Genomic DNA, 144,179 nt, shown 5'->3' on the forward strand with positions numbered 1-144,179 from the left:
TAATATATCCAAAGTGATCGGGATGCCAACTTCAAAAGCAGCAGTCTGCGCTAGACCTGAAGGCAGCAGTGTCTAGAGTTGGAGAGGAAATGAAACGTCATAAAGAGAGAGGCTTAATTAGGGGCCCAATGCTTAAGCGCTACCGAATCCTGTAGGAAACAAAGACGGATATTTGGTAAGAAAATACAGATTCTATTTCCTTTCTCATAAATCTACTTTACCTTTCAGATACTTAAGAACAAAGTTTTACTGCGTTTTTTGTCTGATCTCAGATAGTCAAATGCCAAATGCCTCAGATCAGCTAAAGTTCATTGGGTATTTTGGACATGTCGTGATTTTTGACCTAGGCTATAAGCAATTTTATCCCCGTTTAGAGGATAAAATAGTCTACGATTGTAGAAGCACTAGTAGTAGGCATAATCTGAGCAACGCAAATTTGCAATTTTGTTAAGGAAATTCACACGTTGATTATTTTCATAATAGAAGCAGGTGATTTTATAAACCCCATCCAAGTAAATAATGGATCACCTGAATTACCGTCAATGCCTACTTGTGGTCATCCGAAGTCATGCATTGGTACCCACTGAAACCTCGGGTTGATATTCTATCAGTTGATTTGAGGGTACGCGCATGCAAAATGGAGACATTGCTGATCGTGGGATATCGACCACAGGACCACATGGCTTATCATCTGAACACCACACAAATATATGACGAATAATTCTCAATTCGTAAGGTTACATGACGTCTGTCATCAAATATTGGACCAAAAAATAAACACGATTTGGGGTCAGTTCCATTTCCACTCAGGCAGTTCAGTAAATTCAATTATTTTATGGAAACCATCATTCAAAATATAATATGCTAGGCGGATGTATATGGATTTGTCCAAAGCGATGTACGGTCCACATACTGAATATACATTCGTATGTTTCCAATACGGGAATCAAATATAGTTTACACAATCCTGGTGTTGCAGATAGCCTGTTCCAACCAACTGAGGCATCATAGCCCTTATATTTTACCATTTCCAGTTGAATCTCAACTAATTACCCGAATTGGTGTAACCATCACTTACTTGTATGCTCATATTGCGTTTGAGAGCTCCAGGGCACGTGGCACATGTAGTCTACACCAGTTTATTATTTTTGGCTCATTTACGAATTTTAGTTTTTTGTTCAGTCGTAGTATAGTGCCGAATAATATAAAAGTATTTAGTACTTTTATATTAGGTGGCTATCTAGTTTGTTGTTTTGAGGCGCTATGCTTTCCACTGGATGTCAGTTTAATATCCAATTTGATCAAGATGTGTTTGTTGTGTCATTGTATGGCCAGGCCTAAACTCTCATAGTCTTCCGTCAGAATTAGACCTTCATCCATGTTTCTCAAAAATCACATTTCGAAGGGATTCCAAATGTAACATTTCAAAGTGTGATTACTTCTCTGTATTATTCCAAGGATAAGTTTAGGCATGAACTCAAAATTCGTAATGTTAGGCATTAACTTTGAACGGTTAAGGTAAGGGTTCAGGTTTGGGATAGGCTTAAAACAAAAATATCTATCTCTGGCTTCGAACATGCAACCTTTTTACCATCCACGAAGCCCTAGCAAAATCAAAGCCTACTTGAAGGTAACAGCGCTCACTGCTGCCTCTAGTGGCCGGTTTCCACGTCATCTCCCGACGTCCTCCGACATGGATTGACATTTATACTGACTTGTATGGTTGTATTTTGTTTTGAAACAAGGCAACAAGTGTATTGTGCTAGTTGATACATTTTTCATCATCTAATTCGTTTTCAACTTTGATGCGACCTTATCACGTTGATGATTTGTTGATGAAATAATGTAGAACTAGCTACGATTAGAGTTTTTGACGAGTTGATTCATTGTCATTACCGCACAGCCATGTTGCGTTTATTCCCGTGCATGGACGTGCAAACGAAATCGAGACACCTGAATGAATGTTTAACCCTTTCCAAATACTAACCATTTCCGAATATAGGCTGTATTAGAATTGAACATATTTCCCAAATACGGTTTATTCCTGCTCCAATTTATGTTATTTTGATAATCTATCAGTTTACAGATATGGATTTGATAGGCCTATATCATAGCTTCCTCGAACACTGTTATCGCTCAATGGACCCACCTTATACAAGTATTTGTAATGTTCTGATGTGTCTTTTTTAAAGAAATAAGATATATTCAAAATGTATTCATCAATGTGTATGCATCCTATTTCAGACAGGTAACGAAATGAACCGCAGCTTGGTCATATTAACTTGTTGTTGCTTTTTTTTGGCATGTTTGGGATTAAAATTAGTATTTGGTAACGACTATAAACCAGCTTCCAATTTCCTTTTTAAAAACAAGTGTACAAATCCCACACTCGAAAAGAAAGGCGACCGACCTTGAGTTTCGTTATAACGTTTTCAGTGTTCGTGGATACTAGCTGTTCCTGTCAGCACCTGGAAACCGATTACTGTGCAGAAGGTTTTTCTTAATTGTTTTCTCTTTTTTTTGTTGCCTATTTACTATTTTTCATAGTAAAGATGATAGTCCAGTAGGCATTCCACGCGAGTCGTGCAGATTCACCCCACAAATGACAGACAAGTCTCGCAAATGCATCGGTAAATTGTAGCCTGAAATATTTTTTTCTTCTTCATATAATGCAAAAGTGCACTAAGTGAAATGACACTATAAATTCGACTCTATACGCCTTCACGTGACTCTACCACACACGTGGAGAAACTTGTCCTCAACACGCGCAATCCAACCCCATCACTGGGTTTGTAGGCTATATTAGGCCCTATTGTAAGTGACAGATGGCAGCCATGATTAATCAAGAAATGAAAAAAACTTTACTATATGGGATAAGCATTTTAAATGCCCTCAAAATTGTTTGTGGAATGTATGATGTTGCAGTTTTGGTTTTCATTTCCCACACATAAGCATAATGCAGGAGCGTGTTCTGTCAACGCTGACTCTCCCTGGCTTAGACCACACCTCAGCTAACCCTCCAAAATAGTTTTTCATAGCACATTTGGGTTTGTTATATCCATGAGGTAGGCTACCCTCGCCAGAAATGATCCCCAAAACGAGACGGCAAAATCAACACGTTTAACGTTACGAACTTTATCGTTAAGTGTTTTATTCCTGGTTTATTATTGTTTTAAGCTATATTGTATAGGCAAGTTATAGTATCGTCTATAGTATGGCTAATTTCCACAATAAATAGGCTAGCACATGATATTTGTTAGCCTATTTAGAAGCTATTTATTTCGAATGAATAGTAGCTTAATGTAACCTTCAACCTTTCAAAATGCTATATCCTGAAAGTGACTTACCAAAAAGTAGGTTATAGCCTATACCTAACTCACCTGCAGTCCTTGTATTTTAATTAGGCTATTGATAAATCCACTTTTCCGCTTTAGTGGTTTGCAAAACAAAACTTGCACAATGAAAGACGTACGGTTGTGTGCTTACTGCACAATGAACTCGTGATATTTTCACCTAAGGGCATATGTGTTAAAACCTGCTTGTCTTTCTCCGTTGCTGCGGCTCGTTGCTGCAGCCAGGACCTCGGTGGAACCATGGCCTTTTTTGTCGATGCTTGAAACTGTTCACAGCTCATACAACCGGATTTAATAGGTTGGCTTACATCCAATTAAAATGATCTGGGCCATGAGGGGACAATAATGTTATTTCACACGCTTGCCACATTGAGCGATTGTTTCTGCTCGATTTTTTTGTGGGTATAGACATTCACGGAGCTAACTTGACCACTGTCTTTGAGAGAAAATATAGCCTGTCCTGGTCTCCGTTTGGTCTCTATTTTCAAGATTTCTCTTTGGATTAAAAATGGGTCAGTAGTCTTGTTGGATTACTATAAGGGGTGGCGAGGCGTTGCCAGGATTCTGCAGTCAAACACATGTCGTAAAGTCTTCTGCCGAACAGTGGCGTTTTCAAGCAGAGAATGGCAAATATTTACAACACCGCTTTCATTCAAGTCTCAAGACGCAAGAGACCATTGGCATTTTTGGGGATATTAGGCTACCCGCATCAATATTATATTTGCTATGCACAATATTAAACCGTCGGAGATAGATGCACGGTCTTAGGAAAAACCAAACTCAGCAGAACTGTATAGGACAAAAATCTATTTTCAAATCGAACTAATACCTAAATTGTTTTATGGGCAGGGTCCTATTGCGAGCAGACTTGCGCCAACCTAGCCATAGCTCTCCAAGTGCATGCAGACGCAATCGTTACGTTCTGTCAGCCTTCATGAAAGCAATATCACTCACATTCAGATGCTATGGGCTACATGTAAGCGACTATAGAAAGGATCTGTACTGTGCCTAAAATAAACAATATATAGCCAGTATGTTCAAATGAACACGGAATAGTGCACTTGGCATCCCTGCAACATGGAAGAGAGCATTTAATGGTCATACACGGCCGACGGTCCCAGGAAGAGGATACCATTTTTATGGCAGGCTATTTGTTTATTAGTTCTACTGCTCTCCAGGTGCAGTTTGTGTGCCGACATTCAATCTAATCTTTTGCTGAATTTGACAAGAGATATACAGAAATCTTTAAAAGCTAACACTATGACTAACATTACACTCAATTAAATTCTAGTGTGCAAACCTCACCTTTCTTTTCTTGAAGTTCAATAGCTTTGGAATGGCATGCATGGAGCCTATGGTATATTTAACACAGTAAACACAATGATGTAGTCCTCTTGTAAATGTCTGTTTCGGATATCCCACATGTTGTGTTACTGATCTAAATGTAAGGAATTCAAATGGCACAATTGTATGTAAACTTCGCTCCTTTTAACAAAAGCCTAGTAGCCAAAGAGGTGAAGAAAAGTCTGTTTACTGCAGCTATTCGGCTTTTTATGGTGGTTGCTTACAGGATTTTGGTGGTCAAATTCAAGTGCTGTGTCTGGAAAGCTGTCTGGTTTCTTTGTACTTGATTGCAGGCGTCTTGTGCCTCGACCTTTATTCTGTTGAAAGTTGGACTTTTGAACAAACTGTCCCCCCAAAAAACAGCCACCACCTTTAGAAAGTGATGCAGACCTCAACTATTTGGCCCAGTCAAGTCTAGGGGAGTATGACCAAGGTCTTGGTCAATTATCCGATTACAATTAATCTAATTTCAAAACACGAAATGATTTGAATTCCAATGGAATGGACCGAGGTCGTGAACATGTTCCTGCATGAATCTAAAACGATGCACTATTTATTAGTCCACAGCATAACTCTGAAATATATGTTTTGTAAACTTGGCCCTTTTTCTTTCGGAAAATTCAATGAAAGCATTTGGTTTTGGTAGCACTGGCATGTCTTATGTCTTGGTGTTATGGAATGGTCATCGCGGATTCTCTTTGATGCAAAAATGCAGGAAAGAAAATATATGTGAAACCGGGCTAATGTCTAAACATAATCATGCAGGGGCACGCACGCACACGCACGCACACACACACAGGTTATACACTTGAAAACTGTTTTTTCTCTCTGACTTCCTAGTTTCCACGTCGCCAAACACTGGGCTGTGTTGCAGCCATATATGTAAAAAATAAATAAAAAATACTAATTTATATTCGTTTCTTTCTTTAAGTGATCTTGGTGCTGTGGATAGAGCAATGGACTGCGTTAAAATTGGGGCCCTTAACGAGCTCTTTATACCAGTTATTACAACAGGTTTACTTGCAATTCATAACTTATAATACTTTGACGAGGAACTAAACCATCGGACAATATGATAATGAACATTTTAACTATCTTTGATTTCCTGAAATCTCAGGTTATATGTAAATTGGGCCTTCGTGCATTTTCATTCACTAAAGAAGACTGGAAGAAATTGTATGTCTTATTATAACGTATTTGTAATAATTCAAGACTTTATAGAATATGTTCATATGTTATATGCTGTATTGCATTGCGCATGTGCTATAAGGTATTCATATTTTGATTACATAGTTATAGGCTACGTAGCTAAGATACCTGATATAGATTTTCATAATGCTCATGCGGTGTTGGAAAACCAATCGTTTGAACCTCCTATATCTTACCAAAGTGAACCACTCCTACGCATGTAAGTGTTCCAAATTGATATATGACAATATCTACTTTCGATCACGTGTCTTGGGGTGACTTAGATGGATAGCGCGTCATCTCGCCTTCCCAAATTTTCTCCTTCTGCAGTTCAATCCAAAAAATCTATCTATAGTGCACGAGAACGGGAAGAACGATGTTTAACTCGGTTAATCTGGGAAACTTCTGCTCACAGACGCGAAAAGACAGGACTTCTGAGTTCGGCGACAGAGCAAGCTGTGGGTCCAACCTTTACCTCCCCAGCTGCACCTATTATGTCCCCGAATTTTCTGCCGTCTCTTCCTTCCTGCCACAGGCCCCGTCTCGGCAAATCACCTACCCTTACTCCACGAACCTTTCCCAAGTGCAACCGGTTCGGGACGTTTCTTACAGTTTGGAGCCTTCAAGTAAGTGGCACCATAGAGGAAACTATGCGTCCTGCTACTCAGGGGAGGAACTGGTACATAGGGACTGCCTTCCGCCATCGTCCACCATGACAGAAATGCTGATGAAAAACGAAAGTGTCTACAGCCATCACCATCACCACCACCACCACCCGAGCTCCAACCACCCTTCCACGGGCTTTTACTCGGGTGTAGGGAAAAACAACGTTCTTCCGCAGGGCTTTGACCGCTTTTTCGAAAGCACACACAGCGGGGCAGATAACAGCTCGCAAGAGAACTGTGCTCAGAAGGGCGACTCCAGTAAACTGGATTCAGCGTCCCAGCCGCCTGCCGCCCTCCACAGCGCCGCCGACCCGGAGAAAGACCCAGAAGATGAAGAGGAAAACACTAATTCGGGTTCTTGTGCCTCTTCATCGGGCACGAAAGACGACAGCGCCAGCAAAACCAGCCACTCGAGTAGGTACCGAAGCTGTAAATGGGAAAAAGGTTAAGGGACTAGCCCTGTGTTTTGTCGGTCAGATTTTATGTGGAGTTTTATAAGCATTCAAAGGATTTTATTATAACCTACAAAGCTCTTTCTTCCAGCAAGAATAATTTTTACGATGGGAAAGCGCTTTCAAAAAACGATACGTTACACACAGGCAGCAGCTATCCCAGAGTCTGTGAAATTTTAACAGCTCGCTATTGTGACAAATGCTAACTTTGATCATGAACTTGCTCTGGGCTTTTTAAGGGATGTTTCGCCAGGCTGTCGAGGGTAAAAAGCAATTGGGCAGAACACTGCTTTTGGGCGTCCTGTGATGTTTCCCTTCTCAGCAGCCTCCTATAAAAGTAAAAATTATATTGTGTTGCTTCTGTCGACGTGTTGCTTTACGCCATAACAGCAGATGTTAACTGTTTTATCGAAATTTTATGTAAATGTTTATGTATAATTGTTCAGAAAATATCGTTTGTGATAATAATAATGTTTGGTTTCTTTGGGATCCATGCTCTTCTCAAAAAGGCTATCCTAGTATTTCAGTTTGTAGACTAAGCAGTGATTTAAATATTTCAAGCTTTGAGATATTCTGTAAATCGCCAACAAACTCGTTCTGCTTCGTTATAGTCCATGTGGTAAACCAATGAGCATCGGTAAGTTGGTCAAAATAGATATAATTATCTCATATTTATTCGTAGACCAATGAAACGGCGGTTCCCACTTCGCAGACCCAAGCGCCCGCATGGTGTCATGTGGAAGAATTTGTCTCTAGCCTATAATAATATCCCACCTATTTGTTATCCTATCTAGGTAACCAGTGTTAATTTGCCATAGATGACCGCAATATGAAAGTGAATATGTTCCTTGATAGCCATATATTGCCATTATGGCAATGTATTGAGAGGGGGAAATAATGAGGTCGTGAGGGATAAGAAGTGCAATGTCGTGTGAATAGCGTTAGAAAACTAGTCAGAGATTTTATAGAGGAGAAGGCTGATTATAGTTTTGCATCATAAGTTCTCCATGTCACAGGGGGATGGGGGGGGGGTGTATTTAAGGATTCAGAGAAATAAAATGTATGCGCAAACTTAAGGGTACATGTTTATCAAACTTACAGTTTATCAAACTTAACAAACCTACGTTTTGAATCCCCACAAGTTTCAACGAGTCTCTAAATGCTTATTTTACTTAAAGTGTACATGTTGGATACATTTTACCTTACATTCTTCTGCTTATTTGTTTTATATTGCTCTAAGGTACACCACGCACGAGGAAGAAGAGGTGTCCTTACACGAAGTTCCAGATTCGAGAACTGGAAAGAGAGTTCTTCTTTAATGTTTATATCAACAAGGAGAAACGGCTGCAGCTCTCCAGAATGCTAAACCTCACTGACCGTCAAGTCAAAATCTGGTTCCAGAACCGCCGAATGAAAGAAAAGAAATTAAGCCGAGATCGCCTGCAGTATTTTTCTGGCAACCCCTTATTGTGAACTCTTAACTGATAGCTTTGGTGAGAAATAATCATTCATATTATCACCTCTAAAACTGAATTGCCTTTGGAGGACAAAGCCAGAGTCGACTTCAGCTAAAAACAAGTGTTAGGTCATGGAAACGCTGGGACTGAAAAGAAAGATAAGCAATTATTAATATTTTTTTATGTTTCTGTGTTTTGTTGAACCAATAACAAGAACCAGCAAAAAGCAAGACCTCCGAGAAAAGTATCTCTGACAATAGCAGAGAAATGAAGGTAAAATATTCATTTTTCTGTACAACATTTTTTCCAATTAAAGATTTTGTATTCACACGTTTGCATTAAGCCAAATATGTGAAACATTCTAATCGCAAGTACGACAGCTCTCAGTATTTTTTATTTTGTTTGATTATATAGCCTATTTCGATTCACTTGTGAAATGCTGTCTTTCCAGTGACATTTCTCTCTTTTACCTCTGCATTTCATCATGATCGTTTCTTTGTGAAATGATTTCGCTACTAACTGAACCGACTTGAGGACAGCCGCACAGACTCTTCATAGGTACCTCGCAGATACAGACACGTTTTTGCCGCCACCAAGAACTTGGACACGAATCATTGGTCCCAAATGAATAATGTCCTTTAAGAGACTATACAATATGAATGACTGTATATATGAATTTCATTTGTTTATCAAATTTTATCCCTTAAACTAATTACTATCTTTGAAAGATTTCAACAACAAAAAAATAACTTCAAAGCTCTATGGCTTACAAGCTCTTTGATTCTATAGTGAGCTTTTTGTTAATTGCTTGCCGTTTGCTTGCCGATTTTGACTTTATGCAGTTTGAAGAGATGACGTCGCAAATATGCATCAAGTGATATAATGTAACAAAAATAAACGAATAGTGATTCTTAAATCAAGCCATTCTTTGAGAGTGTTTATGTTATTATTTCCATTGGGTCTGTATTTCAAAGATCAACAACCAAGAACATGCGTTATAGTCTATTTGTGTATTCATACAGAATGCTTGGGCTTTAGTTATTGGTAGGGCTATAGTCCTCAACGCTTGTAGAAGAGCATTGTAACGTTACCTGCCACGTGACTTCTGAAGTAGGCCCTTACTAGCACAGTATACTGGGCTATTTAAACTGGTCACAACGGCCTGTAAAAAGTAGTGAAACACTATGCATGTCCCCGACAAGTCCTTGAAATGTCATGTGAAGAGTAATGGGAAATATGTATAGGCTCTATCGTATATGTATAGGCTCTAATATGTATAGGCTAATTGATACAAATCAAGACTCCATGTCTACCCACAAATCAATGGGCTAAGGGTAAGATGTCAGATTAAAATATTGGGAATGCTTGTAAAATAGTTAAAAATTAGGCGGACTTTGGTGCGCAATTTGTCAGGAGTTTGAGGGCGCTATATTTGTCTTCATTGTCCAGTGCTCTTGTTTTCACGAAAAGGTCTGCAAGTAATTAGGGGTACTATAATGTTGAATTGGTTTTCATCCATGTATGACCTATGAAGGCTAAAGGAAAACACATTTGCGTGTGCGTGCATGTTTGCCCGTGTTACTGATGTTGGTGAGTGAATGTGTCAATAAGAGAGTGTGTGAGAGAGAGAGAGAGAGAGAGAGAGAGGTTGATATGTGCACTAAAATAAATATCCAATGGTCATTTTGAAAACTAGACCAGTCCAGTCTAGACACTGTCATAAAGACCAGGGGCACTAAATAGTTACTTTTCCCTTAATTGCACCGTCTGCCCAGTGGAGTGAGATACCTTCCGTCGTAAATGGGGAACTCGAATAGATGGCATTTTACTCTAAAACATACAAAAATCCCATGTTGATATCATCCCTAGTGCACAATATTCACGTCATCCTTATCCATTTCTTCTCGTGATAACAAAACCAACCCAACTAGGATATCTGTTGAGAGGCTTTCTGGCGAGAAAAAACCCCTCAAGTTTATTGACCATGTGGTGGTGTATAGGCCCTCCTCGTCGATGTCCTGCGGCTGTGGCATGTGTTTTACTCTGTAGCTGTGCATAAAGCGAATGTAATTCATACCGATGCCCACCAATTTACAGATATGGAGGCCTTGGGACATTTAGGTGTATTTTGATGTCTTGCAAGAAAGAAAGAGAAATTGTCTTTGAACTTCCGGGAAGTCAAGGCCATCACCTTTAACCTGACGCAATAAAGTTGAATCAGAGAGTGGCTTTGCTCCCGGAAATGCGGGTACCAAGAGCCAGCCAATGAGGTTTGCGAAGGAGAGAAGGTCGGGGGAAAGGGGGATGGGGTTTAGAAGGGGATGTTTAGAGAACCCAGCACTGACCTCTTGAAAACTGATGCATATAACGTGTTTTTTAACAGTTGTGATTGTTGTATAATTTTGGAAAACAATTTTCCATTTTCCAATTTTCCATTCTTCTTCTATTGTTTAATATCTGTTTCATTTTAGGCGTGTGTGCACCCAAAATAAGCAAAACAGTTAGTGTGTATTGGATGCACTACGGCAAAGAGCATATGCGTAATCGGGTCATCAAACTATTAAAATTCATCTTCTGTAATTGAAATGGAAAAGCACTTGGAAACTTGCAAAACTGTCTCACGCCCAGAATAACCTTAACGTTTGGCATTTTCTTATTTTCTTGTGCCATCTCAAAAGTCTCATACATGCAGGATTAAATAATAGTTATATAGCGGCCTACATATTTATGATACGCTTTTTAATTGTATATTTTTACTAGCAAAAACTAAATAGGATAATGACCGAAAATGTCTCGTTTTGTCTTTGCTCAACTAACATGGACACCCCCCCCCCCCCAACTAATTTCACAGCCTACCGAAAGATAAACGAAATCTGGCCGAGGGATGTGGGTTTTGGATCAAGTTGGAGATCAAGACTCTCACACTAGTGCTTTCACACCCTGCCGAGGGACCTTGGACCTGGACTGCCGAGTTTCACAAATCCGGGCCCCTCTCACGGCATCAGATTGCTTGCTCTTCTTGACTCCCGCCTGTCCCCCATTTTCTCTTGTGTGCATGTGCCTATGAGACCAGTTCATTGAGATGGATAGAGCACTCATTTTTTTCATGGGCATTGCCATTGAGGGCTTCCACCATTTAAAAGTTGTCCAGTTGGTGGGGATTCCTGTGAATTGGGAGAAATCAACCAATGCATAAGAATAAAATGTATATTACTTTAAAATGGAGATGGTCTCAATGGTGCTGCCCATGCTGTCACTGACGCCACAATGGCACAGATACAAGATGAGTAATCTATCTATCTCTATGAACCAGTGGGATCTGGAGTATGATGCGATATGGTGTTCTGTCTGGTGGTGTCCAACGTCACTCAAAGGTGTCAGGTCTCTGCTTACAATATTAACGTAAGCAAGACATCCCTCTCAATATCGATCTGGGAGGAGTCTTGGCTGTGGTACAATCAAATAAATGTTAATCCAGGGCTCCACAAAATCCTGTCCTGCGCTTTGATTTGGTGTTATGTCAATGTTGTTATGTTCACGAGGCTACGCTTCCGCACTTGATAGACAATGTGGAACAAGGCCCAAATGGCTCTATAGCCGTCCTCTAAGGAGAGAACCACAGGGAGGAGAAAGATGAATAGCTTCTTCGAATATAGCCTACATTGCTTGGAACCTATGTGTAGAGGTTTGAACGGGAGCAGTAGCGATATGAGCTTGCTCTCTTGAAGGCTGTCTTTGTTTTGCTATGGTTCATTTATTTTTCTGAAATATTTAGCCTATAAGCTAGCTAGTACATGGTATGAAGGCATGCGAGAGGACGAGAGGATGGAGCAATGAAAATCTTTAAGAAATCAAGGTCAGGTTTTGAAAAATTGTCTTTGTGTGTAAAGGTCCATATGTAGTCTATGGTGTGCGTAAAGGCTTGTACGGAATAGTGTGTACGTGTGCATATGTGTGCTTGCACATTATATCACAAAAAACGACATTGCTTAACCCCACGAGGTGATGACAAGCCTATACATCACCAGCCCGGTGCGGTGTGGTCATTTCTTAAAGCTTTTTGACGATATTCACATTTTAAATATAATGCTTACTTCTCTTGAATATCACACCTGGACGATGTATAACATGATTTAACACAGAGGACATGCACCAAGCGTAAATGTAACATTAGTGTATTGGTAGAGCGTGCCTCTAGCGCAAAAATAGCTCAACGTTACTTCAAATTGAATATTATTTTTCGGTCATTGTGATGGCATGGCATGGACGGGGACTCCATTTTATTGTGTGTTTGTGGCGACAGGAGGATTTGCTGTGTGAGTAATAATGCTACACCATCAAGGCTTTAGGTTTTATTGAATAGTTTGCCTCTTTTCACATGTTCGAAAAAAGTCATTCACATTCCCCGTAAGAAAAGTAACGTGAGGCATGAAATACCAATAAGTAAAACACATATATAATAAGCCATATAGTAATCATATTAAGCTAAAAGTAATGACGAATGTGAATGTGAATAATAACAACATGGATACAATTAATACTAGTCAGTTTAATGTTGGCAATGGGTATTGAACCACCTGAAAGATTGATTTTGAACCGTAAAGATTAATATTTTCATTCTATATTTCAATTCAGACTGATGTTTTGACTGCTCATGTTTATTCTAACTCGTGAACCCCTCTTATGCATTACCCCGGGTCGGTTTAGCGCACACCGTCAAGCAGGCTATCCGTGTGCATGAGTGTGTGCATATCTGAGTGTACATAATTGATGGTCTTTCACCTCGGTGGATTGGCATTCATAAGTTGTTTAGGAATGGCACAGGATTTGAACATGCGTGTCTGTCTAATAAAACGATATATGTTTGAGGTTGTGGGGTTTGGGGCAGCGGGGCGACCTAAAATCAAAACAATAAACAAACGTTGATTGCATGGGTTCATCTGGCTCACCTTCTTTTAGCCGTATGTTGTCGGAGATGTGTTGAATTCCATTGCAATTCCAATCAAATGATTGGATTTAGAAATATTTGTAGGCTACCTTATTAACCGAAAACCCTTTAAAGAAAACTGTGATAAATACATTAACACGTAGAACTGCACCATCAACTGTAGGTAGGCCTACTGAAAACCTCCATCAGCCCAAATGAATGATCCGAGGTTTCTCTACGGATCTTATATATATAAAAGTTTTATATTATATTATCGGCCTATGATATGCAAATTATGAAACTTTATGATCCAAGACGTTTTATGAGAAAAAAATAAAGATAGTGGCACATTCTATCCTCCAAATAATGTCATGGGTAGAAACACAAAGGTTTCGGCACGACAACCAATCACGGTGTCTTGGATCCGTTCTATCAAAACACATCCTTATAAACAGACTCGTTTTGTTCCAAATGTTCTAGGCCTACTGAACATATATTGTTGATATTCAAAGACGTGTGGAAGTTAATCGAATTCATAGCAACGGCACAGTTTGCATTGAGAGTGTCCACCACATTTATTGGTGGTGCTTGAGAGTTCCAGAATTGTCATTCTTGCATGCCAAGTCAATGACTAAGACAGGTCGACCAGGTGCTACGGATAATTGGACACGCAGTCAGTCACATATTATAATTCCTATTGGTCCTCACGATCAGTCACCCTGTTTAAAAATGGTATTGATATTAAGTAGGCCTACGATCCAAAAATGGGCTACATATGACTTTTTTGTTGTGTTCTTATTATTAAGAAGCAACATCTGAGTGCCAGACAGTTAGGCTATGGCATATATTGAACTCGCATAGCCTATAGGCCACCACACTGAATAACGCGCGATCTCTTAACAATCGTTTATTACGCTTGTAAATAAAAGCTCTGTGAGCTATAGTTGTTTTGTTTGTTTCATAGAAACATAACGTGGCGATATTATCAATATCAAAACGGATAGACATGTCACCTTTTTGATTTGACTAGAAATCAACCCAGCCTCTCTAAAAGACTGAATTTTTATTTCAGATACGGCCAATTTCTCGATGTTTCGCACAAATCATGTAAGCTATTGATATAAATTTGAGTTTTTCGCTAAAGTTCAGGATGCGCACACAAATAGTCTAGCCCTACAGTTATAGGATTCTCCCAACAACCTACATTCACTTTCTCTCTCCCCTGAAAACGTAAAAACGAGATCAATGGTTTAAATCGTTAGGCTACACCATAACATGTTGAACGAAATATGCCCTTGCAAAAAGATATGCCTTTAAAAAAATAAAAGTGCTAACGGTGACAGAGAGAGCAGGTAAAGCTGATCTCTTGCTGTGAACAGGCCGGGTCATTGGCAGTGACCTCTGTCGGCGCCATTGAAGACAAAACTAGACTACACTTCCACCGTCACATAACCGACAAGATCAGAACCAACTAACAAAACAGTCGCAGCACGACAAACCTGTTTTTGTCTTTTCTTGTATGTCTTAGATGGTACAGCTTGTTCATTTGTCGATTGCATTTACTTTTAATTGCAACTCTGACAGATTATGACAGCGAAACGTTAACTGAGTAATTATATCAATATATATATATATATATCCGTTAACTGGTAAAAGAGGATGCCTGTGAGTAGGAATGTATGTTATGTTGCATTTGTTAAATCCCCATGGATGATGTAGGTCTACAGGAATAGAAATGAATAAAATAAAATATAAAGAAATCGGATGCACTGGAGAATAGTTCAATAAACGTTAAATAAAATACAACAAATATTTCCCCGTATGTAACGCATGTCAATTGCAGAATTTATCCAAAGCGATTTAGAAAACTAAATAAAGGGTGTGCATATTCTACATTTTGTTTGTGTAAGTGATCCCTGCAGGAATTGAACCCACGACCATAGCGTTTCTAGCGGCACGCTCTTATCGTATACGAACTGAGCAACACAACACAATTAACACTAATACGTGATGATGATTGAATCCACTCTGCAATGATAAAGAATCAACTAAGAAAACTCAGCACTTCATTGGCACTAGCCTATATTAATAGCTTTGGATTTGTTCCCAGGTATTTTCTGTAATTGCTCATACTATGGGGCAGACAGAGGATTCGCTAGGAAATTGCCTCTCACACAATTAAAAACAAAAAAATCGAATAAAATGTGATTGTTCGCGTACACATATTTAGCAGGTTTTTGCGGGTGTAGCGAAATGCTTGTTGCTAGCTCCGACAGTGCAATAATATTTAACAATTTACAACAATACACACGAATCTAAAAAGTAAAGGATGGAATTAAGAAACATATAAATATTAGGACGAGCAATGTCGGAGTTATAGCCAATATCTAGACCTAGAAGCCCAAAACAACATATGGCAGTAAGGTTTACAAGAATTGGAAATACATTAACCATGATAAAATGGGTTTATTGAAAAGTCATTGAATAAAATCATTATGCAAATATTTGCATCACTATTGTGTAGCCTAACAAATGTTTTTCAATTAGCTATATTAATCTATGATCAGCACAATAAAATGGCCAAAGACAATTCAAACCATAGACAAATCAATGGCGAAAATAGTTTTAATGAAAGACAGGCAAACAGAAAGGGTAGACTATTGCTTACGTTTTAATTGCTTGTCATACCAACGACTGTTTAAATGCATTTCTATTAATTAAAGGTTTGCACAAAATAGGCGTTTTGATGAAAAAAATAGTAGTGCATTGTAATGCAAATTCACGAAGTTGTGCCTCTAAAACACATTCAAAAAGCTTAAAAGTGAACTAATTCCTTTTGGGCTATCGATAGTAGTACCACAATGTTTATAAACCTTGCGTCCTTATTACACTCTCTCTTTGTCCTCAATTCACTCCTTTTTTTACTTAGGCCTTTTTCTAACTCCATGAAAATCTGCTACAGCATATAACTAAAGCTACTGCGTTCGTCCCAATTTGAAGGAACTATAGGCTAAACGAAATTTAAAAACAAGCAAACATTTTTCGTTATCACCTTTAGAAAACATCAAATGCATTCAACTATTTGGCAATTGATTTTTCAAGAATCATTGCCTAAATGTTTGTTTTTGCTTTTGTTGCCTCTAAATAAAATAAAAAAATAAAACATTTGTGGAGAAGCTGTACACAAAAAGCAGACAACACGTATCATGACGGAATCTAGCCTACATGTTATCCAATTTACATAACCAACATCTAGTTGCTACTTTAGGTTTATTATCTTATTTTTTTTGCCAGCGCGGTCGCTCACATTGGTTTTCTAGAACACATAATTAAATAGAACACTATTTTAATGATAGTGACTTTATGTTCTAGAACTTGTGTCTGTACCCTATCTGTCCTGCTAGATGGCGCTCTTACTCTGTCCTACAGCTGAAAAATCGACAACTTGACCCCGGTGTCGTCATGGCAGTCTGGTGCGTCAAGGCCACTTTCAAACCCCCATTGGTCTGAAATTCACGTGGCATGCCTCGTACAATCATAATTATGTTGCTGATATTTTTTTTATGCTCCTTGCCCCCAACTCAAATATGTCAGCTTCCTACCCCTCTATAATCCTTTAGGGGGGCACTGAAGACTGGTATCAAAATAAGAAAGATAACAATAAAATGGAATGTCCAAATAGAATCCCAGCTTCGAACTTCCATGTGGAACAGTTGGTAGGAGGATCCTCTGTGTCCAGAGATGAGGGCTATTTCGGCAGTTCCGGAATGTACGCTCAAAGAGTTGCGACCGAGTATGACTGTTCGACAGCGAGAAATTATGGAATCGCTTCTTCGCCTCTCTCCAAAGCGGGAGCACAATCTCCGACAAACACGGCTCTCAGCGTCTACCATCAACATCATTACATTTCGCAACTAAATGCTTTTGGGCCTGAATATAAAAATGCATCCCAGGTAGCACAGCCTGTTATCCGACCCCTGTTTCCATGTTCTTTCCCATCGGACAGTGTGAAGGAGGACTCAATGTTCTGTCTATATAACGGAGATCCACACGGACGCACGGATACAGTTGTTGGAACTTGTTCCTACACGCGGATGGCTGAGAGACGCCATCCCAGTCAAACGCACGAACATTCTTGTCCAGAATCCTCGACAGCTAATCAAGGGTACCTAAGGAAAGAGAAGGCGCATGGCTTCGGATCAGAAAGTATATTTTCTGTGTCCGGAATTGGGACAGAGAATCCAGAACTATTTAACGACACCTGCGAAACCAATCAGGAGGCGCATCTGGCGGTGGCAGACAGTAAACTCGAGAAGAATCACAGTCCCACGAAACAACTGCCTGAGAAAGAGAACGTCCTTAAAACGGACGGTAGCACAGACAACTCAGACAGTGAGGTTAAAGGTAACACACACAAACACACACACACGCACACAGGGTCTATAACACGTAAACAAGCATATTATCAGTGCGAGCACACACAGACACACACACACAGATGTTAAGACATAAGCAAGCTTATCATCACAGTCAGAGGAAGCACACAGTTGGACAAGCCAATATCATATGAGAAGAGGAAGTGTTTTTTGTGTTTTTTGATGTTATCGCGATGTTTAAACTTTGATGTGAGCTAGAAATAAAGTCTACTAATACTTTCAAACGCTTATGCAACGCTGAGCCTTGGCATAGGCTTATATGTTATTTCCACCATTGGTACAGTTTGAAGTAGGCTACCATTTTTAGCACTTGCAAACCTGATTCGATTGGTAGGCAAGGTTTTTTGTTACGCTCTTGGAAAAAAAGGTTCAGGATAGAACAAAAAAGGTTCTACATCCCAGGGGTTCTTCTTACAAAATTGTTTCCATATTGAACCCTTTGGTTCTATATAGGGTTCTATATGGAACCTATGTCCATATATGAAGCAAGCATTAGAACCCTTTTCGGTTCTATCTAGAACCTTTTTTTCTAAGAGTGTAAGCACACTTGAGTAAGCATAGGCTACACTTCCCTCCCAACACTATCTTTATAACTAGGATCTCCTACTTCCTAATCTCTTTCCTAAACATTTTATTTTGAAATACATTAACACAGTAACAATTAACGCGCATGCCTGCCCTTAGACTACTTTTCGCTGTTTGTTTTAATAGACTTCAAGGGTGAACGCTAAAGGTGAGGCTGCGTGTACTCTTGACATTGTTTATTTAAGCAGCTTTATTTCGTACTCACAGCTGCCAGTCCATTACCAATTTGCTACGACCGACATTATCTGTTTAGCATTGAACTAATTGCAAGTTTGCATTGGTAACCCTTTGCAATGTTACGTGATAGACTACGTTTTTGGTTTTGATAAATTGAACTGCACAGTCGCAAATATATTTTGCAGTTGAGATGACGCTCATTCATTCTTATTATCTCTCTTGGATATTTTATAATAAAGAAGCATTCTAGGCTACCAGTAAATTGGGCCTATCCAAAGGAATACGCACGCACTAATTAAACAATGAAGATTTCAAAACAAAACACGATTAACGTTATGTGCTTCTAACGTAGCCTGGTTTATATCTAATTGGATTTAAAACAGGAGGGGCCGCTTTCCCAGAAACAGATAAAGATTATTCCTAGACCAAAAAAAATCGTGTTAGTCCAAAAGTGCTTTGTTCAAATCTGTGCCCGAGAAACCGGCCCGAGAAGACATAGGCCTACAGACAAACTGACAAAAAAACACATCACAAGGCTTTCGCGTAGCAAAGTTTCTTGGAAGGTGAAGGGCAACGAAATGGCTGCTATGTGATTGCTGCTGTTTTTCAGCTTGTCCACCTTTGAAACGACCTTTTGGAGCTAAATTCTCGATAAACTATTTTTGTACGTGTAAAACAACAAGTATAAAGCACATAGGCTTCCTCAAGTTCATTACATTTCATTTTGTAAGTTATGTAAACTTTAGGGTAATGGTGATTCGATGATTATTATTAGGCATATTATTATTATAATTATTATTTATTCTACTTAGGCCTGTTATTGAGCACATGTTGCCATACCGCGTGCATCCGAAAGTCACGCCAACGCTTACACAATGGTACTTTATCTATTCATTCATGTTAAAATCAGGCAGATATGGGGCCTCTATGTACGTGTTGTTGAAAACAACGTGTGATTTGGGTCAAAATAGAAGAAGTTGCTTCAGTCCCTAATTTCTCTCTTCCTTAAATCTGAAAACTAACGTCAAATTCGTTACAATATTAATAACTTTCTATTAAAATATGACACTTTTATCCCAAATTTTTAAATAATAATTGATCAGTGATTCACTGAAAAATGAATCGATGACTAGGCTACATAAAAACACTGTTCTGGAATAGTCTGAATGTGTAGGTTATAGGGCTATGGCTTTGCGCAGTTCAGTTACTAGGCCTATATGATTTCCAGATTGTGTGAATAGTTGTATTTTTCGTGCCCGTTGAGCCATGTAATCAAGACGGAAGTCAATAACATTTAGATTTGAAAACCCTCCGGACTCCTTTGTCGGTAGACTAGACTAGTCCGTCATATCCATCCCACTTACCAAGAGCTGTATTGTGGCATTAACTAATATAGGCTACATTTTATGTCTCTCTTTTAGGCTATTTATGAAGGGATTGAAGAACATAATGTAATTCTTATCGCCAAAAGGACCCAAATTGCCCAGATGAATTATCCATTGATTTCCTTTATTTGCCTGATGAGATCTAGACAAATGTTTTTCTATAGGCCCTGTCTTTGTACTTAATTATTTCAATTGGCCTTGAGTGAGCGTAGATTACTGCAGATTCACAAATAATGCAACATTAGATTTATCATCTCACTAAAAGCTACAGTAGCCAAATTATATCGTCCGTGCATAAAGACATCGAAGTAAACGACAAGTTGTATATAACCTTAAAAGAAAACAATTGGAGTAGAAATTAGAACGTTTTTCTTGCATCTCAGATAAGTGGGCCTACTCCTTTCAGCTAAAAAGTGAAGTTGCAAATATAATGGTCGAATAGATTAAAAACATGCAATGATATAAAATGGCAGGCAGAATACAAAAGCTATAGTTTGTCGTCAAGACATGGCCTACTTGGTAACCTGATTAAGCCAGTGCATTATTGTTTTCTATCACAAATAAGCTATACACTGAGAATTACGTTCATTTAACTCATTCCTTTTTACAGGGGACAGATTGGAGAATGTCTTTGGAAACTGGCTCACAGCGAAAAGTAGACGGAAAAAGCGTTGTCCTTACACCAAACATCAAATACTGGAGCTGGAGAAGGAGTTCTTGTTCAACATGTATCTGACGCGAGAGCGCCGCTTGGAGATCAGCAAGAGTATTGACTTATCTGACAGACAGGTCAAAATATGGTTCCAAAACCGACGTATGAAGCTCAAGAAATTCAACCGGGAGAGTCGAGTGAGAGAGCTAAACTCTGCTTATGACTATACTTAAACGTTACACCTTATTTGGAGATAAATACTTTTACGCTTAAGCTACACATACAGGCTAGGCCTGCACACATACAGGAGGAGACATCTAGAGCAGGATAGAAATTGTAAGCCTTCAAACATCTTCACGTTTTTTTCCGAGTCCATGCATGGTTTTATGAAAACATGTAAGTTTCATGATTTGACAGTGAAATGCTATGATGCTCTACAGATGCACATTGTTTTAAAAGGCTGGATATTAAAGTGGCCCTCCAGACTCCTTTTCACCTCATTCAACACCTGATGTAGTAAACAAAAGGCACATCTCAATAGGTGGTTCAGGTATGTCATGAAATACATAGCAAAAGTGGTGGGGGGTGGGCCTTTCCTCTTTTGTTCTCTATTGCTCCTCTATCGTTCCTCAAGCAGGGGGAGGCCGATGACATCACGAATTTCCATCAGACCAACTCCTTGAATGCCCTACTTCTTGAACTTTGCGGTTGTGTCTAGAAAACATTATTTTGCTCAAAACGTATTTTTTTTAACCTGGGGTGTACTTTACTGTATTTATACTTGGGATATCGCTTTTCAACAGTAAATGTTACAAAAATCACGAGAGGAAGTCTTTAATTGTTTGTGAAATGTGTCTTAAAGTGACAGTCCTGTGTCTGAAATGGTTTCCATTCACTTTTAATGAAAACGTGTCATTGCTTGGTCTCTTCCTTTTCATCATTTCTGTTCTTATTGTTTTGTGTTTGGTTATTTTGTCATTTCTGTGAAACTTGATGTCCTGTGCATTACAGCATCAAAGTGCATTAACTTCTAAGCATTATGTTGCTGGACATTTGTAAAGATATCAAATAAATGGGTTTGGAGCATCATTTACCCTGGTTGTCCTTCCCCTTCGGGTCCTTTATGACTTGCTTTGAGAAAGAGGGGCGAGAAAAGACTGGAAAGACCGACCATATAGCGGTGATTTAAATATTAGCCAGGTGACCAATAAGTCAAGGTCATAAAATAGTAATGTCAGGATGGTCGCACAGCGCCAGAGGTGGGTTTAATGATCTGCAAATATAATGTGCGCCGCGGCAGTAAAGATGCGTTTAAAGGTGAGGAGGAGGAACTCTATACCCACAGAGCCGCACTACGATGGGGCTGGTTTGCACGGGCACACGCCACTGCTTTCACCGGATGAGGGAAATGCGACATTCTCCAACGGGTGATGGGATAAAGAGACCGGGTGATTAAGGGAATGTATATAATGGAACAAAGTCCGCAACGAGACATGGCTGCAGGAGCATGGAAACGGATCCCCGCATGCAGACAGGGTTGAAGGTAGGACTACAGCCGCTGGCATTTCTCTTCTTTTCTTTGGACTCGATCACGTCTGGCTCTGCTCATTTGGTACATTTTCAACTGGCACCACATAAAATGTCTTTACACCGATGGTATTTCGGGTTTTGCTGTTGCTGTGTGTTTTTTTTTTACCTCCTGCAGACATTCGAAATCCGTCCTGCGATGTTTATGTGGGGTTTGTATATTTGCAAGTGGATTTTGGATGATGATGTGTGCTGTGATAATCTTGTTGAATTTACCTCCTACCTTGGATGGACAACGATGTTTTTTCATAGAATGAACAGACGACTGTGCACCTGCATGTGTTCATGGAGTATGCTATCTATTTGACAATTAAACATTTTGTGTTACAAAATATCTTCCAAAATATGTTCGGTCCTTGGTGGATGTCCACTCAGATCGTGGACATCAGACTGTATTACCTTGCTCTTTTCAAACTGGATTTAGATGCAAAACAAGACACCTGCATGAATCATATCAACGTATTATTAGGTCCAGCATCCTGTTGTTGAAGTTTAACAGGTAGCTTTAATTGATGAACATGGAAACGTACACTAATAGCCTAGGATCGTTCGTCCTCGTCTAGAAATACATCACGTTGTTATTCGTATTTTTTCTATTGATTTTCTTTCCCATCGGTCAAAAGAAAAGCATTTCACAGTATGCGAGACGTTTGATATTGCTTCTAATTCTCAATGGATTGCCCTTTCACGCTTAACTGATCCGTGGTTTAGGTAGTTTCATGTTGTTGGGATTGACTTCCTGGCTCGGCAACAAAAAACTGCCTTGATTACGTCAGTTCGCCTTCATCAAGGGCGTCCATTTCCGACAGATTATACTCTCTGCTCTGGAGTCGCCGCAAATGGCATTGTAAATGAACCGAGCCACCAATATCCACGACGAGACCTTTTTTCTTCGCTCTTTGGCTTTATGTGGTGGACACTAAAGGTCTTTTGGCTGCAGTGGGAGAATTGGGGTTGTAAACATCACGGGGTAAAATCCTTTCAGCTTTGTGTTGTGGCGCAGACTTTTGAGGTCTAGCCTTGCAGACGGGATTATTGACCGGAGGTGTTTTAAGGATGGTAATCAGCATTCCAAGACCGTCTCCAGGTGCCTATATGGGACATCTGCCAAGTAGTGAAAATCCAAGTCTCATCTCTAGACTAATTTAGCTATGCTTTTGTTGGAATAGTTAGACTTGATCATGATAGTGTCTTCATCTATCATATTTTTTTCATATGATATTATTGTCCTTATCACGTCATTTGTATGATCATTAAATAATAATAAAAGAACATGTCTATTAAAATGACCCTCAAGATTATTAGCGCTTGTTTTATATTAACTGAATTCGTCATTTATGTGGGCTTGCTTTCTCTTTTGCACTTCATCTCAGCTAAAATAGCCTAAGCAAAATTGTAATTAGGCCTAAACATGGGTTTGCTACATAAACCATTTTGAAACATTAAATGAACATTACATCCCGACGGTCTTATGTTTATCGAATGGTCACGGAACAGACATGTGCAGCACGCTCTTGTGTCTACTTGAACCGATTTAGTAGACTAGATCTGGGCCTTTTTGCGTTCTTAAATTTGCCGTTATGAATTTCTCTCAACGTTTTTGCTACATAAAGTGACTGATCTCCGTTTCATATGACACTAAATTGAGTGACGGAAGCAAAGAAATAAATCATTATTTCGTAAAATGAGACATACATCATTTATCCAATAGGCGTTGCCTATAATTCACTAACAATTACAATTGGCCTATGTTACATTGTAACAAATATAGGCCTATGTGTATTTGTATATTATCGCATATTGTAGGCCTATTGTATTACAGTAAGACCTGGATTCAAAATCTGGTATTTCAAAAAATAATCTGTGTATTTGAGTATTTTCAAATGGGCCTACACAGGCCAAAACAAATAATTGTTCTTACTTTTTATTTGTCAAAAACAAATAGTCTACCAAATTGTATTTGACAGTATTTTCAAATACTATTTTCAAATACCCGCGTTAAATGCATGAGAGTGTATTTGAGTCAGAGCATTTGAGTATTTTCAAATACTTTCCAAGTTGGCCTACATTCAAATATTGTACTTGTCTTTTCAAATAAAATAACATCTTAATATTTACTTCGAATGTATGTGAAAGTAATTGAGCTATTTGAAACCGTATTTGAACCCAGGCCTGATGTATAATGACTGTGTTTTGGATATTACTAGTTGAATGGGTTGATAGAAGTACACCCTGTCTGAGCCGTCACCATCTGCATGATATCAGGTTTCATCATGCAGAATGAAGTTGTTGACCTATTAGGCTGCTAGCTCTTTTGTCTTAATCACCACGAACATGTGACAAAATGTAATTGAAATCATCCATGAACGACATACATTGACATTTACCACAAACATGGGCCAGAGCAAATGTTGGCCCCGTGAGCACATATATTGATTGGCTCTTCCCTGATCTGTATATTTAGTATTTAGTATATTAAGTATGTTGTGTATGTCATGGCTCACTTGTAAAGCAGACATGGGTCTTAATGTGACTCCCTGTATAAAATAGGTATATATATATATATATATATATATATATATATATATATATATATATATATATATTGGCTGATATTGTTGTTTGCAGATGCTTGCGTTCACTTTTACGCACGGACCACAATCACACATCGGCCTATACAGACGGAACGTGTTTCATTGACAGCGTGACCTGGCTTGGTGTCTGTCTGCAGGGATGCAATACCAACGCGAGGACTCAATAGGACTTATTGGAATATTATTAGGCCCTTCATTAATCCGCCGTGCGGTGGCCGTTTCCGTGACCAAATCTATTTCTGCCATTTATATATAGTCTTCAAAAGTAACCCTCGTAAAGGAAAGTAGGCCTAGGCAATGCTTCAACGCCGAATTGCTGCCCTAATATGAATGTCTTTACTATATGATAGCTTTTATTCAAACGTTTCCTTTCAGTAAGGCCTTTAAGTGGTGGCTTTAAATGCGTTTACGAGTTCGCAATGTTACTCCAACTCCACCAAATGAACGTCTGTAATAAACAGCATTCTTCCATTCCCGACGGCTCTAATTTTGTATCCCACGGCAGAGGTATAGGCCTAAATGTATGTTATGCATTTCTATAAAATATAAATACACACATACACTCTCTATCGCCAGCAACATTAAATTGGCATATAATTCCAGAATGTATTCCGTTGATTTAACAAACAACAACTGAAAAATATTTTTGGGTTCATACTGAATATTAGTTTATAACTGTTTATAGCTAGCTGTTCATCTACATTTCAGGATTTATGAAAGCTTGAGCGAATGTGACTGTTGAACTAGGATGTGGTTGTCTCACCTAGCTATTTGTTTATTTATTTTACTAGGCAAGTCAGTTAAGAACAACTTCTTATTTACAATGACGGCCTACCGGGGAACTTGGGGGAACAGTGGGTTAAGTGCCTTGTTCAGGGGCAGAACGAAAGATTTTTACCTTGTCAGATCTGGGATTCGATCCAGCAACTTTTCGGTTACTGGCCCAACGCTCTAACCACTAGACTATCTGCCGCCCCTATCTTAAGATGAATGCATTAACTGCGTCTGCTAAATGACTAAAATGTAGGCTAATTGTAATTCATGTGGAAATACCTTTTTCTTATTTTCACTTCTTCTCTTACACACACACACACCACACACACCACACACACCACCACACACCACCACACACACACCACACACACACCACACACACACCACACACACACACACACACACACACACACACACACACACACACACACACACACACACACACACACACACACACACACACACACACACACACACACACACACACACACACACACACACACAGAGAGAGAGAGAGAGACACACAGACTCACATGCACGTTACCTTCAAGATCAATTCTAATACCACCTGCTGGCGCGCACTGAGCTGTCACAGTGTTCTGTTCTTGATGTTATCATTAATCAAGGATCATTCTTTTTTTATTGGAAATAACAAAAGTACTGACGATGCTATAAACATAAACAGAATTCTTTCAATCCTCTTATACAAGGATGAAAGTTTTGTCGGCTGAAGGTCAAAGAAAGAAAACATCAGGTTTTAATGAAAGGTAGTCCCACCATCTTTGCTAATATTCTACCTTTCTAATACCTACTGATGACTAAATTGGTATGTTGTTTAATGTTTTCAATAACATTTACATTTTAGTCATTTAGCAGACGCTCTTATCCAGAGCGCCTTACAGTAGTGAATGCATACATTTCAGACATTTTTCCCCCGTACTGGTCCCCCGTGGGAATCGAACCCACAACCCTGGCGTTGCAAACACCATGCTCTACCAACTGAGCCACACATTGTTAATGTACTCAAATGGATGATTTAATAAAAAATAGGCTACATTATGGGCATTAGTCAGTAAAGAGTCAGGGCATCCTATAATTACAGATTTGTTGAAATGAAATTACCTCACATCTTAAAATACAGTTCCATTTTTAACATTTTTTGCCTTCCCAGAAGAGTGGAGGCATTTTAATGTCAATAATTTAAAAAAATGAGATGTTCGACTAGCAGGTGTCCACATACATTTGGTAATCTGGTCCATGTAATGAATACTTAAACACTTGGATCTATATTAAATAGGCAGTGATTTCACCTTAAACTAGGCCTACTAGGCAAATGGTGAACGTAGATTGGCTGATTCGCATTGATTATCAATATTCGTATCTACGTGCACATTCATCTGATTCCAGTTGTAATTCCTCTTAGCGCGTTGTTGAGTGTTTTAACACTCCCATGTGACTGAATAATATAGCCAATATAGCTGTAGCGGTGATAGAAGTCAAGGCCCCATGTTTACATGTCTTGCACTAGACTGTGGAGTTCACCAATGTTGCATGCGGTGTGGCCATTTCGTTTTCTTAGCAACCGCATGGTGCTCAAATGCACTGAAATGGGTGATGATGAACCAAAGTACAGCATCCTATCTATTTTAAGTATATTCGGCTGTATGTAATAATGCAAGAAACGTAAGAAAGTTTGTGTGTGTGTTGGTTCGATTGCATCTTCCCAATATTATATAAACGTTGTTATGTCAATTTGATTTCAGATCCAGATATTTTATTTAAGGAACTTGAAATGGAAAAGATCCATCCCTGAATCTTTTTAAGAGGATCTAAGGCCACCTTTAGACAAACACACAAATTCAGATCTTTTTTTCTCTCACTAATTGATCTTTTGACCAATCAGATCAGCTCTGAAAAAAATCCGATGTGAAAAGATTCGATGTGGTTGGTCAAAGTGGATATAAGATCAGAATTAGGTTGCCTGTCTAAACGCGTCCTTATATCTCTTATAATGTTGAGTTGATTGAAATGGAGTCAACACCTATCCTGGTTTATTTCAAGAAATCACATTGGACGCAAATGCTCAACGTTCACTGTTTATTTGTTCAGTTTAAGGTCACAAAAAAGGAAGAAAGGCTGACATGGATAATGTTACAACATGTGAAGGCTTACATGTATGTAGATCTGTAAATAAATAGAATATGAATGACGTATTAACAAGAGTGCAATACTAGTCCTACACGTCACAACTCAATAAAGCGCTAACTGGAACCCGGTATTTACATTTCTCCAAATGCGCTAGCGCGGCAGGCATAAATATGGGATAGGCCTACACACAAACATCTGGAATTATATATCCTATAAAACAACATTTGCATTCTGAAATATTCCATATGTCTGATTAACCGACTTATAGAACATAGAAATATAAATGTTACATTATCATTCATGTAAGCTACTGTATACTTACCATTGAGATGGTAATCACACTAATTCCTCATAAGAAAGAATATTTGATTTCTACGGAAGTTCTTTGCTATAGTTGGTACTAAAATGCAGAAAATGCACCATATTGCCTTACATAGTTTATTGCAACAACAACAAAAAACATTTTACAAAGTTTTTTTTATCAACCTTCCAGGCAATAAAGCACACTATATGAGTGATACCCTGTTGTATTTACAAATTAAACTATAGAATATACACTGAGTTTACAAAACATTAAGGACACCTGTTCTTTCCATGACATAGCCTGACCAGGTGAATCCAGGTGAAAGCTATGATCCCTTATTGATGTCACTTGTTAAATCCACTTCAATCAGTGTAGATGAAGGGGAGGAGACAGGTTAAAGAAGGATTTTTAAGCCTTGAGATAATTGAGACATGGATTGTGCATGAGTGCCATTCAGAGGGTGAACGGGCAAGACAAAAGATTGAAGTGCTTTTGAACGGGGTATGGTAGTAGGTGCTAGGCACACCTGTTTGTGTCAAGAACTGCAACGCTGCTGGGTTTTTCACGCTCAAGAGTTTCCTGTGTGTTTCAAGAATGGTCCACCACCCAAAGGACATCCAGCCTACTTGACACAACTGTAGGAAGCATTGGAGTCCACATGGACCAGCATCCCTGTGAAATGCTTTTGCCAGCTTGTAGAGTCCATGCCCCAATGAACTGAGGCTGTTCTGAGGGCAAAAGGGGGTGCAACACAATATTAGGAAGGTGTTTCTAATGCTTTGTACACTCAGCGTATATAACTTATGAAAATCTACCTCTTTAAAGAATATCTTAAAAAATCCCCATGCCAATGACACCTACTACCATACCCTGTTCAAAGGCACTTCATCTTTTGTCTTGCCCATTCACCCTCTGAATGGCACACATACACAATCCATGTCTCAATTGTCTCAAGGCTTAAAATGTATTCTTTAACCTGTCTCCTACCAGTGATCTACACTGAAGAAAAATGCACTTGTCTTTTCCTACTAGCACTAACTTTGCTGATAAATACTTTGTTGAGGGAAAATGTATTTGCTACAATTGTGATATGTTGTCTCACCTTGCTATCTTAATGAATGCAGATGCTAAATTACAAAAAATGTCAATTGAAAATGAATGTCCATTCACAGGAATACAAGGTATTGCTTTTTCAAATCAGGATTTTGTTTGTTACTAGTAGGCTAGTATTAGCCTATTATTACTAGTACCCATATGGTACTACTATAGTAGCAGTACTAGTATTAATAGTCGTATAGGTCTATAGTGGTTGGCTCCTTGTAATATATTATTTGAGAGGGGGCTCATTTGTCCATGAAGCTGTAATGTATGTGTAACAAGACCATAGGCCTACAGGTCACAATCAAAGAGCAGTCTTGGAGATATTTTTCACTATTTTGTTGCATTTTGCTGATACAGAGGAACATATGGATACTTTGCATGATATGCAGGCTATTTGCCTACCACCTATTCATATTTTGAGACATACGTTTACAGAATCTCTGCAATATCCCGACCACCAAGATCATAAGACAATGAAGATCATAATAATTGAAATTGAGATATAGACTAAGTTTAGGCTTATAGGAAATGCAAAGGGATTTTTTCCATCTACTTTTACGCATAACATACAGCATTTATGCACACGAATAGTGGCCAAAACCAAAAGCAATGCTCATGGTAAACGTTTGGCTTTGAGATACATTCTTGTTTATATATACAGTCGTGGCCAAAAGTTTTGAGAATGACACAAATATTAATTTCCACAAAGTTTGCTGCTTCAGTGTCTTTAGATATTTTTGTCAGATGTTACTATGGAATACTGAAGTATAATTACAAGCATTTCATAAGTGTCAAAGGCTTTTATTGACAATTACATTAAGTTGATGCAAAGAGTCAATATTTGCAGTGTTGACCCTTCTTTTTCAAGACCTCTGCAATCTGCCCTGGCATGCTGTCAATTAACTTCTGGGCCACATCTTGACTGATGTCAGCCAATTCCAGCATAACCAATGCTTGGCGTTTGTCAGAATTTGTGGGTTTTTGTTTGTCCACCCACCTCTTGAGGATTGACCTCAAGTTCTCAATGGGATTAAGTTCTTGAGAGTTTCCTGGCCATGGACCCAAAATATCTATGTTTTGTTTCCCGAGCCACTTAGTTATCACTTTTTCCTTATGGCAAGGTGCTCCATCATGCTGGAAAAGGCATTGTTCATCACAAAAGTGTTCCTGGATGGTTGGGAGAAGTTGCTCTCGGAGGATGTGTTGGTCAATTCTTTATTCATAGCTGTGTTCTTAGGCAAAATTGTGAGAGAGCCCACTCACCTGGCTGAGAGGCAAACCCACACATGAATGGTCTCAGGATGCTTTACTATTGGCATGACATAGGACTGATGGTAGCGCTCACCTTGTCTTCTCCGGACAAGCTTTTTTTCCAGATGCCCCAAACATCAGAGAAAATGACTTTACCCCAGTCCTCAGCAGTCCAATCCCTGTACATTTTGCAGAATATCAGTCTGTCCCTGATGTTTTTCCTGGAGAGAAGTGGCTTATTTGATGCCGTTCTTGACACCAGGCCATCCTCCAAAAGTGTCCGCCTCACTGTGCGTGCAGATGCACTCACACCTGCCTGCTGCCATTCCTGAGCAAGCTCTGTACTGGTGGTGCCCCGATCCAGCAGCTGAATCAACTTTAGGAGACGGTCCTGGCACTTGCTGGACTTTCTTGGGCGCCCTGAAGCCTTCTTCACAACAATTGAACCGCTCTCCTTGAAGTTCTTGATGATCGGATAAATGGTTGATTTAGGTGCAGTCTTACTGGCAGCAATATCCTTGCCTGTGAAGCCCTTTTTGGGCAAAGCAATGATGACGGCACGTGTTTCCTGGCAGGTAACATGGTTGACAGAGGAAGAACAATGATTCCAAGCACCACCCTCCTTTTGAAGCTTTCAGTCTGTTATTCGAACTCAATCAGCGTGATCTCAACTCAATCAGAGTGATCTCCAGCCTTGTCCTCGTCAACACTCACACGTGTTAACGAGAGAATCACTGACATGATGTCAGCTGGTCCTTTTGTGGCAGTGCTGAAATGCAGTGGAAATGTTTTTGGGGGGATTCAGTTCATTTGCATGGCAAAGAAGGACTTTGCAATTAATCGCAATTCATTTGATCCCTCTTCATAACATTCTGGAGTATATGCATATTGCCATCATACAAACTGAGGCAGCAGACTTTGTAAAAATTCATATTTGTGTCATTCTCAAAACTTTTGGCCACGACTGTACACTACCGTTCAAAAGTTTGGGGCCACTTAGAAATGTCCTTGTTTTTGAAAGAAAAGCACATTTTTTGTCCATTAAAATAACATCAAATTGGTCAGAAATACAGTGTAGACATTGTTAATGTTGTAAATGACTATTGTTGCTGGAAACGGCAGATTTTTAATGGAATATCTACATAGGCTTACAGAGGCCCATTGTCAGCAACCATCTGTTCCAATGGCACGTTGTGTTAGCTAATCCAAGTTTATCATTTCATTTTAAAAGTCTAATTGATCATTAGAAAACCATTTTGCAATTATGTTAGCACAGCAGAAAACGGTTGTCCTGATTAAAGAAGCAATAAAACTGGCCTTCTTTAGACTAGTTGAGTATCTGGAGCATCAGCATTTGTCTAGAAGGCCAGTATCCCGGAGTCGCCTCTTCACTGTTGGCGTTGAGACTGGTGTTTTGCGGGTACTATTTAATGAAGCTGCCAGTTGAGGACTTGTGAGGTGTCTGTTTCTCAAACTAGACACTCTAATATACTTGCCCTCTTGCTCAGTTGTGCACCGGGGCCTCCCACTTCTCTTTCTATTCTGGTTAGAGACAGTTTGCGCTGTTCTGTGAAGGGAGTAGTATACCGCGTTGTACGAGATCTTCAGTTTCTTGGCAATTTCTCGCATGGAATAGCCTTCATTTCTCAGAACAAGAATAGACTGACGAGTTTCAGAAGGAAGTTCTTTGTTTCTGGACATTTTTAGCCTGTAATCGAACCCACAAATGCTGATGCTCCAGATACTCAAATAGTCTAAAGAAGGCCAGTTTTATTGCTTCTTTAATCAGAACAACAGTTTTCTGCTGTGCTAACATAATTGCAAAAGGGTTTTCTAATGATCAATTAGACTTTTAAACTTTTAGACTTGGATTAGCTAACACAATGTGCAATTGGAACACATGAGTGATGATTGCTAATAATAGGCCTCTGTACCCTATATAGATATTCCATTAAAAATCTGCCGTTTTCAGCTACAATAGTCATTTACAACATTAACAATGTCTACACTGTATTTCTGATCAGTTTGATGTTAATTTAATGGACAAAAAAAATGTGATTTTCTTTAAAAAACAAGGACATTTCTAAGTGACCCCAAACTTTTGAACGGTAGTGTAGGTTAACAGTTCATCCAGATATTAGGCCTAGGCCTAAAATAATCAAAGGGGAGCAATTATCGATAATAACATAATATTTTGTATAGGCCTAGTCTTTCCAAAGTTGCATTTTGATTGGCTATTGACAGTTGCATTGAGAATAATATTGATATTATCTTATTCATAGAAAATAGTGCTACGCAGTAATTTCTCGTCTGCGTTAGTTGTTGTGTGTACTTGACGTCCGCTGATCATCATTGTTAACTTTGGTTCGCAGATGCCAGTAATAGATAGCAAGACAACCGATTATCTGGGCTTTACAACAGACACACCCTGTCGCCTGTCTTTATAACCATTTCCTTCTACTCATCAATTTTTGCAGATGAAGTCATGACCACCTCAGTCCATGACCTACAGTATACACCTATATTCGAACCCCTCTAGGCTACAAGTATAATCTGGATAGGAACCTACCAAATACTAATGTGTACATTTGAGTGTGATTGATAGGTCCACCAAATGAACATAAGCCTAGACCTACTTTTTCCAACATTTGGTGTTTGATATACCACTTAATATAGTTTTTTGATTATCAGCATGGCACAAGACTACATCGTGTCCAGCAAATTATATTTTAACATCTTAGGCTGATCATTTAACAAAGGCGATTGATTCAGTTTCAGATTGGAGAAGACGTCAATGTTTGTTTTTTTCTTTCGTTGACAACAGTCACAGAGTCGTAGCTAGTCTGGAGGCCTAGTTGTTAGGCTTATTGCATTGATTCATCGAAATGGCTTAATCCAGTTGGACATCTTTTCCATGAGGTTTCAAAAGACAGCATTGTAAAAATACAAGTGTTATTGCATTTGTAGTTTATTGCATTTCTGAATAGAAGGTGATTTGAGCCTTGGTATCCTATTTTCCGTGAAAAGAGAGAAACGCAGACTGACGTGTTGCGCCAAAAGGAATATTAGGCCTAGCCCAGACTGAATTACAATGACTGGTCATCCGACGCCCAGACACCGCACTGCGGAGTGTCCTAGAACATCATGCATGCCTCCTTGGCTTAGGAGAAGTTATCTGGCTAATTTCCTATAAATAGCCTATCATCTCCCCCAATGGATCATCATGAATAGTAGCCAATGTTACTAACACACCTATATAGATTTCCAGATGTAGGCTACCCATACCAAACGTTTCTTAAAGAGATCAGGTGACAATTGCAGGTTTGTTATTTTTGTAAGGTTATTCAATTGACTTCTTATGCTTTATTTTCCCTGATGACCACAACTTAAAGTGTGAGGTTGGGAGGTGCATGTGTAGTGGAGCATGCACACAAACTAGTGGGCGCGAAATAGCAAAGTCAACACCCAAGAGAGGAGAACAGTGTCACCCTTAACTGCACAGCAGATTTACCGCAATATTACCACTTAAACCCAACTTAAACTGTACTTACTCCACAAGGCACTCAGTCAAAATATTAATAGGGACTGACTAGCCTACATGATCAAAAATGCACTGTGTTGTGGTAGGTCTCCGTTATTTGCTGTTATCGACACACCGTCCAACCAACATTTTATTTTATGGATAGGCCTATGTCTAGGCCTACTCTGACTTGTCCCTCAGACCACGGATTCCCAACTCCTTTCTGATGCATATGTTTAGCATGTGATTTTTTTTCCTGCATTAAATTGTTGTGGAATGTTTTTTTTATATTGTAATTCTAGCAATAGTTGTAATTTGCTTCTTGTTCTTCGTCTATGTTGGATTTATGTTTATGCGATAATATGAATTAATCAGTTGTTTTTTATTAACGACACATTTATGAACAATCAAATGGTCCTCATAAACATTTATTGAGGGACATAAAAACACGAGCGGCCTCTATCCGAATTAGGCAACAGTGGTGGGCAAGAGTTCCGAATCTACACAGACACAAAGTTTTAGACTCCATTAACTGGTATTTTGTGTTTCTACAACATAAAAGCCTCATGTGAATCAAACATGTGGGTTATATTATTCTATTATTGGATCTTTAATCTCTTTTCGCTATTGTGCATGTTACAGCAATGTTATTACCACTGAAGTCCACGGTGCATTAAGATTGGAACAACTCTAAAGGAAAAAGGCATTCGTATTTTCCTAAATTGTTTTACTTTAAGAATATCCCTCAAATTTCAAAGTTATCATTCAGATTATGGTCGGCAAAGACAAATTACGTCGAGAAATAGGGTCTCGTGCTCTGTGATCGATGTACCTCATGCTCCAATACAAGGGGATATAGCCTACCGTTCTCCATTTTTTTAAGACAAAGAAAAACGAAAAAATGATAGGTGTTGAATCCGTCTTAACGATTGCTCATACAATAGAAATCCTATACATAAATAACATTCAAATGTCTGAGGTACATCACAGTCCTAGGAGTGCATGCGCATTAATCGACTGTATAATTTGGGGGTAAATATAATCACGTGTTCAGCGGTGGCCAATGAGAGTCGAAGAACCCCAGAATAAATAATTACCTGGCTTGATTGTTCTACGGGTAAGATTTGTTTTAAAGTACACATACAGTCTACATAATAATCGGATGCATGTTAAAGAGACGAGAGGCATCGTCATGTCGACCACGGGTCCCATAAACAATTATTATGTGGATTCTTTGATAAACCATGAGAGCGAGGATGTGCTGACATCGCGGTTCTCAGCCCCAGAGCTTCTCCCCACCGGTTCTCGACCGACGACACTAGCACCAGAGTGCTCCGAATATCCCTCCTGCAGTTTTGCGCCGAAACCTTCTGTCTTTACCTCCTCCTGGGGCCCAGTTCACCCCCAGTCTTCAGTGGTATACCACCCATACACCCACCAACCTCACATTGGAACGGACTCGAGGTATGTTCGCTCATGGCTAGAGCCCATATCTGGAACAATATCCTTCCCAGGCTATCCTGCGAACGGCAGACACTACGGACTCAAAACAGATGCTTTTCCTCAGCCCGGTGCTGGAGACTCCATCGCCTTTAACCGCCACGGATACCCGGATTATTTCTACAACACCTCCGTGGACATCCGAGACAAGACACAGCAGATCGTCCCGTCTCCAGAGTCGGAGGTTTCGGCTTCCGGAAAGCACAAAGACGGCAAGCCAGAATTCGACCCAAGTAAGTAGAAGCCATGGCAGTTTACGCTGTTTTACAACCGGCTATTGGAGTCGTTTGTTTGTGGGTGAGTTGGGGGTGTTCGTCTTCCATGGGGTTTTCGCTCCATGTCTGTTGTCCTACTATAAAACGAAATCTCCTTTCCCTTCCCTTTGAATGGAAGGGGAACTGGGGGCTGTCAGACAGTGTTAGACAGGACAAATGCCAATCCCCTTAAGGTTGTAAAATAGGAAGAAGCTATAAAACGGCTATAAAATGGGGAACTCTGGAAACAAGCTTTTCATTGGCGAGATTAGAATCTCTAGTAAACTCCACTGTCTTACATGGCCTAAACTTGTACGCAAAAGCATTTATTTTGTGCGTAAAAGCATATTTTATTTTACTTAGAAACATTTGCAGGATTTATACACAAGAGGTGTGGCCCTATTAATCATAGAATTTGTCTTCTAGTGGATTATTTATGAATAAATTATTATTACTGTAATTATTATTATTATTTGCCTTCTGGGTTAATAGCCTACGATTGAAATGCACATCCAAAGGCCCAAAAGGCTAATACAGCTTGTAGAAACGATCAAAAGTCCCCATAGATTTTATATGCAGTATGATTATAATAGCTCGGGGTTTTTTTTACATTTAATGTAAATCTATACTGGTTTATTGCCCCGTATTATTTAGTCAATAATGGCTTATTTCTCACGTGAATATTCATAGTTCTGATACAACCGAAGCCGAGTAGCCTAAGTCACAAAACATAACGTTGAGATGCAACCTATTAAGCGCGGACCACAACCATTGATATTGAAAGTTCCTCATATCAGTACTTAGAGAAACATGACAACAGCGAGCAAACTCCCTGCAATAAACACAGAACATAATATTTGAGGCCACAACAGGAATGCCAGGGTGAAATGCATCTAGCTGTCTCTGTTGCAGACCTGCCGAGACTTGAAGCTAAAGGCTTTTAAAATCATTTATGGGCCAATAAAACAAACGGGCGCACTCACAGTTTTACGACTCGGTACTTTTCTAGCACTGTTGACGCTCTTAAAATATGGATGTATATAAGAGAGATACTTATTTATAATTATTAAGGAAAACATTGTTGACACACTTGACAATGTACATGGATTATATTGAACCAGGCTTATTGTAGTTTTAGAAACCTGAAAATCAAGAGAGGTATGATGCTCTCTGTTTGGTTTATTGTGTGTTGAAGTGTTTATGATAATGCTTTTAAAGTAACTTGTAGTTTATAACACTGCAAAAGTTCATCAGAAGTGTTCAATGTATTTACTTTTTTATCTATCCTGTCATTTTACAGGCAACCCGGTGGCGAATTGGATACACGCTCGTTCAACAAGGAAGAAACGGTGTCCATATACAAAATATCAGACTCTCGAACTCGAAAAGGAGTTTTTGTTCAATATGTACCTTACCAGGGACCGTCGATATGAGGTCGCTCTGGTCCTTAATTTGACCGAGAGACAGGTCAAAATATGGTTCCAGAATCGGCGGATGAAGATGAAGAAAATGAATAAAGAGAAGACAGAAACCAATGAGCCGTAACGTGCCCTATGAGAAGGTTTTGATTTAAAAACAGCTCCTATGGACACATTGACTCGTACACATTCAGAAAAATGCCACTCATGGACTGTGGGCAATGGTCTCTCCTCTTGATAGATACTATTTTCCTTTTTTATCTGATATAATTAGGCCTATTATTGGCAAAGTAGCACAGCGCAACTTAGGCCCACGTCTCAATATGAATGTATGCAGCTTGTTTAGACTATTTATTCGTTATTAGGCCTACTGTTTCATGTCAAGACCCACGAATGGGATATTGGTAAAGAAAGGTAGCCTGTAAGGTGAAGTTGGATAACTATGCGTGAATGGTGTTTCATCTGTTCACGTGTATAACAAAACCTGGGTATTTTTGTACATGTTGCGTCTTATTCAAGTGTAAATTTGTGTTTTGTACACGAAAATGCATCAAGGTACATGGAACGTTTGTCTGTGTTTACGTCAGTGAATATATATTTAGTTGTAGCCTGTATGTTCTTAAATATTTTTTTTCTCTCAACACTTGAACTTTATACTGTATACTGTAGATTTTGGTCATCTTTAAATATAACCCAAATAATCAAATTTTCTGTATTTGTTATGTCATTCTTATTAAAACGTTTAAAAAACTCTTACCTTGATCAGAAATATTAACACATGCAAAAATGACATTGGGAGATGGCAGTGTTCAAGACGCAGTAAATTCTTGTTAGATATACTGGCCACGTCTTATTGAAAGCAGCTGTGACGTTTAACTCATTATTCTTCCTTTTCTATTTCCTTTCATAATGCACGTTTCCTGACCACTTCCCGCCTCCACTTTGTTTCTGCAATATGAATGGTTCTGGAAGAAAAATGAGGTGACATTTGAGGCCCTGTGTAAACTCATTGCTCAGAAAGCATCACGTTGCTTCCTTTATACGTGTTATCCATTCATAACCATTTCAGATTATTGCAACCATTTCAACGAATAGCTTTTAGGTTGACATTCTGGCACTGAAATGTTTTCTGGAGTGCACACGTCCGTATCTGTCTAAACCTGGCTAGATTTCTAATTGGTGATCAGTTAACAAAACTTGCCACCTGGTATAACTTCATTATTGTGACTCAGGTATAATAAAGGCCTATTTTCTAGGTCAGAGTGCACTGAGAGTGAATTTCGCGCAACCACGTTGGATGGGCCTATCTCAATGTAGGGCTTTAGTCCGTGCTTCATTTCAAACAAGGTGTAGGCTAGTTTACAACAAAGGTTGTTAGATCTTGGACCACGTGAGTTGTTTTATTGGACTCCACAATAGTTTAATCAAAATGTTGGCTATATGAGTGTTGTTGTCACATCACAAATCTTGAACATAGGGCCTACACATCGATGACATTTCGAATAATTTTCGCAATAGGGCAATGCGTCATGCAAACTGTCGGTCATTGATTCGAGGCTATTGTGGCTGAGTTGGCGCTCTATGTTGCAGTTTAGATGGGTAATAATGGTCATGTGTCGTGGGTATGTGAGACATATAACCCACAACAAACGTCGACAGATTTGCTAACACCCTTTGTCATGATGCTATTTTTGGACACATTGGACACCACGCTAATTTGCCAGTCATATTTTGGGTTCTATCAATTCATTTGAGAGGATGTGTGAAGTATCTTGTCTGGCGTTTATTTTTCCTTCTTGGTCGCTTTACTAAATTGGCTTTCCTTTTAAAAAAGTACCACAAACAATACTGACAGCATGCAGAGATTATAGAGCCTAGTATAGTTGGACATTTCCATCGCGGAGCGCAGGGTTTTACGACCCTGCTTCGTGCAGCACTGTTTGTCTCGAATGTAATCTAACAAAGCAAACCTGGCAGAGCTGGCTAGACGTCTGGAGTAAATTACTTTATTGTTCTTATTTGAGGATACGGTGTGCTCGTTTTAAAGGAGGCTTATTGCACTTGTTTTTGTCTACTGCAAACGTGACTCCCGCTCGCTTTATTTTTCCACTCTGCATGTGGCACAGGGGGAAAGAGCAACACATGAAAGGGCCCAAATTACACTTCCTTTAGTCCAAATCTAGCACAGCGCACCAATATTCTGGTTGAACCCTGCACTGTCCCCGGTCTAATGGACATTTCCGTTAATCTGAAATAGCTTCGATTGAATTCAACACGTACCCATCTGTTTATGACTTTGGCCTGTATATGACTTCTGTATAGCCTATACATGTCCACCATACCATCATTTCTAGTTTTGCTATGACCATATGCCAACAATTATGAAGGCCGCTATGACTTATATAAATGTTATGCTCATTGCTCGTTATTAAATGGTTATTATTTCTACTTTCACTATTAGCCTATAGGATTGGTATCTTTAGAAGAAGTTAGCAAATAGCAAGCTACCAGCAGTAGCAATAGGCCCATTTGTGGTAGAATCATTCTATTGACATGATTCATACTGGCATATACTGTAATTATATCCAATCTTCCGCTATCATAATACAGCCTACCATACAGCACCACCAATAGTATGATAACCTAATAAATGATAATAAAAATAATGATGATGATGATGGTGAAGTTTATAATAATAATAATAATAATAAAAAATAAAACATACATTTTTTAAAGAAAGTTTCAGCAATGATTTCGTTTTTCTGTCTTAGTTTTTTTTTTGTCTAAATGTCAATTCAATTGTATTTCCTATATACAGTATTATTGTGTCCATTCCCATTTTGTTTTCATTCGGATGAAGGCCATTGACTTTCGAAATGTCATGATTTTAACTTAGATTAGATAAATAAAGCATAAATAAAGAATTAGATCAATAAAGCATCAATATTTTAATTGTGAGCGAGAGTTGCACCTATTCCTTCCAAATTGTCTAAATGTCAAGAAATTATTGTGAATCATAGTGTAATCATGCCAGGTTGAAATAGAATTGCAATGTACTACTACTAGACAGACTCAACATTAATCCTAACCCAAACATTGAAGAAAGAGTAGGCCTATAATTATAAAAGTTGAGGGCACGAAATAAAATGTGTACTTTTCAAGAAAGCGAAGAGACTGAATCTTCTGCCAAATGTGTAGGGTTAGCCTTCACGAAATCATTCTCTCATGGCTACGTGAAATACTGTTGGCCTACCACTAGTCCAGTTGGTGTAGTACAACACACCAAAAAGCCACTGGATGTCGCTGTTGACTAAGTATTGAAAATGTTCGAGCCCGTGTAGCCTGTTCACCTTGTGTATCGGAAGCTGTGGGGGACTTGGAGGTAGATGGTGTCCTTACAGACTAGACCAATGGTTAGGCATACTAGTCAAAAATGTAGAGGTGAACAACCAATGAATAAAATTGAACAATCAACAGGGCCCGTTTTTTTTCAATAGCCTACTTTTTATTAATAGTCTATGCGTAACTTTTAAGGAGAATAAGTATCTTTCTTCACTACACTATGGGCAGTAGTTATCTGAGATATGCCAATTTTTTTTCTTCTTTAAAAAAAAAAGATCGATAGCCCAATTTATCTAGCCTATGTCTTACTACGCTCATGTATCTGTCTGCCTCTATCTCCTTTCATCTTGGTGTATTATTATGAAGAACAATTATTTTAGTTATAACTGATTCATTCTGTTGTATCGATATGTTTTATGGATAGCCAATAGGTTTAGTGTTGAGTAGCCTAAGATACACCTGCTATGGCCTCAAAGAACACCAGAACATCTCGGCCTAACTTAATGTCTAATGTGTCGTCTTTGTTATTGTAAACATATTGTAATATTTCTATTATGTTTGCTTTAATGAAAGACAAAATAATTAAACCAAACACATGTATTTAACTAAATTTTCATGAATAATTGTGTAAGTCATGTACAATAATACAATAATAATAACACATCAATGGCATCAACAACTATTAAAGCATTATAAAATAATTCTGGCAATAGAAAAACCATATAAACAAAACATTTACGCTGTGTTATTAGCGAATTCAATTTTGCTACGTGTTAACCCTTTCAACTCAAATATTTTACTTTCAATAGGCTATAGGCTACAATAGCGTTTCTGAATTCCACTGCCACTGGGTGTGCGGATGTAGGCTGTGTGCGCGCACGTGTGTGCGTGAATGTAAATTATTTACGCAATGCATAAACACTGCCTTAGCAGTCAGAATAGTTTTTTTTAATCACTTTCTTAAAGAGCAATAAAGGTAGGCCTATAAACTAGAGAGGAATGTCTAGATTTCCATTTGTTGTGCTTATAAGTGTACCACTACTCTTTCAAATAGACAATGCATAGCCTATAAGACCAAACAAAAGGATAGTTTACATATAGGCCTAGTCTAGGCTACAGAAAATGTTTTTTTTCTTGTTCTTTAAAGCAAAATGCACAGACCCTTCCTGCTAGTCCGCTTCAAGGTATAGACGAGCACGCCGTGAGAATGGGAGGGGGTTGACGGTTGGTGCGGAGAGAGGTGGGGAGGGGGGGGGGTCAAAAACGCTTGTGACTGTGTGTCGGAGGGGCTAGCCAACTTTAGCTATAGCACACATCAACCATTCACGGCATAAGAAGCTGATTTGAAGCTGCAAAAGGAAAAAGCAAGAAAAAGCAAAGCACTTCCATTGGTAGCAGGGCAGTGCTGGAACAGAGGGCTGGTGAATAAGGAAACAGGCTTTATTATCTTATTCGTTAAACCTGTCTCTATGATTTTGTGGTTTCGTTCGTTTTATGTATTGGGTTTGGAACAGGACTAAGGCAGTAATTGGAATGGTCGTAAACCAAGTTCTTCAGCTGTAACATTGTGAATAGAAAAACATGAGCTCCTATTTTGTGAACCCTCTCTTTTCCAAGTACAAAGGCGGCGAAACGTTGGAACCAACGTACTATGACTGCAGGTTCCCTCAAAGCGTCACCCGGAGCCACGCGCTGGTGTACGGTGCGGGAGCGGCGGCGCCAGGCTTTCAGCACCCGCCCCATCACGTCCAAGACTTCTTCCACAATGGGACGCCGGGGATCTCCACACCAGGCTTCCAGCAGAATCCATGCGCCTTGGCTTGCCATGGAGATGCCACAAAATTTTATGGATACGAAGCCCTTCCGAGACAAACGCTTTATGGCACCCAACAAGAGTCGAGCGTGGCGCAATACCCAGACTGTAAATCGTCAAATGGCACTAACCTCGGAGAAGGACAAGGCCACCTAAATCAAAACCCGTCTCCTAGTCTCATGTTTCCATGGATGAGACCGCACGGTTAGTAGGCTACGTTTTAATATGCTCTTGTCTGGTTATGTTGTTGTACTTTTCATGGCATGTAGCCTACATCTGCTAACGTATGATTACGTTTTCGGATCATCACTTATCACTCAGTAGAACTTCATCCGTTAACCGTGGCGCAATGATTCAAAAATGCCATTTCATCTGAGCCAGTGCTGTGCCATTCACCGCGGCTCGGTTAATCGCTAGTAGCAGATTAGAAAATGAGCAGAGATGAATAACAACAGTAAAAACGAATTCAGTGAAATTTCAGCAGAAGCACTTGGAATGGCGTTTATCTTCACATGAATCCCTACAGCTATCCAACGGTAGAGGCTTGGCAATAGTCTTGGAATGTACTGTAAACATAAGGTCACCACTATACAGTGGTATGGTTGAATGTGGATGTCACCAACCTCGAGCAGATTTCAAACAAGAATAGTTCTCCGAACTACCTCCGGCACACACACACACACACACACACACACACACACACACACACCAATCAATCTTTTGTAAAAAAAATAAATATATAATAGCAGTGTAAACTAATAGCATACAGGTCTTGCAACGATTCCTGCTTAATTGTAAGTGCTATTTCCATTCTATAGCCCCCGGAAGACGCAGTGGCCGACAGACCTACAGTCGATACCAAACACTTGAGTTGGAGAAGGAATTTCTCTTCAACCCTTACCTCACCCGTAAGCGTCGGATCGAGGTGTCTCACGCTTTAGGGCTGACGGAGCGGCAGGTGAAGATTTGGTTCCAAAACCGACGGATGAAATGGAAAAAGGAGAACAACAAAGACAAATTTCCGGGCCAAAGAGGAGAGATGGAGGCGGAGGGCGAGGCAGAGGGCGAAGATGAAGGCAACGATGACGGTGAAGGAGAAGAAGGAGACAAAAAGGAAACTGGAGAAGAAGAGGACACAAAAGAGTGATTTGAATTGCTCTTTTTTTATGATTACATGGCTTAAAGTTGAAGATGGTAGAGAGAGAGAGAGAGAGAGAGGCCCAGAAAATTGAATTGAGAGAGAGAGAGAGATTACATTTTATGATCACCGTTTTATTGAGTTAACAAGTAAGACAAATCCTTTGAAGACACATTTAAAACATAAAAACATATATTCCACAATACTGACGACGGATCAGCTTTAGAGATATTGCCATGTATGCCTGCACATGGGCTATTGTAGGCAGCTTATTATGCTTACTCAATCATAATGCTCTAAATCACAACTGGGCACATCATTGCGCACATGTTGTCACACATCATGAAACACATAGAGGCAAAAATTACAGACATTAGCCTAGTCGCAAAATAGAACTCAATTGATTCAACTTTAAATTGATTTCTGTATGATTGAAATAGCCTATATAGGCTAATCTAGCCTATTGATATTTTAATGCAGTCATCTTAGTTTTCATTTTAAGCGAAATGTTATCCTTCCCTTGTTTGTAACAATTGCAAATACTTTGGCAACTTTGTATTTGTAGTCAACTTCATTCTGAAGTTAACAACAGTTACAGTCAGACAGATAGACTAAACATCTTGATTTCATGTTTAGCGGAGATCTTCTGTGAATAAAGTTACGCGGAAGGGCAAAAAAAGCGTTTAACGATGCACTTTGGCTGCTCTATGAGTGGTCTGGATCACTTCTATATGTACGAAGGTTGTTAAGAGCCACGATACTAACGAAGGCTCCTGGAAACACCTCGGCTACTAAAGAAACATCATATGAAGGTTCTAATGATGATCTTAACGCTACGAAGGCTCTGGGAAACGATGCCCAGCTCTGTTTTGCAGAAAATATCTCTCTTTAGGAGGATAATCACTGCTTATAATATCTAGATTAAAACGATGCAAAGGCCCACATAACACAGAGAAAAAGCACTAGCAAAACACTTATATGGTCCACAGAATGTACAAGCGGATGGCTAGAAATGTTTCAATGTTCAATCAATGTTGTCGTTCGAGGAAAAGGGTTGATTATTAATACACATTCTTTGTACTTTTTGTGTTTTGTTTTTCCTCCAAAGTATTATTTATGTGGATTTGTATGTTTATTGGGGTGATGGGAGTTTTTTTATTGGCCACTGTCAATTCCACATTTGGAGTCATGAGTAGTCTCTAGAATGTGGGAAATTGCAATATGGATTATTGGTTAGAAGGTACATTTCATAAGGGATATTTCATATTATTGTCTCAAATATACTAGTGTGTGTATTGTAATGCATTTTTTAAAAACATTGTGAGCGCTGAGCTTTTGATTGCAACTGCCCGGGCCTATTCTATCCGATAGGCCAATCAAAAACAAAACAAATAAGAAATTCTCCATATATTGACTATTTATTGATCCTTTACCTAATTTAGATAAATCAAAGATTCTAATCATATAAGGCAGCAATAACTTACGCTTATGTGATTATTAGCCTACTGCTGATTTGAATATCGGGAAATAAGCCTTTACTGCCTGAATAGGACGCACTTGGAGGTAATGTTCAAATCTACCAAGAAAGCGGTATTGTCATTAAAATTGTTGATCTATACATTTTTACGAAAGTGACAAGGCAGTCCAAGGACAGGCCTATAGCTATAACACATGTATTGCATTTGATTGCATGATACTTATGGTGCTACTTGTGCCGGTACAGTTCTAGGCCTATATTGATATATCTTTGAAACAAGTGTCTCTGCGTCATACTAGCTAGTCAGCCATTGGACTTTGTCACAAACATTGGTGTCCCAACAACTTAAACTGCCTAAAGTCGCCTAATGCACATTTATTTAACCAACAGCCTATGTTATAATTGAACGAGGAATTGTACTTCTTCGAATAATTCATCAACTTTTAAACATTATTACATAATTGTGATAATCCAATAGACTCGTTTTTGTATTGCACTGATTATGACCTCTATGTATGTCTTCGTATATCTTGTTGTATTAATAAGCTTGATTTCTATTGTTTTGAGTTAAAGGAGGGATGTTGGTTCTGAATGCACACACCCTTGACATTGACTTGTTGAAATAAATGGCAAAACCTGAATTTCTCTTGCTCATTATTGATACAGTAGCCCATAATCCACTGAACACACACACACACACACACACACACACACCACACACCACACACCACACACACACACCACACACACACAATTAATGTCAGCTGACTCCTCAATGAAACCAGAGTTAGGCAATCCTAAACCTTTAATTATGTCCGGTTTTGTGATTATATGATGTTTTCTTAACATCAGTGAATTCTAAGAAAGATCTCATTTAAACATCACAATTGGGGAGAGTGGGGTAAATTGAGCCATTTTTTATATTCAGCATCACGCCGTCAAGGTAAATATAGTACTCTGTCTAACAAAGATATCTACATATATTTCAGGAGGTTGTGCATCACTGGAAATAGTCAGAATTCATGTAAACATTACAGTTTTGAAAGCAAACAAAAAATACAGTTTTGTCCCCAGAAAAGTGGTCCCTTGGCACAACTAACCCTGGGTATGGGGTAAGTTGAGCTGTGGGTTAGGGTAAGTTAAGCCTCCTACACATTTCTTTACTGAATGAAATATTACTACTACGTTTTTAAAACCCTGTCTATCTTTATTTCCCAAAGACAATTCAGCATATTCACAATCACTTTTTTGTCTTTTAATCATTTTAAGCATCTATTCAAACAGGCTTAACACCTAACGCGGAACCCAAACCGGTCGTGCGTGAGCCATCGTCCGCCACCGTGCATAATTGTATTTTCTCCAAACACGATCACGACACGCAGTTTAAAATATAAAAAAAAACTCTGAACCAATTACATTAATTTGGGGACAGGTCAAAAAGCATTAAATATTATGTCAATTTAGCTAGCTAGCTTGCACTTGCTAGCTAATTTGTCCTATTTAGCTAGCTTGCTGTTGCTAGCTAATTTGTCCTGGGATATAAACATTGAGTTGTTATTTTACCTGAAATGCACAAGATCCTCTACTCCGACAATTAATCCACACATAAAACGGTCAACCAAATCGTTTCTAGTCATCTCTCCTCCTTCCAGGCTTTTTCTTCTTTGAACTTATATGGCGATTGGCATCTAAAATGTTATAGTATTACCACGACGATCAACAGGGCAGTTTGTCTTTCAGTCACCCACGTGGGTATAACCAATGAGGAGATGGCACGCGGGTATCTACTTCTATAAACCAATGAGGAGATGGGAGAGGCAGGACTTGCAGCGCGATCTGCGTCACAAATAGAACTGACTTCTATTTTAGCCCTTGCAACGCAGACGCTCGTTGGCGCGCGCGAGCAGTGTGGGTACAATAATTGAATAATATAGATTTCTAAATTTATTTTGCAACGCTCGCGCACATGATGCGAGCGGTGTAGTCAGGGTGTAACAAACACTTAGTGCTTTTTTAAAACACTTTTAACATAGGCCCAGGCCTTGTTGTTACCTCATATTCCAGCGATAATGCCTTGCATTATGCCTGGGAAGAAAACACTTCAATTTGCTCAACTTGCCATTGGCTCAACTTACCCCAAGGCAACCATTTTGACAAATTAACCCCCACAGCTACAATGATGCACTTTCATGCTAGCTTTAGGACCTCATATTGAAGCTAATAGAGACCCTAACTAATGTATTAAACAATCTTAAAATGATCTACTTTGGTTTAGATACAAGCACCATGAAAACTCTATAAATTAATTTGACTTGGTGAAAATCAGTTTTTCGGACCTAACTTGCTTACCACTTTTTCCGTGGGGTTTCTTCCTCCACAGACTCCATGAAATGATGACCTCTTCCTAAATATTTGGTCAAATTATTCAGTTTGTGTATGGTTTCTTAGAAACAAGGGTGGCTCAATTTACTCTTTCAGGTCAACTTACCCCACTCTCCCCTATCTTAAATATACCCAAACAAAATTACGTTAGTGAAGATGTTTTTATCACAACCTTGTTTTCATTCAGCCCAATGGACGAAGGTGTGGATACAGGATGTTTGTTTGAGACACAATTAATGTAAGGAGTTATTTGACCAATCAGCAGAGACTGTTTTGGTACATAGAAAGGGTTCGCTCACCTAAACTCTTGCCTTCATTTCCAATGCATGTAGATGCGTAATATGGAAAATCCATTTAGGTACCTCCTATCAAGGTACTAGGTGCCAAAAATATCAATGTTTGTCTGCACGTTTGTGCTTGCGCACAGAGCTACTCTTGTTTGAGACCTGCCTGTATAGAGGTTGGTGACATTATATACAGACTTACTCTCCAAATCCCTGTCTGCCCCTGTGTGGGGAAAACAATCGATGGTTACGTTGGTTACCGAATTTGCTCACAACACCTTTTTCAAACGCAATCACCTTGTTGTCTGCTTGTTTGAAGTCAATTGCAAAACTAAATTTAAGAAAAGTACATGTCTAAAGATTTATTTTCAACATTGCCTGCTCCCAAGCGTTCTCATTACTTAAAAAACGTAGTATTGTAGGGATTCCCTCATGCTCCTTTTCAAGACAGCGTAATCGTTAGCCAAGTGAGTGAGTGCTAGCAAACTACCAACTAGAACATTAAGGGTGCGTTCGTAAATTGATTCTGGCTATCTACTCCGATTTCAGAATACTCTGGTCTGAGTGTGCCAGAGCGCAGTATAACTGATTAATTTACGATCGCGCAACATCTGTTGTATATGACCTGTGTCAGTAAATGTTGGCATTTAAAGATTTTTGGGTCAGCAGCATAGTTAGTCACCAACACTCTAGACAACATGAAAATAGCCCAACCAGCTCTGCTAGGGAGAGTAAAATGGTCTGAGTGAGGTGTTCTCTCATTTGTGTCTGGAAGGCCAACATGAGCCAATTAGCTTGGGTGCTTGACTGCCGTTGTGAGGTCAGAACACTCGGATCAACCCTACTCCTCGACCAGAGCATCCTGTGTGCGCTCTGAACTCTCTGAGAGCGAAGCATTATGGGTGTGTTCATAAATTCAATCTGGAGTGCCAGAGTGAGCTCTGGGGGTTTGTCAATTCAGAGCCTTGTCAGATTGCCCGTATGTAAATTCAGAGCTCTGGCGTGTTGATCCGAGCGTTCTGACCTCAAAACGGCAGTCAAGCACCCAAGCTAACTGGCTAACATTGGCTAGCTTGCTAGCTACTTCTAGACACCAATGAGAGAACACCACACTCTGAACATTTTACTCTCCCTAGCAGAGCTGGTTCGGCTGTTTTCATGTTATCCAGAGTGTTGGTGACTGTAACTGTGCTGCTGGCAACAATTTGCTTTTTGCAGATGTTTACTGACACAGGCCATATTCAACAGGTGTTGAGCATTCGCAAATTCATCAGTTATGCTACGCTCTGGTACACTCCAACGTGAGTGCTCTGAAATCAGAGTAGATAGCCAGAGTGCATTTACGAATGCACCCTATGAATGTATGAATGGACAATCTGACAATGCTCTGAATTGACCAACATCCAGAGCCGATCTGAGCACACTCTGGCACTCCAGAGTGAATTTACAAAAAGAGCTACTTGTAGGCTACTTAGTTGGACACCTGGTCCCCACAATTTCCCACTCTCCACACCAAGTCTGAAGCCACAGGGCTTAGATTCTCTTTCCCAACCTGGGAGCATTGCAAACCGAAGATCGATTTTTTTTACCTGGTTACATGTACAACACAGCTGCTTTTTGGCATGTTTTGTTATTTCTGTAGAACTAAATACCAACTACGAAGTTGGCTCTTTTACAATGTGGGTCAATGGGACATTATATTTGTTTTCCACAATCTGTGGGCGTGGTCAAGGGGAATTTCTCATTATGGCTTATATACTGACTCGGTGTATAGCTGTCTGGATGCATGGAAAGATTAACACCATGCAAGTGTTTTGAGGGGACATTTTCTATGTATTTTGGAGTCAAAAGTCTACATCGCGCTTACCTCTTCAACACATCATCACCACTATACAATTTAGAGGTATACAATCACTAGATAGCTTAGCTGTATTTTATCTCAATCTCAATTATCTCAGTTATAAAAGGACAGTCGGCTAGAATATTAGAGTATTGGGCCAACAATACTTTAGGTTTCGGATAAAGTGTATTATTTAAATTGTTATAATTAGACTATATTACTGTAGTCTATTGTTTGAAATAGGTTGGTCTGTTGTTTTTTGACCAGTAACGAAAATACAATTGCAAATGTCTCTTTTGTTTATGGAGAGATAAATATCCGTGTAGGCTTTTAGGTGTATATTTTATTCCCTTGTATTCAACACGTTATTATGAAACCATTAGAGTAGGCTACAATGCAAGATGTTTGTGATGTGTTACCTATTTAAATTCAATCAAAACATATAACCTACTCAGAGTAGATGATGTAAGAAATCCTATAGTCTACACATAGGCCTACTTGTTTTCAGAAATAAACTGCAGTCTACAGGAAACAGTACATATTCATTGAAATGTTTAGTTATTTTAGGCCTATAGGTCTTGTCTAACATTTTCATCTTTTTAGGTTTTTGTTGTTTTATCGAACTTAAACCTTAACATAAGGTGACAAAATATATGTGTAACCAGCGCAGTGTGACAATTGGAATAGGGTGCATAGCCTATGCATATTTTATTTAACCTATATTTAACTAGGAAAGTCAGTTAAGAACAAATTCTTATTTACAATAACGGCCTACCCGGGCCAAACCCTAACCCGGACGACGCTGGACCAATTGTGCGCCGCCCTACGGGACTCCCAATCACGGCCGATTGTGATACAGCCTGGAACCGAACCAGGGTCTGTAGTGACGCCCCTAGCACTGAGATGCAGTGCCTTAGACAGCTGCGCCACTCGGAGCCCCCGCTGCGTTCATTTGTACGGATGTGAAGTTTATTTTATAAGCTTCAATATATTTTTCAAACCATCTCTTGGATTAAGATAAAAAGGACACATAGCAACAGCCTGCATTAGCACTACATGACACGACTACAAACAAAAACTCAAGAACAGCTTCTGAGAAGTCCATATGTTCTTGTTTTATCCTTAATTTTATTTACTTTTAAGAATAAAATGACTCACCATGTCAATCAACGCCGCCACAGGCAGATGTTCATATGGCTTCTTAACTAAACTAGGCTCCTAACTTATAGTAAAACTCTCTTGACATTAGGTTCTCAGGCTAGATTTAGCCAATTCTATATGTTTACTGCTGTTTACTGCCGAAAGTCCGGAAGTTTTCTGTAGAGTGACAATTGTCAATGAGCATTGTCTACCCGTTTCCCTTTGTACTTTATATTGCCGTGAGGGAAGACCACTTCCATAATAAGGTCGTAACCACCTGTAAACTTTATAGACGACATAAACTCGCCAGTGTCTCTGTGTTAACTTCTGACCCACTCCTGGTGCTTTCAGTGTAGGCCTCCACAAACAATATGATGGTCTGGTTTTCTCTATTTTAACTAGCTGTTCAGAGAGGAAAACTTAATACACAGTTATATAGACAATTAAGACTCATATTTGCTATTTTAGTGGGCTGTGTATAGGCTGCATATTCAATTTATATTAATTTTACAATGTAAATAAATAAATTGAGACTCACCAACACACATAGCCCATTCATTGTTTTCAGTGTTATCAATGATGGCCAATCTTGAGTTATCCTCCATTGCTAATTCACTGTGCACACAAAGAACGTTCTCCAAATGCCGTTTGTTCAGTAACAAAAATTGAATCGTAAATGTCAGAAATAAAAATGTAGGTGGAAAGAGGAATATGCTTAATGTGAAGGCCGCATGCATCTTTAATCCCTCGTAGTCAAGTGAATTATGAAAGGCTTAATAATAAAGGTTAATAATATAGGCTTATATCATTAATTATATGACAGCTATACAGACGTACGAGCTACCAGACCGGGCTCAAATATGCATAGTTAAACTATGTTCATTTGTACAGATGAGAAGTTTATTTTTCAATGGGTGGGGTGCAACATGTTTCTCCCTCATTTAAGACACATGTCATATCCCAATGTGCTCACAGAGCCAACAAAACGTATTGGATGAAGGCATGAATAAATATCAGGGCTGGTCTCACTATGGTTGTTATAATAAAATGGTTTTCAGACCGGCTTGCAATGTAGGCTACACAATAGTATTATAATCAAATCAATTGGGCTATTTCGATTCGAAGAGTTACACAATATTGTCGTCAAATCAAATGATCGCATCAATTTGTTACTGTTCCGGAGAACGTTTTCATGCAGATATATACAATATTTTTAAGAATAAATATTTTAACTGGTCTCCATCATTTACAGAATGAACTGCTCCTATTGACCTGGGATGAGGGTACAGCATGCGCGCGCAGTTTGTCGCAGCTATGTTTCTGCGCATGGTGCGTCTGCTGGATACAACAGCGGTGTAAATGCAGTATTATGCCGTGTCTTAAATAATTGTCAACACATAGTATCGCCATAGGTCTTGGCTACCGTAATGTAGTGGTTGTTGGAGTACTAGGCTATCAGCATCTCGGACCGATATTCGACTGGAGTTTGATGTTCTGCACATGTAGGACATGTGACTGTTACTGTTTCAGAGGTAGGAGCGAAGAAAAACAGAACCAAATGAAAAGTATATAGGACTAGGCTGGCTGTACAATTGCGTAAAGGGTGGGACAACAGTAAGGAACGAACGAGGAAATGGAGAAGGCTAGCTTTCATCGACACAATGCATGAGATGTGAGTTTCTGGAGTTGCTGAGTTTATTCCATAGATAGTGAAGTGTCTTTATGAAGAAGGAAATATAGAGAGAATGGGTCGGAGAGGACGGGGGCGCAGCGCGTTCCTGGTTGTTTGGTGGGAAATGTGCAGCTAATAAAAGTTTACGACTGAATCGAGAACTTGGATTGGCTGTAGCTTGTCATGTGACTCCCGCTCGATGAACATGAACTTTGATTACTAGCATCCTCAATCGATACACGACCTACCCGTCTAAGCAACAGCATTTTCGCGTTCTATACGTGAATATGTTTTATTTTGCAGCACACCTACATGTTTAGCCATTTTATTTCACTGCTACTCGTTCTCCCCTCCCTCTCTGACTTTATGGCTTCCCGTCCCTATTCAGTGTTCTCTCTCTCTCTCTCTCTCTCATCGCTGTTAAGTCAGAAGTGGAGCATGAGTAGTCTACTCGGTTCCCGTTAGTGTATTGTGACACTTCAGAGCCCGAATACCCTTCCTTTCGTTCTACAGAGATAAACAGAATAACAGCCACTTATAGGATATTACAAAGTTGGGTTCGTCGGTCTTCTTGGTTTCCCTCCCGCCCTCGTAACTGCTGGACCAGTGAACGTGAGTCATGTAGTGGCAAGGAGAACGTGGGTAAGTTTGTGTTTCTACGGTCCTTATTGGTTTAAAATTAATCTAATGGTCTGTGGCCCATCGGATGGATCTAATGATGTTCCGTATATTTTACTAAACGGGGAGTAAATGCAGAAGTTGACCAAATCATGCATTATATGTATGCTATGCTTATATTGACACTGTGAGGTCTATGGTCTATGGACATAAGGTTTTGGCCTGATATAGGTATAAACGTTGTAACGTCAGTCTACTTGTTCGTGTACATATCAAATGCAAAACAAAAAAAGTGTAGTGGCCTATATACTGTGGTTTAGTAATAAGCTACACATTCTGCCATTGTCATAAAAAGAGAGTCTATGAGGCTTTGTTTTGTTATAGAATAAATATTGGTTTGTGCAGTTTAATTAACTTTTTTGGGCCTGAGCCTGCATCTCTCAAAGTTTTAGTGATAGGCCAATGAATCTGCAAGTGGAACTATTCCTAGTAGCTTGCTGTAACCCATGTGAGCAATCATTTTGGTTCTGACATAAATAGTCAAGAGGGCCAATGTGCATCACCAGGACTAACTTGTTGTAGTGCTTATTGTATCAGACCATAGAAAGTAACTGGTACCTTGTGGCGTGGGGGATAGAACTAAAGAGCTTGCTGGTTGGTGTATTGATGCCTGGGATAGTTTACTGTAATTGTTCATTTTACATTTGAGCTACTTGTTTTATTTAAAGGAAAATTCCACCCCAAAATTTTTTGGTTTGTATTTGTTTCATAAGTCCATTGTTGATAAGGTCCCAAAAATGTTTTCCTTGTCAGCAATCAAGTTTTCAACATATGTAACTTTCAACATACAGAAATGATCCCGTATGATGCATTTTGCATCATATGATGCTGCGTTTTGCATCATGGTGCAAAAGGCATCATACAGGATCATTTCTGTATGTTGAAAGTTACATATGTTGAAAATTTGGTTGCTGACAAGAAAAATATTTTGGCACTATATCAACAATGGACTAATGAAACAAATACAAACAAAAAAATTGGGGGGTGGAATTTTCCTTTAACTCTTTAATGGTACATGCCTTAAACATCAAGTGTGATGCCTTATGATACCCTGGTGTGATTCAGGAATTATGTTTTCTCAGTCTGCAGTCAAGTAAATATTTCATTAGTAACCATTCCTTATTACCAGGCCTAGGCTATTTTTTGGCTTTAATGTTTAGGACTCATGTCTTTAATTTGTGGCAATACATTGAGATGAGCACAAATATAGCCTTTTGTATAAACCTTCTCACTGATATTATGTAGGTAGGTAAAGCTGCGACACCGTAAATAAAAGACCCGTTGTTCAGTTGGTTATTTATCTGAACCATATTGCAACATGAGCAGACAAAAGAAAAGGTGGTGTTGATGGTTGTGGTGACATTGTGGGGGTGTCATCACAACATTGTGAAAGTATTAGTTTCGTTTATTGAACTGGTAGACTTGTGTATAAAGTGTAGGCTATAATCTACATATACACTAATGAGTATTGTGTATAATGTACATCGTATACACTAATGTGTGTGGTGTATAATGTGTATAATGTACATACACTACTGTGTGGCCTATCAGTACAAGGACGTTTATTTACACACACTTAATCATCATGGGTCACCAAAGACAAACACTTTATTTAGATACACATTGGATAGCCTCAGTCAGTAACTTATCACAGCAATACAAAATCAAGCATGATATAATTTTTGTCATGCACAGCAAATAAGCAGTGGAATGTGGCAATACCCTACCAATTCAGGCCCAAACCTCTTTTCTCACACCTAATTTGCATTACATTCAACACTGCCATCTAGTGTTCAATCACAGCACCTCACTGCCAGTATACTGTGTGATCCATACTGTGAGTACATGTGGCATAGGCCTATTGTCAATAGTGTATGTCCAGTCACATTAGTTTTATCTAATTAGATGTTGACTATGACACAATATTGGACAAAATAATAACATGATGTTGTTTGCACTGCTCCCTATATATCATGTATGGAATTGTTTGGGCCGGCTCTAGACGTTTTGGGGCCCTAAGCAAGATTTGGTTGGGCGGGGGCCACCTTGCAGCAAAACATTATAGTGGCCCCCATCTTGGCGATGGAGAGAAAAATTTACGTTTTATAGTTCATTTTCTGCAATTCTAAACATTTTGACGTGGGGCGTAGAGAAAATTTAGCAGTTTTAATGCAAAATTCCTACAATTCTACACATTTTGTAATCACTTATGTTGTGTCAATATGATATCTGAGTGAGAATGACTAATAAAATCAATGAGGCCCCCGTGGCGGTCAGAGCCCCTGGGCATGTGCCCTGTGTGCTGGTCGGTATTTGGCCATGATTACTACAAGTTTAGATGGCTGGCTAGACTAACTACCAACTTCTGATGGACAACCAAATTTAGAAATTGTGCCTGGGGTATTTTACCACTCAATAGTAAATTGAGACCCGACTGAGTTCCTTTTTGGGGTGGTCGGGGCCCCCTAGCAACCGGGGCCCTAAGCGACCGGTTATATTGCTTATACCTGGAACCGGCCCTACGAATAGTAGGGCCTATTTTAAAGATTCATCTTAGGGACCTACGTTTTTGCACCAGCTAATGGGGATCCTAATAAAATAACAAAATATGACACATGGCAAAGACCTTGTGACTACAATGCAGCAACCAACAACCCAATGGCTTTACCACACTAAATTGCCATTCCTTGCCAGCAATAAGGGTTGAAGACTTATTCCTATTAAATAATAATAAGACAAGACCACAATTTATTAGCCCTTTAAATGCTTCCCATGTAAAAAGAGTGGGCTGCAGTCCATTACCTGCAAGATATGGAGTTTTGTCGTTTGCCAAGAAATGGGTTAAATAGCTGCAGCATATAGGAACCATAACCCTAACCCGAGATAGGCGCACAACTCACATTTTCCCGTAAATCGTGGATTGTCAGATAAATATATTTGCGTAAATTCAGGTTGATCCGCGCAGATGTCCTGTTAACTAGTCATCCAAAACATTTGTCTTGTGCTAACCACACACAAAGTTCGCCATGCCAAAATTGTCCCTTAACGACTATTATATTTGACCTCTATAAATTCGGAACTATAATTGAAGAAAATGTACTTCTATTTCCTCTGCCATTTCCTTTACAATATTGTGCGGGACAAATGTCCACAAACGTGTTGTTATTTTGATGGAGGATTGCAGCGGATCCTTTTTATTGTTCCAGTTCTTGGGCCTCCTGGAGTTTATCCAAGGACACATGCGTTCAGATTATCCTTCCGCAGAGCTGCAGAGAGGGAGAAGAAAATGGGAGTGGGGGGTGTAAGGTTATTAAAGGTTATGGCCTCACAGTCAACAAGTGAGGAAACTTTGTAGGCCTGTCTATAAGGGAGAAAATATCGTCACAAAACGCTTGGCATGCATGCCTGGCATTTAGAAAATGTCACCATACAGAACAAATGTATATAGCCTACTTGTAAATAGACTAGAACAGGCTTTCATAAACATTCTACTCAAGCAACAACAACAAAAAGTACAACATTAAGAGTAAATATTTATTCGAGTAAACAAATGTCATGCCAAAATAAAATGATGGGCATCTAGATAGGTTGGCTAATATTTGGCTGACACCAAATAAAACCCAAAACGCTGCGCCAAAAAATGCAAGGCCTAGAAAAGCCCTTGCTTTTCGCTAGGCGCACCCTGTCCCAGTGTGGTTGTTTTCATTGCAGTTTATTGTTCATTTATTGTGCCGTAAAAGCAGGGTGCTATTGACAATGCGCTTGACTTCTCACCTTCACATGGCACCTGATCAGGAAATCGTTTTAGAGAAGGGCAACTCCACCCATCATAGGGTAAAGACACCTTTTAAACCTTTATATTTACAAGAGTAGGCCTTCAATATGTTGCTTTATTTGGGGATACAATTAGTTGAAAATACAAAAATGAATGGTTCAAAGTATTTAGATATTATTGGGGGATATCAATTGTAAATCGCAAGCGTAGGCCTGCATTTTTTTGGTAGGCTATTGGTCCTAAAATGCAGATGGTTATGATACCCCGTCTGCTATTGTGCTTTATTAAACTGTTTAAAATAATCAGAATAAGTATGTAATTTTATAATAATAGCATAATGATTTAAATCAATTATTACTAAGACTTTTGTTTAGGGTTGTTTTGCCCATGCAAAGAAAGATAATATTATAATTTAGCGATGAGTTTCTAGACTATTTCAGCATTACACCAGTAATAGCGTATTGAATATAATCTAGCCTATAACCCTGATATCATAATTGTTATTATCAGTGAAGTCTAGTTATTTACTTACCTATCCTATTTGTGCTACTGGCACAGGAGACAGAGTTAGAGTTGCAATACTTTGTGTTTAGAATGCAAAATTGTGCTACTCTTGTATACGTCTACGGCTGAGTTAGACTTGCTGTATCTGCGAATAATAATGTAGCGCAGAACACAATTCTATAATATTCAGGGTGACAATTGGAGCCTTGTTTTTGTCCGATTCGTTTTAGTTCTGGTTCAAATGGTAGGCTATACCTCCATACCGCCAAAGGATATAAGTGACCAGCTGTTTTTTTTCCGTGCAAATGCCAGACTGTTTTCCACAAAGAGTGCAATAAAACACTTCCCCATACACTTCCACTTCCATAGTACAATAAAACCGCTCTCTACCTCTCTCCAACCCAATTCACGTTTCCGTCACAGAAAGCGCATCAACAACATAGGCCTATGCTTAACGTGAAGTATAGAGCACGGTCCCTATTTTTCTATTCGAAAGATATAATCTACTCAACCATGTATAGCCCAATATTGTGTGTATGGTCGGGGGGGGGGGGGGGTCTCAGTTAATACATGTATTCATGTATTCATTATCTTAAGAGTTGCATGATAAACCTGGCTTACAGAGGTCAAATGTTCCATATTAACTAGTTCTCTATTCAATTCAGAGAAAGGCTCACCGATAACATCCAAACTGATGCGTTCGTCATATGGCCCACATTAAAGTAATAGCCTTTTAAAAGCATTCGGATGTAGAGATCAAAGGATGTTCGGGGAACACCACGTTTGTATCCGACGACTTCTGCCAACCCGTGAGCTCATTAGTTCTAAACTGAGCGCGGAACTTTTATTTGGAAAGCCGGGAATGATTGATTAGGCTATGTGGATATTAATCGAATTCATCATACATGTCATAAAAGTCCTTATTATCTTTCCCGTGTTATTCCAAAAAGAAAAGATAGCCTAATAGCAATAGCTTGTCATTCTAATCTAACTTGAGGTAGGCTATATTGTTTATATGGAAGTCTATTAATCTGAGTTTGATATCGATTAAAGACGCCACAGACACATTTGAAATATTTTTTGGGGGTGGATATTTTAAAAGCAGGATGTTCGATATATATTTAAATTTGTCATCGTTTATTTTTTTATTGTGTTGTCGTGCAATAGGCCTTTACCGTCAATTAGTCATATTTTCCATTTACACACTGGCTTAGCTATTTCATCAACTTAATATCAACTATTACAGTTACAGCCCTCAAATGTTCACTGCCGTATAGGCTATAGTAGTTTAATAAACTTTGCTCTCTTGCTGTTTAAGCCTATTGGCCTTGTTTGTAATAGGCCTAACACACATTTTTTTTTTTTAAAGGTACTGCTTGACTATCCAATGTCTTCAATTTAAGTTTATTCTCTTTCCATGCGGTAACGCTAAAACCTGCCATTCACTAGTGCAGTTCATTTCTTTGTTGGGCGAGGATTTCCCACACGCGGATACACACAGTGCATGCAGTGGTGGAGCGTTATAGGCGGTAGACTGGAAGCTGTCATTTGTCTGGTTTTATGACTTCTGCGGCTTACACAGGCGTTAAAGACATTCTTTCGCTGTAAAACTGCAATAAACCCCCACTCTTTTTGCCCAAAGAATTCGCACTGAACAAAGGGGCAACGCGCCAAAAAAAAACGCTTGTCCCAATATAAGACTTTCCTTACCTCTTCGAATAAATGTGTCGAATTTCGTGCACCAGCTCTAATCTAATTATTGTCAAAAGTTGCTATAGACTATAGCCTAGCAGGCAACCTCATGTGCTATCAAATGTAGCCTAGACCTGTCTTTTTTGATGGAGAAGCCTCAAAAGATTTTGGCATATCCTTTACATGCCTGTCTATCCACAACAACGCAATTTCAGGTAAAATACAACTCCATTTATTACTCCTATCGTGGAGGCCTATCGTGACATAAGTAACAGTGATCGCATTGCATGGCAAACTATTTCGTGTAATTCCAGCTCTAATGATAAATTAGGTGTGTGTGTGCGGGTGTGTGTCAAAGCGCACGCTCCTGTGTTCAGTTTTCCTGTCAGCCTCTAGGCTTCAAAACAAGCCTGTGTTAGGACTTGTTTTATGTCAAACTGAATTAACTCAATACTTACTATTTGAATGTTATATCATAAGATTAGATAACTGTGTTATGGCCATTCCTATTATCGAATACATCAACATTCAGTCCATTCGTGTAAGTCTAAAGCCTATAGCAAAGTTGCTATTACAAACTATATCATTCAATGTCACCCAAACACGTTTTCTAAACTCTATTTGAACAATTTGATTAAACCCCTTTGTTTATCATAAATCATGCTTTTTAATCAGTTTATACGCTATGTATCTCACACCGAGAAAAAAATATATTAATCGATTTAAGAGGGCAATATTGTCAAGACTTTTTCTAACTGAATAATTCGATCACTGTATTGCAGTTGCGGAGTCTAATCTTATTTTCTCGACCCGAGAGACTTGAAAACATAACTCCCCGTCGTCTCTAAGGTCCATCTTAAAAAATAAATAACAAGAGAATGAACTCAAGTCAAATAATTGAAATAGAGCATGCTTGTCTAGCGCTAGCGTCTATTTCTCTCAATAATTAAATTCTACATTTAGGCTAATTGATTCATGTGATTGTTTATGGCCTATCTGATTAAGTTCATCCACTGCATGTTCTTTATACATTTATGAGCATTAGTGTTATTATTTTTGCTTCAGTATAGTATAGGCTACTGTGCAACAAAGAAGATGTGTTGCGGAGGCAGATTGGCAAGCATGTGACTTTGTGCGTTCGCATGCGCGCTCGCGTGTGTGTGTAAACGCTCCCTATTTATGTAGTCCGTCGTTGTGTATGTGCGCACGCACAGGACAATGTCTTAGCTCGCGATGGCGTTTGTGTGTGTACATGCGCGTATGTGAGAGTAGTTTCAAGCGAGGATTTAAAAAAATGAAGTAACGTTTTTTTTCTCCCTTAGTCCTCTACTCCTTGCTTTTTATTGGAGGAAATTTGGTCAGCTGACATTGTCATCTTGTCCATCCTAGAGTGAGGCTTTAGCAACAACATTCGGCTTTGTACCTTGTGTCTTTATTGGTGTCTAGAAATACATTATAAAGAAATCATTCAGTGTGCCGGTATTAAAAGATAGACTGACAGAGAAAAAAAAAGAGAGTGACTTAGTGTGAGAGAGGGAGAATAGAGAGAGAGAGGTGAGATTGAAAGGGAGGGAGGGAAAGAGAAAGAGGGAGCAAGGGAGAGAGGCAAGGTATGAATTCGTATTTCGCAAACCCGTCGCTCTCATGCCATTTAGCTGGTGGTCAAGAGGTTTTACCTAACGTGGCCCTAAACTCAGCTACCTATGACGCTGTTCGACACTACTCATCCTACGGAGCCGCTGTGGCCCAAAATCGGATATATTCCTCTCCTTTCTATTCGCCCCAAGACAACGTAGTGTTCGGCTCGAGCAGGGGACCGTACGAGTATGGATCCAACGTGTTTTACCAAGATAAGGACGTGCTGCCCAGCTGTAGGCAGAGCAGTTTGGGACAAGGTGCACAAACCTCACTCCCCCAGGATTACCCGTCTGATCAGGGCAGGAACGGCTCGCAGGAACAGAAGGGTAACATTCAGATCTTCCCGTGGATGCAGCGGATGAACTCTCATAGCGGTAAGTATTACCAACTCCCAGAGATAAATTAGACGAGCTGGCCCATTTTACGACTAGGGAAGCTACTTTTTATCACCCCATAAACCATTATACTACAGCAGCACCCTGTCGCCGGCAATAAAGACCTTTTATCTTCGTAGGAAATCCCTTTTGGACAAACTATCCGCTGTTCTCCGTCACAGTCCATCCCTATTTCCCTTAAAACAAAAGAGTTTATAGCATTTAAGTTCATCTTTTTGTTACCCATACCAGAGTTCACGGAATTTTAAGAGGAGTATAATCTCTTCAAATATTACTCAGTAGACTGGGTTCCCCTGATAGCGAAAGTGTGTGTGTGTGTGTGTGTGTTGCGTCAGTACATAGGCTACCACAACTGTTGTTTGTTTAGATAATTGCAAAACATAGGCTAGCATGAAAAACCGGACACGATAAGGCTATATCCTAGACTGCGAATTATTATGAATGAAGGCCTATATCGATTATTTCCGTGGGTTTTTGTGATTATGTGTGTTTGGGTAGTGCAGGATTTCCCAAACTCGGTCCTCGGGACCCCAAGTGGTGCACGTTTTGGTTTTTGCCTACCATTATACAAACAATCAACTAATCATCAAGCGTTGATCATTTGAATCAGCTGTGTAGTGTTAGGGCAACATTAAAACGTACACCCCTTGAAGTCCCGAGAACCGAGTTTGGGAAACGCTGGGGTAGTGACATTGCATATAGCTTACTTTAAAATATATTTCCTGATTATGCTAATTTAAATTGTGTTTCCACTCAGGAGTTGGATACGGTTCTGACAGACGAAGAGGCCGCCAAATTTACTCCCGGTACCAAACTCTAGAACTCGAAAAGGAATTCCATTTCAACCGCTACTTGACGAGACGCAGACGTATCGAAATCGCCAATGCACTCTGTCTCACCGAACGTCAGATAAAAATCTGGTTCCAGAATCGCCGGATGAAATGGAAAAAGGAAAGCAATCTAACTTCCACTCTCACCGAAAGTGTTTCGGCAGGGGTGAGTCAAGACACGGGTAAAGAGGACACAGAAGAGGCGACAGAAGAGAAGAAAGAATGAACGACTTCCTAACTTACTATATGCATCAATCCGCCGTTCTGTGAGGAAAACGTAACTACCTATCAAGTAGCCTACCTATCAACTATTGTTTGGCACAATAAAGAAACTAGTGTATTAATATGTGGCTGCGTTAAATGCAATGTGGACGCTACATATCTTCAGACATCAATGTTTGCCTTTTTCATTTCTTTCTGTATTGGATATGAACATTTCACCGTGACCACATCATTTCATTCCTTACTTGACATTCCCTTATATTTCCAAACTGTGTGTAACGCGAAGACATTCATCATTAAATGTTCTTAAATGCTGTTTGACAGCAATGAAAAACAGTGGTTCTCAGATGTCTGTACACCTATGATGTTGGCAATATGTTTTACAAAAGTAATTGTCATGAGATATGAAGGAAGGTATAAGCGTTACATCCGCTTGTGGAACCAATTTGTTTGTTTTTTCGTTTTGCTGTTTTGTTGTGCGAAAAAAACTATGCTGAATAATAACGACTCACACTACCTAAATTGTTGATATGTTTGTAAATATATGTATATCTATATTACACGCCTTAGTCCTGTGAGAGCATTCGTCCGCATCCCGCACCTTCTTTGTATTAGCTAGCCTACTTTATTTATGTTTAGATATGTACCAGTAGGCTAGCCTACATTGAGTATGTGGTCAAATCATAACTGGCCGATGTGGCTTGAATTGTAGTGTTAGTTGAAAATCCTAAATAAAACAATAACACTGATGAAGGCTATGAAATTCACTTCAAGTCATATTTAATAAAACTGTTAATAAAAAAAGTTTGTTGTCCATGTTTTTGCGCCCATCATACCAAGTTGGTCTAGTTCTCAATTATAGCCCTCCGTGCAGGTAAAATATGTACATTATCATTGTTCACGTTTTTTATTCGTCATATAACAGACCCAAAGCCTGCCACCCTATCTATATAATGGTTCTTCCACGTTATTCGTGATTTCAAAGCTTCGCCACTTAAAGAAAGGAGGTGAAAACCTGGTGGTTGGAGTTTAAAAAAAAAGTTTTTACATTTGTCAGTGACTCTGTGTGGTATAGGCTGTCACTGAGATGTTAAAGCAATATAAATTGGCACACTAATTTTGTCAAAGCAACGCAGTGAACTATTTTTCAAATAGCTACAGAAATGTTGGAAAATGTGGATGGGGAGAGTAGAGGAAAAGCAAATCCCACAATTCGATATAAAATCCCTGCCTGAGAGGCCTGTCTAATTGCTATGTCTAGATAGAGTTCCATTTCAGCTTACACACTATGATTTAAAGTTTTCATACGTGTTATTAAGTAGGGCCTTCTTTTTAGAAAACGTGTCCAGTTATGTGACTCATGTCACACACAAGCCAATTCAAACCATTGCCATTTGCGCTTTACCTTTTCAGATAAACCAATGATGCAACTTGAATAAAGATAACTTAGGGTTACTGTTATTATTATCATCAACGTTGGCATTATCATTCTAAGTAGGCTATCAGTCGTTGTAGGCTATACAATTACGCACAATTACTCACGTCGATTTGGAATTCTGGCATACCTGCCTTATCGAGAAAATTGTTCCTAGTGGTCAGTCAAGCCATTTAGAAAACAATTCCAGATAGGCCTAAAATACGATATAAAACATATAGTGAACAAATGTGAACTTCCAGTATAGCAACCCAAACAAGTAGAATGTTCTCATGCATTGCTATTACGTTGACTGAATATCATCTGGCCAAAGTAATATGCCATAGCAATTGATTGTTTAACCCCTTAATATTATTATTATTACTATTATCTGTTTATTGTGAAAAACAATGAAATAAATGCTACTGACACCCCACTTGGCACCCACGGGTTGAATCAACGTTATTTCCAAGTTGAACCAACGTGGAATAGACGTTGAATTTATGTCTGTGCCCAGTGGGAATCTCGCGTAAAGTTGTGGTCAGACATGTAGCCACCATTGATGTTGCCTATTCTATTGCCTTTTATAGTTTGGAGACTAACTGCCTGCTCTATGCTACACTTTTAAGGATGATTTTATACCGAAAGGTTGCTGGATCGAATCCCAGAGCTGACAAGGTAAAAATCTGTCGTTCTGCAGCTGAGCAAGGCAGTTAACCCACTGTTCCCCGGGCGCCGAAGTCGATTAAGGCAGCCCACCGCACCTCTCTGATTCAGAGGGGTTGGGTTAAATGCGGAAGACACATTTCAGTTGAAGGCATTCAGTTGTACAACTGACTAGGTATCCCCTTTCCTTATCCTCCTTTACTATCGGTAGTTTTGGTGGTAATCAATTCGTTTGTCTGCAACTGATTATAACAAACTTTAACATTAGGCCTTCAATGCAGTTCTATCCTATGAAAAAAAACATGTTATATGCAGATGCACACCACACAAACGTTGTGTTGTTGTTGCCAGGTAGATTACTACATAGTTTGCATGTGGGGGGGCTTGTGTGTTTTATGGTCTTATCCATCCCTGGCACCAGGTGACGCTCTCGGCCTTTCGTCCAGCACTGCACCGCCAGTGCCCCAACAGGGTCCCCGCTGCCCGGATATCAGGCGTTTCTCCTATTTCCATCAATAACCTCCAAGTGTGATCTAACCAAATTTATGACTGGCCGATACGAGCACGTGATTATTTTAAAACATCCCATATTTGGGCAATGGAGAAAAAAATAAAAAATCACCCACCTATAAATCGTGGTCATTTTTAGGATAAAACCCCATGAACTTCAAAAGAGCTACAAATCAAACGCAATAATAATAACAACAAACCGTTACAACTGCTATCTGTAGGCCTACATATTTTACAATTATCGTGTTACATAAAAACTTGAATGCAATAATTTAGTCCATATAAATGCTTCCATTTCGTTTCCTTAGCGTTTTCTCTTGAAATGAGCTCTTACGTAGCAAACTCATTGTTTAAGCAAACTCACGAGGCGTCAGCCTTCGCTTTGCACAACCATGGATACGGATCTAGCCCCGAACTCAACGTGTCCGGCTACTGTGGTTTTGGAGGGCATGATCACCGGGGGTCATTCGCGTCCCCACCGTCCTCGAGCTCCCTTGGCATGGTAGAGATGAACTCTGGGCTGCATGGCAATCCTGGCGACCTTACACCACGACCAGAGTCTTCCACAGGAGACGCTTCCCAGAGACGCCACATGAACGAGCAGACAAGCCGCCAGGGTTCTCTAAATCTCGGACTGTATTGTCGCAAACCCGAGACGGACTCGGATTTCAGCGAAATGCATATCTGCAAGACTCAAACAGGCGAGATCAAAGTCGTAACTTTGCAACCCGTCCAGCCAGTAAGACAAGGAAACCATTCTACTCAGCCACAAACCAGCGAACCGCAACCACAAATATATCCCTGGATGACTAAACTACACATGGGTCACGGTAAAGTTTCATGTATATATTTTCTTTATTTTGTACAAAGGGAAGTTTCTTTCTCACACCCTCTCTCCTCCATGTGTGTCTCTATTTTTACCCTCCTAAGTCCATTCACAGTTTTTCTTTCTTGAGTTTAATAGGCTGTATTCGGAAATAATAAAACTCGCAGTCGTAAATTTTATGACAAAGTCATCAATTGCTCGTAAAAATGTCCTGTTACACCGAAGAAGCGATCTGCGTCCAAATTTATGACAGTGTAATTGGATAAGGGAGACACAAGTCCCTTAAAAATCTCAACAAACAATGTTTTCATTCTACTTTATTTAGAATGAAATCAAGATACTATGATAAGTAGGCCTATGATGCTTATTTTGAGGAGAGTTGAAGGGTGAGATTGTGGATTTCCCTGTGCACTTTAACTGAACCTTTATAAAATTTGAATAGTCTACTTACTTGCCATGGCAACTTATTTTGTGCTATGTAACAGGGCATGTAACCTACTTTTAGAGGGACAAATTATATTCCTGTAACTGTAACGACCTTGTTCTTGTTTTAGTTGTAGTTATAATAATAATGATTATTATAATAGCAATACTATTATTAGTAATAAGCCTACTAGTAATACAATAATTGTAGTTTCATTGAGTGAACCCGAATGGACAGCTTTTTGTGGGGTTTTGGTAACTCACGCAGCTCCACATTGGTTACCATTTATCCCGCCATCCAGCTATCCTCATATAGGCTATATTCATTAAGCCATACAGTAACTAACATTTTTAAATAATCTTTTAGCATGAGGATATAGTCACAGAAGAGGCTGTGTTTTGCTATTAATTTTTATTAATTGATATGCTACAAGTCATTGCATGTCCATTGACAAGTTAAGACATATTTTAAGTGATCATGTTGAGAATGTTTCTATGAATTGTCACATTTCCAGTGTGGTCACAGATTATTTTTCTCTCAATTACACTCCAGAGGCTGACGGTAAAAGGTCAAGGACGAGTTACACGCGCTACCAAACTCTGGAGTTGGAGAAAGAGTTCCATTTCAACCGGTACCTGACGCGTCGTAGGCGCATCGAGATCGCCCATACTCTCTGTCTGAACGAGAGGCAGATCAAAATCTGGTTCCAGAACCGCCGAATGAAGTGGAAGAAGGACTCAAAGCTTAAAATGAAAGAGTCAATCTAAAACATGGAGCCATTTTCAAACGTTATCAACGTTCCTTAGAGGTGTCATTCAAAGACTGTCAGCACCACCCATGTTTCCAAACAGTGACTTTTGTGATGCGATGTTTCAGTGTGATGACAAATATTGAACATTCTTCGATTATGGATCTGATTATGTAATATACCTGTCATTTTGTTTGAATATTGTATTGTTTTATTTTCTATCTTTGAATATGTACTTGTTCAGCAGAGTCTTATATAACTTGTGAGAATGGAAACGCTTGAAATATATTAAGTAGCGAAAATTGTAACATTTCATCACTTCCCTTTTTTTACCTTAAAGTATTTTAAAGTTGAACGTTTTATTGTTATTATCGTATTACTACTGTACTATCACCATTGTTTTCTTCGTGAGAGGTGCCTATTATTTATATAAAAAAACAACAAGAAGGTCAATTCCTTGTAGTTTATCTTCAAACTCCTTAAGTATTTATTTTCTGCTTGTGTTTTTTTTATCAGCCCCGTTTAAACAACCAGGGATCTTAAGATGTAACATAGACACATTTTAGTAAATTGCGAGGGCTATATCATTCTGTGATTGTATTTAAAATAGTCCACATAAAATGATTGGTTTTGGACATAAAGTGTCGTGAGAACAGTGATATACTTAAACCTTACTATACATTTCGTAGTTAACATGCATACTGTGAATGGTTTCCTCATGTGAAAAGGTATATTGTATTAGGCTACATAACTTGCCAGTATAGGCAGGGGCTTCATATTTGGGGGAAACATAATATTTGGCCTGATTGTTGACTAAGATCTGACTCAATGTGCCAAGTATGATCATGGGATTGGTTTTTAAACCTCACCATTACGTTTGTCACAAATCATTATTAGCAATTAAGAAGATTTTGTAAAACACGAAAAATACATGTAGTGGCAGATTACAGCTGAGAATTGGGCAATAGCCCTCATGGCCAGTGTTCTGGTCATCCTACATTTCCTGCAAATTTCACATTACTTGGGAACATGTGCCAACAAAAAGACAACCTGTAGTCTAGAATGTAGGCCTAATGTGTAACTTATGTTCACTTCAATAATGATTCATTATTAATGTGGCCTAAGGTTTGAAAGTGAAGAACACAGACATGGTATTGTTTTTCTTCTGAAAACGTATCTCTCCAACTAATGTGAGATTTTGGGTTGACATAAAGGTTGTCATGAGGCAGGAGACTCATGTCCACAATGAGTAGCTAACAATTCAACCATTTTCTCGTTTCCGGCGGCTGCCACACAGCACACAAGTGTCAGAACCTTTTCTCATATGCTACACGGTTATAATTCCTCACATATACAACTTTGAAGGCCTTGTAGGTCAAACAAATTCACATATTACATTTAACATATTCTTGACCAAGTTTCTTTTCAATTTGTGTAAATAATAATAATCTATTGAGTGGTTTAATGGAGGATGATCCTCTGGAACGAAATGCACTTGAATGACTGAATGACCTATATTAACTAGAACAGTTAGCGCCATAGTATAGCTTAGATTTCAAATGGCTCATCTTGATTATAGATAGCTGAAGTTTTATCTTTGAAGTGGACTGAAATCTTGAGGAGAAAGGCATTCGTGCTATGTTTGTGTTTTAAGTAATGAAATAAAGATGGGTGAATTTGGGGGGAAAAAAACAGCGTCGTATGTGCTTCATATTACAACTATGTCTTTTGAATGTGTCACGGGGAAAACGGGGTGTGGGAAAGTATAATGGTATACTGGAACTTTGTGCGGCTAATTCAGTAGCGGTTTGATTAGCCAACTCCAAGAAGTGGCTGTTTTTTTACTCTTTGGCCCTTAGCAATTCTCAACGTGCTCGCCGGTTCACTGTCAGGCTCCACTTCCTTAGTAATTGTTTACAGTACAGACGGATGCCTGTAAAACTTTATGGCCCTGTCGTGTCATAAAACTTTACAGCTTTCCCTAACACCGCTCAGACAACGACAGTTGTTTCCTGTCTAGCGAAACAGATGCACTTTCAGGAAGGCTCTGAATACAGGAGAAAACGCTTCCATTTGATGTAACCAATCTGTTCATTTTGCTAAAATAGTAACTTAATTACCCAAGATTGACAAAATGAATATCATTTCCCCAGGGAAAAGTAAACTTTTAATCAAAATCCCAAGCAGCAGTTGAACTAGAACTACTATATGATTCTCTTAGGCTATTTCCAGGAACATTCAACACAGTATCTAACTTATGTGACAACGTAAAAGCTTTCTCTTGTCGTTTTCAATGATCCACCAACGTTGGACCCGAAACGATCATTTATCACTTATTTGAACTCAAAACAGGTCCAAACATGATTTCTGACGGAACTTTTCGATCAAAAACACATTTATGGAGCCACCTTTGAGGGCAACGTGCACTAAAGTATCACTTTTTGCATCGATCATTTTAAAAACCGCTGGTTATAGAGAATTCTGGTTTGGTTTAATTATTAGGGTCAACTATCTTGTCTGTCTGTAATAGTAGCCTACATGCCTTGCCACCATGATCCTACACCGGGAGCAGTGTGACACCATGTAAAAAACCCTCAGGAGGAACCTCTGGAGCCGTCATCACGCGGCATCAACCTTGCTGTCTCAAACATATCAACACAGGTAAACAGTGCTGGACAACCCCTCCCCTCCTCAAGCCCTTTCGGATGTGAAGGAGTCCTTTCCACAAGAGGATAAACTGGTGTCTACCTTGCAGTCTTCTGCGACTTCTTGGTACAGTATTTCCCCAACACTGTTTACATGTCAAACCCTGTTCCACGTCAGAAAGAATGAAACAAACGTGACTCACCTCTTCATTATTGTGGTTATAGTTCGCCCAAGAAGTCGTACGTTCAGACTTGACGCGTAGAGTAGTTTTGTTTTGTTCTATTGGATAGCCTGCTATTTTGTTTCCGTCTGTCTGTCTTTTGTACTTTTAAACTTTTGGAGGTTGTGTATGCAGATGGGCCTAGGGCGCTGACCCTGAGTGGCTCGCGGGGAACACGTGATGCCATTAAAGTAAGTTTTATGGTTTGGGAGAGCTGACAACCCAGTCCTGGATATATTTACATCATATGTAATCTTAACTGTCGTGAATCGCAGCTGTTGGACGCTCGTATCTGAGTGGACGGTGGGGTATGAGGCGTTTAGTAAGGACTATCTAGCCCTCAATACTCTGCACTCTCATCGTTTGACTCAGGCAAGTGGTTCCCAGACGGTGCAGTAAGTTAATAATCTTGTTTATCTTGCTGGTAATGAAATAGACACCTGCCCCTTGTAACGCCAGGGGGGTAATTAATACTGTAATTTTAATGTTAGCCTGATAAATGCTTTGATGATCTGGCGCGAATGGTTTTCAATTAGGCTCTTTACATGTTGGCATTTTCTCTCAACTCAGATTACTTTTAAAGGTAGACTAGTTGCATGTGGTATAGATGTGATGGTGTGGGGGTTAACAGTTCAGTATAGGCTAAGTGCGTTTCATTTAGGTCTTTGTAGCTTGTGGCATATCGGAAGCCCTCTGTGTTCTCTTGACGTGTGTGGAGTTGTCGTTACATAATTAGACTTCAACATTGCAATGTGATTGTCGTTGAGTTAATTTGGTTTAGTTGATCCAGCAATCAATCAGCTCTGATTCAGCAATCAGGGTTAATAGCTTAATGTTTTTAAGGGAACATGAACATAAAACAAAATGGGTTGATTAGTAATGAACAAATAATAACTCCTTTAAAAATTCAACATGGAAGCAAGGCAATTGTAGGCTATCAACTTTCAAAAGGTAATCACAGCTCACTGTATTGAATAGTATTGTGTCTGTGTGAGTGGGGTGTGGGGTGGGATGGGGGTGGGGGTGGGGGGTAGTCTACAAAGGACCCATTCTGCTGCTATCAGGCTACTTAAAAGCTAGGTTTCTATCCGACTTGTCGAGGGATATATATTCTAAAATCCGCATAAAGGTGTATAGTCTACATGATGAGATTATTATGGATAAGAGCAAGAATATTTTTGATTTGTCAAACGGCAGTCAAGCAGAATAAGACCCTCGATATCTATTGGCAAGGAGCATCAACATCACAGTGCACTTTCACCACCCTGTGAAGTTCACCATCATTTAATTTCAGATGTATTCTAATAAACTGCATGGTTTCCCGAGTCTTAGTGGGAGGACACACCATATCATCGCGTGACTCCAAGTTTACTTCGACATGATGGTTATTATTTCAATATTTGAGCATAAAGGCGTTTCCACAGCCATTTCTCGCACAATTAATTTTACGACAAAAACAGCTCACCATCTCGAATTAACAAATTATTTGTCGCATTTATAAAATTGTACCGAAACTCTCTGTTTCCATCCCATCTGTCGTGATTAAATTTTTTTTTAAAAGCTATGACTTTACTCGCATAAAAACTTTGAATGGTAACGTGGTTTGTGATAGCAGTTATTCCATCTCAAAGTTTGTAGCAAGCATAACAGCTGGTTGGACCATTAAACCCTGTGATGCCTGCCAGTATCGCAGGCACCCATTCATTCATTAGAGACTCCCGGTCCTTACTGAACACAGGAACAGATTGTGCAAGTCTAATTTTCCGGCCCTCTGAATTTAACTTAAAAAATCCCAGCTGGGTAGGGCCTAGTGGTTTGCTTGTGTTTAACGTTAGATGGTGGCTTGCTGTTAGTTCAATAGACAGGTTTTACAAGTGGTGATTTGTTTCATTCTCTGTTTGATGTTTGTTTTGAATAGTTTCCCCCAGAGGCTGTATGGAAGTTTCCATGAGTAGCCTAGCTTAGGCTTCACCAGTAGCCTAGGAAATGTAGACAGGAGCTCATTTCTGAAATAATTGAATATCAACAAAAATGTCAATATTGCTGGAATACATTTTTTACATGACAAATACAGTCAGGGCCAGATCCCTATTATGGTTCAGGATATAACGATTGGGTCATGTGATGTCATGTCTGTTTGACTACTCTCTACAGACTGCTGCAATTCTGGCCTCATTAAACCTCTACGGGTTCGGTGTCCCTATACCTGGACAGTTGAGCTAACGTGCACTAATGTGATTAGCATGATGTTGTAAGTAACAGCAAACTTTCCAGGACATAGACATGTCTTATATGGGCAGAAAACTTAAATTATTGTTAATATAAATGCACTGTCCAATTTACAGTAGCTATTACAGTGAAAAAATACCATGCTATTGTTTGAGGTGAGGGCACAACAACAGAAAACCTTTATCACAGCAACTGGATTGATACATTCACCTCTGAAGCTAAATAATGTACTTACATTCAGTAATCTTGCTCTGATTTGTCATCCTGAGGGTCCCAGAGATAAAATGTAGTATAGTTTTGCTTGATAAAATACATTTTAAAATTCAAATGTGGGAACTGGGTTCTACAGTTTGAACCCCTGCTGTCTCTGGCTCCACACCTACTCCACCCGGCCATCTAGATGTGTGAAAGTTAGTATTTAAGCTAATGATCCATCATGTATGACATTCAATTTTTGTATGTTCTCTGTAGTTATGAACTTGAAAATGTATCTATTGACCAATTCGGCACATTTGGGCAGATATTGTTCAGTATTGCAATGCTTCACTGGATCTATCTGAAACTTTGCACACATACTGCTGCCATCTAGTGGTCACAATCTAAATTGCGCCTAAACTGCAATATTATATTACGGCCTTTCTCTTGCATTTCAAAGATGATGGAACAACAACAAAAAACATAGAAAATGCATGTTTTTTTGTTTGTATTATCTTCCAGATCTAATATGTTATATTCTCCTACATTCATTTCACTTTTCCACAATCTTCAAAGTGTTTCCTTTCAAATGGTATGAAGAATATGCATATCCTTGCTTCAGGTCCTGAGCTACAGGCAGTTGGATTTGGGTATGTCATTTTAGGCAAAAATTGAAAAAAAGGGCCTGATCCTTAAGAGGTTTTTAACATAACATTGGACAGGTACCTGTGATATTCAATGTTATAATGAGACTTTAAAAAATACTACAGGCCACCGCTATACATTTTGAATGATCTTGACTCTAAAATGAAAAGTTGAGTTTGTTATGAGGTTCTGCAAGGGTGTAATATGGTCATGTTGGGCATTCTTATAGTATTGTGTAATTGAAGCAACAACAAAACTGCTGGCTTCAAATCAAATATTATTTGCCACATACACATGGTTAGCAGATGTTAATGCGAGTGTAGCGAAATGCTTCTGGTTCCGACAGTGCAGTAATATCTAACAAGTAATCTAACAGTTCCCCAAAAACGACCTAATACACACAAATCTAAAAGGGGTGTAATAAATATATGGATGAGCGATGGCCAAATGAGCGGCATAGGCAAGGTGCAATAGATGGTATAAAATACAGTATATACATATGATATGAGTAATGTAAGATATGTAAAAATTATTAAAGTGGCATTGTTTAAAGTGACTAGTGATCCATTTGTTAAAGTGGCCAATGATTGGGTCCCCATGTAGGCAGCAGCCTCTCTGAGTTAGTGATTGCTGTTTAGCAGTCTGATGGCCTTGAGATAGAAGCTGTTCTTCAGTCTCTCGGTCCCAGTTTTGATGCACCTGTACTGACCTCGCCTTCTGGATGGTAGCGGGGTGAGCAGGCAGTGGCTCGGGTGGTTATTGTCTTTGATTATTTTTTTTCCTTCCTGTGACATCGGGTGCTATAGGTGTCATGGAGGGCAGGTAGTTTGCCCCCGGTGATGCGTTGTGCAGACTGCACCACCCTCTGGAGAACCTTGCGGTTGAGGACGGAGCAGTTGCTGTACCAGGCTGTGATACAGCCCGACAGGATGCTCTCGATTGTGGATCTGTAAAAGTTAGTCAGGGTTTTTGGTGACAAGCCAAATTTCGTCAGCCTCCTGAAGTTGAAGAGGCGCTGTTGCACCTTCTTAACCACATGGTCTGTGTGGCTGGACCATTTTAGTTTGTCATTGATGTGTACGCCGAGGAACTTAAATCTTTCCACTTTCTCCACTGCTGTCCCTTCGATGTGGATAGGGGGGTGCTCCCTCTGCTGTTTCCTGAAGTCCACGACCATCTCCTTTGTTTTGTTGACTTTGAGTGTGAGGTTGTTTTCCTGACACCACACTCCGAGTGCCCTCACCTCCTCCCTGTAGGCTGTCTCGTCGTTGTTGGTGATCAAGCCCACTACTGTTGTGTCATCTGCAAACTTGAGGATTGAGTTGGAGGCGTGCATGGCCACGCAGTCGTGGGTGAACAGGGAGTACAGGAGGGGGCTGAGCACGCACCCTTGTGGGGCCCCAGTGTTGAGGGTCAGTGAGGTGGAGATGTTGTTTCCTACCTTCACCACCTGGGGGCGGCCAGTAAGAAAGTCCAGGACCCAATTGCACAGGGCGGGGTCAAGGCCCAGGGCCTCCAGCTTGATGATGAGCTTGGAGGGTACTATGATGTTGAATGCTGAGCTGTAGTCAATGAATAGCATTCTTACATAGGTATTCCTCTTGTCCAGATGAGATAGGGCAGTGTGCAGTGTGATGGAAATTGCATCATCTGTGGACCTGTCAGGGCGGTATGCAAACGGAAGTGGGTCTAAGGTGGCCAGTAAGGTGAAGGTGATATGATCCTTGACTAGTCTCTCAAAGCACTTCATGATGACAGAAGTGAGTGGTACAGGGCGGTAGTCATTTAGTTCAGTTATCTTTGCCTTCTTGGGTACAGCAGACTAGGGAGCGATTGGGAGCGATTCAATATGTTCATAAACACACCAGCCAGCTGGTCTGCACATGCGCTGAGGACGTGGCTATGGATGCCGTGTGGGCCAGCAACCTTGCGAGGGTTTAAAACGTTTAAATGTTTTACTCACGTCGGCCACGGAGAAGGAGGAGGGGAGGGGCGCAGTTGTTGTTAGCGGGCCGGGACGGTGGCACTGTATTATACTCAGAGCGGGCAAAGAAGGTGTTTAGTTTGTCTGGAAGTGTGACGTCGGTGTACGTGATGTGGCTGATTTTCTTTTTGTAGTCCATGATTTCCTGTAGACCCTGCCACATACGTCTCGTGTCTGAGCCATTGAATTGCGACTCCACTTTGTCCCTGTACCAGCATTTCGCTTGTTTGGTTGCCTTGCGGAGGGAATAACTACACTGTTTATATTCAGCCATATTCCCAGACCTCTTTCCATAGTTAAATGCTGTGGTTCGCGCTTTCAGTTTTGCGCAAACGCCACCATCCATCCACGGTTTCTGGTTAAGAAATGGCTCTCGTCACTGGTACATCCTGTTTGAGTTTCTGCCTATAAGACGGTAGGAGCAAGATGGCGTTGTGGTCGGATTTCCCGAAGTGAGGGCGGCATCTTGCTCCAACCGTCTTATAGGCAGAAACTCAAACAGGATGTACCAGTGACTAGAACCATTCAATGCTGGTCTGACCAATTGGAATCCACGCTTCAAGATTGTTTTGATCCCGCGGACTGGGATATGTTCCGGTCAGCCTCAGAGAATAACATTGACCTATATGCTGACTCGGTGAGTGAATTTATAAGGAAGTGTATTGGAGATGTTGTGCACAGTCTCTGTCTTCAATGGTCATAATCACTGCTGGTTTCCTCTGATTCATTAGGGTTATCATAGAAGGGGATGGCGCTGGAATTTTAAGTGATCTTGACTCTAAAAGTTAAAGTTGAGTTTGTTATGAGGTTCTGCAGGGGTGTAATATGGTCATGTTGGGCATGCTATAGTGTTGTATAATTGAAACATGTCTGATGGTTCGTCAGAGGGCGTAGCAGATGTTTTTTATAAGCGTCCAGGTTAGTGTTTAGTTCCTTGAAAGCAGTAGCTCAAGCCTTTAGCTTAGAGCGGATGTTGCATGCAATCCATGGCTTCTGGTTGGGATATGTTTGATGGTCACTGTGGGGACGACATCATCGATGTACTTATTAATGAAGCCGGTGACGGATGTGTTAAATTCCTCAATGCCATTGGATGAGTAACGGAACATATTCCTGTTTGTGCTTGCGAAAAAGTCCTGTAGCTTAGCATCCGCTTCATCGGACCACTTCCATATTGAGTGCGTTACTGGTACTTCCTGTTTGAGTTTGTGCGTGTAAGCAGGAATCAGAAGCATAGAGTTATGGTCAGATTTGCCAAATCGAGGGCAAGGGAGAGCTTTGTATGCGTCTCTGTTTGTGGAGTAAAGGTGATCTAGAGTTTCGCCTCTAGTTGCACAGGTGACATGCTGGTAGAAATGAGGTAAGGCGGATTTCAGTTTTCCTGCATTAAAATAACAGGCCACTAGGAGCGCCACCTATGGATGAGCATTTTCTTGTTTGGTTATGGCCATATACAGCTTGTTGAGTGCGGTCTTAGTGCCAGCATCGGGTTGTGGTGGTAAATTTACAGCCCCCTGAAAAAATATAGGTGAAAACTCTCTTGGTAAACAGTATGGTCAACAACTTAACATGAGGTATTCTAATGAGGTGTTCTATACGACTGTGTGATCATACTCTCTGTAGGTGATATGAGTAAACAGGTTAAAGGCAAATTTCTAAATTGTTCAAATTCATATTCATCATCTCCAGCACCACCCCAACATCAACATATGTGAAAAAGACACATTTCTATGTTTTGTCGTAAAAAGGATAGAGGAAGATAAATGTTTCCAATGACATCGTCAACCAATTAGTAGACAATTAGTGGGCAATGCCTACATGAAATTGGTTAAAATCATGACGCACACCGATGATGTCATTGGAAACACTTACCTGCCTCTATCTTTTTTTTTACTACAAAACATAAAAACGTGCAATTTTCACATATGTTGATGTTCGGGTGGTGCTGGAGATGATGAATATGAGTGGACAATGTTCAACATTTCCCTTTAACATTCACAAGGCCGTAAGGTCAGACGGTTTACAAAGACGCATACTCAGAGAATCTGCTGACCAACTGGCAAATGTCTTCACTGACATTTTCAACCTCTTCCTGACCCAGTCTGTAATACCTACATGTTTCAAGGAGACCACCATAGTCCGTGTGCCTAAGAACGCCAAGGTAACCTGTCTAAATTATTATCCTCCTGTACTCCCTGTTCATCCACAACTGCGTGGCCGCGCAAGACTCCAACACCATCATCATTAAGTTTGCCGATCACGATGATGATTACGATGAGACAGCCTATAGGGATGAAGTCAGAGACAACAACCTCTCACTCAATGTCAGCAAGACAAAAGAGCTGATCGTGGACTACAGGAAACGGAGGGCTGAGCACACCCCCATTCACATTGACGGGACTGAAGTGAAGGATCTATCATGGTCCAAACACACCAACACAGTCGTGAAGAGGGCACGACAATGCCTCTTTCCCCTCAGGAGGCAGAAAAGATTTGTCATGGGCCCTCAAAAAGTTCTACAGCTGCACCATTGAGAGCATCTTGACTGGCTGCATCACCGTATGGTACGGCAACTGCTTGGCATCCGACCACAAGCGCAACAGAGGGTAGTGTGTATGACCCAGTACATCCTTGGGATTAGCTCCCTGCCATCCAGGACCTCTATACCAGGCAGTGTCAGAGGAAGGCCCTAAAAATTGTCAGAGACTCCAGCCAGAGAAAAATTACAGAGGGTCAAAAGTCATACCCCCAAGACATGCTAACTTCCCTTGTTACTGGTAGTGGAGAGAGGTTAGCATGACTTGGGGGTATGATCTTTGACCAAAACTTTCTCACTCATCATTATTCTCGATTCCTACAGGATTATCACACTAACATTTATCTGTAACAATGCTACAATGCATGTCAATTCCACCAATTACTCAAATCAGTGTTGTACCACCTATAATTCTTCTATGCTCAAACATGTGTATTAATAACATGATGTCTTTCTTGCATTTTTACAATAACAATAGGCCTAACCTTTAAAATGAATGATGTGCATTATATTACAGTTTCCATCAGGGCCACATTTCTCCGGATCTGTCCTCCTAATTCTATAAACATACCCTGCATGCTATAAACATACCCTGCATGCTATAAACATACCCTGCATGCTATAAACATACCCTGCATGCTATAAACATACCCTGCATGCTATAAACATACCCTGCATGCTATAAACATACCCTGCATGCTATAAACATACCCTGCATGCTATAAACATACCCTGCATGCTATAAACATACCCTACATGCTATAAACATACCCTGCATGCTATAAACATACCCTGCATGCTATATATTTCATCCATGCACCTCTGAATTATTATCACCTCTACTCACTTATCCAACCCTTAACAACATTGGAACAGCCCATGCCTCAGTTATTTAATCAGTACAATCAATAATCTAGTATTCTATCATACTCAGCTATTGCACCCCGAATATTCCTTTCAACTTTCACTTTTACATAAAAACACTTGTTAACTGAACTTATTAGTTTCTATAGTAGGCTAACTTGTTTTTAAAGGCCTAATATTGTATTTTATTGTGTTAGCTTTAAATTCTGTAGGATTCCAATACTGCATGTTTTATGAATGATTAAAACCACTTCCCCACTATTATAATGAGTTTATTGCTTTAACCAACGATTACAATATAGGCTAATCATCTTTGAAGATTCATCATCAATATCGATCTCGAGTACACATCAGTCCTTGGTAGGCCAGAAACACACTAATGACCTTGGGGTCAACTTTTGTGCAAGCACAGAGTATTAATTATTTGAGTGCATCTCAAGTGGTGTACGTGAAGGAACTTTTAAATACTCAAAATTCAATCAATAGACACATGTAGGCTGTTTTTTCACAGTTAACATCTAACATCATTTGATTGCCAAACGGGTTTCATGGATTTGTGGAGAACTGTTTGTGAAAACTAGAGAACTGGAACATCCTGACTAGAAGAATATGAAAGAGTCTTCCAACTTGATTAAACTGCATCGACGAGAGAAAATAAATATATTGTGATATACACTGAGTGTACAAAACATTAAGCCAACTTGACACAACTGTGGGTAGCACTGGAGTCTACGTGGCTTTCGACACCTTGGGGGGTGTATAACTGAAAATATATTCATTTTTTTCTCCATACAACATTCAAACCCTTCCCGACATGGGATTTAGAGAGGACACCCCATAATACAGCAATTAGGCCTACACTCTTAGAAAAAAAGGTTCTGGATAGAATAAAAAGGGTTCTATGCTTGCTTCATATATGGCACCCCTAACGGTTCTATATAACGGAAATTTGTTACATATAGAACCCTACATGGAACCCAAAGTTTCTAATATGGAACCAATTTTGGTTCAGTGAAAAATAACCCCTGGGGTTCTGATCAAAGAACCCTACAAAAGGGTCCATACAGAACCTTTAGGGGTGCCATATATGAAGCAAGCAATAGAATCCTTTTTGGTTCTATCCAGATTTTCTTTTTCTAAGAGTGTACCTGCAAATGTCATTTTTGGTTGCCTTACTGTTTTCAGTGAATGCTATGGCAACAGTATTGCTCAGTAAGCTTGTCTGTTTGATTGGATAAAATAGCATGTCATTGATCTACTACTGCAATCAATTGAAAGTGCTTTTCAAGTGGGTATCACCACCAAGTCACAACATTTCAGGAAATTGTCACGTCCTGACCATAGTAAGATATTATTTTCTATGGTAGAGTAGGTCAGGGCGTGATAGGGGGTGTTTTGTGTTTTTCTATGTTTTGTAGTTCTATGTTTAGGTTCTAGTTTTCTATTTCTATGTTGTTTTTTGGGGGGGATGATCTCCAATTAGAGGCAGCTGGTCCTCCTTGTCTCTAATTGGAGATCATACTTAAGTAGGGTTTTTTTCCACCTGTGTTTGTGGGTAGTTGTCTTCTGTTTAGTTGTTGTACCTGACAGAACTGTTGGCCGTTTGTTTGTTATTTTTTCTTTTGTGTTCTGAGTTAAAATAAATATTCATCATGAGCACTCAACACGCTGCGCTTTGGTCCCCTCTCTACGACAGCCGTTACAGAAATGGCTAAATGTATAGTCTCTGTCCCGCATAAAACCCATAAACCAGAGGGTGGAGAATGCAGATAGAGTAGTTTTAAGACGTTTTCCAAAAGCATGCGTTGAGTTGAAGTATTCTACATATTGTAACAGAGCCCATATGATTTCTATAGATTCAAGAAACGTCCATTTGCCATAATAAAAATAACTTAAGATTATTTACTCAAGGGGTTCATCTTTCCATCTCTACCTATACTCAGTTATAGAATGAGGTAACAGATCTAAATGGGATTTTAAGACAAATTTAATTGGTGATTCTTCATCAATAACCCCTTGGCAGTGAACTATTGGAACGAGTCAAACGCAAGAGGTGAAACTCCGGTCAGGCTGTCTACCAGTTAATATTAAATGTGGCTTCAGCGAGAAAGGGTATGAGAGAGAAAGAGGACTGTGGGGGATGGTAAATAAAGCGATAGTCTTGTTCCCCCACATATAAGCCTATAGGAAATTACTTTATAGATGGTCAAGGGCCTCTCTTAGACTCGCCTATTTGTATCAAGAAGGCTAAGGTTCTCAAATATGAAACAAAACAGACGAGGGTGGCTATAGCCAATTACTTCCTTTTGAAAATGCTGCTTACTCTTATTCTTCATATTAATATCATTATTGCTCGTTGAGGTTCATATTTATTCAGTGTAGCTTACATTCAAGGTATTTTTCTGGGAGTTCCTTTATTTGATGTCTTGCATAGGCATAGTCTATTTCGTTAGTTCAGTGTGCCACTCTCGGGTTACCCAGCGGTCAGTATGGTAATGAAGAACACAATAAACCCTTGGGGATAATAGAAAGTAATTTTTCAACACTACTGTCACGTGGCCGCTTTGTGTCCCCTGTTTTTCCAAACGGAATATTTATCATTAGGAAGGGGTACACACCCGCAAGGTTATATTCAGTGCCATTTTGAAAGACATTTGACAATAAATGTAAGTTTTGCGCATGCATATTCACTTGTTTGTGGTGTGTTTAAGCTACTTCTCGCGGTTCCTTTGTGTAGCTTAAGCCTATACATTCCAGGAGTAGGCCTAACATATTAGGAAATTCAGCTAAAGGCACACATTTTGTGCAACAAAAGATTTGAGGGTGGAGAGAAGCAGTGCAGAGGTCACAGGGACTTGCCTCTACTAATCTATCCCACTGTGCACACCACGTCATTTCAACGTGGAAATTTGGGTAATATTTGGTTGAGACATTGATCAATGAGATTTCAACCTTTATTCACCCACTCAAAAAGACAGCCAGAAGTTTGATGAATTCCCAATGCGTTCAACCATCTGAAAGCACAGCCAAATTCCAATAGAAAAACAATGTCTGATCTTTGGTTTAGTTGTCATCTCAATATGGTATCACTGCGCTGTCAACCATTTAAAAGCACATCAAAGTTCAAATGGGAATATTGTGTCAGATATTTGGTATGTATGCAACAACTTAATGTCTTATCACTGTGCTTCATCTAAAAGCACAACCAAATGACCTGGATTGCAGTTGAGATTACATTAAAAGTACATAGTACAAGTGATCAATGCTGTTCGAGATTCTATACAGATTATTAAAGCAATTGTGAAGATCTCCACTGAGCTGCAACCTTTGCATGCTATCTTGAACATTCAAGCTCTCTATGATTACATAAGAAGGCCTTTACAGTAGGCTAAGCTCAATAAGTGGCCATGGATGTTACTCATTTTAAGGTTGAATAAATACTGTATATTAGTTTGTAAGAAAACCTTAACTTTAGACAATTGACTGTATTACAATAGCAATATTGAATTGTGTTTGGTTGACAACACAACCAAATATCAAAATGTAAAGGATATCGAATGCCAGTTTGTCTACAAATTAATTATTGACATGTTGGATTCATGTCTCCATCTCAATAAAAAAATCTAAGTTAAAGAACAGGACTAAATCTAATCAAACTTTAAATGCACGTTAAATAAAGTTTGATTTGATTTAGGCCTATTCTTTAACTTTGATGTGTGGTTGTGATGGAGACGTAAATCCAGCATTTTTATGATTAACTTGAAGATTACATTTGAAATCAACCAAAGCTTTAAACCCTAGGCCTAATATATATTGTCTATTTTTAGTTCAACCCTGGGTTAAATTGAAACAATAGCTGTTGATGACTTTGCAACGTTGATTCAACCAGGTTGTGCGGAGTGGGATGGGTCTAATAGTTAACACTAACGGCGTCTCACAGTGTTACGGAAATGTTTGGCTTTTCTGTGTCCATCCTGTTTAGATAACACTTCCAAAGCTATGTTGACAGAAATGTGGAATTCTATAGAATTATTACCACAACTTACTTTATAGTATTATGTGCACTCATTAATAGCCTATACTATATGTCAAGATATAGACCACTAGGTGTTTTGTTGTGCGTATTGACACTTCACAACCTATAGTCTGTGAGAAAGTTTACAAGCCGAATAGGCCTATATCTCCTCCTGGATGACAATGTCCTCATGCCATTGGCCTAGGCTACTTATTATTCTGATTGGGATTTATAGTTTTCCCCCCCGTTTTCACAATCACAGCCCGCAGCATTGGAATGCAGTTCAAGTCGTCTATATGCACCCTGTAGAACCGAATTTGTGTTAACAATACGCAACCGCAAATTCGCCTCTACGGGAATACATGGGCGATTTCAATACCTCAGCTGTGTCAAGTACAACGTCCGTCAAGAACATTTGATAATGCTTCAATGGATGTGAGCAAAATTCGAACCTTTTGAAGATGGAGAAGGAGATGGTGCTGAAAACAGAGAGGGGGGAGGGAGCAAGATAGAGGGAGAGAGAAGAATGATCTAAGAAATCGTAAAGCACGCGTGCAAGCGGGGATCATTTGAAGCTATTGATTTACTGCTTTTTACAGCCCAATAAAACTCAGACAACATTTAACCAGGAGCCTTCAACATCAGCGGGCGGGCAGGCGCGCGATTCTAATAAATAAGCCATGCTAACTTTTATGTGTCGTTTTTATTTTTATCCGATAAAATCTGACACAGCAATGACGCCTATTATTTAGGAAGTAGAGACAGTTAACCTGGAGGTTCAGCTCTCAGTCGCTCTGATATAGGACTGTGAGGGGGACTCCGTCTGCAACCCGCCAGGCCGTTATCGCTCATAGGGTCATTATACAAACAATAACTGCTAGTCCATTGCAAGGACAGCTGTCATGTAGGCTACTTCTACTATTACCATCCCTACCACGACCTAATGCTGGACTATTCTGTCTTCGGTCTTCACAAGATGGTCAAAAATTGCAATCACAATATGGTTGTTGTTATAACAAGCCTACAATAGCCTAAATCAAACGTTATTGGTCACATGCGCCGAATACAACAGGTGTAGACTTTACAGTGAAATGCTTACTTACGAGCTCATTCCCAATAGTGCGGTAATGGTCTAATAGTATATTACGCATAATAGTAGCATTAGCAGTAGCCCTACTATAATCTATTAGTGGCCTGGTACTGGTAGTAGCACCATCTTCATTGGTTTAGAATGTTTGATTGATGTGTTAATTTACAAATTGCTGAATTACCCATTTGCGTACCGGTCTCCAACGGATTGGCTTGTCGATGATCAATACTGCCTAATTAATTAGACGTTTAGTGTGTTATGGTAAGAATGTGGTCCTGTTTCTTAAATCAATCAGTGTTAGCCATTGGGTTATGAGTATGACTGCGTTCTGCTGTAATGGTTTAGGATTGGAGTGGTTTATCTGTGCCTAACTGCGTAGTTCACGATACATTACTCCATTGCCACAGTGTTCTGTTTATTTTTGTGTTTTCAGAGTCATGTCATAATACCTTTGCTCAGCCTGAGATGTATCTCTCCCCTCATACTCACACAACCGCCCACTGACCTTCGCCTCTTTCTGCCCTATTCAGTAATTTGATATGGATCTTCGTCGAAGAGGCCTAACCTCGAGGAAACACTCTCACACCTATACAAAGAGTACAAACATTTTCTAATAAATATTTGGTTCCTTATCCGGGAACTACCTCGCCAGATGCCATTGGACTGCTGTGTCACGTGGTTAAAGTAACTTTACAGGGTCGCTTGCTAGTAGGAGGGCTTTATGGACCAGAAAAACGACAAAGGTAGAAAAATAATTTTTCACTCCAGAAATTAATGATCATGAGCTCGTATTTGATGGACTCTAACTACATCGATCCGAAATTTCCTCCTTGCGAGGAATATTCACAAAATAGCTACATCCCAGAACACAGCCCTGAATACTACAGCCGCACGAGAGACACTGTCTACCAGCATCACCACCAGGAGTTGTATCCTCCGCGAGTGACCTACCAGGAGCGCCCGTATAACTGTGTAAGCATCCCCGAGCCCGAGCCCCAGACTGGCCATGGGCTTACACACTCGGGGAATCTGCTCGCGGGGAAGGCACAGACAGCTCCACGTGAGCCCTTGCCACCGTTACCCACATCCCCTACGACCCCACCGACTGCGCCGCCTACCTGCATCCAAGCCACCCCGGAGCATCCCATCAGCTCTACCTCGGCTAAGCAGCCTGTAGTGTACCCATGGATGAAGAAAATCCACGTCAGTACCGGTAGGCAATCTGTGTTGTTATTCTAATAACTCGCCCTCCCTCCCTCTCGCGCTCTCTCTTCCACTATTTCACCCTTATTTTACCGAGATCGCCTGCCTATAACCGGCTCGTGCTACGTACGTTGTGAGAGAGCAGCCCCTTTGAAATGGCACATATGAGGAGGATTTACGAGTCAGCATTGGCAATTACACCCGCCATAAATTTTATAGCGGAGGGACTAGTCTGGACAACCGTATTGCCATGTGGCTTTTTGTGTTATGTAGGCTATGTGTCAGAGGGAGGAGAGAGTGAGAGAGAAAAAGAGGGATAAGAATATTTTTTTTATTTGTAATGTTGAATAAATAATTCAGCTGCTCCCTCGCTGTGGAGAAAGTGCTACCCATTATATAGACCATGAGTCGAGTCCCTGACTGTGAAATATTTGATTGGGGTCTAGATAATAGTGATTCCACTCTCCATTTTCCGCGCTATTTCTTTTCATATTTCAATTTACGCCAGTCTTGCTTGCCTCCTTTTCCTTCTGCTTTTCATTTCCTTTCTCCTCTCTTTTCTATTTACCTCTCCAAACCTCTCAGCGAATCCCAATTACAATGGAGCAGACGCAAAGCGGTCCAGAACAGCTTACACTCGCCAGCAGGTCTTAGAACTGGAGAAGGAGTTCCACTATAACCGCTACCTAACTCGGCGACGACGCATCGAGATTGCCCACACCCTGGTTCTCTCCGAGCGCCAGATTAAAATTTGGTTTCAGAACCGAAGGATGAAGTGGAAAAAAGACCATAGGCTACCCAACACGAAAGTGAGATCCTCCTCCAACACTAGCGTTATCTCCGGGTCCAACACAGCGTCAACAACAGCCAGCACTCTCCAGCGTGCGGTGGGCTCCAACCCTGTGCCAGCTTCGGACGAACTCTCTCGAGTGTCCGTAGTCGAACGAAACCAGGATATTACAAGGTTATAGACACACAATAATATCTAACAAATAGGAAGATCTAACAAATAGGAAGACAACGGATTATTTATAAAAATACATATTATTTTTTATATATTTTATTCCTCGTAGTGTTCTTGTGCGTAAACGGGGTTTTCCTCTCAGTCCACAGTTATTTACGATTGCATGTTACATAGCATGGATTACTGTAGATATCAATGCATTATTACGGTTATCAGGGTTCATTTATTTATGATAGGAATTGTTACATTTTTTTGTAAAACATTTTTGACGAACAATAATGGACATTATCAATGAATTTGAATGTCAATAGATCTACATGCCCAATAGTTTTATTTATTCTCTGAAAAAGAATGGTAGGGAAATTTATTTATTTTTTAATCTCAGAAGTGACAGTAACAATAGCAAGTATACGTACCATTAAAACAATATATTACAATAGCCTACATGTGAATCAGTGAAATGTTGTGAATTATTTTTCAGCACAACCTCTTATCAGGAAAAGTAAATCTTAGGTAATGAGTGTAGTGTGTTTTGTGATGACTTTTTGGTGATTTAGCTTTATTTGAATTGATCAGATGCAACAAAATACGTTTTTTGTTTTTGTGATAGTCGCAGTGGTCAATAAAACAGTGTCGAGTAGTTTAAAATACGTTTGTCATCTTTATTTACGTATTTAGCACAAAAATCTATTCTATATACCAACGCAGTCTCCCAATCAATTCGTGCATATATGCACATAATTCATTACAGCAAATTTCTGCATATACATATGGCCTACACTGTGTTTTGAAAGTCCATCCGTGTAAGAGATGGGAAACCCTTGAGCGTCCCCAACGAAGAAGTGCTCGGACCCTAAAGTGGTAGTCCTATATGTCATTGGAATAACTTCCTTTGGAACAATTCTATTCTTCTGTGAGTGAGAAGGGCAAAGAGTTTTCCGAGTCATCTCACAAGAATAGCCCTTTCAGAGTACACCAAAAGGTAGAAAATATTTTCCCCAAATTCAGATTAACACCATGCACTCTTAAAGCATACCCCCCTAAATAGTTTGGGGTATAGGACACTATTCGATTATTGTGGAGGTACATTGGCCCATATAGGCTATAGGCTAAAAGTCTCAGTGCCCGTATGTATACCTTACACAGTGGTCAATACTTTATTCATCGCCAACTAACCAATCAAATCAAATTATATTAATCACGCTTTGCAAACAACAAGTCTAGACTAACAGTGAAATGCTTACTTACGGCCCTTCCCAACAATGCAGAGTGAAAGAAAATAGCGAAATAATAGAAAAGTAAAACACATAATAATAAAAGTAATAATAAATACACAATGAGTAATGATAACTTGGCTATATACATTGGGTACCAGTACCAACTCAATATGCAGGGGTATGAGGTAATTGAGGTATATGTACAGTACCAGTCAAAAGTTTGGATACACCTACTCATTCAAGGGTTTTTCTTTATTTTTACTATTTTCTACATTGTAGAATAATGGTGAAGACATCAAAACTATGAAATAACACACATGGAATTATGTAGTAACCAGAAAAGTGTTAAACAAATCAAAAATATTTTATATTTGAGATTCTTCAAAGTAGCCACCTTGATGACAGCTTTGCACACTCTTGGCATTCTCTCAACCAGCTTCGTGTCAATCTGGAAGTTTCTTCAAGTGCAGTCACAAAAACCATCAAGCGCTATGATGAAACTGGCTCTCATGAGGACCGCCACAGGAAAGGAAGATCCAGAGTTACCTCTGCTGCAGAAGTTCATTAGAGTTACCAGCCTCAGATATTGCAGCCCAAACAAACGCTTCACAGTCAAGTAACAGACACATCTCAACATCAACTGTTCAGAGGAGACTGCGTGAATCAGGCCTTCATGGTCGAATTGCTGCAAAGAAACCACTTCTAAATGACACAAATAAGAAGAAGAGACTTGCTTGGGCCAAGAAACACGAGCAATGGTCATTACATCGGTGGAAATTGCAGAGTAAGCAAATGGAGAATTTCAGCATGTGTAGTTCCCACCGCGAAGCATGGAGGAGGAGGTGTGATGTGTGGGGGGTGCTTTGCTGGTGACACTGTGATTTATTTCGAATTCAAGTCACACTTAACCAGCATGGCTACCACAGCATTCTGCAGCGATACACGATCCCATCTGGTTTGCGCTTAGTGGGACTATAATTTGTTTTTCAACAGGACAATGAACCAAAACACCTCCAGGCTGTGTAAGGGCTATTTGACCAAGAAGGAGAGTGATGGAGTGCTACCTCAGATGACCTGGCCTCCACAATCACCCGACCTCAACCCAATTGAGATGGTTTGGGATGAGTTGGAACGCAGAGTGAAGGAAAAGCAGCCAACCAAATGCTCAGCATATGTGGGAACTCCTTCAAGACTGCTCGTTGAGAGAATGCCAAGAGTGTGCAAAGCTGTCAAGGCAAAACATTTTTGTTTTAATTTATTTAACATTAATTTAACTAGGAAAGTAAGTTAAGAACATGTTCTTGTTTAAAATGACCGCTTACCAAAAGGCAAAAGACCTCCTGGGATTAAATATATATATATTTTTAAATAACATATAACATAGGACAAAATAACACAGGACAAAACACACCACGACAAGAGAGACAACACAACACTACATAAAGAGAGACCTAAGAGAACAACATAGCAATGCAGCAACACATGACAACACAGCATGGTAGAAACACAACATGGTAGCAACACAACATGGTAGCAGCACAAAACATGGTACAAACATTATTCAGCAAAGTCAACAGCACAAAGGGCAAGAAGGTAGAGACAACAATAGATCACGCAAAGCAGCCACAACTGTCAGTAAGAGTGTCCATGATTGAATCTTTGAATGAAGGGAATGAGATAAAACTGTCCAGTTTGAGTGTTTGTTGCAGCTCGTTCCAATCGCTAGCTGCAGCGAACTGAAAAGATGAGCGACCCAGGGATGTGTGTGCTTTGGGGACCTTTAACAGAATGTGACTGGCAGAACGGATGTTGTATGTGGAGGATGAGGGCTACATTAGATATCTCAGATAGGAGGGAGTGAGGCCTAAGAGGGTTTTATAAATAAGCATCAACCAGTGGATCTTGCCACGGGTATACAGAGATGACCAGTTTACAGAGGAGTATAGAGCGCAGTGATGTGTCCTATAAGGAGCATTGGTGGCAAATTTGATGGCCGAATGGGAAAGAACATCTAGCCGCTCAAGAGCACCCTTACCTGCTGATCTATAAATTATGTCTCCGTAATCTAGCATGGGTAGGATGGTCATCTGAATCGGGGTGTGTTTGGCAGCTGGGGTGAAAGAGGAGCGATTACGATAGAGGAAACCAAGTCTAGATTTAACTTTAGCCTGCAGCTTTGATATGTGCTGATAGAAGGACAGTGTACCGTCTAGCCATACTCCCAAGTACTTGTATGAGGTGACTACCTCAAGCTCTAAACCCTCAGAGGTAGTAATCACACCTGTGGGGAGAGGGACATTCTTCTTACCAAACCACATGACCTTTGTTTTGGATGTGTTCAGAACAAGGTTAAGGGTAGGGAAGGCTTGTTGGATACTAAGAAAGCTTTGTTGTAGAGCATTTAACAAAAAATCCGGGAGGGGCCAACTAAGTATAAGCCTGTATCATCTGCATATAGATGGATGAGAGAGCTTCCTACTGCCTGAGCTATGTTATTGATGTAAATTGAGAAGAGTGTGGGGGACTGGCAAAGGGTGGCTACTTTGAAGAATCTAAAATATATTTTGATTTGTTTATCACTTTTTTGCTTACTACATGATTCCATATGTGTTATTGAATAGTTTTGATGTATTCACTATTTTTCTACCATGTAGACAATAGTACAAGTAAGAAAAACCCTTGAATGAGTAGGCGTGTCCAATCTTTTGACTGGTACTGTACATAGAACTAGGAATAAAGTGACAGATAATAAACAGTAGCAGCAGTGTATGTGATGAGTCAAAAAAGTTTGTGCAAAAATGGTCAATGAAGATATTCCGGATCGCTGTTTCCTTAACTATTTAACTAACTATATAGCAGTCTTATGGCTTGGGGGTAGAAGCTGTTCAGGGTCCTATTGGTGGTTAATCCCTTCCTGTACAGGGAGTACGAGAGGGGACTAGGCAAGCACCCATGAGGGGCCCCAAGTTGAGGGTCAATGTGGCGTATGTGTTGTTGCCTACCCTCACCACCTAGGAGCGGACGTCAGGAAGTCCAGGATCCAGTTGCAGAGGGAGGTGTTCAGTCCTAAGGTCCTTAGCTTAGTGAGGAGCTTGGAGGGCACTATGGTGTCAATACGACTGCTGATTTAGAGCTTCATTTCATAAAATGTGTTTCCAACCAAACGTTTGACTATAGAAGCACAGGTGACGCCCATGTTCCAATTAGGCTATCAACTACGTAATGGATCTGCATGTGCATTTCCATAGGCCTGTATGGAACTGTTTTGCACATATGGAGTATAAAACATAACTACTCCAACTACTTGGCTGTAACCTAAATATTGTGTTATGTTATTTCAGGAAACACATTTAGCAATTCCAGTGTTTGGTAGGTGTAATATTTGAATTGTAGAAAACACTGAATTTGTCTACTAGCCTATTCATGTACACTCAAAGGTACCACGTATCAAACTACACTATCAAGTATGTCTGTTCAATCAGAAGTGATTTTAAAATGTATAGGTGAGACTGCTATTAGCAGAGTTATAAGACCAGTGCAGCTTCGTAACCTACAGATTCAAAGTGAATCCTCATTTGGTATATGTAACTGTTGTTTACAATATTCCAAGGTGCATTCCAACCCATTTTCACTTGCAAATAACACGTGATATCTATAGGCTATCTGTAGTGCTCAATAGAGCAAAAATACTTTCAAAAACAGTTTACAAAGTCTTGTATGACAACAAAATTATACCGCTGGAGTAATAGGTCCTTAGTGATTTATTATAATATGTTAATAAATTAATAAGCAGCGACATGTCTACAGATTGTGGTATTAATTGCCTACAGCCCGAATACTGCTAGTTAGCATCACTTACAGACTGAAGGTGTACGGTTTGAACAATCTTGGGCCATGGCTTATTCTACTTCGTAAAGGTCCAATGCAGCCATTTTTATCTCAATATCAAATCATTTCTGGGTAACAATTAAGTAACTTAGTGGGATTGTTTTAAATTAAAATGGTAAAAAAAAAAAAAAAATAGCTTCTTAGCAAAGAGCAATTTCTCAAGCAAGAATTTAGCTAGGACTGTCTGGAAGTGGTCTGAGTGGGGAGGGTAAAACTGACTACTAGCAGTTATTGGCGGAGAGATTTGGAACTGTCTTTCTTATTGTCTATTAATTAATTTACCGCCTCATGATGTCACCAGGCAGACCAAATATATAAAACAGAGGAAAATCACGTTTTTCACTGCAATGGGCCTTTAACCCACATGTCTCCATATTCGCATGGACAAGTCAACTCTTTCCTTTAGAACAAAGCCACATCGTGAGGCCTTTCTAGATTTCATCCAATATAGAACAGAAAGATGCAGTGTAAAGCCTCACTCCGCCACGACTTTCAAGGAGAGTGGAACCCCACCAGATACACCCACCGTTCTGGCTGCCATTATACTCCCGGACAGCGGTGAGAAATGAGTATGTGTGCATACCAAAACAGCAGCCTCCCCGTGATCTATTTTCTATATCACTCTGTCGCCCTATGGCGCGGCTGAAAAGGGCAATGCTATTGAACTTTTTTTCAGACGGATGGTAGAAAAGGCTGGGGTTCATGTGGGGGACACGTTTTTCTGTGCCATTAGCTTAATTTCAGTCCGGGATGCTCGACCCTTTCAACGGTCTAACATGGCCGGTCAAGCTCCCTCGACTTGTAACGTGTGTGTTTGTGTGTGTGTCGTCAGGGGTTTGCCTTGATTGTGGATGTTTGTTCTATGTTAATTGTCCTGGGGAGAGTGTGTGTGATGTGACTTGTTAATTGTCCTGATGCTGTTGTACCTGTGACCTTTAATTACAAATATGAAGCCTATAGCTCATTATGCCATTATAACATAAATGCGTGAGTAATGTCTGAAATTAATAGCCTATAACAATGCTTAGCTTATGATTATTAACTTGTAATAGGCCTACTACACCTTGGGCCATACATTGAAAACTTCGTATCGGCCTGTATAAAAACATACAAGGTTTTATGGTTGGGAATGGGTTCTGTGTGACAGAGCATGGCGCAAACAACGTCAGGATCGTAGGTTCGATTCCCACTGGTGCCACCTATAACAACATGTATGCAAGCACTATTGTAAGACACTTTAGGTAAAAGTACCTGCTAAATTACTAAAGTGTATTTTTAGGCCTATATATTTAACATCAAATAATATTAGCTAAATACCTGTTACCAAACAGCTAGTAGCCTAAATTGTGTTTTCAAAAATCTATATTTATCTCACTTTCATCCTCTGAGTATAGCAGCCTACCAAAGATATAGTATATCCGAGAAAGTACGTGTTATTTGCATGTGGAAAACATATCGTTTGCATTCGCGCCATTGCTAGTGCATGGCCCACTCTCTGTATGCACATCTTACATAGCGGATTTAGAACATTAAGACGTGTTTAGCATTGGGGTTATTGTCTCCTAATGCGACAATCAATGGGCCTGTAGCACACGTGTTCGTTCATACGTCTAGTAGCCTAAAACGTTTTACCGTATCACCTCCAATATATTCCTATATATGTTGGCGTCTTTGACGGGACAGAGAGATATGAGTGTGTCTGTTAGGCTTGAATTGACATGTCCATTCCATTTTCATATTGGCAAAAATAATCGATATCTATAACCACCATCATTGCATTTGCTAATAAAAAAAGCTGAGTTAGAAAAGTGTTTTAAGATACAATTGATAGATTCTAAAATCAATATATATTCGATATATGCAGCACAACTCCAACAGCGAAAACACAGAAGGTCGTGATAAGAGCCTAGAACTTGGCCATTTTTATTTATTTCTACAAATCTATAACAAATATTTTACAAACAGGCTGTCTGCATCAGCCTTTTCGATTTGATGAATCCTTAAGGATTTCAGAATGTGTTGAACAGAGTACAAAAAAAGCCTGGTGTCCATAGACTGCGCCAAATGTTTTTCAAATAGATGCAGATTATTTTTCTTTCTGTCGATTCTCTTTTTTGGCCACCTCTCTATCCCTCAAAAGGACATTTGGTTAAAAAAGTAATCAATTCGTATAATTGACTTCCCTTGTCATAATCATTATTACTAAATGATTGCCCCATACCTCTCACATTGGAACTTTTGATTTAGCCCTAGCTCACCTCTTGACTAGCCTACTAAATGGACTGAAATACCAAGGGTTTGGTTACTGAGCTTATTCACCCATTTGGACATCTGTGTTGATATAACTAAGAATGTGTAGGCTACTTTTTTTGTACTCTGTTTTTGTTTTTGTATGTCTTTGGTGAACAAGTGTGCGGTGTGGACTATGTTTTTGGCCGTATTAGGCTAAGCCCAAGTCTCAGGATTTGTCTCCTGTTTGCAGAGCAATGATAAATATTTAAAGACCCAATGACATGTTTCTTTTGAGTTCGTGTCTGGCAACGAAAAGGGCCATGACCCTACTTGAGACAGGGAAGGACACTTTAGAGGAGAGAGTTGAAACGAGAATAGGTGCAGCAGAGACCCATTCAGCGCTGTGCTATGGACCACTGGCTGTATTGGCACCAAACTAGGCTATATTAAGCAGGTACAATAGGCATTGCACATGGACAGATATTTACTCTAGCCAATGAATCCTTCATTCAGATATGATGCGATGAATGATGGAGAACTGGACCGAAGTTTGTCTTTTTGTAAGAGCATATATGCTTAGGCCCATCGTTTTTTTAGGTATAGGCCTAAATGGATTTAGTAGTATTTGGTATTTAGACCTTTCGTGTATTTTAGTAGCCTACAAAAATCCTTGGGTTAGCTCGCTCCAAATGACACCATTATATCTTAAACCTACATTTCACAAATGAGGCTGTACGAAGTTATATCGTCATAATATCAACATTATATCAGTGTTCAAGTCAGATTTGAAATGTTCTACTAAGATTGTTTTTTAAAAATTTAACCTCATGTTAGCCTCATGTTAGCCTTATGTTGGCAAGCACACTTGATTGTTTTTTCTCTATAGGCCTAAATCCGTTTTAATACCACCAACATCCCTGAGAAAAGTGCGATTAAACTTGCAATTAGGCCTATAGATCCATTGGTTTAAACATAAGTTACTCAAAAACATTCTGCTTTGTGTAATTCAGTATAACCTGCCTAAATAGGGCTACAACTTTCTGTGTCGCTACATGCCTGGAGGAGTCCCCAGCCTCTGGGTTGCTTTAGAACTGCGCAGTGTCTTTCCAGCATTCCTCTGTCTCTCTCTGATTTATGGCACGTTTTAAAGTATTGCCCTTACGCCCCGCAAAAATGTGGAAATCTTCCACAAGACATGGAATGGTTTTCGAATAGGCCAGGCAATGTGAGCGGAAACGAAGGCTACAGCTGCAGCAGATGGCTTCCTAATTTACGCAGTCGTATTTGGGATATTTCATTAAATCCCCAAGTTACTTTAAAAAAATGCCTTTTATTTATAGCCTACGTTTTGGATTAGGATTTTACGCTGAAAGCCTATTTGGAGTTCACGGATAGTTTCAGTATGCAGGAGAGTTAATATTAGGCTTTGTGTGCATCATGGAAGCAGTATATAGGAGCCCAGAGTTGAAACAGGGGTCGTCTGGCTATTGAACAAAAAGGACGGCACTCTCAATGGTGATGTGTTATAAATCTAGCTGCTCCCTTATTCAAATTGTGGAGCACAGCAGATGTTCCCTTCTCCCCGGATACGCGCGCGCGTGATCGTTGAGGACATATCCTTGTAGCCTGTCACACGTGATGTGAGGATAACTGTACACGAAACGAAACGCATATTTTCATTCGTTATCCAATGTACTGTACTTCATACATTGTCAGGGATCATTTTTCCTCACAAATCCCATGCACACCTTTATAAGGGAGTTTTGCTAATCAGATAATAGTTTGGTTGTCAACACGTTCTCTCAGAAAATATGTGGTCTAAGAAGAATGCCAGATTTACAGTATATTAGGCCTACTTGCTGCTTTCATGCTTACAATATTGTAAATGAATAGCCAATAGGCCGTTTTAAATCATAATGGATGACAAATAGGATATTACTGCAACCTAGACTACTTGGCCAATCTTCAATATCTTTCCATGTTCATTTTGTGTATCGTTCCTTAAGGACTAGATGCCTGTAGGCTAATTAGACACTTAGTTGGAATTTCATTTAGATCCATTTGTTAATAATTTAATTTCGAAGACAAGGAAATTCAGTTGCACAGTAGCTGGCTACTGGTTATTGGTATTCCCTCAATGAATCCTCTCTGTCCACATGTGACCAACTCACTGTTTACAGTACAGTATATGCAGTATGTGGATAGTCTTAGGGGTGTTCAGATTGAAGCTCAATCGCCCTATATTTTGCTCTACTATATTCCAAAATGAGTGTTTACATTAGTTTCCCCCCCTACTGAATGTTAATTCAAATGACATATAACAGCTTACTAGGAGGATCCAAAAGGATGCCATTGACAAATAAAGTCATGTTTGACTCTCCCCCCAGGCCCATTGGTGGAAAATAATTCCCAGTACCATCTCGTCCAATTGATAAAACACATACAGTACCATCAGAAAGTATTCACACCCCTTGACTATTTCCACATTTTGTTTTGTCACAAGGTTGGATTAAACTATATTGAATAGTCTTTTTTTTTGTCAACGATCTACACAAAATACTCTGTAATGTCAAAGTGGAAAAAACATTCTAACATTTGCAGTAGCGGTGTGTGGGTAAAATCACAGAGGAAGCCAGGGGGAAAAAAGCCATATTACAAACTAGGCCTATGTGTTGTGATAATTGCATTATTCGCTATAAAACCTCTTAGTTCATATGCCTTGCTATCGTGATACATAGGCCTAAGGCCGAGACAATAAGAAGACACAGTGGCAGAATATATTCAACCACACCTTTGTTTCATCACAAAACCACAGAGCAACATTTGTCCGGTGGAGTCCACAAAACATATTGCATGTAACAAAGAGTTACATGACCTACAGCACGGTCAATCAAGTTAATGTTTCAGATTTTTTCAGACTACTTAACAACGATTGATTTAGAACACAGCAAGTTGCAAAGAAAACAGGAGCTGCCTCCGCTGTTCCAGCACCATTTCAACTTCAATATTTCAACATCATCTAATCACCTATGCTCACCCTACTTGTAGAGAAATGCCAATGCCATCCTCCTCTCTTTCATGATGTAGAAATGGTCTATGACTCTGTCATAAAGAACACACTTTTAGTTTTGTTGTCCTAGGCTACCTGGCTAAAATGCTTGCTCGTTGCCCCTTTCATGAGCCTACAACATCTAGCTACAGATTGACTTCCAAACTCTCAGGCCAGGGGCACAATGTATGAATTTATGGTTGGATCAGAATCAGTATTATACTCATTGGCCAGTACGGAGAATGAAATCAAACCACAAGACCAAATTCCTATCTCCATCCCTGGCTAATTTAGGAAAGGCCCAATTTTAGCTAGCTAGCTAGCCACTGGAAGACAACAACAACAATATGCAACAATTCCATTTTTTTCAATGAAGTTTGGCTTTTGATGTGATGTGATTGGTGTGAAGCCAAATCCAAACTGGCTTCCCTTGACACTTATTTGGTGCATCAGGACCATTCACAGTTGAGCTCACTCAGTTTAGCTCAATTCTGATTGGCTATTATTTTATTTATTTTTTATCAAGGGAGGCCAAATGCTTGCTGGCTTCCCTTGCATTCAATGGTACAATGTCATACTCTTTTTGACCAGACAGCATCAGATAGATGGCCTACATATACAGAGACAGAGGGGCGTTGTTTTGCTCACTCGGATGAGATACAATAAGCCTCTTGCAAATTGAAGGAAAATTATGAAACACAGAGAGATGAAAGATGAATTATAATGTTTTTACTTTTTTTTCTTGGTACATTTTTTTGTGGAAGCCTGGCTTCCATTGACATCCATGAATACATGCCACTGAACATTTGCAAAAAAATTCATGAAAAATAAAACACTAATATATCTTGATTACATAAGTATTCAACCCCCTGAGTCAATGCATGTTAGAATCACTGATTATCTAAGTGCACACCTGGATTGTACATTATTCTTTTAAAATTCTTCAAACTCTCTCAAGTTGGTTGTTGATCATTGCTAGAGAGCCATTTTCAAGTCTTACCATAGATTTGGAAGATTATTTAAGTCAAAACTGTAACTAGGCCACTCAGGAACATTCAATGTCTCCCAGGGTCTTGCAACTCGTGTATATTTGGCCCTGTGTTTTAAGTTATTGTCCTGTTGAAAGGTGAATTTGTCTCCCAGTGTAATTTGGAAAGCAGACCAGGTTTTTCTTAAGGATTTTACCTGTGCTTAGATCTATTCCATTTTGTTTTTATGCTAAGAACTACCTAGTCCTTACCGATGACAAGCATACCATAACATGATGCAGCCACCACCATGCATGAAAATATGAAGAGCGGTACTCAGTGATGTGTTGTGTTGGATTTGCACCAAACATAACACTTTGTATTCAGGACATAAAGTTCATTTCTTTGCCACATTTGTTGCAGTTTTACTTTAGTGCCTTATTGCATACAGCATGCATGTTTTGGAATATTTTTTATTCTGTACAGGCTTCCTTCTTTTTACTCTGTCATTTAGGTTAGTATTGTGGAGTAGCTACAATGTTGTTGATCCATCCTCAGTTTTCTCCTATCACAGCCATTAAACTCTGCAACTGTTTTAAAGTCACCATTAATTGGCCTCGTGGTGAAATCCCTGAGCGGTTTCCTTCCTCTCTGGCAACTGAGTTAGGATGGACACCTGTATCTTTGAAGGGAATGGGTGTATTGCTACACCATCCAAAGTGTAACTAATAACTTCCCATGCTCAAATGTCCACGTTCTTATTTTATTTTTACCCATCTATCAATAGGTGCCCTTCTTTGTAAGGCATTGGAAAACCTCCCTGATCTTTGTGATTGAATCTGTGTTTGAAATGAACTGCTTGACTGAGGGACCTTACAGATAGTTGTATGCGTGGGGTACAGAGACTAGGTAGTCATTCAAAAAACATGTTACATACTATTATTGCACACAGAGGGAGTCTTTTGTGACTTGTTAAGCAAATGTTTACTCCTGAACGTATTTAGGCTTGCCATAACAAAGGGATTGAATACTTATTTACTCAAGACATTTCAGCTTTTCATTTTTAATTAATTTGAAAACATTAAAAAAACGAATGACACTTTGACATTATGGGGTATTATATGTAGGCCATTGACACACACATCTCAATTTAATCAATTTTAAATTCAGGCTGTAACACAACAAAATATGGAAAAAGTCAAGGGGTGTGAATACTTTCTGAAGGCACTGTATTTCTGTGAGGAGGAAAATATCAAATAGGAAATATCTATGACAATGAGCACTATACCGTGAGGTTGGGGTAGTAGTAATAGTAATTCTACTACTATTAGTAGTAATACATTATTTTTTGTCAGTCTGGTCAAGCACTTTAAAATGTTATCTAGCCCATTCACCCTCTGAATGGTACACACACACACAATCCATGTCTCAATTGTCTCAAGGCTTAAAAAGACTCCTCCCCTTCATCTACACTGATTGAAGTGAATTTAACAAGTGACATCAATAAGGGATCATAGCTTTCAGCTGGATTCACCTGGTCAGGCTATGTCATGGAAAGAACAGGTGTTCTTAATGTTTTGTATACTCAGTGTATATATATTTTTCTAAATGCAAAATATTAGATCAACTTACCTCAGAATCATTTGGTTAGAGTGAAATATTTTTGATATGACAGACAACATTTTTAGTTGAACAAGAATAGTGGCAGCCAGGGAAAGTGATGGGGGGGGGGGAACGGGTAACATAAAGTACGTTTCTGTGAGAATTACAGGGGGAAGTTACCCCAGGGGGCTAGTAACCCCACCTTACCCTACCGGTAGGACAATTTAGGACCTTTCATTAGCTATCCCAATAAACTCTAAACATACATGAGATAATAGCCATATAATAACTGCTAATGAGGCCATTTATAATGCTTATATCTAGGTTAAGTGTGGATAATGCCTCTTCAAATTAAAACAGGCCTACTCTTCCACCTGTTTAAGACTGTCCTAATGTGATATATAATGGCGATGAAAAATGGACAATGCCTAAATGCAATTTTTTTCAATGAGAGAAGTAATTAGCCTACATAACAATTTTAATTAAGATTATAATCTAGAACCTGTGTTGTCTTGAAACAAGAATTTGCCATCCTGCGAAATTGTCCAGCACATTATTGTTGGTCTCCTCAATGGAAGGCCGACTCAGTCTTATTTTCTTTTACTCAGCGTTGTTTACATCTGAAGAAAGCGATGGAGTCATAAATCTTACCACGACTGCGCCAAGAAAGCGCCATTTGTATGCATGGTTCTAACCACAGCCAGTACCTTGCCCATTCACGTCTCCCCAGCTCGCCTCTTGCCTTCTCTTATCCCCAGGTCAGGCTGTACTCTATAGACTATCACACAATTTGACCCCAAGGAGAGAGGCTGTGTTTGCCTGGGGCTGAATCAAAACTACAATTCATAAGTCACTATCTGCCTGATGAATTCACTAAACAAACAATAATAAACCCATTGTAACATGTGAGACTAATGACTGCATGCCCAGTTACCAGCAGCACACAACCAGTTTGACTTATTTTATTCAAATCTTCTTTAATATTCGTTTTTATTTATATTTCTTCTCGATATGCCCAAGCCTAGACCAGATCAAGGGAAGGGAGGCAGGGAGACAATATAATGGTTTGACAGGGTGAGCTAACGGCAGGCGCGAGCGATGGGAGAAAATCATTTATTGTTGCCATCGCGGTTCACACAGAGTTCACGAGGAGCTGCTGCCTGCTTGTGCAGAGAGGAAAGGAAAGGCTTGAGCTAGACTAGCGCTCTGAAGAAAGGGAATAACAAAATAGAAAATGTTGATAATAATAAGGCAACCCAACGATAGCACGAATTATTACAATTACATTGTTAGTCTAATGTTTACCTTGTAAGTAGTAGTAGTAATAATAGTCTATAAAACGACATTTTCTTAGAGAAAGCATAATTTTCCATAACATTCTAAAAATTTGATACACTTATGATTACCTTAATGTTAGGTAAAATGACAAGCAAATATTCCTATAGTGACTTTGGTTAGGCCTATATCTGTCTTTTCTGATGTTCAAGGCATATCAGTTATTATGAGGATTATTCAACACAGGAAATTGAGTCAAACTTGCCTCTATTTTGTGCAGGCAGAAAATACTTGTGTAAAGTACAATATAGTTTCCTGATATTGCTTTTCTTGTCTATAACTTCCCCAGCTTGTACTCACTTGTTCTGTCTGGGCAACCTGACAAAGCTTAAAATTAGACCTGCTAATTACAACAACAATACAAATCACAGCAGAATATGTCAACGGAAATGGGTTACAGAAAATGATATGCAAAAATATTAACGCTAAACAGCTATTAGCCAACTGTTCAATTGGCACAACAAGTTAATAGAATGGAAAGCAAATGCTTGGTATTATTTCCCATAGTGGGGAATCATTGTGGGCCTAATACTAAAGACATGTATTTTGACAGTAAACATGTATTACCTTTTAATGTGGTATGAACGCAACTAGTCATTATGTTTTCATCTGGTTAGCTAAATTTCCATCTAATTGGCGACAAATTTTCATACGAATATTCGAAAATCCGCATAAAACAATATATTATATGCATCAAAATCTGTGGATGATGATTTAGTTCACATAAACATAACTTTTGCTGTTAAATACCAGAATGTTCCCACTCTGGTATTTGCACGTGCGCTCTCACCAACATGCTGCAGATACAGTGGGGGTACATGATGAGATTATTATGGACAGATTATTTGTATTTGTCAAAAGGCAGCCAAGCGTCTATCATCATGTCAACAGAATAAGACTCTCGATATTTATTGGAAAGCAGCATCAAGATCATACCATGCACTTTGACCACCCTTTAAAGTCTTTATAAGGGCTCCCGAGTGGCGCAGTGCTCTAAGGCACTGCATCTCAGTGCAAGAGGCGTCACTACAGCCCATGGTTCGAGTCCAGGATGTGTCACATCCAGCTGTGATTGGGAGTCCCATAGGGTGGTGCACCGTTGGCTGTGGTAGGCCGTCATTGTAAATGAGAATTTGTTCTTAACTGACTTGCCTAGTTAAATAAAAAAATATATGAGCTATGTCATCTAGTAAACTGCATGCTTTCCCAAGTCATAGTGGGAGGACCACTTGTATATGATGCTAATTATATCACCACCATAATACATTTTACCAACACATAAAGATCCCATCTTGTCTAGATTCTTTTATTTTGTCTACATTCAAAAAGTTTACAGACAAATTTGCTGTTTCCATCCATTTCCAAACTGTTGATTAAATAGCAAATGTGCCAATGGTCTTGGGACATGTGCTCTAACCAACAGCTCGTTGATACATTGTGGGTAGGCTCTGCAGGTTAGTCTGCAGATGATGACATTATTATGGATAAAAGCGAAAGTATTTTTTATTTGTCAAATGGCAGTAAATGATCGATCATCATGTCACCAGAAAAAGACCTTTGACATTTATTGGAAAGGAGCATAATGTTCATACCTTGCACTTTCACCAACCTGTGAAGTTCATCATAACTTATTTAATATATATATATATAAACTGCATGGTTTCCCGAGTCATAGTGGGGGGACCACACACCATATCATAGCGTGACTCCAAGTTCACTTCGATATGATTGTTAGTATATCAATATTTGCACATAATTGCATTTCCACCACAATCTCTCGCACAATTCATTTTCACAGACAAAAAAAGATTGCACCAAGTCAAACAAACAAATTACAAAAATGTTTACCGAAACTTCCTGTTTCCGTCACAACTGTCTTGGTGTTTTTTATGGTATGACTTTACTGGCATAAAAACTGTGGATGTAAACGTAGTTATTTAAGTGATAATGCCCGAGAAGCCGATGGTTTGGAGGATATAGGTGTTTGGCGAATATATTGTGTTTGGTCTCTGGCCGGCAAACCATGCAAATATATCCTCCAAACACCGGGTTCGACGACATTATCCATTTTATACAACATATTCAAATAATGATTGACATATTTTCATTAAAAATGTTATTTTGATACATTTATTCATACACTCTCATCCTTCCACAAGATATAGTCCCGACACAAATCTAGGGTTGCTACCCAAGCCGGCTGGTGTGATTCAGTCTTTTATCCTGTATCTATGGACCCGAACCGAGTCATTCACAGTCTTTTTGTTCTGTATTTATGGTAACGACACAGTCGTTCTTTTGAAATGTTCCATTACTGGTTGGCAACGTTCTTATTTATTTAACTAGGCAAGTCAGTTAAGGAGAAATTCTGATTTACAACGATGCCTACAGGGGAACAGTTCGTTAACTGCCTTGTTCAGGGGCAGAAGTCCAGATTTTTACCTTGTCGGCTCGGGGAATCAATCCAGCAACCGCCAAATGCTCTAACCAATAGGCTACTCGCCACCCCCGTTCTTAGCCCTTGCTTGCTAGCTAGCTAGCTAACTTACAGTCACATCAAAAAGTGCAGCCAGAATAACAGCAAAGTAGGTGTATTTGCATTTGTTTAAGATGTTTCTAGTGACATATATTTGGATACACCCATAACAATGAGCTAATGAGATTTCACCTGGATTAGAAAATGTGCTCACTCATCAGGACACTGTTGTTCAGAAGAGCTAGCCAACAGCACAGGTAAAACAATCACTTCAAAATGAAGCTGGAAAGACTGCAAACTAGCTGCACTTTGTTTCGTTTGACCTTTTTTCAATTGACATTTCTTTGTATATATCCAGTAAAATGATGCCAGCTGATTCATGATTTCAACTGGCTGAGAAATGTTGCATGCCTGCCTGTCTGTCTCCTCCCAACATGTTCATTACCATGGGACAGCTGGAGGTCTAATTGGAATATTGAAACAATGTTGCAAATGTCAGAGAGACAGACAGCAAGGTTTATAATCTAGAGACCCTCTGTCACGACTTCTGCCAAAGTCGATGCCTCTCCTTGTTCGGACGGTGCTCGGCAGTCGACGTCACCGGTCTTCTAGCCATCATTGATCAATTTTTCATTTTCCAGTGGTTTTGTCTTGTCTTCCTACACATCTGGTTCCAATCCCATTCATTACATGTTGTGTATTTAACCCTCTGTTTCCCCTCATGTCCTTGTCAGAGATTGTTTTGTTTGTATGCTCGTGTATTATGGATTGGTGCGCGATGGGTTCTTGTACCCACTTTTATTTCTTATGTACTTTGGTTTTTGGAGTTTTGTTGAACGCTATTAAACTACTCCATTTATACCAAGTTCGATTCTCCTGCGCCTGACTTCCCTGCCACCTACACACACGACATTACAGAATCTCTGACCAGTATATGGAGTCAGCTGGACAACCTGCTGGCTACTTGCGGACGTCCAGATCGGGGTCTGGTGGTTCCATCCTCCCGCACCCCCTCTCCGATACCCATGGAGCAGGGAGACCGGAGGGGGTTCCCGCTCGTGCACCATCTGTTGCGGCAGAGGTCACACTGCTGGTCGGTGCCGGGTTGGTTCCTCTGGGAATCGAGGCAGCAGGCAGGGCGCTCTGGCGTCACCCCAGGTGAGCCGGCACCATTCTCACCCAGAGCCCTCTGTTGCACATCTGTTTGTCTGTCACTTTTCCTGAATTTTCCTCGCGTTCCCAGCATTAGGTGCTCGTAGATTTAGGTGCGGCTGGGAATTTCATTGATAGAGCGTTAGCTCATAGTTTAGGGACCCCCATTGTTCCCGTGGATGTGCCCTTCCCCGTTCACACCTTAGATAGTCAACCATTAGGGTCAGGGTTTATCAAGGAGGCCACCGCTCCTTTGGGCATAGTGATGCAGAGGGGTCACTCGGAAAACATTAGTCTTTTCCTTATTGACTCTCCTGCGTTTCCCGTGGTGCTGGGCCTACCCTGGTTAGCTTGTCATAACCCCACTGTTTCTTGGCCACAGAGGGCTCTCACGGGGGTTTGGTCAGGTAGCTGCTCCCATTACCTCACTGCTGAAGGGGGGCCCGGTGCGCTTGCAGTGGTCAGCTGAGGCGGACAGGGCTTTTAGGCACCTGAAGGCTCTGTTTAACTCGGTTCCTGTGTTGGCCCATCCGGATCCCTCTTTGGCGTTCATAGTGGAGGTGGATGCGTCCGAGGCTGGGATAGGAGCTGTGCTCTCTCAGCGCTCGGGTACGCCACCGAAGCTCCGCCCCTGTGCCTTCTTCTCTAAGAAGCTCAGCCCGGGAAAGCGAAACTATGACGTGGGGGACCGGGAGCTGTTGGCTGTCGTCAAGGCTTTGAAGGCGTGGAGACATTGGCTTGAGGGGGCTAAACACCCCTTTCTCATCTGGCCTGACCACCACAATCTGGAGTACATCCGGGCGGCGAGGAGACTGAATCCTCGCCAGGCAAGGTGGGCCATGTTTTTCACCCATTTTGTGTTTACCCTCTCTTACAGACCAGGCTCCCAGAACGTTAAGGCAGACGCACTGTCCCGGCTGTATGACACAGAGGAGCGGCCCATGGATCCCACTCCCATACTCCCCGCCTCTTGTTTGTTGGCGCCAGTAGTGTTTGAGCGGGCGTCACGTGCAGAGACCGCTCCCCCTCAGTGTCCAGTTGGGCGTCTGTACGTTTCGTCTGCTGTCCGCGACCAGCTGATCTATTGGGTCCACACGTCACCCTCCTCTGGTCATCCTGGGATCGGTCAGACGGTGCGCAGTCTTAGTGGGAAGTACTGGTGGCCCACTTTAGCTAAGGATGTGAGGGTTTATGTTTCCTCCTGCTCAGTGTGCGCCCAGTGCAAGACACCTGCCCAGAGGTAAGTTACAACCCTTACCCTTTCCACAACGGCCGTGGTCGCACCTGTCAATGGATTTCCTAACCGATCTTCCACCTTCACAGGGTAACACCACGATCCTGGTCGTTGTGGATCGTTTTTTTAAGTCCTGTCGTCTCCTCCCTTTGCCCGGGCTCCCTACGGCCCTACAAACTGCGGAGGCCCTGTTTACACACGTCTTCCGGCATTACGGGGTGCCTGAGGATATAGTGTCTGATCGGGGTCCCCAGTTCACGTCAAGTGTCTGGAAGGCGTTCATGGAACGTCTGGGGGTCTTGGTCAGCCTTACCTCAGGTTTTCACCCCGAGAGTAACGGGCAGGTGGAGAGAGTTAACCAGGATGTGGGTAGGTTTGAGGTCTTATTGCCAGGACCGGCCGGGGGAGTGGGCGGCGTTCGTGCCCTGGGCAGAGATGGCCCAGAACTCACTCCGCCACTCCTCCACTCCTCCACTAACATTTCTCCCTTTCAGTGTGTATTGGGGTATCAGCCGGTTCTGGCTCCTTGGCATCAGAGTCAGACCGAGGCTCCTGCGGTGGACGACTGGTTCTGGCGTGCGGAGGAAACATGGGACCTTCAGCGCGCCGTACTGCACCAGAAAGTTGGCGCAGACCGTCACCGCAGTGAGGCCCCGGTGTTCGCACCGGGGGACAGGGTCTGGCTCTCGAACCAAAACCTGCCCCTCCGCCTGCCCTGCCGGAAGCTGGGTCCGCGGTTTGTGGGGCCGTTTAAAGTCCTGAAGAGCGTGAACGAGGTATGTTATAGGTTACCGCTTCCCCCCGATTACCGCATTAACCCCTCGTTCCATGTGTCTCTCCTCAGGCCGGTGGTGGCTGGCCCGCTCCAGGAGGCTGAGGTGCGGGAGGTTCCTCCTGAGGGGGCCTCGATCGACATCGAGGGGGCCCCGGCATACTCCGTTTGATCCATCCTGGATTCAAGACGTCGGGCGAGGGGCCTTCAGTACCTCGTGGACAGTGAGGGGTACGGTCCGGAGGAGATATGCTGGGTTCCACTGGAGGACGTGTTAGATCCCTCCCTGCTGTGAGTTCCACCGTCTCCATCCGGATCTCCCTGTGCCTCGTCCTCCGGGTCGTCCCCGAGGCCGGTGTCGACGCGCAGCTGGAGCGCGTTGGGGGGTGGTACTGTCACGACTTCTGCCGAAGTCGATGCCTTTCCTTGTTCGGGCGGTGCTCGGCGGTCGACGCCACCGGTCTTGTCTTCCTACACACCTGGTTCCAATCCCATTCATTACGGGTGTATTTAACCCTCTGTTTCCCCTCATGTCCTTGTCAGAGATTGTTTTGTTTGTATGCTCGTGTATTATGGATTGGTGCGCAACGGGTTCTTGTACCCACTTTTATTTATTATGTACTTTGGTTTTTGGAGTTTTGTTGAACGCTATTAAACTACTCCATTTATACCAAGCTCGATTCTCCTGCGCCTGACTTCCCTGCCACCTACACACACGACATTACACCCTCCCCAAAGTTTTACTTTTGTTGCGTTTAGGGGAGCTCATGTCTCATTCAGGGCCTACCAAAATATTGTTTTTGGGTGGAATTGTCCTTCAAGGACCGGCATGGTCCCGTTACAGCTTTTTATGATAACCTCTTTGGGTAAAATTAATATCCTTTTATTCATAATATGTTGTTAAATTCTCATTAAGTTGCATTAATGGAATGGGGCAGACTGGTTTTATCAGCACTACGTGGAGGCCGCAAAGGCTTGAAGGGTAAATTAAATGGAGATCATATCTGTATATGCAGTAGAGGCCGCATCATCACTGGGTTAATGCTCTCCTACAGGGCATCCATCATCGGGGAGATGGAAAGAGGCGACTCTAACCCCGAACTAAGCAATAGTCTATTTGGCAACTTTGTGTCTCTAATATGTATTTTTTATGTTTCAGATTGAGAAAAGCTATATTTTCTCAACATTGGGCAATTTGATTTGCAACACACACACACACACTGTAACGATGTACGCTGAGAGTCGGGAAGCAAGTTCAGGGAGTAAATACATTTAATAAACAAACATGAACAAAACAAGAAACACTAACAGCAAACTGACATGAAACAGATACAGAAACAATAACGCCTGGTGAAGGAACCAAAGGCAGTGACATAAATAGGGCAGGTAATCAAGGAGGTGATTGAGTGTCAATAAGGTGAGTCCAGGTGAGTGTCAATAAGCGCTGGTGCACGTGGCGATGGTGAGAGGTGTGCGTAATAATCAGCAGTCTGGTAACCTAGAGGCAGGAGAGGGAGTGTACATGACACACATGAGCACAAGAACTGGTGACAATTCTATGTCAGACTGCGAGTATCAACTAACTATAACAACATTTCATATGTTGTATATATTTATCCGCTATTTCAAATTTGCTGTGGTATGTCCAAGTTTCGTCCTTGCTTTAATACATTTTGACATGTTTGACTGATGTCTCAGGCTGTTACTAAACTAAATATTGTGTAGTGATATCTGTAACCAAATTAAAACAGGGAACTATTGTGTTTTCTTCCTCGAAGGAATGGACTCACCTCCTCATAAGTAGATGTCCACAAGAGAAAGGGGCCTTGGCAAAAAATGAAATAAATGCAAATTAAATTTTTAAAGGTCTATGGTCGCACAAAGACAGCAAACATCTCTGAGTAGAATTGACAAATTGAATTTGTTGCACTATATCTTATATTATCGAGAATAATCCAAGATGGCGTAGCAGTCAGACGTCTTTGTCCTGTCGTGTCCCTTGTATATATCTTTTTACATCTTTTTCTTCGCATATCTTTTAAAAATATTTTCCTAAACCTCAACTTCTAAATACTCTCCTGCAACCCGCCTCACCCAATGTGGCGTGGGTCTGTATTTTTTTCTAAAGTATTTCTATTTACTTCGGATCTGGAATCCCTCAACGGAAGCTAGCCAGCTAACTACCTACCAGCTATCAGTCAGCAAACCATTGCTAGCGGTCATCAGCTAACCTTTAGCTCGGAAAGCACTCGCCAGTTCGAACAACGTGACTCAAACCAGAGCATAACGGACCTATTATTATTTTTTACTTTTTTTCCCCATATCCCCGGATTCCTACCGCAAACTCTGAATATTTTCATCTGGATCTTCGCAACTAGCTAACCGCAATCACAGGTAACTACTCCTGGCTAGCGTTTCCATCCCGGAGCAAGCACCAATTAGCCTGAAGCTAGCCCAGCCAGGGCTCCTGTGCTACCACCGAAGCCCACTCCTGGACTACAATATCCGAACCCCTTCTACTGCCGGTACGGGGCACGGAACCTCGCCAATCCTCTACGACTGGAATACCGACATAATCTGCCCGAGGATTCCAACAGGCCCCTCAGGCGCGACGTCCGCTGAAGGCCCATTCTGCTAACCGCGGCCTACTAGCTACCTAGAGCTACTTGGAACCCTACTAATTCCACGATTGGTCTATCGACGTCACCGCACGAAGAGGCAAAAACAGACTTACCCCCATCGTGACTTCCCCCAAAAGCTAACTAGCTAGCACCGGTCTGTTAACCGCTAGCTTGCTTGCCCCGGTCTGGTAACTGCTAGCTTGTTTAGCCCCGGTCTACTAACTGTTAGCTTGTTAGCATCGGCCTGCTAACTGTCTCAATCGCCGAGTCCCCAGTCAGCCCAACCACTCACTGGACCCATATGTTCACTTGGCTACGCATGCCTCTCTCTAATATTAATATGCCTGGTCCATTACTGTCCTGGTTAGTGATAACTGTCTTATTTCACTGTAGAGCCTCTAGCCCTGCTCAATATGCCTTAACCAACCATGTTGTTCCACCTCCTACATATTGGATGACATCACCTGGTTTAAACGTCTCTAGAGACTATATCTCTCTCATCATTACTCAATGCCTAGGTTTACCTCCAATGTACTCACATCCTACCTTACCTTTGTCAGTACACTATACCTTGAATCTATGCTATCGTGCCCAGAAACCTGCTCCTTTTACTCTCTGTTCCGAACGTGCTAGACGGCCAGTTCGTATAGCCTTTAGCCGTACCCTTATCCTACTTCAACTCTGTTCCTCTGGTGATGTGGAGGTTAATCCAGGTCCTGCAGTGCCTAGCTCCACTCCCACTCCCCAGGTGCTCTCATTTGTTGACTTCTGTAGCCTTGGTTTCATGCATGTTAACATTAGAAGCCTACTCCCTAAGTTTGTTTTACTCACTGCTTTAGCACGCTCTGCCAACCCGGATGTCTTAGCCGTGTCTGATTCCTGGCTTAGGAAAACCACCAAAAACCCTGAAATCTCCATCGCTAACTATAACATTTTCTGCCAAGATAGAACTGCCAAAGGGGGTGGTGTTGCAATCTATTGCAAAGATAGCCTGCAGAGTTCTGTATTACTATCCAAGTCTGTACCCAAACAATTCGAGCTTCTACTTCTAAAAAATCACCTTTCCAGAAACAAGTCTTTCACTGTTGCCGCTTGCTATAGACCTCCCTCTGCCCCCAGCTGTGCCCTCGATACCATACGTGAATTGATTGCCCCCCATCTATCTTCTGAGCTCGTGCTACTAGGTGACCTTAACTGGGACCTGCTTAACACCCCGGCCATCCTACAATCTAAGCTTGATGCCCTCAATCTCACACAAATGATCAATGAACCTACCAGGTACAACCCCAAATCCGTAAACACGGGCACCCGCATAGATGTCATCCTAACTAACTCGCCCTCCAAATACACCTCTGCTGTTTTCAATCAAGATCTCAGCGATCACTGCCTCATTGCCTGCATCCGTAATGGGTCTGCGACCAAACGACCACCCCTCATCACTGTCAAACGCTCCCTAAAACCCTTCTGCGAGCATGCCTTTCTAATCGACCTGGCCGGGGTATCCTGGAATGACATTGACCTCATCCCATCAGTAGATGATGCCTGGCTATTCTTTAAAAGTGCCTTCCTCACCATCTTAAATAAGCATGCCCCACTCAAAAAAATGTAGAACTAGGAATAGATATAGTCCTGGTTCACTCCAGACCTGTCTGCCCTTGACCAGCACAAAAACATCCTGTGGCGTTCTGCATTAGCATCGAATAGCCCCCGTGATATGCAACCTTTCAGGGAAGTTAGGAACAAATATACACAGGCAGTTAGAAAAGCTAAGGCTAGCTTTTTCAAACAGAAATTTGCATCCTGTAGTACTAACTCAAAAAAGTTCTGGGACACTGTAAAGTCCATGGAGAATAACAGCACCTCCTCCCAGCTGCCCACTGCTCTGAGGCTACCACCAATAAATCCACTATAATTGAGAATTTCAATAAGCATTTCTCTACGGCTGGCCATGCTTTCCACCTGGCTACCCTACCCCGGTCAACTGCCCTGCACCCTCCACAGCAACCCGCCAATGCCCCCACCATTTCTCCTTCACCCAAATCCAGATAGCTGATGTTCTGAAAGAGCTGCAAAATCTGTACCCATACAAATCAGCCGGGCTAGACAATCTGGACCCTCTCTTTCTAAAATGATCTGCCGAAATTGTTGCAACCCCTATTACTAGCCTGTTCAACCTCTCTTTCATATCGTCTGAGATTTCCAAAGATTGGAAAGCTGCCACGGTCATCCCCCTCTTCAAAGGGGGTGACTCTCTAGACCCAAACTGCTACAGACCTATATCTATCCTACCCTGTCTTTCCAAGGTCTTTGAAAGCCATTACCAACCATTTCGAATCCCACCATACCTTCTCCGCAATGCAATCTGGTTTCAGAGCTGGTCATGGGTGCACCTCAGCCACGCTCAAGGTCCTAAACAACATCATAACCGCCATCGATAAGAGACATTACTGTGCAGCTGTATTCATCAACCTGGCCAAGGCTTTCGACTCTGTCAATCACCACATTCTTATTGGCAGACTCGACAGCCTTGGTTTCTCAAATGATTGCCTCGCCTGGTTTACCAACTACTTCTCTGATAGAGTTCAGTGTGTCAAATCAGAGGCCCTGTTGTCCGGACCTCTGGCAGTCTGTATGGGTGTGCCACAGGGTTCAATTCTCGGGCCGACTGTGTTCTCTGTATACATCAATGATGTTGCTCTTGCTGCTGGTGATTCTCTGATCCACCTCTACACAGACGACACCATTCTGTATACTTCTGGCCCCTCTTTGCATGCTGTGTTAACTAACCTCCAGACGAGCTTCAATGCCATACAACTCTCCTTCCGTGGCCTCCAACTGCTCTTCAAAGCAAGTAAAACTAAATGCATGCTATTCAATCGATCACTGCCCGCACCTGCTTGCCCGTCCAGCATCACTACTCTGGACGGCTCTGACTTAGAATACGTGGACAACAACAAATACCTGGGTGTCTGGTTAGACTGTAAACTCTCCTTCCAGACTCACATTAAGCATCTCCAATCCAAAATTAAATCTAGAATCGGCTTCCTATATCGCAACAAAGCATCCTTCACTCATGCTGCCTAACATACCCTCGTAAAACTGACCATCCTACCGATCCTCGACTTCGGTGATGTCATCTATAAAATAGCCTCCAACACCCTACTCAACAAACTGGATGCAGTCTATCACAGTGCCATCCGTTTTGTCACCAAAGCCCCATACACTACCCACCATTGCGACCTGGACGCTCTCGTTGGTTGGCCCTCGCTTCATACTCGTCGCCAAACCCACTGGCTACAGGTTATCTACAAGTCTCTGCTTGGTAAAGCCCCGCCTTATCTCAGCTCACTGGTCACCATAGCAGCACCCACTCGTAGCACACGCTCCAGCAGGTATATCTCACTGGTCACCCCCAAAGCCAATTCCTCCTTTGGTCGTCTTTCCTTCCAGTTCTCTGCTGCCAATGACTGGAACGAACTGCAAAAATCTCTGAAGCTGGAGACTCATATCTCCCTCACTAGCTTTAAGCACCAGCTGTCAGAGCAGCTCACAGATCACTGCACCTGTACATAGCCCATCTGTAAACAGTCCATCTATCTACCTACCTCATCCCCAAACTATATTTATTTATTTATCTTGCTCCTTTGCACCCCAGTATCTCTACTTGCACATTCATCTTCTGCACATCTACCATTCCAGTGTTTAAATGCTATATTGTAATTACTTCGCCACCATGGCCTATTTATTGCCTTAACTTACCTCATTTGCACTCACTGTATATAGACTTTTTGTTTTCTTTTGTTCTACTGTATTATTGACTGTATGTTTTGTTTATTCCATGTGTAACTCTGTGTTGTTGTATGTGTCGAATTGCTATGCTTTATCTTGGCGACGTCGCAGTTGCAAATGAGAACTTGTTCTCAACTAACCTACCTGGTTAAATAAAGGTAAAATAAATAAATAAATAAAAAAATCTACAGAACATCTTTCAAACCACTTAGGGGATGAGAGAGTATCCTTGTTCTCTTTAGTGTGGAGGCTACAAATGTTTCCATTTACCTAACAATGTGACTCAGAGGGTGGAAGGCAGCTAGCTATATGTGGCATAAAGTCTCCCAAATATGCCATACAATTGTTATATGAAAAAGGGAAAGCCAAGTAGCTTGTCCTCTAACTTTGGTGTTGGTTCAAGGCTCTGGATGGAGAGAGGTACAGTACTAGTCAAACGTTTGGACACACCTACTCATTCCAGGGTTTTTCATTATTTTTGTACTATTTTCTACATTGTAGAATAATACTGAATACATCAAAACTATGAAATTACATATATGGAATCATGTAGTAACCAAAAAAGTGTTAAACTAACTAATTCTATTCTTCAAAGTAGCCACCCTTTGCCTTGATGACAGATTTACAAATGTTTGGTATTCTCTCAACCAGCTTCATGAGATAATCACCTGGAATGCATTTCAATTAACAGGTGTGCCTTGTTAAAAGTTATTTTGTGGAATTTCTTTCCTTCTTAAAGCGTTTGAGCCAATCAGTTGTGTTGTGACAAGGTAGGGGTGGTATACAGAAGATAGCCCTATTTGGTAAAAGACCAAGTCCATATTATGGCAAGAACAACTCAAATAAGAAAAGAGAAACAACAGTCCATAATTACTTTAAGACATGAAGGTAAGTCAATCTGGAACATTTCAAGAACTTTTAAAGTTTCTTCAAGTGCAGTCGCAATAACCATCAAGCACTATGACGAAACTGGCTCTCATGAGGATCGCCACAGGAAAGGAAGACCCACAGTTACCTCTGCTGCAGAGGATAAGTTCATTAGAGTTACCAGCCTCAGAAATTGCAGCCCAAGTAAAATATTCACAGAGTTCAAATAACAGACACATCTCAACATCACCTGTTCAGAGGAGACTGCGTGAATCAGGCCTTCATGGTCAAATTGCTGCAAAGAAACCTGCAAAGAGATTTCTGGTTCCAACCGCTGTGCCATTGTGAGACTCAAAGTAGTGAACGGATGATCTCTGCATGTGTGGTTCCCACCAACAAGCATGGAAGAGGAGGTGTGATGGTGTGGGGGTGCTTTGCTGGTGACACTGTCTGTTATTAATTTAGAATTCAAGGCACATTTAACCAGCATTGCTACCACAGCATTCTGCTGCGATACGCCATCCCATCTAGTTTGCGCTTAGTGGGACTATCATTTGTTTTTCAAAAGAACAATGACCCAACACACCTCCAGGCTGTGTAAGGGCTATTTGACCAAGAAGGAGAATAATGGAGTGCTGCATCAGATGACATGGCATCCACAATCACCCAGCCTCAACCCAATTGAGATGGTTTGGGATGAGTTGGACCGAGTGAAGTTAAAGCAGCCAACAAGTGCTCAGCGTATGTGGGAACCTCTTCAAGACTGTTGGAAAACTTTCTAGGTGAAGCTGGTTGAGAGAATGCCAAGAGTGTGCAAAGTTGTCATCAAGGCAAAGTGTGGCTACTTTGAAGAATCGAAAATCAAAAATATACTTTGATTTGTTTAACACTTTTTTGGATTCTACATGATTCCGTATGTGTTATTTCATAGTGTTGACATCTTCATTATAATTCTACAATGTAGAAAATAGTAAAATAAAGAAAAACCCTTGAATGAGTAGGTGTGTCCAAACTTTTGACTGGAACTATACATCTAAAAATCACACAAGAATGCTTTGTCAAATTTATGCAAATACAAATGATATTTTCTTTGCTTTTTGCGAATTGCTGCATTGCATCATGTCACAAAAATGTATTGACAGTCTCTAATTTGTTGATTTCGTATGTGTAACCTCTACCCTATGTGTCTTTCTCCCCTGCCTTCTATCTCAGGTATGTCACCTGAAAGGCACAGTGGGGTGGATCGTGTCCGATGACAAAGTCAGCCGATGAGCCTAGCACACCTGTTTCTCTTGGATGACCACAGTACACTGAACAGGGATGGATGCTGTGAGGAACATGGCTCTTGGGCTCCCCCTTGATATGATTCTCTAAGGGAGAATCTGAGTGCAGCAGCACTTCACTCAGTGCTCTGAGAAGGACCTACGTGCAGAAGCTACGTCCCACCCACCTTACTACTACAGCAAATGGTGCATCCTCTCGCCCCCTAGTAAACCGAGCTTCAGCATTAGGAAACCAGAGGACTCAACAAGGCTGAACTGTAGAGGCTTGGGGGGGGGGTCTTCCAGTGATTATAAAGGAAATGATTGTGTTTGTACTGTATGTTATGACTAGTGAAGGCTGTTGGGAGCAGAGTGCTACACTCCGGTCCTTGGAAAAGGGCTTGTCATCAGCCTCTTTTGGACAACACCTTTGAGGACTGCTGTCGACCGGCATGCCAGTGAGCTCTCCAACAGCTCCGTTGACCATCACCTATTCCAGTCATGTTAATGTGATATGTGATGCTAAAGCTGGGACATTGGTAGAAGCCTCTGACAAGTACCACTGATAAGATCATTCTAAGGACACACACACACACACACACACACACACACACACACACTGCCTATTTTGTAATTCTACTAACATTGTATCTGGTGGACCCATTGTGATTCCTCAAATTTCTATCAGTGAGTGAGTTGTTTTTTCATTGCTAAATTAGATTTAATTAATTCTGTTTTTGAAATAGTGTATTAAGATATTCATATTGAATACTGAAACAATGTACACACACACACATATATATATATATATATATATATATATATATATATATATATATATATATATATATACAATTGAGGTCGGAAGTTTACATACACCTTAGCCAAATAGATTAAAACTCAGTTTTCCACAATTCCTGACATTAATCCTAATAAAATTCCCTGTTTAAGGTCAGTTAGGATCACCACTTTATTTTAAGAATGTGAAATGTCAGAATAATAGTAGAGAGAATTCATTATTTCAGCTTTTATTTCTTTCATCACATTCCCAGTGGGTCAGAAGTTTACATACACTCGATTAGTATTTGGTAGCATTGCCTTTAAATTGTTTAACTTGGGTCAAACATTTTGGGTAGCTTTCCACAAGCTTCCCACAATAAGTTGGGTGCAGTTTGGCCCATTCCTCCTGACAGAGCTGGTGTAACTGAGTCAGGTTTGTAGGCCTCCTTGCTTGCACACGCTTTTTCAGTTCTGCCCACAAATTTTCTATAGGATTGAGGTCAGGGCTTTGTGATGGCCACTGCAATTCCTTGACTTTGATGTCCTTAAGCTATTTTGCCACAACTTTGGAAGTATGCATGTGGTCATTGTCCGTTTGGAAGACACATTTGCGACCAAGCTTTAACTTCGTGACTGATGTCTTGAGATGTTGCTTCAATATATCCACATAATTTTCCTGCCTCATGTAAACTTCTGACCCACTGGAATTGTGATACAGTGAATTATAAGTGAAATAATCTGCCTGTAAACAATTGTTGGAAAAATTACTTTTGTCTTGCACAAAGTAGATGTCCTAACCGACTTGCCAAAACTATAGTTTGTTAATTAACAAGAAATTCGTGGAGTGGTTGAAAAATGAGTTTTAATGACTCCAACCTAAGTGTATGTAAACTTCCGACTTCAACTGTATATATAAGGCAAAGGGTTGCTATTTTGAAGAATCTAAAATCTAAAATCTATTTTGATTTGTTTGACACTTTTTTGGTTACTACATGATTCCATATGTGTTATTTCATAGTTTTGATGTCTTCATTATTATTCTACAATGTAGAAAATATTAAAATAAAGAAAAACCCTTGAATGAGTAGGTGTGTCCAAACTTTTAACTGGTACTGTATATATGTATATTATACAGCTGTGATAATGACACACCATCAAATATTATGGATGGCATAACTATGGAAATGACAGATTGGAAATACATTTGTTACACAGATTGTGAAATTGTTTATTAAATTCTTTAATAAGAGTATTGATGGTATTTTTCTAGTTAGTGCCATTAGAACTAAGCAATGTAAATGTGATACATGTTAAAATTAGACATGCAAATAATAACATTACTTACTGTGAGAGATAGAGGGGGATTCATGACAGTGACAAATAAAACAGTGTGTTCCTTGTAGTATGGAAATCATACAAAATACACCTAATTTCCTCAGAGAGATCAATCAAGATTGAGGTCAAAATTGGACATGTCCTGAGGATATGGGGAAATGCCTTCAAAACTGGCCATTAGGGGCAACAGTGAGCACTTTTCCTTCAATTAGCCTTTTACTAGGGCATTGTGGATGGGGGTGGCGAGTGGGCATAACTTCATGACTCTGGATCAGAAGGTTGCCTGTTTGATCCCAGTGGTAGACACAGTTTTTTAACTCCCAACCCTCCCAATCACACTTACCTTAGCAATTTGGAATGAGTTCCTAAACTTCATGTTTTAACCCTATCCCAAACCCATGACTCTGGATCAGACCCTTACCTTAACCATTTGGAATGAGTTCCTAAACTTCATGTTTTAACCCTATCCCAAACCCATGACTCTGGATCAGACCCTTACCTTAACCATTTGGAATGAGTTCCTAAACTTCATGTTTTAACCCTATCCCAAACCTATGACTCTGGATCAGACCCTTACCTTAACCATTTGGAATGAGTTCCTAAACTTAACCCTGAACTTCGAAATTTGACATTTGGAGAAATGGAAAGATACAGAGCAGCACAAGAAACAAAAACACTATGAAATGTGACGTTTGGAGCAACTTCAAAATGTGACGTTTGTAGTACATGGATGAATGTCTAATTCTGCAGTGAGACTGCGAGCTTGTTGACATTATCCCCATTGCAGTCAAATCCAGCTTTGTCCCTCTGTTTTCTTTCTAATTTAGTCTGATGCTGTTTTAGGTTAAAAGGTTTTGCCAAATAATGACTGCAGAACACCTGCTAGCATCTCAAATGATTTTATTTTCAGAGAATATGTAAATAATAATTGTCAAAAAATGACAGTGAATAACATAGGATGAAATTTGGGGATGTTTAAACTGCTTATTTTTTCTTTCATTCATACTGCTCTCTCTCTCTCTCTCTCTCTCTCTCTTTCTCTCTCTCTCATTCCCTCTCTCTCTCTCTCTCTCTCTCTGCCTCTCTGATGGTTTCTGCAGTGGCGGCTGTGTATGCTGATGCTGTTATTGTACATACGCCACTGCATTATCATCCATCACCCACGCAGTCAGCAGTGGGCTTAATGGTGGAGATGGCCTGCTGATGGCCCCTGTTTGTGACTAGCAAATGCCAACTCCGTGCTCCGAGCCTCGCCGTCTACCATTCTAATTCTGATATTACTGTCATACGACTATTAATCACGGCCACAGGAGAACAATTGGAGGGGGAAGAAATACACCAGCGCAATTAATGCAACTCAATCTACAAGAAATTCCACATGAAGACCCTCTCTTTCTGCAGATTTCACAAATGGAACTTGAAAACTTCAATTTAGGTCTTAGCGAAAAGAGAATTCTACAAATTGTGTTGAAATGAATCATTCTTATTCATCGAAGGGTTTTTCATAACCCTATATTAAAAATTAATGCAAACTACTATTGTAAATGAGAATGATGTTTGTTTTTCTGTTTATCTTTAGTGCAACATTTAGCATTCCTCCGGAGGCCCTGCTACTGCCATACTGCTGGAGTTACAAAATGGAGTAAACTCCAGAACCAAATGACTCCAGAAGCCCAGAGACCTGGAACAGAGTGTACCCTATGTTCTCTATTACCTGTAGGGGTCATACTGGTGGCCCAAGTCATTGCTGAATAGCTCCATTTTGGAATAATCACACTCAGATTAAAATAATGTAAATATGGGAACAGATGCAGATGGGAGAGCATTTCGGCGACACATGGCTCCAAATCCCACGGCTATTAAATCAAAGGAGAAACTCCAAGCACTTGCCACAATGCTGGAGGGAAGCCCCAATGACCAACAGCAAACAAGTTTTTCCTCTGTTTGCCTGTTTATAATTGTGTTTATTTGTTACTGCCCCAGTGAACCAACAAAGCCTGCTGTTCAGACTTCTCACATTCTTGTTCCATTTGTATTTGTATTGTCTTTCCTACCTCAAGTCATGCTGTGCTTAAGAAAAGTAGCGTGTGAATACGGTTAAGGTTTGAATTATACTATGCGTGTGCGTGTGTGTGTGTGACTTCTGAAGGTCCAGAAATACTATCATTAGCTCCCTTTCAAGCCTCCAAGATGTGTCAAGAGCCTCCAAAAGATGTGAAAATCTCTCTTGCATGAACAACAGCTGTTTTACATGCAGGCACCTGCACAGGTGGGACTCGCTCGTGCCCTCTTGAGCCTTTTTCCCATTCTGCCCTGTATGGAGATTGCGCGCCCGGTATCCATACATGCATGCCTTGAGAGACGCAGTCACCTGTCAGTGTGTGTAGCTACCTAGTTTAAATATCAACAGTACTGCCACAGCAGCTTAACACTTGATTAACGCTTCATAACTGATTTAGCCTACATCATCATCAGTATTCGGACTGGTTGGCTGACATGCTCAGCAGAGAGAGGCAGAAAGACAGAGAATCAGTAAAATATATCGAGCTAGCTAACTAGCAGATTTACATCAATCATAAACACCAAAGATCAGCTGATAGCCCACCCTCTTTTCCAGGTGTCAGTCATGTCTTTAGGAGGCTCTGTAACTAGCTTGCTAACAACTTGTGTTGATGAGTGAGTGTGTTGTGGCAGAAATAAATAGGCCAATGCGAATTTGAGCACCTGCCCCCTGAAAGGTCTGTGCATGGTCCTGTTTACATGGTAAAACTTGACATTAAATCAAGCATTGTCTTGCAAAACAATCCCATTGAAATTCAAACTCCGTGTGTGCACTTAACCTATAAATACAGTGCATTCGGAAAGTATTCAGACCCCTTGACTTTTTCCACATTTTGTTACACTACAGCATTATTCTAAAATGGATTTTTTTAAAAAATCCTCAGCAATCTACACACAATACCTCATAATGACAAAGAGAAAAACATTTTTTGAAATGTTTGCAAATGTATTCTACATAAAAAACAGAAATACCTTATTTACATAAGTATTCAGACCCTTTGCTATGAGACTCGAAATTGAGCTAGGGTGCATTTCCAGTGATCATCCTTAACCTGTTGGGGCTAGGGGGTAGTATTTGCACGGCCGGATAAAAAACGTACCCGATTTAAACTGGTTACTACTCTTGCCCAGACACGAGAATATGCATATAATTAGTAGATTTGGATAGAAAACACCCTAAAGTTTCTAAAACTGTTTGAATGGTGTCTGTGAGTATAACAGAACTGATATGGCATGCCAAAACCTGAGAAGATTCCATACAGGAAGTGCCCTGTCTGACAATTTGTTCTCCTTCTGCGGCATCTCTATCAAAAATACTGCATCTCTGCTGTAACGTGACATTTTCTAAGGCTTCCATTGGCTCTCAGAAGGCGCCAGAAAGTGGAATGACGTCTCTCCGGTCTCTGGGCGAAAAACAGCAGGAGATTTTGTGAGTGGTCAGGCTGAGAACAGTGACACTGGAGATGCGCGTTCATGTGAATTCTCCATGTTTTTCTTTCTCTCTTTGAATGAGTACAACGTCGCCCGGTTGGAATATTATCGCTATTTTACGAGAAAAATAGCATAAAAATTGATTTTAAACAGCTTTTGTTGACATGCTTCGAAGTACGGTAATGGAATATTTTGAATTTTTTTGTCACGAAATGCGCTCGCGCGTCACCCTTCGGATACTGACCTGAACGCACGAACAAAACAGAGGTATTTGGATATAACTATGGATTATTTCGAACCAAAACAACATTTGTTGTTTTAGTAGAAGTCCTAGGAGTGCATTCTGACGAAGAACAGCAAAGGTAATCCAATTTTTCTTATAGTAAATCTGAGTTTGGTGACCGCCAAACTTGGTGGGTGTCAAATTAGCTAGCCATGATGGCCAGGCTATCTACTCAGAATATTGCAAAATGTGCTTTCGCCGAAAAGCTATTTTAAAATCTGACACCACAATTGCATAAAGGAGTTCTGTATCTATAATATCTATAATTCTTAAAATAATTGTTATGTATTTTGTGAAATCATTTTGTGAAATTAATCGTGAGTAATTAAGTAAATTCACACGAAGTTTGAGGTGAGTATGCTAGTTCTGAACATCACATGCTAATGTAAAAAGCTTGTTTTTGATATAAATATGAACTTGATTGAACAAAACATGCATGTATTGTATAACATAATGTCCTAGGAGTGTCATCTGATGAAGATCATCAAAGGTTAGTGCTGCATTTAGCTGTGGTTTTGGTTTTTGTGACATATATGCTTGCTTTGAAAATGGCTGTGTGATTATTTTTGGCAGGGTACTCTCCTGACATAATCTAATGTTTTGCTTTCGCTGTAAAGCCTTTTTGAAATCGGACAGTGTGGTTAGATTAATGAGAGTCTTGTCTTTAAAATGGTGTAAAATAGTCATATGTTTGAGAAATTGAAGTTATATCATTTATGAGGTATTTGTATTTCGCGCCACGCGATTCCACTGGCTGTTGACTAGGGAGGTTATGATGGTTCTACAACTTGATTGGAGTCTACTTGATTGGACATTATTTGGAAAGACTCACACCTGTCTATATAAGGTCCCACAGTTGACAGTGCATGTCAGAGCAAAAACCAAGCCATGAGGTCGAGGGAATTGTCCGTAGAGCTCCGAGACAGGATTGTATCGAGGCACAGATCTGGGGAAGGGTACCAAAATATTTCTGCAGCATTGAAGGTCCCCAAGAACACAGTGGCCTCCATCATTCTCAAACGGAAGAAGTTTGGAGCCACCAAGACTTCCTAGAGCTGGCCACCCGGCTAAACTGAGTAATTGGGGAAGAAGGGCCTTGGTCAGGGAGGTGACCAAGATCCCAGTGGTCACTCTGACAGAGCTCCAGAGTTCCTTTGTAGAGTTGGGAACCTTCCAGAAGGAAAACCATCTCTGCAACACTCCACCAATCAGGCCTTTATGGTAGAGTGGCTAGACGGAAGCCACTCTTCAGTAAAAGGCACATGACAGCCCGATTGGAGTTTGCCAAAATGCACCTAAAAACTTGCATACCATGAGAAACAAGATTCTCTGGTCTGATGAAACCAAGATTGAACTCTTTGGCCTGAATGCCAAGCATCACGTCTGGAGGAAACCTAGCACCATCCCTACAGTGAAGCATGGTGGTGGCAGCATCATGCTTTGCGGATGTTTTCAGCGGCAGGGATTGTGAGACTAGTCAAGATTGAGGGAAAGATTAACATCGAAAATTACAGAGAGATCCTTGATGAAAACCTTCTCCAGAGCACTCAGGACCTCAGACTGGGGCGAAGTTTCACCTTCCAACAGGGTAACAACCCTAAGCACAAAGCCAAGACAACGCAAGAGTGGCTTTGGGACAAGTCTGTGAATGTCCTTGAGTGGCCTAGCCTGAGCCTGGATTTGAACCCGATCGAACATCTCTGGAGAGACCTGAAAATAGCTGTGCAGAAACACTCCCCATCCAACCGTACAGAGCTTGAGAGGATCTGCAGAGAAAGATGGGAGAAACTCCCCAAATACAGGTATGCCAAGCTTGTAGCGTTATACTCAAGAAGACTCAAGGCTGTAATCGCTGCCGAAGGTGCTTCCACAAAGTACTGAGTAAAGGGTCTGAATACTTATGTGATATTTCTGTTTTTTATAATTAATAAATTAGCAAAAAAATGTACGAACTTGTTTTTGCTTTGTCTTTATGGGGTGTTGTGTGTAGATTGATGAGGGGAAAAAAACATTTTAATCAATTTTAGAATATGGCTATAATGTAACAAAATGTTGAAAAAGTAAAGGGGTCTGAACACTTTCCGAAGGCACTGTACATATCATAATAGCATCAAATTGGAAACATCAAGAAACATTTGTACTTATTTTTAATCTTTCTGCAATCCAACAACTATTCATAAAAGTCATAAAAACGACATTTCCCCAAGAGCAACACATTCCCCCTCTCTTGATCAGATTTTCCATGGTGTGGTGGGACAGGATTCATCTCACTGGGGAATTTTAAATATCCCTTTTTGTTTTGCTAACTTTATGGCCCTTATTTATTTGTCTGCTTTATTATAGTGGTGTTGGGGACGGAGGCATCAGTAAGGTAGATGGGTTGTAACTCACCATCAATCTGGGGAAGTTGACTTCCTGTATTGCTTACAACTGTTTCTGTTATATTAAAACAGCACATTATCAAAATCAATGGGGATTTAACCTCACTCCCATTAAGCAGATGATTGGTGCCAGTTAAAGCAGAGGTATGAGGAGGCTTGGGGTAAACACAAACAAACACAACAACTCAGAACAAACAACTTAAGGGTCACTTTAATGTCATTATTAATAAAACAGTCAACTAAATCAATACTAATAACTAGTAAGATGCCATATGTTTGGTAATAGAGAATGATTTGAATACCTCTACATAAATGGTTTTTTTTTCTCTGATTCAAGTAGCTGAATGTATTCTTGAAATAAATGCCTCCATGAAAAATCCCTTTGATTTTAACCAGCGACATCAATTCCGTCAGTGTGTTTAGATCATGACATGGCTCACTTTCAGTGTACTATGCTTCCAGGCAGGTGTCATACTACTGTATGCTTCCAGGCAGGTGTTGTCCACGGCACTCTGCCCGTTTAGATGGAGTAAAGGGTCCCTCTCTCCTTCTATCTCTTTCTCCCTCTCTCTCAGCAGCACTCAATACTTTCACAGAGGTTGGCATGTTTGAATGAAGCGAAGGCCCAGATACAACATCACAGCTCACACCAATCATTCTCTCCCCGCAGCGCAGGCAGGAGCCCAGGTAGTCCGAGCTCAACTTCAGCAGGCCTCACTGACCTCTGGTGCTAACAGTCGTCTGTCAACACCAATTCATCCCTTCGGAGCTCCCAGGGTTGAGAGATTAACAAATAATGATACCTTGCGTTCCACTGGGGTCAAACGAGAGGCCCCCAGGCGCTGCATAATATCCCGGGGCCTTGTCAGGGGAGGTGAGGAGGTAACGCGCTATGGGGTGAGGCCCACTACATAACAGCCCTGACCTCCCCATGTGATCGTCCCTGTTCTTAAATACCAAGGTCATTGGGATGTCGATCTGATCTGATGCAGATGAAGGCCTGGGACGTGGTTATAACTCTTCATGTAACACAGGAAAACACATGAATATATGACCTGGTGTTATATGACCTGGATCTAGGGATTCACTTATGTGCCAAACATTATTTTGGATTTCAACACTGTAATTGAGAAAGCACTCAACTCCATCCTCCTCTAATGTTTGAGAGAAGTAGAATCAAGGACATCTGCTTCTGCTCTGGGATAAGGTTTCAACTGTAGAAGGTGCACACACACACACAGAACACAGTCAAGAGGAAGGATAATGACCTTGAAAGACAATGGGTTAACAAGCTTTATCATGAACTCTAAAATATGATATATATATATATACTGCTCAAAAAAATAAAGGGAACACTTAAACAACACATCCTAGATCTGTATGAAAGAAATAATCTTATTAAATACTTTTTTCTTTACATAGTTGAATGTGCTGACAACAAAATCACACAAAAATAATCAATGGAAATCCAATTTATCAACCCATGGAGGTCTGGATTTGGAGTCACACTCAAAATTAAAGTGGAAAACCACACTACAGGCTGATCCAACTTTGATGTAATGTCCTTAAAACAAGTCAAAATGGGGCTCAGTAGTGTGTGTGGCCTCCACGTGCCTGTATGGCCTCCCTACAACGCCTGGTGAGGTGGCGGATGGTCTCCTGAGGGATCTCCTCCCAGACCTGGACTAAAGCATCCGCCAACTCCTGGACAGTCTGTGGTGCAACGTGGCGTTGGTGGATGGAGCGAGACATGATGTCCCAGATGTGCTCAATTGGATTCAGGTCTGGGGAACGGGCGGGCCAGTCCATTGCATCAATGCCTTCCTCTTGAAGGAACTGCTGACACACTCCAGCCACATGAGGTCTAGCATTGTCTTGCATTAGGAGGAACCCAGGGCCAACCGCACCAGCATATGGTCACACAAGGGGTCTGAGGATCTCATCTCGGTACCTAATGGCAGTCAGGCTACCTCTGGCGAGCACATGGAGGGCTGTGCGGCCCCCCAAAGAAATGCCACCCCACACCACGACTGACCCACCGCCAAACCGGTCATGCTGGAGGATGTTGCAGGCAGCTGAACGTTCTCCACTGCGTCTCCAGACTCTGTCACGTCTGTCACGTGCTCAGTGTGAACCTGCTTTCATCTGTGAAGAGCACAGGGCGCCAGTGGCGAATTTGCCAATCTTGGTGTTCTCTGGCAAATGCCAAACGTCCTGCACGGTGTTGGGCTGTAAGCACAACCCCCACCTGTGGACGTCGGGCCCTCATACCACCCTCATGGAGTCTGTTTCTGACCGTTTGAGCAGACACATGCACATTTGTGGCCTGCTGGAGGTCATTTTGCAGGGCTCTGGCAGTGCTCCTCCTGCTCCTCCTTGCACAAAGGCGGAGGTAGCGATCCTGCAACTTGTGTGGGTTGTAGACTCCGTCTCATGCTACCACTAGAGTGAAAGCACCGCCAGCATTCAAAAGTGACCAAAACGTCAGCCAGGAAGCATAGGAACTGAGAAGTGGTCTGTGGTCCCCACCTGCAGAACCACTCCTTTATTGGGGGTGTCTTGCTAATTGCCTATAATTTCCACCTGTTGTCTATTCCATTTGCACAACAGCATGTGAAATTTATTGTCAATCAGTGTTGCTTCCTAAGTGGACAGTTTGATTTCACAGAAGTGTGATTGACTTGGAGTTACATTGTGTTGTTTCAGTGTTCCCTTTATTTTTTTGAGCAGTGTATATATATATATATATATATATATATATATATATATATATCGAAAGGGCGAGAGCTGGAAATATTTTTTACGAAATATTGACACCCCGGCCATCCTTCAATCCAAGCTAGATGCCCTCAATCTCACACAAATTATCAAGGAACCCACCAGGTGCAACCCTAAATCCGTAGACATGGGCATCCTCATAGATATTATCCTGACCAACTTGCCCTCCAAATACACCTCTGCTGTTTTCAATCAGGATCTCATTGTCTACATCCGTTATGGGTTCGCGGTCAAAACGACCACACCTCATCACTGTCAAACGCTCCCTAAAACACTTCTGCAAGCAGGCCTTTGTAATCGACCTGGCCCGGGTATCCTGGAAGGATATTGACCTCCTCCCGTCAGTAGGGGATGCCTGGTTGTTCTTTAATTGTAATTTCCTCACCACCTTAAATAAGCATGCCCCTTTCAAAAAATGTTGAACTAAGAACAGATATAGCCCTTGGTTCACTCCAGGCCTGACTGCCCTCGACCAGCACAAAAACATTGAATAGTCTCTGCAATATGCAACTTTTCTCTGCGATATGCAACCAATACACACAGTCAGTTAGGAAAGCAAAGGCTAGCTTTTTCAAACAGAAATTTGCATCCCCTAGCTCTAACTCCAAAATGTTTTGGGACACTGTAAAGTCCATGGAGAATAAGAGCACCTCATCCCAGCTGCCCACTGCACTGAGGCTCGGAAACACTGTCACCACCGATAACTCCACAATAATCGAGAATTTCAATAAGCATTTCTCTACGGCTGGCCATGCTTTCCTCCTGGCTAACCCAACCCCGGCCAACAGCTCCCCACCCCCCGCAGCTACTTCCCCAAGCCTCCCCAGCTTCTCCTTCACCCAAATTCAGATAGCTGATGTTCTGAAAGAGTTGCAAAACCTGGACCTGTAAAAATCAGCTGGAATAGACCATCTGGACCCTCTCTTTCTAAAATGTTCCACCGCCATTGTGGCAACCCCTATTACTAGTCTATTCAACCTCTCTTTCATATCGTCCGAGATTCCTAAAGATTGGAACACTTCCGCGGTCATCCCCCTCTTCAAAGGGGGTGACACTCTAGACCCAAACTGTTACAGACCTATATCCATCATGCCCTGCCTTTCTAAAGTCTTCGAAAGCCAAGTTAACAAACAGATCACTGACCATTTTGAATCTCACTGTACCTTCTCCGCTGTGCAGTCAGGTTTCCGAGCTGGTCACGGGTGCACCTCAGCCACACTCAAGGTACTAAACAATATCATAACCGCCATCGATAAAAGACAGTACTGTGCAGCCGTCTTCATCGACCTGGCCAAGGCTTTTGACTCTGTCAATCACCGTATTCTTATCGGCAGACTCAACAGCACCGTATTCTTATCGGCAGACTCAACACTGATTGACAATAAATTTCACATGCTGTTGTGCAAATGGAATAGACAACAGGTGGAAATTATAGGCAATAAGCAAGACACCCCCAATAAAGGAGTGGTTCTGCAGGTGGAGACCACAGACCACTTCTCAGTTCCTATGCTTCCTGGCTGATGTTTTGGTCACTTTTGAATGCTGGCGGTGCTTTCACTCTAGTGGTAGCATGAGACGGAGTCTACAACCCACACAAGTGGCTCAGGTAGTGCAGCTCATTCAGGATGGCACATCAATGCGAGCTGTGGCAAGAAGGTTTGCTGTATCTGTCAGCGTAGTGTCCAGAGCATGGAGGCGCTACCAGGAGACAGGCCAGTACATCAGGAGACGTGGAGGAGGCCGTAGGAGGGCAACAACCCAGGAGCAGGACCGCTACCTCTGCCTTTGTGCAAGGAGGAGCAGGAGGAGCACTGCCAGAGCCCTGCAAAATGACCTCCAGCAGGCCACAAATGTGCATGTGTCTGCTCAAACGGTCAGAAACAGACTCCATGAAGGTGGTATGAGGGCCCGACGTCCACAGGTGGGGGTTGTGCTTACAGCCCAACACCGTGCAGGACGTTTGGCATTTGCCAGAGAACACCAAGATTGGCAAATTCGCCACTGGCACCCTGTGCTCTTCACAGATGAAAGCAGGTTCACACTGAGCACATGTGACAGACGTGACAGAGTCTGGAGACGCAGTGGAGAACGTTCTGCTGCCTGCAACATCCTCCAGCATGACCGGTTTGGCGGTGGGTCAGTCATGGTGTGGGGTGGCATTTCTTTGGGGGGCCGCACAGCCCTCCATGTGCTCGCCAGAGGTAGCCTGACTGCCATTAGGTACCGAGATGAGATCCTCAGACCCCTTGTGAGACCATATGCTGGTGCGGTTGGCCCTGGGTTCCTCCTAATGCAAGACAATGCTAGACCTCATGTGGCTGGAGTGTGTCAGCAGTTCCTGCAAGAGGAAGGCATTGATGCTATGGACTGGCCCGCCCGTTCCCCAGACCTGAATCCAAGCACATCTGGGACATCATGTCTCGCTCCATCCACCAATGCCACGTTGCACCACAGACTGTCCAGGAGTTGGCGGATGCTTTAGTCCAGGTCTGGGAGGAGATCCCTCAGGAGACCATCCGCCACCTCATCAGGAGCATGCCCAGGCATTGTAGGGAGGTCATACAGGCACGTGGAGGTCACACACACTACTGAGCATCATTTTGACTTGTTTTAAGGACATTACATCAAAGTTGGATCAGCCTGTAGTGTGGTTTTCCACTTCAATTTGGAGTGTGACTCCAAATCCAGACCTCCATGGGTTGATAAATTGGATTTCCATTGATTATTTTTGTGTGATTTTGATGTCAGCACATTCAACTATGTAAAGAAAAAAGTATTTAACAAGATTATTTCTTTCATTCAGATCTAGGATGTGTTGTTTAAGTGTTCCCTTTATTTTTTTGAGCAGTGTATATATATATATATATATATATATATATATATCAAGGTGCGTGTCCATTGCTAGCAAATGACAATGCTGCTACTTGCATCATCTCACCGAGCAGTTAGGGTGTTTGTTGTCTGGCTGTTCTTGTCTCCACAGTGTTTGAAGGGGTTTCAGCATGCATTGATTGATTACATGACAGCATTATCACTTGACCTATGGGTCACTTCACCTGAGTACCAAGGTTGACCCACTTCACCAAGGCTCACCAATGCATTTAGCGGGTTTATCAGGAAACTAGATGTACTGTATGCGCTTTTATAGGATTAGACAGACAAGTGAAAAGGCAAAGTGGTTATTTTGGCGGTGTTGGAGGTGGATTAGCATTAGAGCTGTCAAATTCACAAGTGTCTCCCAGTATTATATCTAAAGCAGACATTGCCATTGGCTGCACTGTGGTCAGATTAACAGAAATCCCGTGCAGCCTTGTTTACAAATTCGAACACTGGAATGTGAGACGTAATCTACACCTTGATTAGATGATAGAAATCCTCATTATTTCATTTAATGAATTTTCAATTTGAGCATAACATTTTTGTATATAACCTACATTTTCTAGCTCTGAACTTCTAATGTGATGGTTCGGGTGTGGCTTTGTGACAATGATCGCAAGAGTAGCTGCTCACCGATTTGACGGCTCCAACACATTTTCCACCTCTGACACCCCCCAAAAAATATGCTATGCGGGTGTCTGCTATTACCTGTTAACGCTTGATCTGATTGAATCTAGGCCTTACCCAGTGAACTCAGGGCATGAGTAGGCTATGGACTGTTAGATGAGGTGCATGGAATCATCGAGACATCATGCACATTTATGATCCAATTTTAAACAAAGTTAATGACTAGTAATTAATTATTTCATGAATTAACATGAGCTGAAAATGAGTTCAGACAAAAAATGGATTATCCTCCAACCTAGGGAGGTGTGTGTGTGTGTGTGTGTGTGTGTGTGTGTGTGTGTGTGTGTGTGTGTGTGTGTGTGTGTGCGTGCGTGCGTGCGTGCGTGCGTGCGTGCGTGCGTGCGTGCGTGCGTGTGTGTGTGGGCGAGATGCAGGTCGTTTTAAGAGTGATGCAGTGCTGAGTTAATTAAAGAGAAAAGGGAAGGACGAGGAAGGACACCTTTTTTTCCTGGCAGACATTTTTTTGTGCCCTGTTTCAGATGCAGGCTATTACAAATAAACACGGTTTCCTGTGTGTCTCTGGGGCAGCTCCACTATCGACTGTGAATGAATTAATACTCAGACGGTAAACAGAAAAAGCTACCGGGAGATTTATTTATTATGCTCTGGGGAGAAACAGGAGCAGGGGAGGCAGGTGAACCCTGGACGACCCTGGGAGCTGTCACACAGACAAGATCTGCTTATTATGCAAATGTTGAAGTGAGCCTGTAGGATTCCATTAGCCCACCCAGCTGGGACCGTGGATGTGTCTTAGTGTTGTACTCGTGCACTGCATATTGCTGTTAATTTGCAAATGTATATCAAATCTCCCTGAAATGGCCTCCATGCAAACAGACCATATCCCATGATGGTGACACTGAGAGGAAGGGTGATGGTGATGACGATTATGATGAACATGATGATGGGGATGATGATTTTGATGATGATTGTAATTCAACAATAACAATCTCAAGTAGTAAATACATTTTAATCATGTTTAGATGATTGTAGTTCAATAATAATAACCTCAAGTAGTAAATACATTTTAATCATGATTAGATGATTGTAATTCAACAATAATAACCTCAAGTAGTAAATACATTTTAATCATGATTAGATGATTGTAATTCAACAATAATAACCTCAAGTAGTAAATACATTGTAATCATGTTTAGATTGTAATTCAACAATAATAACCTCAAGTAGTAAATACATTTTAATCATGTTTAGATTGTAATTCAACAATAATAACCTCAAGTAGTAAATACATTGTAATCATGTTTAGATTGTAATTCAACAATAATAACCTCAAGTAGTAAATACATTTTAATCATGTTTAGATTGTAATTCAACAATAATAACCTCAAGTAGTAAATACATTTTAATCATGTTTAGATTGTAATTCAACAATAATAACCTCAAGTAGTAAATACATTTGAATCAAGTTTAGATGACTGTAATTCAACAATAACAACCTCAAGCAGTAAATACATTTTAATGATGTTTATTGATTGTTGACGTTTCTGCAATGGTAATCACAAATAGGGAACAAGTACTGTACATATATCAATAATGAAGTACATACATACTGTATCTTAATTGGCTTCTCTACAGATCTTAGTTGTATTCTCTCTAGCAGTCAAACACACAGGATGAGTCTACAAGACCAACACACACACACACGCACGCACACACACACACACACACACACACACACAACAACATAAAAGTTGACACAGGAGACAGTAGTCAACACAGCAGGACTGCAGAATGAAGAGGAACACAGACACATCATTTCATTTACACTGTGATTATTTTCCACCATCCAGGCCTCTTCACAACTGAACCACACCCTGAGGAGTTGCTCTTGTACCTGATTCCTATAGGGAAAACACACACATGCAAGGGGTTACAGCAACTCATCTATCAATCATAGGAATCACCGTGTGATCGGAAACAGGGCCCCTGGTCTGTTTATTATGAAGACTTATCTCTATTTGCGCACCGTCTCTATCCGTCTTTAACTCACTACGATTCTCCATATCACCCAATCGCGTCAATCAATAAGGCAATGTGAGTTTACTGTGGTATTGCATGATGAAAAACTGACACAGTAGCAAAAGAAAACTTAAGGAAGAATAGTGACAAAAGGGAAATATAATATACATTGTTTCTTCATACATTGTTGGTTGAATTCAAGATGTACCATCTTGTGCATATAGGAAGGAAAGTCAATATGACGACAAGTGCTAAGCTGCCTTCTGGGTCCTTATTTTTGAGGTGCTTCAGAGTAGGAGTGCTGATCTATCAAGTCCCCCGTCCCTTCATTACAATCTCAATGGCAAAACTGATCCTAAATCAGCACTCCTACTCTGAGATGCTTTATGAATACGGGCCCTGGACCCATGATGCTCCAGCAGCTTCGTGACCTGTGAACCCAGTGATGAGGGGAAATCTCACTTGACCAAATACCTTTCAGAGATCAATGACCACTGACGCTAGTGAAGAGAAAGACACATGAGAAACACTCAATGGCTTATAGCGACTGCCCCTGTCTCTTACTACAGCGCCTGACACCTGGTCTATGTGAGTGAAGACAGACATGGCATCTAAACACAATAAATAAAGGTAAGTGGCTTACATAAAGAAGGACTGTTCATTTGTGAATTACCATGATTATTACTAGGCTGTGCTGGATATTTACAAATGAACGGCTGTTATAAATACATCCATTCTGGCATGTATTATTAGAGCCTGGCATATTATTAGAACATTGTAAAACATTCAGAAAAAAAACAAGTTCCTCAAAACCTAAAAAAAGGCAAAATAATGACTAGCTATATAATTTAAGATATATATTTTTAAAAGGTTAAGAGACAGCATGGTTCATCTCTTATTATTATTTTTGTATTAATTTCTAAAAGATATGTCAACGGCACAACAGTCACAGTTAAACACATTCATTTCTCCCCTTATTACCAATTTAATCCAATTGACAGATTTAGCTTACAGAAATGTATGCTCATGCAGAATTTAAGGGTTCAGTTCCATATAATCCATATCATTAAAACGTCTGAAAGTGTTTTGCAAAATTGAGAATGTGAATCTCTTTTTCTAAAGTTTGTCAGAAGGCCTACTTTAATTGTGTTGCTAGGTCTCCTTCGATTTCAGAACGGATCTTTTTGAGTCTTCAGTGAAAACGAGATTTGGATGTTATCGTTTTTTCCCCCTCTGATAAAAATGTGCTTTAGTTTTGGGATAACAGTTTGGAAGAGGGAGACCTCGATTAGAAATCTACATTTCACCAGATGATAATTAATAGTTTGGGGAAACATGACATGATAAACACGTGCCTATTTTGTTCTGCAAAATACCGTTAGAGCATTGGGCCAGTAACCGACAGCTCGCTGGTTTGAATCCCAGAGAAGGTGAAGAATCTGTCATTGTGTGATTGACCAAGGCACATAACCCTAATCGCTCCTGTAAATTGCTCTGAAAAAGTGCGTCTGCTAAATTACTAAGATGTAATGGGGTCAAGGCACATCCGAATGGTTTCTGAAACTAACTTTGAAAACATACATTGTCGATGTGCAGGAAATGTTTCATGAATGTATGTCTCACTGAAAAATATAAACACCACAACAGAAGTTGGATCTACCAGATTCCACCACAGCATCATGCAGCGTACGCAATGCTGAGTCCATTATGAGTCCATAATGAAGTCATGGGTCCACTATAGATCGTCATTGTCTTTAGATCACTTCAGTTAGTAGGCTAACTGTTTCTTCCGAAAATATATTTACTTTCAATATTTAAATACAGATCTTCTAATAGAGAAAATAAAAAGTTGAATCCTGTTGATTTCCAGATCATGAATAACTTTGGTCCTCAACTCGAAGCGAGAGGTAAGGTGCCATTGCACGGACAAACCGAGGGACGATCTAAGCAGTCAACGTCATCACGGGTCCTAGGGTCGAATTACTTCTGAAGTGTATAGGCTGAGGTTGTGATTGAATTGAGGCGCTTGACAGGTCGACCTGTTTCAGGAATGGGTCGAGGGTCGTTTTTTTTATATGTTTAAAATTATATTATATAAATATACATCGAAGTCATAGGCTATTAATAAATAATTTGACATGTCAAGAGACAAAGGTCCAAATCCTAACTTGGGACACGCTTGTGCTAAATCATGCGTTGATGTCAATGGGGAATGTGTGAAAATTCGAATGACACACGCGCGTGCTTCAAAGTTAGGTTCGGCCCTTGACAAGTGTAGTACTCAACTCAAGTATCCCTAACATGGCTCCTGTCATGGTGTCGTAGGCTATAAAACGAATCTAATAGGGTAAACTGTTCTCCATTGATATCAAAGGAGCAGCTATAGGCCCAATAAAGACACTTGGTCAGAGAAATCACGATACATCACATTTTGGAGCGATGCTATCCAACTATAGGATAAACCCAGTTCTTAGAGAGTTGAAGGGTCGTTGTGAGGTCTTAAAGAAACAAGTGATAGAAGGATAAACAGTATAAAGAGGGCACAAATGTAGGCCTACTTGCTGTCAAGTGGTGAGCCAAGCAGTGGCGGTTCTAGACCATTTCAACTGGGGGGGCCAAGCTGGGGCCAGTTGTACTGTTAGAGGGGCCAGTTACATTAGACGTTATTGTTGTCATATCGTTTTCTTCACTGCATTGCAGGCATTAACAGGCAAAAGACCATGTTCCACATTGCCACTGTCTAAATGTAAAAAATGTAAAAAGAAAGATAGCAAAAATTTGTTATGTAAAAATTATTTCATACCCCACATTTAGGGGGGCCACAAGGGGGTCCAAAATTGTTGTCACAGGGGCACTGCCCCCCCCACCCCCCACCAGAACCACTAGTGGAGCCAAGTTAGTCTAAACAGTGATACAATTGAATGGTTTGGTGTTGTAAAAAGCTGGTCTTTGATATAAATTACCTTAAATGCTAGAAATGAACCTATATAAATTGGGCAGACCTAAAGTAGAGAGAGAGAAAGAGAGCGAGTGAGAGAGAGTGTGAGAGAGACAGAAAGGCCACAAAGGGCAGAAGAAGTGATGTAGGAAGAGATCAAGAATAAAGAGAGAGATAGCTCTGTGTGCTTTGGCCTTTCTTTGAGGTAGCAAAGAAAGGGGAGATAAAAGAAAGAGTAAGAGAGAGCAAAAGAGATAGCGGGAGAGAAGAAAGGAGATCAAGAATAAAGAGAGAGATAGCTCTGTGTGTTTGGGCCTATCCTGTCCTTTATCAGGACCCTGGGAAATGTACCTTCAGAGAGGCTCTGAGTGATGTTACTCACTGACCTCCTCCTCCACTCTCCATCACACCAAACCTCAGTGGGCTGCACTGACTGCACCCCATGCCCCAGCTGGGTGCAGTCTGTTTCATAAAACATCTCAGAGTGCTGATCTTGGGTCAGTTTAGCCTTTTAGATCAGCACTCCTACTCTAAGAACCTTTCTGAATAAGGGCCCTGGGCTACTCTCAACATCCCTATGTAATAGAGAGCATAGTTAGTAACAGGTCCGTAACATGAATTGCCTACTGAAAAAAACTGAAGTAGGCAGAAAAGCATTATTGGAATACAGATTGCATTATGTAGGCTAAATATGGATGTTGCCATGGTCCCCCTTCAATGGAGGATACCAATTAAGGCTTAATGAGAACTTCACTTTGCCTTATTCACTCAATGGGTGCGTTTGTAAATTCGCTCTGGCTATCTACTCCGATTTCAGAACACTCTAGTCTGAGTGTGTCAGAGCTCAGAATAAATGATGAATTTATGAACACTCAACACCAGTTGAATATGGCCGGTGTCAGTAAACGTCAGCAAAAAAGCATAATTCAATTGTTGCCAGCAGCACAGTTACAGTCACCAATGCTCTGGATAACATGAAAACAGCCTAACCAGCTCTGCTAGGGTGAGTAAAATGTTCAGAGTGTGGTGTTCTCTCATTTGTGTCTGGAAGTAACTAGCAAACTAGCCAACGTTAGCCAGTTAGCTTGGGTGCTTGACTGCCGTTGTGTGGTCAGAACACGCTCCTCGGCCAGAGCGTCCAGTGTGCGCTCTGAGCACTCTGAGAGCTCTGAATTTACTAACGGACAATCTGACAACGCTCTGAATTTACGAACGCCCAGAGCGCACTCTTAGCGCACTCTGGCACTGCAGATTGAATTTATGAACACACCCAAAAGCAAATGTAACTTCAGTGGTGTACAATAACTGTAAAAATACTTTCAAGTAGGCTCCTAGTAGTTTTAGGGGGTATCTGTTGTTTAGTATTTATATTTTTGACAAGTTTACTTTTTACTCCACTACATTCCTAAAGAAAATATATCTTTTTTACTTTCATACATATTCCCTGACACCTAAAAGTAGTTGCTACATGTCGAATGCTCAGGCAGGATAGCATGGTCCAATTCCACACCCATCAATATAACACATTGTCTTCCCTACTGCAAACACAAATATTTTGTTTGTAAATTATGTCTGAGTGTTGGAGTGTGCCGTTGGCTGTCCATAAATTAAAAATAAAAAAAACTAGAAAATAAGAAATCGTGCTGTCTGGTTTGCTTAATATAAGGAATTTGGGCCTGTAGGCCTATAGCATTTACTTTTACCTGTTACTTTTTATGTTTGTTAATTGAGTAGGATTTAAATTTTTACCAGATACTTATTTTTTAAACCAGATACTTCAAAAATATATATACTTTTAGACTTTTACTCAAGTAGTATTTTACTTGACTTTCACTTTTGCTTGAGCAATTGTTTAAGGCATACTTACTTTTACTCACGTTTGGCAATTGAGTAATTGTTACACCACTGTCTAACGTTAGGTAAAGGGTGTCAAAAGGGTTATGTTACCTTCCGCCAAGCACAAGATGTAAGGACATTTTATATCACCACTCATGACTGCTCATAAATGGTTTGTGAAGCATCTACGTAAGTCTCATGATGGGTTATGATGGTTTCATTAAACCTAAAAAGTTTATCATTAATTTTAAAGTGGAACATGTTTATTTTTTGAATGGCCAGTTTCATAATAGTTAGGCCTACACGGGGAACGTTTATTAGATATTGGTCATTAAATAGACTCTGAGATTGTAAGGGGTTGATATGTAATTTTAGAAAATCAGATCTCTCAATTTGCTATGTAGCCTAATGTGTTTTATTCTTATCTCAACAACCAATTCATTATCAAATATTATGCTTGCGCTAGTACCCCTGCAGTTTCCTACAGGCAATGTCTCCCAGAATCCTCTGTAACCTACTCACATAGTTATTACCAGAACGTCGAGGTCAATGATCAGAGAAGGGTGATAACATTATATCAGCGTAATTCTATACACCATTGCAAAAGGCTCTTTGAACATAGACCCTTGTGCCACTCTGCATGCATGCATCTGCATTTAAGCAGTGTCGAACACATTTCCCATGGGATTTAATAGAAATGGTTTGCAATATAGTTATCCCGTCCCAGTATCGTGGCAATAGTTTATCTGGGCTATTTACCAAAACAAATCAAAACATAAATCATTGTTTTAGGCTACAAGATATAAATTACCGCGAAAGCCCCCATAGTGCACGTGCCACTCTAATTCCATGACATTCTTCACCGCACATGACCTGCTTTTAGACTCTTTTCAAGATGTTACCCCCACACGCCGTCTGAAACGGAGAAGAGAACACCATCTATTTAACATTGGGAATATGAAATAAATGCCTAAATTCAGCATGAAATAAAATTATAAAGGATAGTAGCCTATAACAAAACACCAAAATGTATAGCACATAGCCTGTATAGCCAGTGAGAGAAGTAGACTAGCTTAGGCCTAGGCTACATTTAATACACACGGCCAGTTTTCTGGTCTTAAAATTCATTTCCTATCATTTCTCGATAGGGTCCGTCACTTTTATCAGCAGTGGTTCCGCTACAGATTTCAGCATGGGTAGAGAAAAAAGCAACTAGCCCAATTTACCGAGTAGACTAATTCAATTCAAAACGAATTACTTTCAAAGTTTAAGTAGTGCAGCCAACAAACATGTTTTTAAAGTTGGGCTAGTTCTACATACCTTTTTCCATCTCTTAAATTAAGTTAAAGACTGTAAATGACTGAATGTTCTGGAAAACTGTGCATAACATCATCCCCATTTGCACCTGAATTTAATCAAATTCATTGATGCAGTAGCAACTTATTTTCTTAAATTAGTATTTTCTTAACATGCAGGGCCTAAAGAATTTAAAACATTTTATGGAAATTAAAAATGGAGATGATGGAGAAAAACAACAATCGACTGGTCACTATTGATTCCCGCATTATGCTGGTATGTTTTGGGGGAAACAAGGGGGAAAAAAAGTGATAACGGGCGGAAAAGCGAGGGAGATGGGGTACATTCAGAATTTGAAAGTGGCTCACATATAGTCCGATATTGGTTGAAAAATAAACCCTTGAAAGGCACAACAAATGAACAGCACGCTGTTGTATAGCCTACATGTTTTAAATTCTTTAGGCCCTGCATGTTAAGAAAATACTAATTTAAGAAAATAAGTTGCTACTGCATCAATGAATTTGATTAAATTCAGGTGCAAATGGGGATGATGTTATGCAGTTTTCCAGAACATTTCAAATATGTATTTTAGTGTTTTCACTCGTTACAAATTCACCTCAATTAGAAACATCAAATTGCATGTTCACTGGTGTTTACAGCTCTTCACATACTCATCGACAACATGGTCTTCCTTGGGTGATTGGAACTTGTTCCCTAGTTCAACTTCGACCTTTTCACCTCTGACTTGCCTTGGGACAAAGCTGACCCGGTCACCGGGTCTGACAGAAGCAACATTCATTTGCGTAATAATTCTCAAAATTCTGTGGATGTCTTCTCTCAATCGATTACCAACAAGCCACTCTAACTCCACTTATCTCTCACAGGCCTATTCTGAAAATTAAAATTGGTCTGGGGTGAAGCTGAATAAGTTCTGACATTTGTAGAATCCCCTCAGAATGGGAACTTGCACATTTAAAAAGGATGTGCGCCCTTTTTTTCTAGCTCACTGACTTTGAAATTCAGGATGTTCATTTATTTTTGTATAAGATTGCAAGCCTGATACATTCTAAAGACTATTATAATCATCAACATATTCAGAATTTGTTTGTTTGTTTATAAATTAAAATAAATGATTATCATGAAAACTGTATGTTATTGTTTTTGTTGTTGTTGTCCAGAGTGACTTATAGTTAGTGCATTCATCTTATGATATACGGAACAACTACACATGTTGTGATTTGTAATTAATATGAGCAGATATATTATTATTATTAATATTAATTAATATTAGCCTCATCCCGTAATCCTTGGCAATAAGTGTAGGGACACATCAATTTACGTTTAATGAATTGACTCGAACCAGCGTTTGTTAATGGACAAATCACTTTGTATAACGGCTGGTCCGCTATTTACAGAAGCATTGGCTTGAGTCCGAAACAATCGATGTTAGCGAAGTAGAAGAGTAACGAGCACCCTGTTACATTAAGATCATTGATCGCATGTATACACTTTTTATTTATCGTTTAGGGGAGGCACTTCATAATATAAACTTGGAGAGATCTGTCATTTTAATATGACCTTCATAAGGCTGCCGAAAGAAAGGTAACAGAGTTCCCTTGTGGTTTATCCTCAATGTTAAGTAACACAGTACAGCAGGCATGCATGCCGGAATCATTTAGATGACAAATAAAAATGGATGAATCGTTCCATCTGAACAGCCTATGCAGAAACGAATCGCCATAGTGGCTGGGGTAGTCGAACCCTTGCCTCCTTTGCCTAACCTACCCTATTGTAGCATAGTAGTAGGCTACAATTCGCTGTGTTTGGTGCAGCTAAGCCCTAAACCTAAAGTGTGCACTGACTGCCCCTTCGCTTAGGCTCTTCAGTGAAGGCTTGGATGTGCAGGACATGACATGCATGCTTTCGGAGATGCATCAATCTAGTCCAAGCTGATGCTGCAAGTCTGGGAGAGAGTGAAATATTGTTTGTAGTCTGGATAAACGCAAACGTGCAACTTTCTCTCCCTGTCAGACGTTAACGTGTGACAGGGAGAGAGCGGGCTCCTAAGTGGAGCAGCGGTCTAAGGCACTGCAGCTCAGTGCCTTAGTCACTATAATCCCTAGTTCGAATCTAGGCTGTATCACATCTGGCCGTGATTGGGAGTCCCATAGGACGCGCACAATTTGGCCGTCATTGTATATAACAATTTGTTCTTAACTGATTTGCCTTGTTAAATAAATAATAACGTCTCCGTATTAGGCCTATAAAAAACTGTAGGCTATTCAAACACATAATTGCTTAATCCATAGGCCTATATTTTTTCTAACTTGTTATTAATCGCAAAAGAGACATTAAATGAATAATAGACAATAATATTAGAACCAAATGTAAGAACGATTTAACTTGATCGAATTGGATTCAAGAGAAAGGCAAATATGTTTTGAACAATTAACTCGTGTGGCCTCTACTTGCTCATGCACGACTGCATGTAAAATACCTGTTTATGTCTGGTATTGATACTACTCTGTAGTAGACCTCTACGTAATACTGGATGAACTATACTAGGAATTCCTAATGGGAGATACAGCCAAAGCTTTCTATTGATGGAGAGTCTATTCGAGAATGAGAAGGGGCGGCCCTGTCCTCACATAAAGTATACTCTATTGTAGTCTTATTTGTTGACACATATGCCTATGTGTGGCACAGAGAATGTGATTAGAATGCCCCTGGTATACTACCCATCCAACCTGTTAGGTTACTATCAAACGGTTCAGATGCATGGACACATTTGGTGGCAAAGTTTGGGACACCATTGTGCGTGTTCAAATCCAAACAAATTGCATTGGTCACATGCGCCGAATACAACCGGTGTAGAATTTACCGTGAAATGCTTACTTACGAGCAAATTCCAAACAATGCAGAGTCAAAAAGTAAGACAATTATTTGCTAAATAAAAATTATATTTCAATAGTTGTTCATAGCGGAATTATTGTGTTGGTCCATCCGCCTACTAAATAAGTGATTCTATATTTGTATGTGAGACTGATGTGGTTTCCTTGCACTTCACTGCTCCACCACTGTATGACTGGACGTCTCTGCTTTTCCAGCACAAGAGGCCAGTCTTACACGACGCCTCGTGCACTGTTACGCACGCTTTCAGGCTGCATAGCCCTGAACGAGCACGTCGAGAGCAACAAGCGGTTCACAAACAACTTTTCACAGCAATGTATTTAATGTTTCAAGCTTTTATATACATAGTAAACCGTCGCCTATTGGATTATAGACTATGACAACTACCCGACATCGGATGGAAATAAAATTATACAGCTTTTGGTTAATTTTGTGTCTTGAATTTCGGTGAAAGATTAGGCTACAGTGTGCATATAGAGCTGTGCGTTTATGCCTATGGAGAGTAATAGTTATTGGTTACGCGTATTTTGTGTAGTCGCAGTATTGTCATGTTTCATTATCATTCTATATACTCATGTTTCACAATCAACAGATCAAAAATTCGACTCCGGTGGGACTCGAACCCACAACCTTTGAATCACTTCGCTCTTTAACCTAGAAGTCCAATGCGCTATCCATTGCGCCACGGAGCCGCTGGGTGTACGTTGAGAAGTTTGAAATACAAAGGGCAGCCTCGAAAGATGCACATTTTGTATAAGTCATTCTCTCAAGTTTAGAGCAGTTTTAAAAAATGAACAATATTTGAATTAAAATCCAATGTCTCTAAACACATCAAACGCTTTAATGTATTTGTTTTCAAAATAGACCACACTAGGCTAAGATTACTCAAGCTGTAGCCTACAACTCAAGTTTTGGTCATATATTAAACTTAACACAACTGTTACACCACTCCAGCACTCAGTAGCCTATCATTTCTTACATCTTTGGAATGTGTTGCTCTTTCTTTACAATATTGTAGTTGCGAAACGCTACCTCCCTGACAACGGCGAGTCAAGGAAATGTCTGGTTGCGACAACCAATCATATCGTCGTCTGCAACTACGATTTGCACTCACCAACCAATCCGAGACGCCAGTGCAACCAGGTTATAACCAATAATTGACCAATGAGAACAAAAGCTATATAATTGTGAGGAACTAGACGAGGCGCGTCTCTCCTCTCATTCAACTTGCAAGTAAGCATTTCATTGCACTGTTATGCTGTGTACATGACCTATAGTAGACTAATGAGCGATATCCTCACCACTGATAAGCGCTGGCCAGTCGAGGTTACCCTGTTCTACTACACATGACACACTCGTCAACCCGATATCGAATCCCGTAACGGCCTGTATTTAGCTTAGAATCGTTCATTTTTATGCTTTCTTTATTTTCTTACTGTGAGAATCTGACAGCAGAAAACCATCGGGTTTATACTGACTATCCCCGCTCATCTCATGCCGTAAATCTGTCATCATCCATAGTCTCTTTTTGTCAAACCACTCACCCTCATCAGGATTTGAACTGGATTCAGAAGGTTAGGTTAAAAGTTTTCTCATATCTGTAATCCAATACACAATATAAAGGGCTTAATCTGTTAATTTAAGATCAGGTTTAAAAACCGTAATATTGGGCAAGTTGTTTTGATTCTTCAATTCGACCTATTTCCTTGATTTACAGAGAATTTACCCTTCGCTAAGCCCCGCCCCCGTGGTTACTGTTGCAACCTTGGACAACATTTTCTCGAGAAGCCCAATTTCCACTTCTAACCACTGGAGAAATCCCCTCACAATGATCTCAAACTGTTTTTTAATACACAATGAAATTAAACACAGACTACACCTTGCTAATCGGGAGACTCTCAGGTATGTTGTGGTGGACTAGCATTACAATTTCTTCATGGGAACCTGGTAAAAGGATGGTTGTAGTGTGGCAAGCCACAAATCGTATTCTGATGTCGACAGCAGATTAATTTTATAACATGTCCAATTTAGCCTACAAAACATACATTTTGGGGGAAAAAGTTATATTTACTGGCTAGCTAGCTAGTGTTAGCAATGTTGTGCGGTCTTCAATGAGGTTTAACGGCGGTTGGCATCCAATAAATGTTGCATTACCGCCACCTACTAGACTGGAGTATAACTCCCTTACACTTTTTTAAATAAATAAATCATCAAATACCCTACCATCTAACCCAACACTCACTAAAACCCCACCACCCAACTCCACTATTTCAATCTATCTATTCCTACCTCAGGCCAACAGCCTGAAAGGACAAGACAGGACACTACCACTCAACACACCTTGTAACTCTTCTGACGTCAAGTCTCGTACACCTAATTATCTCTCTGCAGCTGCCACCACAACCTCAATTTTATTCTACTTATGTTCCATCTCTGAAGTACAGTTGATAACCAGTGCTATAAATAAACCCTGGAAATCTCAACCTTCCTCTCTCGCCTTGGGCATTTAGGGGGCTCCTGAGTGGCACTGCATCTCAGTGCTAGAGGTGTCACTATAGACACCCTGGTTCGAATTCAGGCTGTATCACATCCAGCTATGATTGGGAGTCCCATAGGGTGGTGGACAATTGGTCCAGCGTTGTCTGGGTTTGGCCGGTGTAGGCCATCATTGTAAATAAGAATTTGTTCTTAACTGACTTGCTTAATTCAATTAAAAGAAATACATTTCTGATCCCCAGCCCCATGGGCACCCTTACAATTAACACATACAACTACTTTCCCCAATGCTACACATTCCTTTGTCTCATGCCGTTCTGCACACTTCTCACACCTAGGAACCTCCCTCCTACACACTGCTGCCACATGCCCATAAGCTTGACACCTGTAACAATGTAATGTATTCGGCACAAAAGCTCATACGGGATAACTTATATATCCTAACATCACTTTGTCGGGCAAAGACTCAACATCAAAAATCAGAAGAACAGACTGACTCCTCTGTTTCACCACTCACGCCACCCTGTCTGTGTCGCACTAAACGACGAGCATCACAAACACTGGGAATCTTCTTCTTCTTTCACATTTACTGCTACCCAAGTAATCAGTCCTTTCAATGACGCCCTTTTCTTGAGAGTAAAACAATTCACATCTCTTGTCCCCATTCGTTTAACACGGAGCACCTGCTGACAACGATCTGCTCTGAATTTACAAATGCCTAGATCACAGTCTGAGTGCACTCTGACACTCCAGAGTGAATTTACGAACGCACCCATAGCTTACCAGTCTAACTGTCTATATCCTGCCCTCTATCCACCATTCATAGTGACAATAGTGGTAGGTGGATTATTTATCCAGATCTGCAATAGACTAACTTGCAAACATACCTCACATTAAAGCATTAAAAGCTGCATACATCTTCAATATGAATTCACAAGAACAAATAGAAATAGCTGATAGGCAGTGGAGAGGCCAGGTGCATCATTGCGCATGAAAGAACATTGAAGACGTGAGACATGCCGTTAAAAAAGCTCTCCTATTGATCTTATTTAGGGACAATACAATTATCCTTCAACACCACAATGCAATTAGTAGACTCAGAGTCTATCTGGTAAGAACACATTTTTATATATTGGTGCTATGGAGTGGAAAAAACTACCACAGCAACTCAAAACCATCAATGGTGTAAAGTACTTAAGTAAAAATACTTTAAAGTACTACTTAAGTCATTTTTTCGGGTATCTGTACTTTACTGTTTATATTTTTGACTACTTTTACTTTTACTCCACCACATTCCTAAAGAAAATAATGTGCTTTTTACTCCATACATTGTCCCTGACACCCAAAAGTACTCGTTACATGTTGAATGCTTAGCAGGACAGGAAAATGGTCCAATTCACGCACTTATCAACAGAACATCCCAGGTCATCCCTACTGCCTCTGATTTGGCGGACTCACTAAACACATATGCTTTGTTTGTAAATTATGTCTGAATGTTGGAGTGTGCCCCTGGCTATCCATAAATTAAAAAAACAAGAAAAAGGTGCTGTCTGATTTGCTTAATATGAGGAATTTTAAATTATTTATACTTTTACTTTTGATACTTAAGTATACTTCAGCAATTACATTTACTTTTTATACTTAAGTATATTTTAAACCAAATACTTTGACTTTTACTCAAGTAGAATTTTACTGGGTGACTTGTACTTTTACTTGAGCCATTTTCTATTAAAGTATCTTTACTTTTACTCAAGTATGACAATTGGGTACCTTTTCCAACACTGAAAACCATACCAAACATAACCACTTTTAAAAAGAATGTCAAAAGCTGGCTAATGTGTGAACAGTATAACCTTTTTTTGTCTGGATCTTTGTAATGTGTCTGTATGTAATTGAATAAGTATTTATGTAAAAAATAGAGACCACAATGGAAATCAGCCCCCGACTTTATTGTGCAATCATGGTCACTTTTACTTATCTTTGTACTGTGTGTATATACAGTGCCTTTGAAAAAGTATTCAGAACCCTTGACTTTTTCCAAATTTTGTTACGTTACAGCCTTATTTTTTAATTTATTTAAAAGAAGTTTTCCTCATCAGTCTACACACAATACCCCATAATGACAAAGAAAAAACAGGTTTTTAGTATTTTTCGGAAAGTATTCAGACCCCTTGACTTTTTACACATTTTGTTACGTTACAGCCTTATTCTAAAATGGATTAAATTACATTTTTCTCTCATCAATCTACACACAATACCACATAATGACAAAGCAAAAACAGAAATACCTCATTTACATACATATTCAGAACCTTTGCTATGAGACTCGAAATTGAGCTCAGGTGCATCCTGTTTCCATTGATTATCCTTGAGATGTTTCTACAACTTGATTGGAGTCCACCTGTGGTAAATTCAATTGATTGTACATGATTTGGAATGCACACACCTGTCTATGTAAGGTCCCACAGTTGACAGTGCATGTCAGAGCAAAAACCAAGCCATGAGGTTAAAGGAATTGTCCGCAAAAGGTCAGAGACAGGATTGTGTCAAGGCACATATCTGGGGAGCAGTACCAA

The 144,179-nt window shown here is 40.4% G+C and overlaps 7 protein-coding genes, 1 long non-coding RNA gene and 1 other non-coding gene across 10 annotated transcripts; 8 read left to right on the forward strand and 1 right to left on the reverse strand.

The window, feature by feature from the left end:
- The first annotated feature begins 6,251 nt into the window (after nt 1-6,251).
- On the forward strand, nt 6,252-9,379 carry LOC115207927 (homeobox protein Hox-C11a). Of its 2 annotated transcripts, XR_003881076.1 has the most exons (3): nt 6,252-6,964; nt 8,243-8,732; nt 8,999-9,379. XR_003881076.1 is itself a non-coding variant. In XM_029775523.1 (2 exons), the coding sequence occupies exons 1-2, from the start codon at nt 6,262-6,264 to the stop codon at nt 8,473-8,475; spliced, it is 936 nt and encodes a 311-aa protein (XP_029631383.1). In that variant the 5' UTR covers nt 6,252-6,261; the 3' UTR covers nt 8,476-9,379. The 2 variants fall into 2 exon arrangements, 1 of the variants encoding a protein (XP_029631383.1); XM_029775523.1 differs by having other exon boundaries at nt 8,243-9,379.
- A 6,780-nt stretch (nt 9,380-16,159) lies between these two features.
- Nucleotides 16,160-21,712, forward strand: LOC115207929 (homeobox protein Hox-C10). The gene is made up of 2 exons (XM_029775525.1): nt 16,160-17,790; nt 20,580-21,712. Exons 1-2 carry the CDS (start codon nt 17,052-17,054, stop codon nt 20,852-20,854), a joined length of 1,014 nt encoding a protein of 337 aa, XP_029631385.1. The 5' UTR covers nt 16,160-17,051; the 3' UTR covers nt 20,855-21,712.
- A 13,131-nt stretch (nt 21,713-34,843) lies between these two features.
- On the forward strand, nt 34,844-37,825 carry LOC115207930 (homeobox protein Hox-C9a-like). The gene is made up of 2 exons (XM_029775526.1): nt 34,844-35,633; nt 36,955-37,825. The coding sequence occupies exons 1-2, from the start codon at nt 35,063-35,065 to the stop codon at nt 37,197-37,199; spliced, it is 816 nt and encodes a 271-aa protein (XP_029631386.1). The 5' UTR covers nt 34,844-35,062; the 3' UTR covers nt 37,200-37,825.
- Nucleotides 37,826-41,115: 3,290 nt separating this feature from the next.
- On the forward strand, nt 41,116-45,483 carry LOC115207931 (homeobox protein Hox-C8a). The gene is made up of 2 exons (XM_029775527.1): nt 41,116-42,431; nt 43,046-45,483. The coding sequence occupies exons 1-2, from the start codon at nt 41,996-41,998 to the stop codon at nt 43,372-43,374; spliced, it is 765 nt and encodes a 254-aa protein (XP_029631387.1). The 5' UTR covers nt 41,116-41,995; the 3' UTR covers nt 43,375-45,483.
- Nucleotides 45,484-52,721: 7,238 nt separating this feature from the next.
- On the forward strand, nt 52,722-114,339 carry LOC115207936 (uncharacterized). The gene is made up of 2 exons (XR_003881078.1): nt 52,722-52,802; nt 113,488-114,339. It is a non-coding gene; the product is annotated as an uncharacterized LOC115207936 (long non-coding RNA).
- On the forward strand, nt 59,786-62,698 carry LOC115207935 (homeobox protein Hox-C6a). The gene is made up of 2 exons (XM_029775530.1): nt 59,786-60,821; nt 61,600-62,698. The coding sequence occupies exons 1-2, from the start codon at nt 60,422-60,424 to the stop codon at nt 61,896-61,898; spliced, it is 699 nt and encodes a 232-aa protein (XP_029631390.1). The 5' UTR covers nt 59,786-60,421; the 3' UTR covers nt 61,899-62,698.
- Nucleotides 64,094-68,174, forward strand: LOC115207934 (homeobox protein Hox-C5-like). Its single transcript, XM_029775529.1, has 2 exons — nt 64,094-65,314; nt 66,287-68,174. The coding sequence occupies exons 1-2, from the start codon at nt 64,807-64,809 to the stop codon at nt 66,499-66,501; spliced, it is 723 nt and encodes a 240-aa protein (XP_029631389.1). The 5' UTR covers nt 64,094-64,806; the 3' UTR covers nt 66,502-68,174.
- Nucleotides 83,334-85,723, forward strand: LOC115207933 (homeobox protein Hox-C4a-like). Its single transcript, XM_029775528.1, has 2 exons — nt 83,334-84,119; nt 84,695-85,723. Exons 1-2 carry the CDS (start codon nt 83,681-83,683, stop codon nt 85,078-85,080), a joined length of 825 nt encoding a protein of 274 aa, XP_029631388.1. The 5' UTR covers nt 83,334-83,680; the 3' UTR covers nt 85,081-85,723.
- Nucleotides 114,340-139,709: 25,370 nt separating the features above from the next.
- On the reverse strand, nt 139,710-139,799 carry trnar-ucu (transfer RNA arginine (anticodon UCU)). Its single transcript is given in 2 exon segments — nt 139,710-139,745; nt 139,763-139,799. It is a non-coding gene; the product is annotated as a tRNA-Arg (tRNA).
- Nucleotides 139,800-144,179: the final 4,380 nt, after the last annotated feature.

Source organism: Salmo trutta, chromosome 14 (assembly GCF_901001165.1).
Source record: "Salmo trutta chromosome 14, fSalTru1.1, whole genome shotgun sequence".
Classification (NCBI taxonomy): Eukaryota; Metazoa; Chordata; class Actinopteri; order Salmoniformes; family Salmonidae; genus Salmo; species Salmo trutta.

Coding starts and splice junctions, on each gene's coding strand:
- LOC115207927 (XM_029775523.1), top strand. CDS start 6,262: ATGTTTAACTCGGTTAATCTGGGAAACTTCTGCTCACAGACGCGAAAA. Junction 6,965..8,242: donor CAGCAAAACCAGCCACTCGA/GTAGGTACCGAA, acceptor TATTGCTCTAAG/GTACACCACGCACGAGGAAG.
- LOC115207929 (XM_029775525.1), top strand. CDS start 17,052: ATGGAATGTCCAAATAGAATCCCAGCTTCGAACTTCCATGTGGAACAG. Junction 17,791..20,579: donor CTCAGACAGTGAGGTTAAAG/GTAACACACACA, acceptor TCCTTTTTACAG/GGGACAGATTGGAGAATGTC.
- LOC115207930 (XM_029775526.1), top strand. CDS start 35,063: ATGCATGTTAAAGAGACGAGAGGCATCGTCATGTCGACCACGGGTCCC. Junction 35,634..36,954: donor CAAGCCAGAATTCGACCCAA/GTAAGTAGAAGC, acceptor GTCATTTTACAG/GCAACCCGGTGGCGAATTGG.
- LOC115207931 (XM_029775527.1), top strand. CDS start 41,996: ATGAGCTCCTATTTTGTGAACCCTCTCTTTTCCAAGTACAAAGGCGGC. Junction 42,432..43,045: donor TCCATGGATGAGACCGCACG/GTTAGTAGGCTA, acceptor TCCATTCTATAG/CCCCCGGAAGACGCAGTGGC.
- LOC115207935 (XM_029775530.1), top strand. CDS start 60,422: ATGAATTCGTATTTCGCAAACCCGTCGCTCTCATGCCATTTAGCTGGT. Junction 60,822..61,599: donor GCGGATGAACTCTCATAGCG/GTAAGTATTACC, acceptor GTTTCCACTCAG/GAGTTGGATACGGTTCTGAC.
- LOC115207934 (XM_029775529.1), top strand. CDS start 64,807: ATGAGCTCTTACGTAGCAAACTCATTGTTTAAGCAAACTCACGAGGCG. Junction 65,315..66,286: donor TAAACTACACATGGGTCACG/GTAAAGTTTCAT, acceptor ATTACACTCCAG/AGGCTGACGGTAAAAGGTCA.
- LOC115207933 (XM_029775528.1), top strand. CDS start 83,681: ATGATCATGAGCTCGTATTTGATGGACTCTAACTACATCGATCCGAAA. Junction 84,120..84,694: donor GAAAATCCACGTCAGTACCG/GTAGGCAATCTG, acceptor CAAACCTCTCAG/CGAATCCCAATTACAATGGA.